Source organism: Schistocerca americana, chromosome 11, assembly GCF_021461395.2.
Source record: "Schistocerca americana isolate TAMUIC-IGC-003095 chromosome 11, iqSchAmer2.1, whole genome shotgun sequence".
Taxonomy (NCBI): Eukaryota; Metazoa; Arthropoda; class Insecta; order Orthoptera; family Acrididae; genus Schistocerca; species Schistocerca americana.
Window position 1 is genome coordinate 185,361,525 of NC_060129.1, and position 144,179 is coordinate 185,505,703.

The following is a 144,179-nucleotide window of genomic DNA, read 5'->3' on the forward strand; positions in this document are numbered from 1 at the left end:
CTGTGTGTGTCCGGTTACGAAGTCTCGAAACCGGTTAGCCCTGACTAGTATTAGTACGCAATCTGACTGCATAAAATAACAATAAAGAACGAAATTTCCGTTAACACAATTGATTAATTAAGTCCCCTGCAACTATAAAAACTACGAAACAACAAAGCACAAGTGTAACTGTTCTGTGTGTGGTAGTGTGACTCAACGTACATGTATCTGGCACGGTTCTTCCTCAATACGACAAGATATTTTAAACACCATTTCCAATGAACTAATTGAAAAACCAGAAATACTATAATTGCACATAGAAACCAGAATTACAAGTCTAATACATGAACACGAGCCAGATGCTTTATTGACTGAACCTGTGACCAAGAGGCATTGTCATTAAGGAAATGTGAAATAAAAATTTTTTTGTTACCTCCATGTATATTGACGAAAAATACACTGTGATCATTGCAACATCTTCCATCTATACATTACACCAACCGAACAGCATCTACTCTCTCGCCCAACAGAACAACAGCTGCACACCACATCCTCTGAACTAGTACTGCTCTCGACATCCTCTCAACAAGCACTGCCCACGGCAACCTCTGAACTACTACTGCCCCAGTGGAGGCGGCGGAATAATAATCTTTGGCGTAATCTCTGGTGCTGTGACTCAGTGTAGCCACCTTTCACACTATGGGACTTAACATCTGAGGTTATCAGTCCCCTAGACTTAGAACTACTTAAACCTAACTAACCTAAGGACATCACACACATCCATGCCCGAGGCAGGATTCCAACCTGCGACCACAGCAGCAGCGCGATTCCGGACTGAAGCGCCTAGAGCCGCTCGGTCACAGCGGCCGGCCATAGCTCTTTCTAACGGTATTAGCAAAGCTTTTACATATTTATCGACAGAACTGAACTAGGTTACATATTAACACTTTTCATCTGGGCGTACTCTCCAATATCGTATATTTCCGCGATAACTATACATTTCGGCAGACGCTAAGAATACGCCCCAATTGTAATATACTACAGTATCAGTATGACTTGACTGTACAGCGCAGAGTGGCCTGGGTCATTCGGCTATTGTTTGGTAGTGTTGGGCACCTTCGGCCACGTCTGCACGTAAACGAGGTTTAGTTCTGCGTTCTGACATCGGCAACTGTAAAATAAACAAATGATACGTAGTTTGGAAGTCCAATGAATGTGCTCTAAGTTATAATAAAAATCTCATTATAACCTTAAATTTTTAAAACTAATATGGATAAATAAACAAACTCACGTGTGAGCAAAGTTTGTGTCTGGCTTTGACGGTAGAAAACTCGTTGATCCCATCTCCATAGTTCAGACGGTTATCAGTTACGAGGTCGGCTTCTCCTCAGACAACGTAGATTGTAGGTACGATTTCAGTCTTTTAAGAGCCGAAAACGAACGTTCTGCTGAACAATTTGTAAGTGCGATTCATAGAAATAGTCTAAGATCAATGTCAACATTCGGAAACACAGACTGTAACCTCTCTTTTCGTAAAAATTTACTCATTTCGACTGGTACATCACTAAGCTCAGAAGATTTCAAAAGTTCCGCGAAATGTACACATTCACTAGGGAAGGAATCTCTAAATCTGTCATATGACACTTGGAGTTTTGCTGCGCGTTCAGCAATATCGTCAGGTGAACTTTTCTTAGGAATACTGAAAACTGTGAAGGAGTCCATCATTGTTCTATAGCTTTCCTTCCTCCTCACTAATTCTGCGTACATGTTGTCAAGTACTAGGAGAAATGTTTCGACTCTAAATTTTTCACTTCCAGTCAGAAAAACTTCAGAGTCCGCTTCTACGTCATCATGAAGTTTGCGTTTTCGTGATCTTTTATAGATGCATTCATAGTCTATATCAGTCACAATCTCCGTGGATTTATTTTCATAATAGTCAAACACGCCACGAATAGATGCAATAAATCCTACAAGTCATTCATACACTACTGGCCATTAAAATTGCTACACCACGAAGATGACGTGCCACAGACGCGAAATTTAACCGACAGGAAGAAGATGCTGTGATATGCAAATGATTAGCTTTTCAGAGCATTCACACAAGGTTGGCGCCGGTGGCGCCACCTACAACGTGCTGACATGAGGAAAGTTTCCAACCGATTTCTCATACACAAACAGCAGTTGACCTGCGTTGCCTGGTGAAACGTTGTTCTGATGCCTCGTGTAAGAAGGAGGAATCTGTACCATCACGTTTCCGACTTTGATAAAGGTCGGATTGTAGCCTATCGCGATTGCGGCTTATCGTATCGCGACATTGCTGCTCGCGTTGTTTGATATCCAATGACTGTTAGCAGAATATGGAATCGGTGGGTTCAGGAGGGTAATACGGAACGACGCGGTGGATCCAAACGGCCTCGTATCACTAGCAGTCGAGATGACAGGCATCTTATCCGCATGGCTGTAACGGATCGTGTAGCCACGTTTCGATCCCTGAGTCAACAAATGGGGACGTTTGCAAGACAACAACCATCTGCACGAACAGTTCGACGACGTTTGCAGCAGCATGGATTATCAGCTCGGAGACCGTGGCTGCGGTTACCCTTGACGCTGCATCACAGACAGGAGTGCCTGCGATGGTGCACTCGACGACGAACCTGGGTGCACGAATGGCAAAACGTCATTTTTTCGGATGAATCCAGGTTCTGTTTAGAGCATCATAATGGTCGCATCCGTGTTTGGCGACATCGCGGTGAACGCACATTGGAAGCATGTATTCGTCATCGCCATACTGGCGTATCACCTGGCGTGATGGTATGGGGTGCCATTGGTTACACGTGTCGGTCACCTCTTGTTCGCATTGACGGCAGTTTGAACAGTGGACGTTACATTGTTATGACCCGTGGCTCTACCCTTCATTCAATCCCTGCGAAACCCTACATTTCAGCAGGATAATACACGACCGCATGTTGCAGGTCATGTATCGGCCTTTCTGGATACAGAAAATGTTCGACTGCTGCCCTGGCCAGCACATTCTCCAGATCTCTCAGCAATTGAAAACGTCTGGTCAATGGTGGCCAAGCAACTGGCTCGTCAAAATACGCCAGTCACTACTCGTGATGAACTGTGGTATCGTGCTGAAGCTGCATGGGCAGCTGTACGTGTACACGCCATCCAAGCTCTGTTTGAATCAATGCCTAGGCGTATCAAGGCCGTTATTATGGCCAAAGAAGTTTGTTCTGGGTACTGATTTCTCAGGATCTATGCACCCAAATTGCGTGAAAATGTAATCACATGTCAGTTCTAGTATAATATATTTGTCCAATGAATACCCGTTTATCATCTGCATTTCTTCTTGGTGTAGTAATTTTAATGGCCAGTAGTGTATGATTCATGCACTATTTTAGTGTGAATATTTACACTTTGCAGTTTCAGATTTACACTAATAAATCTCTGGAGTATATCCTTCCAAACTGTCATCGTGAATACTGTTTCTGGTCTGCTGGTCTGCTGAAGCCTCATTTCGCAAAAGTGGTTTTTCTAAGGTATCATTGGCAATGTGTGTGAGGGCATTGATAACGCCCTCGCAGTTTTTTTCTTGCAGACCAACGTGTTTTTCATAAACTTTTTACCGTTTTGCTTCTTGGTTTCATGAAAGAAAGGAGTTTATTCCAACGCTGTGTAGAAGCAGAGAAAAAATTATACAGGTTTTGCACTACATTGAAAAATGAGTATGCTTCCTGACAACAGCTTGCAGCAGTAGTGCCGACTAAATTCAAAGAATGTGCTGCACAAGGCTCATAATGCACTTTTGAATTTTGTTCTTTTATGTGTGCCTGCAAACCAGTGTATGTTCCTGACATATTGTTTACGTTGTCATAGACTGGCCTTTACAGTCACAAATATCAATGGAATTTGTAGACAGGACTTTCAGTACAGCCTCAACTAAGTTTTCGGACTTGTGTCTCAGGTTTGATAAAAACAGTAGGACACTTTCAGCAGGTTCACCATTCTCGATCACATATCTTAATATGAAAGATAATTGATCAATATGTGAAATGTCCGCAGTAGAATCTACTATTACAGAGAAATATTTGGCCTGTTTTATTTCACTTATGGTAATTCTTTTTATTCCTTCAGAAAGAAGCTCTATTATTTCATCACAGATTGTTGAAGGAAGATAACTTGTATGTCCTTCCCTTGTATTCCCATATCGCCCAATGTGCTGAGCGAGAAAATGATCAAACTCGGCCATAAGTTCAGGAGACAACATAAATTGACCATTATGTAATGAATGGAATCTTTCAACGTGTCCACGCTGGGGAACTACACGACTTGTTAGCTTGTTCACTACTACAAACACCCTTTTCAGCACACTGCGCCAGTACATTTTTTCTGTCTCACTATATGATTCAGAATGCTTATCTATTGTTCCAAGAGAATTTTTTTCTTGTTAAGAGTGATAACTCAGAATTTTTATGTTCAAGTGAATTCTCATGATGAGATAAATTGTTAGAAATATTTTTCCAATCTGCAGTACGATTAGTAGCAATCGCGGCCTTACCTTCGATCAAATTAAATGGTGCACAAAAAAACAACACCAGGGCTACAGGAGTATACTAGAAAATCACGCGAAGTTGATTCACCAATTAATAGTTTATGGTAAAATACATTTTTGTTCAAAAATATGGTTTTATCGCCTTTTGATCTTATTGAATTCGAAAAATCACCATTATAATTTTTGTTAATGCCACATTGTAAGAGAATGTCGATTGGTGATTCATTGACACACCATTCTGCAGGATCATCACTAATGAGGTTATTTATTTTTGTAATGTCTGACTTGACACTTAGTTTTTCTTCAAAGTCGAAATCAGGAACAATTTGCTTTTCTTCATTTTAACTTTTGTTTCGTCTGTATTTACTTCTTTTACAACAGCTGCAGTGCCGGAAATATTATCTGTACTACTTGAACTCGAAGTCGAGCTAGCAACATTTTTTGTGAAAAATTTATCTACTCTGCCAAGCGTTTTTAGAACATTGGCTTCTCCTTCTCGCCTATCCTTCGATAATTTCCGAAATGCCGCTCCACTTAATTTTGCACATTTATTTTTTTCACTGTTATTCACGTTAAGGCATTACAAAATTGACAACCAACAGTCAAAACAAAAGAAAAAAATTGTAAAAGGAAAGAAAGAAAGAAAGAAAGACTGTATCCAGTTCCAATCGTTCTACACCGCACATGAGCACAAAGCTTTATACTTTAAACATGGCACATCCACTAGCTCAAATAATAAATCATTGTTTTGAGGAGGGCTTTTTCCCAGAGGTACTGAAATGTGCTGAAGTCAAAATACTCTTCAATAAGGGATCAAGAGAGATCATGGCATGTCTTATCTCAATTCTCCCAGTCCTATCTAAAATATCTGAAAAACTTGCTGTTGCAGAAATCCAAAACTTCATTGCAAAATATTCTGTTATTCTAAACAAGCAATTTGGTTTTCAGCAGGGAAAAACACCATAGATTCAGTAAACAGTTTCATTGAGAAAATAAGTACATCATTAGACAAAGAGAAATAAGATGGCAGGAATTTTCTGCGACCTCACAAAGGCGTTTGATTCTGTAAACATGCACTGCTTGTTTACAAACTTGAAAAGTATAGTATTAGCGGCAGTGCCCTACAATTGCTTAAATCCTACTTATCAAACACAAAGCAAAGCGTTAGCATCTCTTCAAATGGCACTTATTATTTTTCTGAATGGAAAAAATATATATATCAGAGTGTTCTACAAGGTTCCATATTAGACCCAGTCCTATTTTTCTTCTATGTTAATGACCTTCCAGTAAATATCAGCTCTCCATCAGTTTTGTTCTCAGATGATCCTTCTGTCATACTTGAAGATCAGGATTCAGAAAAAGTTCCCAAATCTGTGATCAGTACATTCTGTACCTTAGAAAATTGGTTTCAGTTAAATGAATTGAATCTAAACATATCTAAGATTCACATGATGCAGTTCAAAGCCAAACAGTCAAAACGTGAACAGATTAAGATTGTACACACAAACCAAGATATACACTATATGATCAAAAGTATCCGGACACATGGCTGAAAATGACTTACAAGTTCATGGCACCCGCCATCAGTAATGCTGGAATTCAATACTGTTCTGCCCCCCCCCCCCCCCCCCCTTAGCCTTGATGACAGTTTTCACTCTCGCAAGCATGCGTTCAATCAGGTGCTGGAGGGTTTCTTGGGGAATGGCAGCCCATTCTTCACGAAGTGCCGCACTGAAGACAGGTATTGATGTCAGTTGGTGAGGCCTGGCACGAAGTCGGCGCTTCAGGATTCAGGTCACGACTCTGTGCAGGCCAGTCTATCATAGGAATGTTGTTGTCATGTAACAACTCTGTCACAGGTGCTCAGTCACGTTGAAAGATGCAATCACCATCCCCGAATTGCTCTTCAACAGTGGGAAGCAAGAAGGTGCTTAAAACATCAATGTAGGCCTATGCCATGATAGTGCCATGCAAAACAACATGGGGTGCAAGTCCACTCCATGAAAAACACGACCACCTCCGAATTTTGCTGTTGGCACTACATGCGCTGGCGGGTGACGTTCACTAGGCATTCACCATACCCACACCCTGCCATCAGATCGCCACATTGTGTACCATCATTCTTCAGTGCACACAACGTTTTTCCGCTGTTCAATGGTGCAATGTTTAGGCTTCTTATGCTAAGTGAGGCATCGTTTGGCATTTACTGGTGTGATATGTGGCTTATTAGCAGCTGCTTGACCATCAAATCCAAGTTTTCTCACCTCCCACCTAACTATCATAGTACTTGCAGTGGATCCTGATGCAGTTTTGAATGACTGTGTGATGGTCTGGATAGATGTCAGCCTATTACACATTACGACCTTTGTCAACTGTCGGTGGTCTTTGTCGGTCAACAGATGAGGTTGGCCAGTACACTTTTGTGCTGCACACATCCCTTCAAGTTTCCAATTCACTATCACATCAGAAACAGTGAACCTAGGGATGTTTAGCAGTGTGGAAATTTCGTGTACAGACGTATGACACAAGTGATAACCAATCACCTGGCCACATTCGAAGTCCGTGAGTTTTGCGAAGCGCCCTATTCTGCTCTCTCACGATGTCTAATGACTGTTGAGGTCACTGATATGGAGTACCTAACAGTAGGTGGCAACACAATGCACCTAAAATTAAAAATGTATGTTCTGGAGGGCGTCCAGATACTTTTGATCATATAGTGTAGAAGAAGTTGACTCAGTCAAAGTCTTAGGTTTAAATGTAGATAAAAATTTGGGCTGGCAGGCACACCTTGAATACTTAGCAAACAATCTGAGCAGCATTGCATTTGCAATGTAAGTATAATCAACTGCAACTAATATGGACACACAAAACGTAGCATATATAAAGTTACTTTGAATCCATTATTAGGTATGGTATTGTTTTTTGGGGTAACTCGACAAATATTGTGCAGATACAAAAAATACAGAAAAAATAATTCAAAATATGTGTACTGCAAATCACAAAGAATTGTGTCGACCGTTATTCAGAAAACTTATAATATTAGCTCTGCCATCCTCATACATATATGAGATTATTATATTTTTGTACACCACACATGAATTATTTGAGGGAAACCAATTTGTCCATTCACATGATACTAGAAACAAAGAAAATTTTATGCTCCCCACCAACCACCTCAGGCTATATGTCCAGGGATCTCAATACATGGGAATGAAAATGTGTAATAAATTAAAAGAGAACAAGTTGGTGCAGATGAATTTAGGTTCACTTAAAAGAAAGCTATACGAGTTATTGACACTGAAGTGTTATTACTCAGTGAATGAAGGCATGCAGGACAAACTGGAAATTAGAGCTGGATACAATTTGTCACATATTCAAAGAAATATCCTTATAGTGTTATTATTTATTGTAGTACTATAATTTATTAATGAAAATAATCATTGTGACTGTATTATAAATTTTTGATGTGCCTCCTGTACACAAACCAAATGGACTGCAAATGTACATCATGAGGTGAATAAAACACAATTCAAAATTCACTTGACAGTCATTTGTCAAAACAATGAAATATGATGCAGTGAATTGGGTCAGTGGAATAAAAGAACCAAGTGAAAGTAAAGAGTAAGTATAATTGAAATAAAGAAGCACTTTAAAATCTAATACAGGAAATAAATTTTGTCTAATAATTGGAATATATTTCAAAATCTCATACATTCTAGAAACCACTCAACTTTCAGGTTAAGTCAATATTACATTTGTCTACATAAATGTTGTTGTTGTTGTGGTCTTCAGTCCTGAGACTGGTTTGATGCAGCTCTCCATGCTACTCTATCCTGTGCAAGCTTCTTCATCTCCCAGTACTTACTGCAACCTACATCCATCTGAATCTGCTAAGTGTATTCATCTCTTGGTCTCCCTCTACGATTTTTACCCTCCACACTGCCCTCCAATGCTGAATTGGTGATCCCTTGATGCCTCAGAACATGTCCTACCAACCGGTCCCTTTTTCTTGTCAAGTTGTGCCCCAAACTCCTCTTCTCCCCAATTCTATTCAATACCTCCTCATTAGTTATGTGATCTACTCATCTAATCTTCAGCATCCTTCTACATAAATACTGGAATAATATTGTGCATACATTTTCAATAAAAATGTTCTGGATGACAGAATCTTATAAAGGTCTTTGCATCTCATGAAATGCAGAGATAAATTGCAAAGTGAGAGTTTAAATGATTATTTTTAGAGTTCTCTGTAAAGTATTCACTCATTAGATAGAATTTCTGGGATTTCTGTGACTCTTCTTACTATTTCAATGGCTTATATGAATCATCTGCTATGTATTTTTAAATACACAGAAGATAGCAAATAAATTTTAAAATGTTTCAATTAAAAAGAAAGGTAAAAACTGAAACCACGGCAGGATCATGAAGCACAACAAATAAAGATGGTTTTCTGACAATGAAGTACCATTATTTCTGAGTTGGGAGTGTTTTTTTTAATAAATGCACAAGGAAATGGGGTGAAATGTAAAATTTTAATCACCAGCATTGGTGTAGATGCTTGATTAATGTTCAACAAGCAATAACAGACAAATGACAGCTAAATATTGTAAATGGAACACAGCAGCTCTTTTGAGATGCAAGATATTTGACTATACTGATAAGTTATTGCAGTTTCTAGGCCCTGTATGGTTCAATTTTCAAACTGAAGTCACACAAGAGGAACGCAATATGAGTAACTGAGCATGTTCCTATAACCATTTTGTTGCTAATAACAAGAAGTCCAGTTGTTATTGAAAAATTCTTATGAATGCACTTTAGGCAATACCCAACTTTGAAATACCTGCCAAAAAACATCACAGCTGCCATATAAGCACAAATTTTGTATGATACATTAAAAAGAAACATTTGGGTTCATCAACAAACAAGATTACATACCACAGAAAAACCTTATTTCAGAGTACCATGTGAATTATTATCTACTGTAACACTAGTGCTCAGTTGACAGTGCTATGCCATTACAAAATTAGCTATTGTAGCATACCTGTAGGAAGCATGATTGTAGGGGTATGGCATCTTGTATCAAATTTTGATGGACAGTTGTTAACAAAATCTACTATAACAACATAAAATAACTGTAATAGTAAAGGGTTTTTTCCCTTTATGAAAACTAAGAATCATAAAAGTGCAAAAGACCACATTCAAACAAAATACATGTAGTATGAGCAAGGGATGATGGTTTGGGAACAGAAGGGAAGGAGGACAAGAGGGACACAGTGGGAGGAATAGAATCTAGTCTCAGCTTATATAAATGATGGCCAGCAAACTCAAGCATTGGCAAACTTAAAATATGGAAGGGAGACCTGCTGTAAGTGTATCAGGTGGTCCAAAAACATACAATAAGGGTAAATTGAAATTTCTTCATAGTGCATAAACATGCTATTAAATTATCGTACATAAATATATATTCCACATAATATTACTTACAATTGATGAGTAATTCTGGATAGAAAGAAGCATGGATGAATATGCATCAGAATGGGTAGGAGGGCTGTGGAGGAGCATAGGGCCCTTGGAAAATTTATCTTTATTGAGTTATAAAGCCACAGCACTAACTAAGCCACAGCACAATAAAGTATCTTAAAATTTACAATCACCAAAAATGCAATGAAGAGCAGCAATGGTATTCACCAGACCTGAGGAGAGATCATGTACTCCAACATTAAATATAAGAAAATGACATGCATTTGAATACACCATGAGTAGCATTAAACTTACAGTAATGTTTTTCATATCTAATAAGAAATCATCTATTCTTTCAGTTAAACACAAATCACTCACTCTGGTTAAAAAAAACCACATCAGTTTATTTTTACTATGATTACTTGTGGGATGCAATAGTGAGGGGAGGGGAGCAAGGAAAAAAGGTGGAGTTGATCGTGCGTGCTTAAAGGGAAAGTGACCATGCATGATCAAAGCAAGATGTAAAGACGTAAACAGGAAAGAGACTAAAGCTGTGGGCGGAAAGCGGAGGGGGGGGGGGGGGGAGTAGTTGAGGCAGGGAGACATGTGAAACAAGGGTAGAAGTGAATGGTGTCTTCTTTGATTGTGGAACCCTAGGCAGACAGACACCATTTTACTGTTCTTGGTACTGGTCACTGATTGCCAACACTAACAGGTAAATGTAGAAGTCATCTTATAATGACTGTATGGGTTTTAATGATGTAGGAATGCCGAATCCAATGATGCACGCTATACCACATGTAATAAACACTTTTTTACTACTCGAAAGCACACATATACAGTTAGAAACATTCTTGATCTCTCTCCACGCGTGTAAACTTTCGCGCGTGGCAACAGACAGGTGCAAAGAGAGTGTCAAAACAAAGATATTAGACCTAACTTGGTCGATAGTGGCCGCTGGAACACAAAACATAAATATTGGGGCATACATGTAAAGGAAACACCCGGGGGGGGGGGGGGGGGGGGAGGGAGAGGGTGTTTAAACCGAAACCATACCTTACATTACTAGTAATTGATGTCTTCGAGCCAGCGAGAGGGGCGGATGGTTCTGCCTGACCAGGTGAATCCTCATACAGCAGTCGAGGGATCCGGGGAAGGGTCTGTGGGTTGTGAGGAGCCAGGGTAGCAGACCTGAATGCCTGTTGCAGTACGTAGTACTTTTAGCATTGATGGGTCACTACCAAGAGGCAAGGGGACAGATTGGAGAAGGTGAATATGGGTTAAGTTGTCATTGGGAGAGCCGGCTCGTTCGTAGAAGATACACACATTATCCGGCTGCATAACAAAAAACACTTTAGAGCCACAAATAAAATCTGTGTTGAAATTCAATACCCTACCATATACGGGTTGACAGAATCTCCACACGAGTCGTCGTTGGCAACATTAACCGTTCCGAGGCTGGCCCCTGATACGTCACTGAATCCTAACACGGGAGAGGCAAGGGGCTGGCTGTAGGAGGAGGAGTCATCATACACATCACTCTGTATAGGAATGTCACACGCACCTCTAGCAATGTCACACGACTGGGAGTGGGTAACATCACAAGTGTGGGAATGGGAGTCACTCATCTGCGGACTGTCGGTAGATGCCTCATGTGAGGTGGGTGTAGCAGGGGGTCGGGACTAACTGGGTGAGGAGTCGGGCAGTTCTCCCAGGGACCATGTCAGTTTGAGGCGGCCGACAGATACCGTATGAGGTGTGCCATTAATGAATACTTCGAACGTGTTGGTACAGTCTGAGTGCTGGTCGGACAGTGTCATCACACACTATCATGTGAGTGCACAACATCAAGTCCTTATGCAGAAATACAGGAGGGGGCAAAAGCGGTCGAGGTGGAGGCACGTGAATGTTAGCGATTAACTCCTTAACATGCCCGATGAATGTCGAGTCGCAGATTTGATCTGGAGGGAGTGAAGGCTCGACTAGCTCTGCTGGGAGTGTGAGCAGTTCTCCGTACAGTACTTCTGCCAGGGATGCACCAAGGTTCCCTTTGTATGCAGCCTGAACGCCTAACACTACCTGTGGTAAGGTGTCGGCCCACTCACCTCCGTGGCACATCAGGGAAGCTTTAAGCGTTTGGTGCCAGCATTCGACATGCCCATTGCTCTGGGGGTAGCATGCTGTAGTCCTAAATCGTTTCACACACACACACAGTTCACAAAGCTGTTGGAAGAGGGCAGACTTGAACTGGCGGCCCTGGTCAGTGGTGACAGAAACTAGGCAGCCGAAGCGCGACATTCACATTAATAAAAGGGCTTGGGCCACTGCATCGGCTGTGATAGTAGTGAGAGGAATTACCTCTACTCAGCGGGTAAAACTGTCAATGGCGGACAGTACGTAACAGAAGGGGCCCGAGGGGGGTAAGGGCTGGACAATATCGATGTGTATGTTCTGGAATCTTCTTTTTGCCACATCAAATGTACCGATGGGGGGCCGTGCATGGCGTCCTGCTTTTGTGCGCTGACAAGCCACACACGCTCGCGCCCAACTGTGACATTGTTTCATCACCCCAGGCCAAACGAAACGTTCACATACCAGACATGTGGTGGTGCGAATGCTGGGGTGTGCCAAGTCATGGATACTATTATAAATGTCCCAGCAGAGAGGTGCAGGAATGACTGGACGTATGCATCCTGTTGAAATGTCGCACCTTATGGGTGATGAAAACCCAGCCAGGAAGCGTCTGTAACTCTAGTTCGAGTCCTGTTTTAACATCAGAGCACAATGCGGCGAGTTCTGTATCCTCTGTCTGCAATTAACCGAGTTCACTGAGGTCCAGATGTGAAGATAAAACCGACATTGTCTGCCCCTCTGACGTAACATATGTCGTTCATAAACTGACATATGAGGTCTGTATGCCGAAAATGTCTCGGGGATGGGTCCTTGCATGGGTTACGGAAAGCGTATACTAATGGCTCATGGTCGGTAAATAGCACGAGATGGCGACCTTCGATACTGTCTTGGAAATATTTGATAGCGGCGTAAATAGCAAACAGTTCCCAGTCAAAGGTCAACCATTTACTCTGGGAAGCAGACAGTTTGTGCGAAAAAAATCTGAGTGGCTGTACAACGGAACCCACGGATTGCTGAAGTACTGCCCCTGCTGCTATATCACTCGGATCTGTAGTAAGCGAGATGGGGGCATCAGGAATGGGGTGAGCGAGGGTAACGGCTGTCTGTAAAGCTGACTTTAGGTTATCAAATGTGCAACGCATATAGGGAGTCCACGTGACCGCCCGAGACCCTGAAGTGTTTTTCCCTACGAGAGCATCTACCAGTGGGGCTTGTATGTCAGTGGCGTAGGGGATGTGTTTGCGGTAGTAATTTACCGTTCCAAGGAAGCAGCGGAGGCCCTGAAAATCTTTAGGCAAAGGCACCGTACTAATGGCCTCGACCTGTTCGGGTAGGGGGCGGATGCCGTCGGTAGAAACCCCCTGGCCCAGAAAAGTGACAGTAGTACTGCTGAGTTGTGATTTAGCATCGTTCACTGCAACACTGTTTGCTTTGAATTGTTGTAACACTGTATTTAAATGGAGTTCATGTTCCTCAAGGGAGGAAGAAAAAATTAACAAGTCGTCCAGGTAGGCATATGCGAAGTCCAGTTTCCTGACCAATGAGTTGATGAACTGTTGCCACGTCTGTGCAGCATTTTTAAGGCCGAACGGCATAAACAAATACTTGAACAATCCGAATGGGGTGATAATAGCGGTTTTTTCAACATCCTCCGTTGCCATTGGCAGTTGGTGATACGCCTTGTGACAGTCGATTACACTGAACATATAAGAGGCCACAAGTGACTGATATACCACCTGAGCCATACTTCACTTCAACAGAACTGGAAGCTGCTATCAGTTCCTTGAAACCCAGGAAGGCCGCGGGTCCCGACGACGTCATTAATGAATTTATACAGAACCTAGGGCCCATAGCTAAGGAATGGCTTTTAGAACTCTATAATCTCTGCTGGTCAAACAAGACGATACCTAAGCTATGGTTGAAGGCCAAGGTAGTAGCTATCCCAAAGCCAGGTAAACCAAGAGATGATGCTAAGAACCATCGTCCAATATCGCTGCTGTGCTGCCTTTTCAAGCTATATGAACGTCTTATCTTGAATAAAATAGCACCACAACTAGAAAGGCAAATCATTCCACAACAAGCAGGATTCACACCAGGCAAATCTTGCACTGCCCAGGTCCTCTGCCTAACACAATACATAGAGGACGGTTTTGTGAAGGGAGAAAAAACTGGCGTGGTGTTTGTCGACTTATCAGCAGCTTACGACACGATAAACCACAAAATCCTCCTGGGAAAAATTTTCAAAATGACGGGAAACTACCACCTTACTGAAGTTGTGAGATCACTGATCTCCAACAGAAGATACTATGTGGAATTTCAAGAACAAAGAAGTCGCTGGAGGAACCAGAAGAACGGGCTCCCACAAGGTAGTGTTTTGTCCCCCCTACTTTTTAATCTGTATACAAATGACCAACCAGTTGGACCGACGACAAGAAGCTTTATCTATGCTGATGATGTAGCCATTGCATGCCAATCTAGATTAATCAAACAGATTGAGAGAAACCTAACAGATGCCTTAGAAGAACTAACTGAATATTACAACGGGAACCAGCTTCGACCTAATCCAGCAAAGACGCAGACTTGTTTATTTCATCTAAACAACAAGGAAGCAAACAGGGAATTACAATTGGAATGGAACTCAGTTAAACTTCAACACTGCCCAAACCCAGTTTATCTTGGAGTCACGTTAGATCGAACATTGTCTTACAAGAAACACGTAGAGAAAACTAGAGCGAAAGTCAACACACGGAACGGCATAATCCGTAAACTTACCAACTCACACTGGGGAGCAAACCCTGAAATTCTACGTGCATCATCCCTGGCATTGTGCTTTGCTCCAGCTGAATATGCATGCCCCATCTGGAGAAGATCGACACATGCCCAGAAGCTAGACGCAGCACTGAATGCCTCATGTCGATTAACCACGGGATGCCTGAAGACTACAAACCGTGATCTCCTTTATATGTGTTCTGGAATAGCCCCCCCACAGATCAGACGGCAAACGCTGGCGATGGCCGAACGAAGCAGGCAGTGCGAAGATAGAAGACATCCCCTGTACGCACATCAGCCAGCGGAGGCAAGACTTAAATCTAGGAAATACTTCATAAAAGTTGAACGTCCACTAACCGAAAGTCAGCCTACAACTAGAGAATCAATGTGGAAACAGAAATTGGATAAAGGCAGTCTGAAAAGTTGGAACATTAAAGAAAAACTTCCTGCTGGATCACAACTGGAAAGGAGAGTCTGGAAGAGCCTAAATAGACTTAGATGTCAAATGGGAAGATCACAGGATAACCTGATCAAGTGGTGATACGCCGAAGAAGAGCCCTGCCAATGTGGAGGAAAACAAACCATGACACACCTGCTGACCTGTACATCTTTGCTGGCCCCATGCACTTTCCAAGACCTGTGGTTGGCCAACGACGCTGCAGTGAAGTGTGCTGAACACTGGAGAGAGATATGAGCCTTGCTTTAGACAATAATGACGACTTACAATATGTGAAGCTCATGAATGTATATATGAATGAATAACTATCATTTACTTGTATTTGTAATCCAGCATATATAGCGTATTAATTAATTAATTACAGATGTAGCTCAGACACGATTAAATAAATAAATAAATTGAACATTCATGCCCCGTGCAGTTGGGAAGCAAAGTCTCGAATATTTCGGATGGGATAATTATCTAGAATTGTTTTGGTGTTAAGTGCCTGATAATCACCGCAGAGGTGGAAAGAGTCATCTTTCTTGGGCACCAAATGAATGGGTGACGACCAACTACTAGAAGAAGGGCGAATAGTCTTATTATCTGAAAGTTCCTGAATAATAGCTTTGGCGTGTTTAAGTTTTTCCGGATTTAAACGCCTAGCCTTTGCACATACCGGTGGGCCTTCTGTGGTATTCATTCTGTGGACAGTACCTTAGTTGATTGCGAATACCGATGGGGATGATGGACCCACATCCGATCCACTACAACTAAGCTGTAATGCACACACTTGTGTGTCCCAGGCTGGCGGGTCAGCATGTGACGATGATCCACTGGTAGTCCTTGTCGTAGAGCTCAGTGGGGTACTTGGTAGAGTCTCGGGCACAGCTTCTGTCGGCAGTAGAAACGTCACGCATCGGCAGCGGCAGTTGCGAGGAAGCGGTGTGGGGGTTGGGTGCGTGGCTGTGTATGACAGCTGGGTGACCTGCTTACGAGCGTCCATGAGCTTGGCTTGCACAGTGGCAATGTGTAAGCAGAGGGCTTCATTGCTGTCCCGAAGTTGGTCATTGTGTGATCTAAGAGAGAGCACTGCAACAGCAGTTTCAGCTAGCTCACACAATAGAGTGGCGCTCTCAGATGAGAGGGAAGAGATACCTGAACTGGTGGTACAGTCTATTGAGCTAATAGTTAGTGTACGTCGTTGTAGATTTGGCGACAGTGCATGGGATAAGAGAAAATCTACCCCGAGCACGCGTTCATCCACCTCTGCGATAACGTAAGTCCACTGTAAGGGAGTGTTAATATCCTGCAGTTTAAGGCTTAAGTTAATTACTCCGTGAGATTGAATCAGGGACTTACTGACAGCTTAAAGCCCCTACCTGCGGACAAAGGTATCACACTAACCTTGGCCCCCGTGTCGACTAGAAATGAAAGGCAAGACACTGCATCTTTCACATACAAGCATCCTGGTGCGTGAGGTGAAGAAGTGTTAAGTGATAGGCGTCTGTGCGGCGCAGTGCGGCCTGTAGCGCCTGAATTGGGTCGTGTTATTAGTTTGGGAACGCACATGGAGAACAATACTTCTTAGCTGTGTCGCAAAAGCGGGAATGGAAATAACACCAACTGGGACGGCACACGGCATCATTCGTCGTGCTGGCTGAGGTCGAAGTGGCAGTGGAGGGGTCTTGTTTGCAGGTTCCTCCGGTGGTGGCATTGCAGTAGTGCTGGTGTGAGAGGAGTTATGGCGGCGGCTGTCAGGCAGCGTCGGGTCTGCGCGCATGTGCGGAGCGAGTTGTGCGCATTCTGTACCGCACGATGGATGCTGTCGCGCACGTGTGCCGACCTCTGACGCCTGAGGGCCGCCTGGGGGAGTATGCAGGGCGGGCAGAATGTTGTATACCTGGACTACGATCTTTAGTGTGGCGTCTGCTGGGGCTGAAGTCACATGGAGAAGTTGAATTTGAACTTCCGGAGGAAGTTTGAGCAACCAGATGGTCCAAAGTGTAACATCTGGCATGTGATGTGTGTCTATCATGGTGTGGAGATGACACCAGAGCTGCGACGAGGATCTGGAACCCAGAGACTCATGACTGATGGGGTGGATAGCTTCCTCTGTCAATGTAGATAGTCGCTCAAGGATGGTGCGTCGGGCGAATGCATATTTGTCTGTAGTGGGAGGTGAAGTCACAATATCGCAGATAACGTCCAGTTCATCACGGAGGTGACATAGTAGGCAAAGGAACTACGAATTGTCGTTGGTGACGCTGTGCAGCTGCAGGACGTGGTTGACCAAGGCAAACCATGTTTGTGGGTAGCCCTGGCAAAGGGGTGGTATCTTTGGCCAATGGATGGGGAAGTCTTGACATAACTGTTTATCAGAAACTGTCACTCCCTGTCCATAGTTCTGTAGCCTAACTGGCCCAGGTGTAGTAGCGGTGTACCAGCTTCCGACACTGACAGTGGCACGCGGCACGGTAGGTGCAGTTGGCTATCAGCGAATCGTGCACTCGATGGAGTAACGCCAACAGGCCTAGAATGGACCGGAAGAGTAGAGTCAATAGATGTGCGGAGAACGACGGAAACAGTTTACGGGCCCCTCCCCTACAGGTGCATTAAAATTGTTAAAATCGCCTAATATTTGTTGAACACACGCAGTAGACGTAGCAGGAACAGCGTGTTCGGAAACACTCATAAAGTAGGTGCAGGTAGTGTCTGGGGGGGGGGGGGGAGGGGTGTAAGGGGGCTGGTGTAAATTGTGGAGTTCCAGGATAAACATGAAATTTCCTGTCTTGGGTATTCAGCTCGATTTGTACCGCCACTGATTCAGGTGGGAAAGTTCACACTGGCACTTGGGAAACCCATAAACATAGTCACTGGGGTTTGAGCATATTGTGTCAGCCATTGTTGAGCAGTCGGAAAACTCGACGTAAAACGTTTGTATTCAAAGTTTTGTCTGCGAAAAACGTTCTGTTGGTACGTAACACTGCTACTCGATTGCTGACTCACGTACGATAATGGAAAGTTATTGTTCATACCTGATGCCAGCACACGTGGCTGTGGGAATGCAGAAGCACTGTCCTGTTGCGTACTGCTAGTAGGTGTGTTGAGGAACTGCGTCGAACTATTATGAACACAAGGTGCATAATTGGAAAATCATGCCAAAGTGCCCATTGGGAAACTTAGTTGGCACGTGTGTGGTGAAGCGGGCAGCAAGCGATCCATTGTGTATTGCTCAATGGTACGAAAGTTCGTTGTAGCACTCGCGAACAAAATTCGGGGTCACCAGTTTGCGTTTTAGTGTTATAGGACTGCTGAATCCATTGATGTACATTATACCACATGTAATAAACACTATTTTATTTCTCGGAAGCACACACATACAGTTAGATACATTCTTGATCTCTCTGCACATGTGTAAACTTCCGCGCGCGGCCACAAACTGGTGCAAAGAGCTTGGCAAAACAAAGATATTACACGTGACTTGGTCGATAGCCGCCACAACTGGTATTGACAGCTATTAGGTGCTGGGTGCAGTAATACGGTCTTTTTGAAAATGGTCTGGCCTGTGGTTTTTCAGTTAGGTGAAGGCTTTCTTTCTTCTCCTCATGTTTGGCTATTGTTTACTGTTTTGTTTAATTAATGAATTGTTTTTTATCTTCATGAAGTATTACTGAAATGTTGTGTGTGTTTGTGTATTCATCTAACCATGAGATTGTTTATAATTTTTGCATTTGTTGAGATATTATGTAATACAGGTACTGGCTATTTAACAAACTACCGGATGATAGTAGGTTGCTATTAATTCATATAGTACAGTGCTATAAAAATGCAGTTATTCGTTAGAACATATGGTCCACAGTCTTGTCATAATGTTATGATATAATCTTGCACAGCTTTGAATACCTCATCACCCCAAGCTCACATCCTCACCCCTTTATATCCAGTTTAGCTTGGTTCTTACCTTGCCTATGCCTGATCACCTTTCCATTAGCCATGCAAAATCTAACCCACGTCCACCCCCACCCCATTGCATATTATGCCTGTGTAAATAGATCAAATCTGTCAAGGAAACAAAGACATGATGCCATGCAACTGAGCCATGTGGTCCAACACGTAGAACACTTCCCATTCTGTGGTCCAGCAACGAGTAAGATAAGTAGCCTAAAGAAGCCACGGAATCAGACCAGTCTTCTGCCCAACCAGGAAAATTAAAGAAGCACGATCTGTCAAAAATACTCTCAGTCTCACAATACTGGGTTTTATGACATTCTGAAGGTGGCAGGGGTAAAATACAGGACGCAAAAGGATATTTACAATTTGTACAGAAAGCATATGGCAGTTATAAGAGTCGAGGGGTATGAAAGAGAAGCAGTGGTTGGGAAGGGAGTGAGACAGGGTTGTAGCCTGTCCCCGATGCTATTCAATCTGTATATTGAGCAAGCAATAAAGGAAACAAAAGAAAAGTTCGGAGTAGGTATTGAAATCCACGGAGAAGAAATAAAAACTTTGAGGTTCGCCGATGACATTGTAATTCTGTCAGAGACAGCAAAGGACTTGGAAGAGCAATTGAACGGAATGGACAGTGTATTGAAATGGGGGTATAAGATGAACATCAACAAAAGCAAAACGAGGATAATGGAATGTAGTCGAATTAAGATGGACGATAAATAGTTTAGACAAGAATAGAGAATAGAGGCGTTCGAAATGTGGTGCTACAGAAGAATGCTGAAGATTAGATGGGTAGATCACGTAACTAATGAGGAGGTACTGAATAGAATTGGGGAGAAGAGGAGCTTGTGGCACAACTTGGCTAGAAGAAGGGATCGGTTGGTAGGACATGTTCTGAGACATCGAGGGATCACCAATTTAGTATTGGAGGGCAGTGTGGAGGGTAAAAATCGTAGAGGGAGACTAAGAGAATACATTAAGCAGATTCAGAAGGATGTAGGCTGCAGTAGGTACTGGGAGATGAAGAAGCTTGCACAGGATAGCGTAGCATCGAGAGCTGCATCAGACCAGTCTCAGGACTGAAGACCACAACAACAACAAACATGATATTCCTTGTAAGTGTGGCATCTGTTATGTAGGGCGCTCTATAGAGACTGTTGCTGATTGCTGTGTTGAACATTGCCACCTTAAGTACAGAAACACTAAAAGCAGCAGTTTCTAAGAACAGTCTAATGAATAAATACAAGACAGTTTGTACAGATGAGGATTGAGGCTCACAATTCTAACTATTGGGTGTCTGTGATTATGGAGGCAGTATAAATTAGACTGTATGGCTGCAACTTAGAGAGACACTCATAATACACTTAGCAATTTATTTATTTATTTTCAATTTTTTTAAGTCTCAACTAGCTACAAGAACAATCAAATGTCACATGTAATTTAATATATATGAATATAAAATAAAATATTTTAACACATTTTCAAATGAGAAAGTATAACTAAAGCAATGCATGGAAACATGCACTTGAGAAAGAATAATTGCACCGAAAAACTTTACACAGTTTTACATCTACACACATATTCTGCAAGCCACCATATGGTGTGTGGCAGAGGGTATCTTGTACCACTACCAGCCAATTTCTTCCCATGGAGTTTTAAAACTGACGTGGTTTCAAAACTGATTTGATTTTATTCATTTCCTTTCCTGTTACACTCATGTATAGAGTGAAGGGAAAATAACTGTCTACTTGCCTCTATATGAGACATAGTTTCTCTCTTCTTATCTTTGTGGACCTTATGTGAAATGTACATTAGTGGCGGTAAAATCGTTCTGCAATCATTTTCAAATGCCAGTTCTCTAAATTTACTCAACAGTGTTTGTTGAAAAGAACGTTGCTTTCCATCCAGGTATTCGCATTTGAGTTCAAAGCATCTCCTGAATACTTGCACATTGTTCAAAACTACTAATAACAAATCTAGCAGCCCACCTCTGAATTGTTTCAAAGATTTCCTTTAATCCTGGTGGGGACCCCAAACACTCTAGCAGTACTCAAGTATGTGTTGCACTTGATCCCTGTGCGTAGAGTCCTTTACAGATGAACTACACTTTCCCAAAACTCTTACAATTATCCAAGGTCAACCATTAATATCTTATGTACTACTGCCCTTACATGTCTGATCCATTTCATATCACTTTGCTACATTATGCCAAGATAGTTAAACAACATAACTGTAATGCTGTATTTCAAACATCATGCAACTGTTTTTCCTACTCATCTGCATTACATACATTTTTCTACATTAGAGGTAGCTGCCATTCATCAACCCATCAAGAAATTTTATCACAGTCATCTTGCATCGTCCTAGGTTCACTCAACGAAGACACATTCCTATACAACATAATATTGTCAACAAACAGCTGGAGACTGCTGCTCACCCTGTCGGCCAGATCATTTACATATGTTGTTGTTGTTGTTGTGGTCTTCAGTCCTGAGACTGGCTTGATGCAGCTCTCCATGCTACTCTATCCTGTGCAAGTTTCTTCATCTCCCAGTACCTTCTGAATCTGCTTCGTGTATTCATCTCTTGGTCTCCATCTACGATTTTTACCCACCATGCTGCCCTCCAATACTAAATTGGTGATCCCTCGGTGTCTCAGAACATGTCCTACTATCCGATCCCTTCTTCTAGTCAAGTTGTGCCACAAGATCCTCTTCTCCCAAATTCTATTCAATACCTCCTCATTAGTTATGTGATATAACCATATAATCTTCAGCATTCTTCTGGAGCACCACATTTCGAAAGCTTCTATTCTCTTCTTGTCTAAAGTATTTATCATCCACGTTTCACTCCCATACATGGCTACACTCCATACAAATACTCTCAGAAACGACTTCCTCACATTTAAATCTATACCCGATGTTAACAAATTTCTCTTCTTCTTCAGAAACGCTTTCCTTACCATTGCCTTTCTACATTTTATATCCTCTCTACTTCGACTATCATCAGTTATTTTGCTCCCCAAGTAGCAAAACTCCTTCACTATTTCAAGTGTCTGATTTCCTAATCTAATTCCCTCAGCATCACCCAACTTAATTCGATTACATTCCATTATCCTCGTTTTGCTTTTGTTGATGTTCATCTTATATCCTCCTTTCAAGACACTGTCCATTCCGTTCAACTGCTCTTGCAGGTCCTTTTCAGTCTCTGACAGAATTACAATGTCATCGGCGGACCTCAAAGTTTTTATTTCTTCTCCATGGATTTTAATGCCTACTCCAAACTTTTCTTTTGTTTCCTTTATTGCTTGCTCAATATACAGATTGAATAGCATCGGGGATAGGCTATAACCCTGTCTCACTCCCTTCCCAACCACTGCTTCTCTTTCATACCCCTTGACTCTTATAGCTGCCATATGCTTTCTGTACAAATTGTAAATAGCCTTCCGCTCCCTGTATTTTACCCCTGCCACCTTCAGAATTTGAAAGAGAGTATTCCAATCAACATTGTCAAAAGCTTTCTCTAAGTCTACAAATGCTAGAAACGTAGGTTTGCCTTTCCTTAATCTGTCTTCTAAGATAAGTCGTAGAGTCAGTATTGCCTCACATGTTCCAACATTTCTATGGAATCCAAACAGATCTTCCCTCAGGTCGGCTTCTATCAGTTTTTCCATTCGTCTGTAAAGAATTCGCGTTAATATTTTGCAGCCGTGACTTATTAAACTGATAGTTCGGTAATTTTCACATCTGTCAACACCTGCTTTCTTTGGGATTGGAATTATTATACTCTTCTTGAAGTCTGAGGGTATTTCGCCTGTCTCATACATCTTGCTCACCAGACGATAGAGTTTTGTCAGGACTGGCTCTCCCAATGCTGTCAGTAGTTCTAATGGAATGTTGGCTACTTTGGGGGCCTTGTTTCGACTCAGGTCTTCCAGTGCTCTGTCAAACTCTTCACGCAGTATCATATCTCCCATTTCATCTTCATCTACATCCCCTTCCATTTCCATAATATTGTCCTCAAGTATGTCGCCCTTGTATAGAACCTCTATATACTCCTTCCACCTTTCTGCTTTCCCTTCTATGCTTAGAACTGGGTTTCCATCAAAGCTCTTGATATTTATGCAAGTGGTTCTCCTTTCTCCTAAGGTTTCTTTAATTTTCCTGTAGGCAGTACCTATCTTACCTCTCGTGAGATAAGCCTCTACATTCTTACATTTGTCCTCTAGCCATGCCTGCTTAGACATTTTGCACTTCCTGTCGATCTCATTTTTGAGACGTTTATATTCCTTTTTGCCTGCTTCATTTACTGCATTTTGATATTTTCTCCTTTCATCAATTAAATTCAATATCTCTTCTGTTACCCAAGGGTTTCTATTAGCCCTCGTCTTTTTACTATTTGATCATCTGCTGCCTTCACTATTTCATCCCTCAAAGCTACCCTTTCTTCTTCTACTGTATTTCTTTCCCCCATTCCTGTCAATTGTTCCCTTATGCTATCCCTGAAACTCTGTACAACCTCTGGTTCTTTCAGTTTAACCAGGTCCCATCTCCTTAAATTCCCACCTTTTTGCAGTTTCTTCAGTTTTAATCTACATTTCATAACCAATAGATTGTGGTCAGAGTCCACATCTGCCTCTGGGAATGTCTTATAATTTAAAACCTGGTTCCTAAATCTCTGTCTTACCATTATATAATCTATCTGATACCTTTTAGTATCTCCAGGGTTCTTCCATGTATACAACCTTCTTTAATGATTCTTGAACCAAGTGTTAGCTATGATTAAATTATGCTCTGCACAAAATTGTACCAGGTGGCTTCCTCTTTCATATACAGAGAATAATAGCAGTCCTATCACGCTTCCCTGGGGCACTCCTGTCTCTGATGAATATTCACCATCATTGACAATGTATTGGGTTCTATTACTTAAGGAGTCTTCGAACCACTCATATATCTGGGTACCTATTCTGTGTGATATTTATCATCCAATATGAAAGATGGTGCTGCAAGCTATGCTGGACAGCAACACAGATATAGCCTATGAATTCAGAGGACGTCACCTTAGCATATGCCATCTCCATGATATCATGATGTAATTGTGCCAGTCAGTTGCTGTTCACTGGGCATAAAAGCGAGAACCTCATCAGTTTTATGACAGTCAGACTTAGTCCCTGCTGATGGCTGTTATGAGAAGCTTGGGATTTCATACAAATTTGACGTGGCAAGTTAGCAGAACTGTTATCCATGTGAGTAACATTACTGTGTAAAACCAGTAGCTCAGCATCTTACAGAAATCTCTTCAGGGTCATTGGGGGCCTTACACTTACATGCCAATATATTTACTCCCTAATAGTATTTGTTGTTAACAACACGTATAATTTTGCTATGTTCAGTAAAATGAACTTGTAAAACACTGGAAGTAAAAATAATGTCCATGTGGACGACATATCCCTGCCTACGATTCAGAATGGAATTTTACATTCTGATACGAAAGGCTTTAACAGGTTGCTGCTAGACATCAGGCAGGAAACTGGAAATCCTAAGATATTAAAAGATACTAATAAAAATTATTTTTTAGCCTATCCTCCTATAATTAATTATAATGAATCATAGTGTTTCGACTCAAGGGTACATATGCTGGTTAACACTAAGGTTCATATTAAACAGAATTTTAATATTGCCATTATAAGTAAGGCTGACAATACTCTTTGTAAAATAATGAAATGCGTCATATGATGTATGAGGGAAAACAGCAGTTGAATAATAAACTATTTCTAGCTTTCACGACCATTAGTTCCTTCCTCTGGGAGGATGGATATGTTTTGCAAGATTGGGAATGAGGGGAAGACCACTTAGAACACCAGTGTAGAACACTCGTGTGACCAATTCATAAGTACTGCTCCAGTGCTTGAGATCCCCACCAGGTCAGATTAAACCAACACATTGAAGCGACTCAGAGGTGGGCTTCTAGAAAGGTTACTTGTAGGTTCAAACAATGTGTGAGTAATGTGAAGATGTTTGGCAAATTCATATGAGAATCCCTGGAGGTAAGACAATGTTCTTTTTATAGAACGCTACTTAGAAAATTTAGATGATATGAGAAATCAGGACTCATATGGAGTCATATAGAGAGCCTTTCTTCCGTCATTCCATTTGCTAGTGGAACAGGAAAGAAAATGATTTGTAGTGCTAGAAGGTAACCTCGACTATGGACCATGTGTTTACTGGTGTAGTATGAATGTATTTAAAATACAGAAGAAAACTGTGACCGCTTACTACATTAAAAAATATTGTATTGTCTTGTATTGTATGTGAACCAGAGACTGGTGTTTATTTAATTTTTTATACTTTGGTTGCTAGATTGCCTTTATTATTAGTATTATTTAGGGTTTATGATTTTTCTAATACTTTATATTTTCCTTTATTGCTTGATTTTATAATTCGACAGAGTTCCCCCCTCCCCCCCCCCCCCTTCCCAGGGAATGTCTCACACGAGATGAGTGTAACCCCTATGTTTACGTGATAGAGTAATGGTGGTGTACGCGTATGTGGAGAAGTTGTTTGCGCAGCAATCACCGACATATTGTAGCTGAGGCGGAATAAGAGGAACCAGCCCACATTCGCCGAGGCAGATAGAAAACCGCCTAAAAACCATCCACAGACTGGCTGGCTCACGATCACCAGACCTCAACACAAGTCTACCGGGCGGATTCGTGCCACTGCTGGTAAGGATGCAAAGACTAATTCTTACTGCAAACGTCTCAGTAGTACTTACATTAGTAAGCTGCACTTCATACGTTTAGAGACATTGTCCTGAATGCGTATAAAGTGTTATTCCATAAATCATTCTGTCATTCAACTAATAATTCGTAATCAGTTGGCTTGAATCAATCACGTAAGCCTTTAATCAACTCTGAACACTCTGCGGATTGGTATGTCACCATAGACGAGATTATTTGCATCTGAAACTTGTTTCTACATTTAATTCTCTTAACGGGAGCTTCACTCAAACAATCTGGACTGACTTGATGACTAACGTTCCTAAACGACAGCTGAAGGCAAGTCTGTACAAAGGCTGTGTCCAACAGGTGATGACACCAAATATGTCACACAGTAAAAAATATTAGTTGAAACTAACCTAAAGCTTTGTGATACATTTCAAATACTTTGTTAAACATTTATCTGTACCTGATACACTCTGACAATCAGTGACTTGCATCTATAACAATCTTACAATTTGGAGATCTCAGTATTGCTTAGATCTATTAATAACCCCACGTTCAGCTCTTTTTATCAAAAGATCACATAAAAATAAGTCGGATTTTGAGAAGCTACATACAGGAAGATGTGACTGGCATTTGCTTACAGAACAACAACAATCAAAATTTAAGAATATCGGTAAAACAGATTGGGCAAGAGCACGTATCGGATCTAGAGTACTGTATTGAATTTCACCCCCTCCCCACCCCACCCCCCTTCCTTAGAAACCTTGGCGGAAGTAACAAGTTTATTTGTAGTGTAGTCTGAGGTCTACATGAGGTTGAAAACTGATAATTTTTTTGACAGTTGTCGAGCTCAGCGAATGAGAAATAAAGGTTGTGGTAACAGACAGACGTGTTGTTTTCCTGTTTTGTTTGCGCCATATGTAAATGCGGGCAATGGCCTTGCCACAGTGGATACATCGGTTCCTGTGAGATCAGCAAAGTTAAGCGCGGTCGGGTTTGGTCAGCACTTGGATTGGGTTTGGGCAGCACTTGGATGGGTGACCATCCAGGTCGCCATACGCTGTTGCCATTTTTCGGGGTGCACTCAGCCTCACGACGCCAATTGAGGAGCTACTCGACCGAATAGTAGCGGCTTTGGTCAAGAATATCATCATAAAGACCGAGAGAGTGTTGTGCTGACCCTACGCCCCTCCTATCCAAATCCTCAGGTGAGGATGACACGGCGGTCGGATGGTCCTGAAGACGGAGTGAGTGTATATGTAAATGAACTTTCCCATTTTGACGCATATTTCGTAATAAAAAAATAAAGCTACCAAGTTGTGGGCCAAAACTTATGTTTGGAAAAGAACAAGCATCTGAGGTGTGGTTTGATGCACATTACATACAGATATCGTACACAAACTGGAAAAGTGTAAGAGGCGTTCCACTACGTATTCTTTACATATTGGATCAGTTTTTCCGCATTTGACACTGCTGGTAAGGATGCAAAGACAAATTCTTACTGCAAACGTCTCAGTAGTACTTACATTAGTAAGCTGCACTTCATTCGTTTAGAGACATTGTCCTGAAAGCGTAATAAGTGTTATTCCATAAATCATTCAACTAATAATTCGTAATCAGTTGGCTTGAATCAATCACGTAAGCCTTTAATCAACTCTGACTACTCTGCGGATTGGTATGTCACCATAGACGAGATTATTTGCATTAGAAACTTGTTTCTACATTTAATTCTCTTAACGGGAGCTTCACTCAAACAATCTGGACTGACTTGATGACTAACGTTCCAAAACGACAGCTGAAGGCAAGTCTGTATAAAGGCTGTGTCCAACAGGTGATGACACCAATTATGTAAACAGAGCTGCGTACAGGTCTAGTCACCAGGCAGCTCTGTCATACTTTCGGCCTTTCTGATGACGTCATGAAGCGATTCACTCGAGGCCCGCTTGACGCACGTGACCGCAATAGAGCAGAGACATTTGTACTCTGTGTTTTGTAACTGATTGTCTTAGCTAGAACGTAACGCTATGTCCGTATTGGGTGCTTCATATGACCCAAACAGTCGATCTTGTGTTTGGCTGTAATACGTGAATTGCGCCCTTTCGGTGAAAAACAAGTGACTAGAGCTGACGTGAGTGATGGAAACACTAGAATTTATTTTGGAACACGGATGGAACCATAGTTTCATTCTAATTACAGTTGGCTTGGTCTCGTAAATAGTTTGCGAGATCATAATATGGCAACTATATATGACACTGTTGTGTTAATGTAATCTTGTTTATCGGTCCTACGTGAAAGTGATTTTATTTGTTATCCAAAAATGTGTTTTGCATTAAAACTGACGTGTAGGATGAAAGTTTGGGACAGTGTATGAATTTCGTATTTAATCATTTAAGGAGTATTTGTCACAATAAACCCCTAATGTTGTTTTTGGTGAGCTTGTACGTTTTCTAATTGTTCAAAGAGGTAAATAATTGTTACAGAGTTTTGTGGTGTGGTATTTATTACATACATATGTTGTACATGAATTATGAAAAGTACCAGGTCGACTTGCATGTATAACGTCTTTTAGCTACCGGTAGCCATTTCGCTGGTCCGATAAAATCTTTACAGGTATCTCATGTAACTTAGTAAAGCAACTGTTTAAATGGCGGTTTATTTGAAGTTTCTGGTGAAGTTTGACTACCTCGTGATCTCTAGTGAAAGTGAATGTTAACACGGTATTAAATACTTTGTGACTGACGAGAAAAAACGTAACGGTACAGAGAAGTTAGCCCGTTCATAACATTTGTAAAGGGACGACCAGGAATAAGAACAGAGTTTACTGTGAACTGCTGTATTGCTCTTCTAGATTGTGGCGATTCTAGTGCCCACAATTATTATTTCCTGGCTGCCCATATTCGTTTAAGAGAAAATGACAGGTAGGTAATCATTCTATTGCGTTCGCTGTGGCTATTCAGAATATGACGATTCACGTAATTCGTTCTATCCTGTTGTAAATATTAAAATCTTATGTTAACAGCACTTTGTATTAACGTGCGTGTTTCAGTACAGTTTTGTATACTGATAGTGGAAGAGCTAAAAGAGTGTAATTGGTTTAGGAAGAACTACTAACTGTGTAATTTTCTCGACATCAGAACTCGATATAAAGAAAAAGATTTGTTTAAAAATTAATATTAAATTGTGCGATAAAGTGTGGCTCATAGATCACTGAATAGTCAGTGTGGATAGCTTTTCGTTATTTGCCTGTCAGCTACAAACTAAGTATTGCAATGAACAGTGCACAGAATTACGTGAGGGATTAGACACAAGATTTCAAATGCAACATGTGTGATTAAAAAGTACAAATTCAGTTCTGTTGTGCCTCTTTTTTTTAAGTAGAGATGTAATTACAATGCTCTTGGATTCACAGGTGTATCATAGGTAGAAGCAGATAGGTGGCATTGCAACTTTTGCTTGTCCTTTGGCCATTACCGAAAATTGCAATTCCATCTGTCTGCTTCGTCCAAAGATGTCATCAGGACAGCATACACCCTATTTTGAATGTACACAATATGACAAACGGACTCCAGTTGTTACACCTGTGAACAAATGTAAGTAGTGCATCAAATATTTAACACAAACAGCAGAATAGATGAAGTCATTCGCAAAATAAACCACAAGTACGACCAAACACAAGACTTTTTTCAATCAGTAAAATGCAGGTTGAGTACAGTAAATACCTTTATTTGGTAAACTCGCTTTAATATATTAGTTTCTTTGATCAGTATGCTGAAGCTAGAATTCGTGTGAAAAATGCAAGATTTGCCCTGTAAAGCTTACAGTATACCAGTATTGTATGAGCCAGTGATACAGAGAGACAACAGCAATTTGTTTTTATTGCATGTGACTTTGGTTTTGTGATGTTTTGAGATACTGCAATTTGTTCTGTCAGCTGCACAGTTTAGGGTGCCTTGCCACGGTTCACGCGGCTACCCTGTCGGAGGTTCAAGTCCTTCCTTTTGTGTGTGTGTGTGTGTGTGTGTGTGTGTGTGTGTGTGTGTGTGTGTGTGTAAGTTAGATTAGGTAGTGTATAAGCTTAGGGACTGATGACGTCATCAGTTTTTTCCCCCTTTAGCCGGTGTTAATTTCCTGTGTAGTGGTTCATTACTTGATGTCATCAGTGGTCCATGAATACTGCCTTTGAGCTGTATCTCATAGAAACAATGCAAATTGAATGTGACTGTACCTGTTTCCCTGCTTTTTTTCTTTCAGAAAGATACAAGTGCCATCATGGACAACAAGAAAAATGTTGAAATAAAAGAAGAGGAAACAAATGAGGCGCTCATTGAGCATATCTCTTTGGTAAGTGACTTTCATGTATTTCTTGCGACTGTTCCATTAATTTCTGTGTGCAGTTCTAAGCGCTACAGTTTGGAACCGAGCGACCGCTACGGTCGCAGGTTCGAATCCTGCCTCGGGCATGGATGTGTGTGATGTCCTTAGGTTAGTTAGGTTTAATTAGTTCTAAGTTCTAGGCGACTGATGACCTCAGAAGTTAAGTAGCATAGTGCTCAGAGCCATTTGAACCATTTTTGAATTTGTGTGTGCAGTAAGATGTACGGAAAACCTAATATGTGTAATGTTGTGGGAAGCATGAATAATTCAATCTAATGAAAAGGATGTCCCATAATCTGTCAGTGTTGAACATAACAGTGCAGAACACTTCATAAAGTACGTTGCCTGTTAAATCCCAGATAATGGAGAACAGCTTAATTTCTTGTTTGAGTGAATGTGAAGAATTTCTTAATGTATCACTCAGTGGCTTGAGTGGTATGTTTGCGTAAAAGTGGTTTCATTCTTATCAGGTATGCTTTTTTAAAAATTTAACATCTAATGTGCAACATTAAAATGAAGGTGACTTTATACTGAATATTAGCAGTAAAATTGAATCTGAAAGTAAAACACTGGTCAGGTAGGGCATTATTACAGTGTATACATAGCACAATAGGAGTTTCTTTAGCGTTATGTGTCTGCTAGTAATTTACAGTAATTATTTTGGAGAGAGATATGAAGAGGCATGCGCATTACTCTTCCTAATCACTTTCTGAGAAGTAAGTTTCATATTAATCTCTGTATTAGAATTTGTCTATGAATATGTCAACAATGCCTCAGTAGGATCAGCGTCAGAAAATTTTGATTTCAGATAAGTGCGATTAGCAAAAATTAATTGGTAGTACATCACATTGTGTGCAAGCAGTGTGATACTTCCAAAATCAATTTTTATGTTGTCAGCAAAGTTGTTATAAAGCGAAGCATTTACACATTAAAATTAAAATATTTCTTCTTAATTACCTCCTACTTTTGTGTGATATTCTAATCTTGAGGTCAATACACAACTATACTCTGAGTCCCCATGTTATTGGGCCACAAATTCATCTTTATGGGTTATATCAACAACCAATGCTGAATTACACCAACTGCAGTCCATTCCAGGAGTTTGATTGCAGGGTTCATTTGTGCTAAAGGTGCTGTTTAATGTACCAAATAATAAATCAAAAAATGTCTCCATAAAATATTATTTATTTTATGAACACAGTTTATGCAATAATTATTGACAGCTATTGGCTATGTTTCTCCAATATTGCCAACCTAGCTTTTTTTAGACAATCATTATTGGAGGTATAATGACCTGCCTCTACATCAAATCACACAGGTCTTCTTGTGACTCTTAAAATAAATGTATATAGATATGCCTCTCCTCATCAGGCATGTGAGGTCGTAAAAATTAATATATACTTTGCAGCAGAGTTATGCTGCCTGATGGGTGGCACTATTGTAATTTATACTGATTTTGTACATAAGAGTTTGCCCTTTGCTGTAATTTTCATTGTCTTATCAACGTCACATCAGTGATACATGTTTCACTTTGTGTGTATCTATTTTCTGTCGCTGAAGGTGCTGGTGATATTTCCCAGTTTTTCAGCAGTGTCACTGATATTTATGCCATTCAGTTGCATCAGGTTTTGGTAGAGGAGCACATTGAGAAGTTCTCTTCTCCTTTATTGAGAACAGCTTTGTCTAGGGAACAATTTACCTCTTACAACAAAGTCCTTCACTTGTGGGCACAAATACAGTATGGACATCATTATGGACTGCAGTTAATGTAGCTTAATGCAGTTATTTGCTTTTAAGGACTTAAAGTTCCCTGTTTGTTGAAATTCCCCCAATAAGTTTTAAGAGCTGGGATTTCAACATGTCTTTTTGATGCGATTTGGTTGCATGGTCATTAGATGTCGCCCATCTGTTGACCTGTGCCAGTATTTCCTGCCTTTCAGTTACTACACATGCATCCTCACTTGAAATCAATAGTATATTTTTGTCATTTGAACCACCTGCAGGCTGCTGCATAGCTGTATTCTTCTGTGGAAATATTGATGACAATTTTAGCAAAGCGGAGTCTCTCCATAAGATGTTGCTGGGTTCGCTGTTGATCAAGACTTCTTCTGCTGTCCTTTGTGATTGTTACCATATTAGTAACATCCTGTTGTCCATTACACCTCACCAGTCTTCGAATATGGTTAATGTAGTCATTATTCATAGGTACCTCACCCTTCAAAATGGTGAGAAACACCAGGCCAGTCTGGAGTGATTGGACGTCCATTTTGTTCAGTGTGTTCATAAAGATCGTACATTCATAAAGTTCGTAAGGACGATCACATGAATACTGATGCCTTTATTCTGGCATTTAAGGGGGATATCCTCCCAGAGAAGGTCAAGGTTATGTGTTACCAGTGAGATGTGAAGTTGAACGTCCTTGCATCCAAGGCGTGTTTGCCATGCTTGTGTTTTTGGGCACATGTCTTCCTGCTGTATGGTGGACCTGCTGAGCGGTGAATGTGGACACCAATTCCACAAGGGAAGCAGAGACCTTGTGTTCCACCATCTGTATGTGTTAAATGTCATGACTGTCCCTCTCCACACCCACAGATTGCCTGGTTTATAAGAAAGAAAAGGAGACACAGGAGTTTATCCTAAAGTGAGGCTCATCAGAAATATGATAGAGTTCACTCTGTGTGGATTGCATCTAACTTTGTTTCTGTTACATCCTTTCCCCTTCCTCTCTCTTCTGTATCCCAGTCCCATCTACCCCCTCTCTTCTCCCTCTCCCCTGCAATTCTCATGCCGCCCCCTCTTGGTGCCCCTCCCCCTCCCTCCCTGGAGAAGAGTCCCTCTTTTTCTGCACCCACCAGTGATGTGGCTCTCTCCCAGGGCTCCTGCTCCAGGGGTCTCCCAGGCCAGAGAGACAACTTGGTCATGGGACCCACAGTCTGTGCACCTCATGATCATCTGCTCTCTTTCAGTTCTGGATCTTGCAGAAGCTGGTTCTCTCTCTGGGCACTGTTCTCCTCTAGCTATGAAACAGGAGGAGGAGGAGGAGGAGGAGGAGAAAACATAAGTCCCAGGACAAATCCTCCCCCCTTGTTGCCCCCACAGGTGCCATCTCACCCCTCGTGACCCTGCCGTCAAGGGTGATGAACGGTGATCCGGCAGCATGATTGGCTCCAGCCCATTCATCTCCCATTTGGATTCCCATTCCTTGCTTATTCAATGGAATTGTAATGGATACTACTGTCGCCTCTTGCAGTTGCAATCCATTATTTTCTTTTACTCAGTAGCTTGTGTTATTCTCCAGGAGTCTCATTTTACTGATTCTCACTCACCAATCCTTCGTGGGTTCTGTGCTTTCTGTTGGAATTGAGTCGGTGCTTTTAGGCTTCCAATAGATTTTCACATTGGTCTGTACAGCCGTCATTAGTACATGGATAGCCCTTGGAAGCAGTTGTTGTCCAGGTCCACATTTGACTTTGCAGTAACAGTTTGTAATCTCTATCTCCCAACTGCTGTCCTCCAGCAACTCCCCTGTTCCATCCTCCTCCTTGGGATTTTTAATGTCCATCACCCTTTGTGGGGCAGTGCTAATTCATCTAGTCAGGAGCTCCTTGTTGATCAGTTTTTTGTGGCCCACCATCTGTGCCTTCTTAATGAGGGTTCCCCTACTCATTTTAGTGCACTTCCTCTGCCATTGGTCTTTCATTCGCTTCCCATCCCCTTCCTCTTTACACTGCTTGCCACACGGTGGCCTCTGCGATACATTGTGTCCCATTGATTCCTTTGTTCCCTTCCCACCTCTGAATGGCCAGGTTAGCCTGCCAGGCTCTCCATCATGCTGATTGGCCTCTATATACCTCCTAGCTGGTGTTTACACATTTGTTAGGTTGTACTGATGTTGTTCCATGTTCTGTTCAATGAGATAATTCACACTGCTGGCATTGTTGTTCCCTGCTTGCTGGGCCCCATTTGCTGTCAGTCAGTTCCATGGTGTAGTAGAACCATTTCCATCACCATATGTTCTTGTTGTTGTGCCTTGTAACATCTTGTGGCACCCAACTCCGCCAGTCTTATTACCTTTAAACATCTTCACACCAAGGCCCATTACTTAGTCAGCCAGAGCGACCGGGTACCCCCTGCGGGTCCGAGGTAAGAATAGGCCCGAGGTATTCCTGCCTGTCGTAAGAGGCGACTAAAAGGAGTTTCAACCGTTTCGGCCTTCCATGTGATGGTCCCCCTTGGGGTTTGACCTCAATTTATCAAAATTCTACAGAAGTACGAGCCTTTTGGGGAAGGACGCCTTACGTGGTGTACCACTGGTCCTCAGTGCACTAAGACCTTGGCACTCAGCATTGTACCGGCGTTGTAACCATACCCACTATTCCTCAAATTGGGCCTAAACGTCTGATGGGTTGTACAAGTTACGCCCATAGTGCGTCCCCATCTGCACCTACGATCATGATGGACTTTCCATGGCACCAGAAATCCAGCACGGTAGCCAGCCCGTTGTGGTGGGGTCGTCATGTACCCTCTAGGTTGTAGCCCCCTGACAACACAGGGATCGTACTGCCGATACCTGAGCTGCACCCTCCCCACGTCGGCCAAGGAGTAGATGCCCGTCTCCGTGGGGCATCAGGACTCCCGGCAATGGTCATCCTGCCAGGTGGCCCTTGCTGAGGCTGGGTGGCGCCTGTGGGGAGAACCTCTGGTCGGAGTGGGTGGTATCGGGGCGGACGTTTCGCAGATGAAACGTCAACACGTATCAGGTCGCTCTGCGGCCGAGTCTTTCAAAAGGAAAGGTACTGTCTCTAGTTCTGGTTCTCCTGCCCTTTCCCCCTTGGCCACTCCCTGGGAGGAGGGACAGGCCTGCCGGCTTGGGGCGAAGTACTTCCCCTGCTATTTGGTCTGTTCTCGAACCGATGGTGGGACGTTCGCCACCTCCAAGCCCCTGTTCTTTGTTCAGCACATTGAGGACATCTTCGGGGAAATCGAGGCTCTCAGTAAGATGTGTTCGGGGTCCGTCCTCATAAAGACCACCTCCGCCGGACAGTCGGCGGCGCTCGAGGTGTGCGACCGCCTAGGGGACATCCCAGTGTCCATTGTCCCGCATCTGGCACTAAATAGGACGCAGGGGGTTATTTTTCATTGGGACCTCCTGCTGCAATCTGATGAGGAGCTCAGGGCCAACCTGGAGCGCCGAGGCGTGAATTTCGTCCGGCGAGTCCAGCGCGGCCCCAAAGACCGTCACATCGACACTGGGGCCTTTATCCTCGCCTTCGAGGGGGACGTTCTCCCGGAGAAGGTAAAGGTGATGTGCTACCGGTGCGACGTGCGACCTTACGTCCCGCCTCCTATGCGCTGTTTTTGGTGTTTGCACTTTGGGCACATGTCCTCACGGTGTGAGGCTGAGCCCCTTTGTGGCGATTGTGGACGTCTTCTTCGTGAGGAACATACATGCACCCCACCACCTCGGTGCGTTAATTGTCCTGGCATCCACTTGCCTAGATCCTCAGACTGCCTTGCATATCAGGAGGAGGAGAAGATACAAGAACTCAAAACTTTGGATCGTCTCTCTTATTCTGAGGCCAGGAAGAAGTATGACCGCCTCCATCCCGTGCCGTTGGCCACTTCGTTTGCCTCAGTTGTGTCCACTCCTTCCGCGGTATCCTCACCCCTATCCTGTCCCCCCTCCGCCTCCTCCCCCCATCCGGGGTCTCTGCCTCCGCCTCCCAAATCCCTCCCTTCCAAATCCTCCTCCCCCGTGGCCCCCGCCCCCTCTGCCCCAGGGGCCACCCTTCCTCCTCCTCCCCCCCCCCCCCCCCCCGCCGCCTGAGAAGCGATCCTCTTCTCAGGCGTCCATCTTGAAAATGTTCTGGACCCCAGCTTCTGAGGTCCGGCGTTCCAAAACGGACCCCGCACGTGAGGACCTTCTTCGGGTCCAGCCCACCATCCCTGTGCCTCCTCGGACTGCCAAGAAGGCCTCCAAGAAGAAGTCTCTATCCCCCTCTCCACCCCGGCGCGTTTCGTCTGACGCTCCATCCGTGAGTCGCTGCTCCCGGCTGTCCTCAGTTTCGCCGGGACGCTCTGCTGCCAAGCGCTCAGCTGGCCTCTCGTCGGCAAATGATGCTGCCCCTCCTACACAACCAGGGACAGCGGCCGCAGCTGGTGACGACTCGATGGAACAGGATCCACCTCCCGCCGGTTGTAGTGTTGTTCCCTCGAAACCTGGCCCTCCGCGGCCGTCGAGGTGACCAGCTCTTTCCCCGTCTCGTTCCCCCTCTTTTATGACTAACGATGGCCTTGTTACATTGGAATGTAAGAGGTATTCGATCTAATCGGGAGGAATTACACCTGCTCCTCCGCCTGCACTGTCCGCTCGTCCTTGGTCTCCAGGAAACCAAGTTGCGCCCGACTGACTGTATTGCCTTTGCCCACTATACCTCGGAGCGGTATGACCTCACCCCTGTGGACGGTATCCCAGCTCATGGTGGGGTCATGTTGCTCGTTCGGGACGATGTCTATTACCATCCCATTGACCACCCCACTCCAAGCAATAGCTGTCCGTATTACTCTTTCTGCTTTTACTTTTTCAGTTTGTACCATTTACACTCCATCGTCATCCGCTGTTAGTTGGGCTGACATGATGCACCTGATTGTTCAGCTTCGCCCGCCGTTTTTATTGTTTGGCGACTTCAATGCCCATCATCCCCTTTGGGGCTCTCCTGCATCCTGTCAAAGAGGCTCACTCTTGGCGGATGTCTTCAACCATCTCAATCTTGTCTGCCTCAATACTGGCGCCCAGACTTTCCTCTCGGACTCTGCTCATACCTACTCCCACTTGGACCTCTCGATCTGTTCTACCACTCTTGCCCGTCGGTTCGAGTGGTATGTCCTTTCTGACACCTCTTCGAGCGACCACTTCCCCTGTGTCGTTCGTCTCCTGCACCACACCCCATCCCCACATCCTTCGAGCTGGAACATACCGAAAGCTGACTGGGGACTTTACTCCTCCCTGGCGACCTTTCCGGACCACGATTTTCTCAGTTGTGACAGTCAGGTCGAATACCTCACGGCTGTTACCATCAATGCTGCCGAACGTTCCATTCCTCGTACTACCTCTTCTTCACGTCGCATTTCCGTCCCCTGGTGGAACGAGGCTTCTAGAGACGCTATCCGTGCTCGACGACGTGCTTTACGCACCTTTCGCCGCCATCCTACGTTGGCGAATTGTATTGGATACAAACGACTCTGAGCGCAATGCCGTAGAGTCATCAAAGACAGCAAAAAAGCTTGTTGGGCCTCTTTCACCAGCTCCTTTAACTGTTTTACTCCCTCTTCTGTCGTATGGGGTGGCCTGCGCCGGCTGTCGGGCATTAAAGCCCACTCCTCGGTACCTGGCCTGACCTCAGGTAATGAGGTCCTTGTTGATCCTGTGGCTGTCTCCAACGCCTTTGGCCGGTTTTTCGCGGAGGTTTCAAGCTCCGCCCATTACCACCCTGCCTTCCTTCCCGGGAAAGAGGCAGAAGAGGCTCGGCGACCTTCCTTCCACTCGCTGAATCTGGAAACCTATAATGCCCCCTTTACTATGCGGGAACTCGAACGTGCGCTTGCACTGTCCCGGTCCTCTGCTCCGGGGCCAGATGCCATTCACGTTCAGATGCTGGCACACCTTTCTCCGGCGGGCAAAAGCTTCCTTCTTCGTACCTACAATCGCGTCTGGACCGAAGGTCAGGTCCCCATGCGTTGGCGTGACGCCGTCGTTGTTCCTATACCCAAACCCAGGAAGGATAGACACCTTCCTTCTAGTTACCGCCCCATTTCTCTTACAAGCTGTCTCTGTAAGGTGATGGAGCGCATGCCTCATGCTCGGTTAGTTTGGATTCTTGAATCTCGACGGCTGCTTACCAATGTCCAATGCGGCTTTCGTCGCCGCCGCTCCGCTGTTGACCACCTTGTGACCTTGTCGACATTCATCATGAACAACTTTTTGCGAAGGCGCCAAACGGTAGCCGTGTTCTTCGATTTGGAGAAGGCTTATGATACCTGTTGGAGAGGAGGTATCCTCCGCATTATGCACAGGTGGGGCCTATGCGGTCGCCTGCCCCTTTTTATTGATTCCTTTTTAACGGATCGAAAGTTTAGGGTACGTGTGGGTTCCGTATTGTCCGACATCTTCCTCCAGGAGAACGGAGTGCCTCAGGGCTCCATCTTGAGCGTAGCCCTTTTTGACATCGCGATCAATCCAATTATGGATTGCATTCCACCTAATGTCTCAGGCTCTCTCTTTGTCGATGACTTCGCGATCTACTGCAGTGCCCAGAGAACATGGCTCCTAGAGCGCTGCCTTCAGCGTTGTCTAGACAGCCTATACTCGTGGAGTGTGGCAAATGGCTTCCGGTTCTCTGAAGAGAAGACGGTTTGTATCAACTTTTGGCGATATAAAGCGTTCCTTCCGCCATCCTTACATCTCGGTCCCGTTGTTCTCCCATTCGTGGAATCAACTAAGTTTCTAGGGCTCACGTTGGACAGGAAACTGTGTTGGTCTCCACATGTCTCTTATTTGGTGGCCCGTTGTACACGTTCCCTTAATGTCCTCAGAGTTCTTAGTGGTTCATCTTGGGGAGTGGATCGCACTGTCCTGCTTCGCTTGTATCGGTCCATAGTCCGATCAAAGCTGGATTATGGGAGCTTCGTCTGCTCGGCCATCCCTCTTACGCCGTCTCAACTCCATCCACCATCGGGGGTTACGTCTTGTGACCGGAGCCTTCTACACTAGTCCTGTCGAGAGTCTTTATGCTGAAGCTGCTGAATTACCATTGACCTACCGGCGCGACGTACTGCTGTATCGGTATGCCTGCCGGCTGTTGTCTATGCCCGACCACCCCTCTTACCAGTCCTTCTTCGCCGATTCTCTCGACCGTCAGTACGGGTTGTATGTGTCTGCCCTGCTGCCCCCTGGAGTCCGCTTCCGTCGCCTGCTTCGACAATTGGATTTTGCCCTCCCTACCACCTTCAGAGAGGGTGAGAGCCCGACACCACCTTGGCTCCAGGCTCCGGTTCATATTTATCTCGACCTCAGCTCACTCCCAAAGGAGGGTACTCTGGCTGCACTGTATTGCTCACGGTTTGTCGAACTTTGTGCTCGACTTGCCGGTCACGCCTTTATTTACACCGATGGCTCCAAAACTGACGATGGTGTCGGCTGTGCCTTTGTCGTCGGGGCCGCCACCTTTAAATACCGGCTCCTCGACCAGTGTTCCAGCTTTACGGCTGAGCCATTTGCTCTCCATCAGGCCGTTCAGTATGCCTGCCGCCGCCGCCATTCATCGTATGTACTCTGCTCTGACTCACTCAGTGCTCTTCAGATCCTTGGAGCTCCATATCCGGTCCATCCCTTGATTCAACGGATACAGCAGTCCCTCCATTCTTTCGCTGATAATGGTTCTCCTGTCAGCTTTCTGTGGGTTCCCGGACATGTAGGAGTGCCTGGGAATGAGGCTGCGGATGCTGCAGCCAAGGCTGCAGTCCTCCTGCCTCGGCCAGCCTCCCATTGTGTCCCGTCATCTGACGTTCGTGGGGATGTTTGTAAGAGGCTTGTGTCGTTGTGGTGGGATGCTTGGTCATCCCTCCAAGGAAACAAGCTCCGGGCAGTAAAACCGCTCCCAACTGCTTGGACAACCTCCTCCCGACCATCTCGGCGAGAGGAGGTCCTTCTGACCAGGTTGTGGATTGGGCATTGCCGGTTTAGCCACCGCTACCTGCTCTCCCGTGACCCAGCCCCGCAGTGCCCTCGTGGTCAGGCATTAACAGTGCACCATGTTTTATTGTTGTGTCCCCGTTTTAGTCAATCTCGTGTTGTCCTGTCCCTGCCATCTACTTTACCGGATATTTTAGCTGATGACGCTCGAGCAGCTGCTCATATTCTGCGTTTTATAACTTTGACTGGCTTGTCCAGAGACATCTAACCTTTTTACTTATTTTATCTGCATCTTTGTCAGGTCTTCCTGGTGTCCCCCCTCCCCTTGAGTTTTACTAGATTCCATGTGCTCTAACAACAGTGACTGGGCGCTAATGACCTCAGTAGTTGAGCGCCCTTAAACCCCACAAAAAAAAAAGAGCAACCGGGTGTGCTGGGAATGCTTTGTATCCTCCCTAGGTTGTTCTGCCCTTTCATCATGGGTGTAGGCTACACTCCTCACTCTCCAAGGGTATCAGCAGCAGTGTTCTTTCCAGATATTGCCCTTCCAGGTGACCTTCATACAGATCCATCAGTTCTTGCAGAACAGCTTGCAACCCATTTTGTGATGGCATCATGTGAACCTCCTATCCAGTCATCTTCCTTGTCTGGAAGGAGCAGGCTGAAGCTTCCCACTTGCATTTCACGCCTTGTCAGGTAGAAACCTGCAACATACCTTTTACTGGATAGGAACTTCTTCTGGCCCTCTCCTCTTCTCACAATTCAGCCCCTGACCATGATTTCACCCATAACCAATTGCCTCAACACTTCGGTCCTCCAAAGTGACAATATCTCCTCTAGATGTTTAGCTGTATTTGGCTCCAAAGGCATTTTCCCCTTTCAATGGAAAGACAGTATTGTGGCTCTTGTCCTGAAGCCCAGCAAGGATCCGTCATCCCCCATCACCCATCAGTCTTAGTGTCCCATGCAAGTCATTTGAAGAGATGATGGCTGTTCATCTCAGTTGCACCCTCGAATCTCCTTATCAATGCAGCTTTCAGGAGGGCAGTCTCTGATTGGTCACCTGCTTCAATTGGAAACTGCAGTTTGGCAGGCCTTTTCTCAGTGCTCCATCTTGTCATAGTTTTCTTCAGTCTTCATAAGGCCTATGACACAGCTTGGCAACCTTGCATCCTACTGATTTTTATTTGCTAGCCCCACTGGTCATTCAGAATTTAATTTGGCACCACTCTGAGCTCCCTCATCTGGTTCAGATTCACTGATGATATCTTCATGATCTGGATTGATGGTGAGGACACCCTATCCACATTCCTCCAGAACCTCAACACCTTCTCCCTCATTCGCTTCACTTGGTCGTACTCAACCCAATGAGCCACTTTCCTCAATGTTGATCTCCATCTCAAAGGTGGCTACATCGGTACCTCTTCCATATCAAAACTACCACCATTAGCAATTCCTCCACTACAACAGTTGCCACCCATTCCATACCAAGAAGTCCCTTGCACACAGTCTAGCCACACATGGCCATCGCATCTGTTGTGATGAGTGGTCCCTCTCGAAATATACTGAGGGTCTCACTGAGGCCTTCACAGACCGTAATTACCCTCCAAACCTTGTACAAAAACAGATCTCCCATGCCTTATCTTTCCAGTCATCCACCACTTCCCAAAATCCCACCATCCAGTAAAAGGGGACCTTTCCCCTTGTGACTCAGTACCCGCCCGCATCTCGTGGTCGTGCGGTAGCGTTCTCGCTTCCCACGCCCGGGTTCCCGGGTTCGATTCCCGGCGGGGTCAGGGATTTTCTCTGCCTCGTGATGGCTGGGTGTTGTGTGCTGTCCTTAGGTTAGTTAGGTTTAAGTAGTTCTAAGTTCTAGGGGACTGATGACCATAGCTGTTAAGTCCCATAGTGCTCAGAGCCATTTGAACCATTTTTGACTCAGTACCACCCAGGACTGGAGCAACTGAATTACATTCTCCATCAGGATTTTTACTACCTCTCATTGTGCCCTCAAATGAGAGATATCCTACCCACTATCCTTCCCACTCATCCCACAGTGGCATTCTGCCACCCACCCCACCTACACAATATCCTTGTCCATCCCTACACAACTCCTGCTCCCAACCCCTTGCCTCATGGCTCATATTTCTGTAATAGATCGAGATGCAAGACTTGTCTTACATCCTCCCACCCCCACTTACACCAGTCTGGTCACAAATGTCACCTATCCAATCAAAGGCTGTGAAACCAGTCATGTGATTGACAAGATAAGCTGCAACCACTGTGCTGCATTCTGTGTGGGCATGAGAACCAAGAAGCTGTGTGTCTGCATGAATGGCCACTGACAAGCTGTGGCCAAGAAACAACTGGACACCCTGTTGCTGAGCATGCCACCCAACATAACATTCTTCATTTCTGTGACTGCTTCACAGCCTGTGCTATCTGGATCTGGATCAACACCAGCTTTTCTGAATTGCACAGATGGGACTCTGTCTGCAATGTATCTGATGTTCCCATAACCCTCCTGATCTCAACTTTTGTTAGTCATTGTCCTTACCCATCTAGCCCCTTCCCTGTTCCCATTCCAGCACTACACATCCCTCTGTTCATCATAGTCATTTCACTTCTCTGCTACCCCGTTCTCTCCCCTGCCCTCTGTCTAACCTCCTTACTGCACCTAGCCACTCTACTCTCTGTCCACCACATCTTTGTACATCCCTCTAGCAGCACTTCACCGTTTCCCACTCCTACCTGGTTATCCTTCCCTTCCCCACCCCAGCCTCCTCCTTACTGCCACCTGGTTGCCTCTCCCATCATGCACTGATGCTTGCTGTCTAGCTTCAGCTGCCAGAGACTGTGGTCATGTGTGTGTGAGTTGCATTTGCATGAGTGTGTGTTGTGTGCATGTTGTCCATTGAAGACATGCACGGAAAAATGGGCTAATCCTCAAACGTAAAAGCTCGGAAATGGGCGTTGCTGTCTGTTGCTGGGTATGCGTAATATCAAAATTGACAATGGTTTCATCCCTAAATATCACATTAGGAGATTTGGGGGTGAGACCAATGTCAATTTTGATAGTTCCCATACCCAGCAACAGATGGCAACACTTATTTCTGAGATTTTACTTTTGAGGGTTAGCCTGTTTTTCCGTGCATGTCTTCTATTTTTGACAAAGGCCATGTTGGCCGAAAGCTCTGTTTATAACAGTCTTTTTGTTGTGCCTATCTTCATCTCACCGTCTCTGCTATATGGTGAGTAGCAACTAGACTTTTCATAATACTGATTAAGCAAAAGTCCATATAAATATAATTGTTTTTAAGTTACATCTGCTTTTAATTAATATTCCTGTTTTTCCTAGTGAAATTACTGTAAGAAAAATGTTAGTGAAATACAATTTTAACAACCCCCATTAAGGAAAAAATTGTATGGGCAGTGGAGGGGCAGAAAATAATCCATAGTCATATGAATGTGGGATTGACCCTCATTAATGAACATTGTAGACGAAAGCCCATTTTGTGTGCAGTTTTACCTGTTAAGTTTCATCAAAACTTATCCAGTATTAAACTCTAGCACAAAATGTTCAAAGTATGTTTCCCCCAAGTTGTGTCTCACGTAACCGTTGACAATGTGACAGTGAACATGCTACATTTTATCATCAGTAGTGGCATGTTTCTGGTGTGTCCTGTAATGCTGCTAACCCACAGTTTAGCACCGCTATGTGGATCATCAGTCCAGCTTTGCAGGCACACCAGCTGATGGCGGCTTTGAGGCTACCACATCTATGGACCCTTTGGTCCCTCAGCTGTGCCATTTTCCTCAGCCAATCTGAGCCCTCATCGCTATACCAATAGCTATCTAGTAGTCATCTGCTGCATGAGCATAACTGCCCTTGCCCAGTGAGCAATGGGCAGTTTTGTCTCTGCTGGCATAGGCAAAAGACCACCAGGACCACCCCACCACTCAGACTTGATGTTATCCTTGCCACCCAAGACCACTCCCCATCATGACGTGTTACTCCAACTGTGGACTTTGCTGCTGGAATTCCTTGTACTGTTCATAGGATGGGATTTTAATTTTATGTCTACTGTTGATGTCTAAGAAGATAGTTGTTTTCATTTGCAAGAGAACTTTTCAGAAGATAGTCTCATGTAAATCTTTATGTATGTTGTTTTCCAAGAAGTTTGTTGTCATAGAAGTTATTCCTTTAGTTTCGAGAATGACTTTTCTTATTTGTTTTGAACTGCCAACAGTTCACAGAACTTTCATTTGTGAACATAAACTAATTGTGTTGATAAATTGATTTGTGAGTGTAATCACTGACTTACTGGGAAAGTACTGCAAGCTGGGACAGTTCAAGCACCATTTTGCATTGTGTTCAGTTGGTCACTAAACACATTTGCACCTCTCATTCACCCAAATGTAATGACAATGTACACTACTTGGGACAGTGTCTACGGAGATTTGCACGCACAGACATGGGACAGCAACTGATTGGTACATTGAAATTAGTTTCCAGAATTTGTAATGGGCAGTTCTCCTATTCATTAACAAGGCTCATTCCTCCCTCTCGCCCCACCCCCCTTGATCCGCCCTGGAGGGGGTTCACTGATCTTTGTCAGGTTCGTGCTTGGCAACTACTGTGCTCCAGCCTTTGCAGCATCTTTTCACTTCCATGCTGCATGTGTATCCTCTTGCTATTCTTTTTCCCTTCACTTGGTGAATATATGTGGGATGTTTCTGGGAATGTGTTCTACATTTTCAGTAGGCTGCGTCAGAACACTCTCTCCACTATGTTTCGTTCCTTTTTTTCTTTCTTCATTCCTCTTCTCCTATCTTTCCTCTGCTTTGGCATATGAGGTTCCTCATTTTCTTCTTCCTCCCTGTGCATGTCAGAAGACCAGCCCATGAATCTGACACATAACAGGTGACTGAATAATGCATAATCACCAACCCTGGGTCAACTGGTAGGGTTCGCACATATCCCTGGTACAGGCCGGACACAGGGAGGGGTGACTACCTGAGCTGCTACCTTCCCAACTTGCTGATTGGTCCCTCTGTCTGTCAGGTGTTTGGCAGATGTGAAAAGTCACGAAAGGTGGGTGCACACCCCCCCCCCCCCCCCCCCCCCCCAGCGCACCCACCCACCTCTGAGGGGGATCCCTCCAGTTGGAAGGAGTACGCCATCGGAGACACTTGACAGTCGTGGAAGATTTTCTCGCAATGAGCAAATCGTCATCTTCACAGTCTGGTCTACTAAATGTAAATGGAATAAGGCTCATGATTCAAAGACCCTCCCAGCTGCACCACAATTCCTCATTGTGTAATGACTCTTTGCTTTTGGAGACTACTTCTGATTCTCAAGCCCAACTGCTTGCAGCTTTGCTCCTCTATGGCTATCCTGTTCATGTCGATACCCATCGAATGCCGAGGTATTCCCATGGTGTTATTTAGACTAGGCTGTTCGATAGTCTGACCAAGGCAGAAATCCAAATGTACCGCCCTGATCAGGGTACCATTGCAGTCCTTCAGGTGATGAAAAAGGTAGATGCACCCTTAGTGCCCAGATGCACTGTTTTCCTCAATTTTGATAGAGTGGTGCTTCCAGCAAAGATCAAAGCAGGCAGTGAAGTTATCACAATCTGACTGTACATTCCAAACCCAATGCACTGCTACTGGTGTCATCATTACAACCACACTCGAATGTCCTGTCAACACCCAGCCAAATGTGTAACCTGTGATAGGGAGGCTCGTGAGGGTGATTGTCCACCTTTTTCTCCCTGCCGTATCAATTGTAATGGCGACCACGCAGCCTCCTCCCGAGATTGTCGGATGTATCTTGATGAGCAGGCCATCCAGGAGACCCAGGCGAAGAAAAAAGTGCCTTATCCGGTCACTTGCAAGTTGTTGGTTAGTCAGAAACCACATGTTCTACCATCTGGCACTTACAGTACTGTTTGTTACATCTTGGCCCATGAAGAACATGATCCGTAGACATGCGACCTCAAATTCAGCACTGCAGTTGTAAAGTCCCGCCGTGTCACAGTAGCATCCCAGTCTTCTCCTCCAGCTGTGCAACAAGCCACCAAACTTTTGCCTACTGGGGCGAAGTCACCTGCTACACAACTGGTAGGCCGGAAAGGACAGATGGAATCCTCCTGTGAAAATGTATTACGTCCCTCCAGCCAACAAACATCTGTGTCTTCCTCTGCCAATTGAAAAGGCTCCAAGAAATCAAAGGCAAATGATTTTCTCATTTATTGACTTTGAGATCCTCTTCAGCGAGATACCCTCACATGGACCGAGCGAGGTGATGCAGTGGTTAGCACGCTGGACTCACATTCGGGAGGATGATGGTTCAATCCCGCTTCCGGCCATCCTGAGTTAGGTTTTCCATGATTTCTCTGAATCGCTCTAGGCAAATGCCAGGATGGTTCCTTTGAAAGGGCACGCCCGACTTCCTTCCCCGTCCTTCCCTAATCCGATGAGACTGATGACCCTGCTGTCTGGTCTCCTCCCCCATAAACAACAACAACAACAACAACAACAACAACCCTCACCCGGGCAACCTCCATGTCACCAGAAACACACTCAGCATCTGCCTAGGTGACAGCCCTTCATTTTTTCCCTCCTCTATCATTGTCATGACACTCCTCCAATGGAAAGCTCACGGCCTTAGGTCCAACATAAAGGACTTACAGCTACTCTCAGAATGGCAGCGTATGCTTCTTCTGTGCCCCCCAGGAAACAAAATAGTGTTCTCGCAACCTGTTTGAGCTCTTGCATTCCTCTCCAGTCCAGTTTGACCTTCATCCCCCTTCCCCATCCCCTCCCCTCTGCCCTCCTCCCCGAGAGCAGCATTCCACCTCATGGCGGAGTTATGCTCATCCAGGATGACATTCATAATCAAACCATCTCATTGATTACCCAGCTTCAAGCTGTGGCAGTCCGCATTTCGCTTCTTCACTTCATCATTTCCCTTACCTATCTGCTGCCCACTGACTTTAATGTGCACAATCTCCTTTGGGGCTCTCCCAGAACCAGTCAGAGAGGTGCCCTCTTGGCTGACCTGCTCAATCAAATTAACCTCATCTGCCTTAACAGCAGAGCACCCATGTTCCTCTCAGACTCCACGTGTACCCATTCCCATTTGGACCTCTCATGCATTGCAGAGCTTGGCCATCATCTCAAGTGGTCCATTCTCTCTGACATTTATTTGAGCGATAATTTCCCGTGTGCTGTCTGTTTGCTGACTCCTACCCCACCCAAGTGCACACCAAATGGCAGTGTTTTAAGGCCAACTGGAGACCTTGCTTCTTCTTGATGACCTTCGATGAACTTTTACCCAGTTGCGTTGAGCAGATAGAAAAGCTTACAAATGTCAGCCTTACCACTGCAGAATGTTCCATTCCTCTCTCTACCTTTTTGCCATGCCCTGTCCCAATCTCTTGGTGGTCGGAGGCATGCCATGATGCAATTCATATGTGGAGACATGCTCTCTGTATTATTAACTGGTCATCCTACACTGGCATACTGCGTTCATTACAAACAGTTGGGTGCACAGTGTCGTTGCATTCTTTGGGATAGCAGCAAAGCTAGCTGACTTCATTTACTAGTTCTTTTAACAATTCCACTCCCTCTTTCATTGTGTGGGCCAACCTCAGATGACTCTGGGACCAAGGTCTATCACCCAGTTTCCGCCCTCACCATAGCAGACAATGTCATAGTGGACCCTACTGCTATCACCAACACCTTGGGCTGCTAGTTTGTGGAGATTTCTGGCCCAACACATTATCACCCTGCCTTCCTCCATTGGAAATGAATGGAGGAGGCTCGTGTAATACCCTTCTCTTCTCAGAATTGAGAGTGCTGCAATGCTGCCTTTACTATGAGGTAGATTATGCTCTCTCTTCATCCCAATCGTCTGCCCTAGGGCTGAACGATGTTCTCATTCAGATGCTGCAGAACCTTTCTCTTGTGAGCAAGCACTTTCTCCTTCCTATGTACAGTCACATCTGGGCAGGGGGCGTGTTTCCCAGATGCCTGCGTGAAGCCACTTTCGTACCCCTATCTAACCCTGGTAAGAACAAACACCTTCGTTCTAGTTATTACTCCATTTCTCTCACCAGCTGTGTTTGCAAGGTGATGGAACATATGATTCATGCGTGGCTGGTATGGTGGCTCGAGGCTTGCAATTTAGTAACCACTACATAGTGTAGATTTTGAGCACACCGTTTTTCAGTTGACCTTCTCGTCACTTTGTCAACCCATGTCATGAACGTTTTACTGCAGAAATACCAAACTGTGGCAGTGTCTTTTGATTTGGAGAAAGCCTACCACACCTGCTGGAGGACTGGTATCCTCTGTACTCTCTGCTAATGGGGCTTCTGTGGCCACATGCCTCGATTCCTTCAGGAATTTTTAAAAGACTGTTCTTTTTTTTCGAGGTATGTGTGGGTTCTGCCTTGTTGGACATCTTTATTCCGTCCTGAGCGTCATCCTCTTTGCTATCACCATTAACCCTATTATGGCCTGTACCCAGTGGGACATCTCTGACTCCCTTTTCATTGATGATTTTGCTATTTGTTGCAGTTCTTCATGGACTTGTCTTCTCAAGCGGCGTCTTCAACGTTGTCTCCATTGTCTCGACTCGTGGAGCTTCGACAATGGCTTCCGCTTTTCCACTGTCAGAACTGTTTGTATGAATTTCTGGTGGCACAGTTGGTTTCTACCCCTGTCTTTACATCTTGGCCCATTCCACTCATAGTAACTACAAAATTCCTGGGGCTAATGCTCGATAGGAAACTTTCTTGGTTCTCCCACATGTCTTACCTGGTCACTCGCTGTATGTGGTGGCTCAGTATCCTGTGTGTCCTCAGCAGTTCTTCCTGAGGAGCAGATCAGACCACCGTTCTTCATTTGTACCGGTCCCTTGTCTGTTCGAAACTGTAGGTGTTTTGTTTACGCATCTGCGCATCCATCCCCCTTATGCTGCCTCAGTACTATCCACTTTCATGGCATCGGTTTGGCCAGTGGGGCATTTTACGCTAGATCATTTGAGAATCAATATGCAGAAGCCACTGAACTACCGCTGTCATACCACTGTGATTTTCTCCTCAGCTGATATGCATGCCATTTGTCATGCCTGGCCACCCATCCTGTGCCTCATATTTTGATGGGTCACATCTTTTTTGTCTGTTACCTAATGGAGTTCACTTTCGGCTATTGCTCTAGTAGCTTAATTTCATGCTACTTGCCACTTTCCCAATGGGTGTGATCCCTTTACCACTTTGGCTTTCTGTGGCAGCCCATGTTCACCTTGGACATAATTTGCTTCCTAAGGACACTGCTCCAGCACCACTCTATCACTGTAAGTTTCTCGACCTTTGCACGGAACTTCACAGCAGCACCTTTGTGTACACTGGTGGGTCTCGGACTGACCATTGTGTCGGGTGTTCCTCTGTCATTGGCAGCACCTCTTTTTGGTAACTGTGTTCGGAACACTGCTCAGAATTTACAGTGGATCTCGTAGCCCTCTATCAGGCCACAAAGTACACTCTGTGACACATGCTTTTCAATTGAGTCATCTGCTCTGACTCCCTCAGTGCCCTTCAGAGCCTCTGTGTGCTATACACCATCCATTCCTTACTGCAGTGGGTCCAGGAAAGCTGTCACTTGCTCACTTTTGATGGAGCCACTGTGATGTTTGTGTGGGGCCCAGGTCATGTCAGTCTGATGGGAAACGAGGCTGCTGATGCTACTGCCAAGGCTGCAGTTGTATCTTGGCCTGTTAGTTAAATTCCCTCCAGTGATTTCTGTGTTGCTGTCTGTCAGCAGGTGGTGTCACTTTTGCATCACTACTCCCTCCCTCCATAGGAACAAGCTCTGGGGAACTAAACCTCTCCCAGTGGCTTGGACGACCTCCTCTTGGCCTTCTCACCACGAGGAGATCATTTAAGCTTGGTTGCGTTGTGGGCTCTGTCTTTTTTTAGCAACTGGCAATTGTTAAATTGTGCTCCCCCACCACTTTGTGCTCATTGCCCTCAACCTTTGATGGTTTGCCATTTCCTAATGGAATGCTCTTTCTTAACCACTTATGTTCTCACTTATGTTTGCCATCTGAGTTATCGGCTGTTTTAGCGAATGATGTGTGGGCTGTCGATTGAGTTTTACTTTTTATTCATCGTAGCAATATGGTGAAGGATATTTAATCTTTAATTCAGGACCTCCACTTCTCTATGGTGTATTTTAAGGACCTTTCTCAAAGTACCTGTTTTTAGCTGTCTTTTTATTCTGTCAATTGGCCTTAACATGTAGCCATTTTTAACTCCTTTTTTGTCTTTGTGTTCTATGGTTCTGACATGGGTGAGTATGACCCTTGTTGTTTTTGTGCTCAAAAACAAAACAAACAAAAGAAGGATCACTTCCACATAAATCTTATAACTTACAACTTGTAATGTGCCCATCCTGTATACGCCGATGAGATCAGAAGGTTTCATAATGATAAGAGATGGATTTAGAAACCAGATTTTAAGCTCAGAAAACTTTGCAGGAGAAGATGTAGACTCTTGTATGCATTTATTGGTTATGAACTGCAGATTAAAACAAAAGAAATGTCAGAAATGTAGAAAATGTGGCACATAGGGTCTGGATAAATTGAGGAAGAAAAAATACCATAGGTTGTTGAGAGTTTCAAAGAAAGCATGAGGTAACTATTAGTTTAAATAGGAGAGAGAAACAACAGAAGACAGGCGGGTAGCATTTTGAGGGATGAAATAGTGAGGGCAGCAGAGATTCAAATGAGCAAAGAAGCTAGAGCCAACGAAAGTCCTATAAAAATAGGACCTATGAAGTAAGCAAAAGGGGAAAAAAATGAGATGGACTGAAAATGCAAAATTTGAAGCAGGAGTGTCTAGAGGAGAAATTCAAAGCTGTAGAAGCATTCATGAGTATGGAAAAGATAGATTCTGCCTTTATTAAAATTAGATTTTGAGAAAAGAGAATCAGTTGCATGAATATTAAGAGCTAGGATGGCAGTTGCATACTGACTAACAGAAGACTGAGAGGTGAAAGGAATATATAAAGGATCTCTACAAAGGAATTGAGCAATTGAGCTTGAAGACGATATTATGGTGAAGATCGGGGGGGGGGGGGGGGGGGGGGGGGGGTAATACTTTGAGAAGAATTTCAGTAGCACTAAGAGAACCAAGTCAAAACAAGGCTCTAGGAGTAAACAAGGTCCCCTCAGTATCACTGAGGTGTTTGGGAGAACAACTATTACAAGAAACTATTGCAGCTAGTATTCAAGATTTGTGAGAAAGATGATACCTTCAACCTTCAGTACACATGTAATTAATCAAATTAGAAACGAGGTGCTGGCAAATGTGAATGGTAAAGATTTATACCTTTAATAAGTTATGTTTATAAAATACTAACTTTCATTCTTTGCAATAGATTACTAAACTTCTTGAAACTGGCCTCAGGGCAGATCTTTGGATTCTGGAGAAAAGTGGGGACATGAGAGGCAAAATTGATTGACTTATCTTGGAAGATAGTTGAAGAAATGCAAACCTATTTTTATAGGATTTGCAAATTTAGAGAAAACTTTTTACAATATTTACTGGAGTAAACTCTTTGAAACATTTAATATTGTGTTGGTAAATTACATGGAGCAGATATTATGTAAGACTTTAAAGAAGTTGTTAGTCAAAGAACATGGAAGGCATGCATACAGTAGTTAAGAAGGGGAGAGACTGGTTTATAGTCATATCCTCCATGTTGTTCAATCACTATACTGATTATCCATTAAAAAAAAAACAACCAAGGAGTGATGTAGAAACGGAATTAAAATTTCAGGGATGGAAACCTAAACTTCAGGATTGGCTGATGGTCTCTGTCAGATGTGGCAGTGAACTTGGAAGATTAATGGAATGGAATGGAATGGATAATGTGTTGAAAAAGCTTATGAGATAATCATTAATAAAAGTTAAACAATGTTAATGGCATGTGGTTGAATGAATCCTGGCATTGTTGAGCAAATCATAGTAGGAAATGGGACACTAAAGGTAGACGAGTGTCATTTTTTGTGCAACAAAATGACAGATAATGACAAAAGGAGAGAGAACTGAAAATGCAGGCTGGCATTAGCTTTCTGAAAAAGAGAAATATTGTAACATTTAAAACAATTTTAATGGATAGGAGGTATTTTCTGAAAGTATTTTTCTAGAATGTAGCTGTTTACAGAACTGGAATATGGATAATGAACAACATTGACAAGAAGAGAATACATGCTTTCAAAATGTGGTTCTATGGAAGTTCTTTGAAGAATGTGCTAATGGATCAGACAACTGATGAAAAGTGCAGAATTGCAATGAGGAGAAAATAAATATGTATCTGAATTTGACTGAAAGGAGTTATACATTGATAGGGCATATTCTGTGGCAAGTTATTAGAGACAGCTGCAGGAATGGTTGGAAAAGAGCATTACTGATTTCCTGTCCTATCATCCCACTACCTGATAATTTTTTTTGTCCAGCATGTTATGGAGCCTGTTGATGCAGGTTCCACAGCTGTCTACTGCGTCTAGTACTGGAATTTTATTCCAAATTTGAGAGTTTCCTAAGACACTTCAGACCTTGCTGTTGATGGGATGTTAAAACCAAATCTTCCTTTCTGTGAAAACTGCAGTGTATTGTACAGCTACAGGGCTTTACAATTCTTTAACACAGATAACAGCATAATTTGTGATAGTGGATTATAAAGTGATATTAACTGCAACACAAGATCCTTTATTCTCTTCAGACTTCTGAATTATATACAGGAATTGGTCATTTGAAAAGACCAAAATCAGCGAGTTCTATAAGAAATGTAGAATTGTTTCTGTTTTTCACAGCCAACAAAGAAACAATTACTTTACTTGAGAAGATCTGTACAGGATCTAAAATTATCTACCTTGCGCAGTATTCTTACCGCTTGCTTTCTTTTAAATAAATAAGGTCATTGTATTGGCTGCATTGACCGGAAGATAATCAAATAATCAAACAGGGAATGACTGTATGGAAAATAACAGAGCTAGCTGGGCTTGCAGATATGCTGCACTTGTGGCACTTGATGGTATAGTTGAGCTAATGGCAAATATTTCAATTATCAAATGGTCCCGTCACGCCATTTGTCTTGTCTTTCACGTAAGTTAGGAATAGCTGACCCAATACCAAACTTTGTGAGAGATTACACATTTTATTTCTCTTTATTCTGAGTTATTTTATCCCTGTGGTGCAGTCAGTAGACACAGTGTTATGCTCTCTGTTATAAAAATCCACCCACTCCAGAACTAGGCCATTATATTTTAGTTTTCATGTAGATTTTTAAGATAAGACTATCACCTTGAAAGTGTTTCTGTTATTTAACTCTTGTGAGAATTTCATTTGTAAGATTGTATGAAGCTTCCTCCACACTGAATCTTTTTACAAATGCCAAACAGAGTGCTGTTGGCACATTCTATTGTGCAAGTGATTCGGTACTGTAGGTTATTTCCTGAAAAGTTTTTGAAAAAAGATGCAAAGACTGAAAAGGTTCTGCTGGCAGAGGTAAAATATTGCTTGAGACATAGACTGATAACAACTGTGGCTTAAGGATGGTTATATATGAAATTTTTTAGAAACCAGTAGAAACATCCTCCTAGCCATAAGAATGATCATTTCTTAGAGATACAGTATTTTTTAACTAATGTTGGTTGATGATGTAAGCAGTGCCTGCTAAGTTAAATCTGATGAATATGACTTTTGTCGCTTGTGAACAAAACAATGTTTAGTGCCACTATGACCAAGTAATTATTGTATATGGTAGCAAGTAACTTTTAAAATGTCGCTATTTCTATTACAGATGCTATTTGAGAACTACACAACATTAATCATTTAAGGGAAACACAGATGACAACTTACCATAAAGATGACACAATAAGTTGCAGACAAGCACAACAAAAAGATACTTAAACAGCTTTCAGCCAAAGCCTTTGGCAGAAAAGGAAGCACACACGCATGCATGCGTGCGCGCGCGCACACACACACACACACACACACACACACACACACACACACACACATGCAAACAATCAACCAACCACACCCATCTCCAGCAGCTTGGACCAGAATGCAGTGGTCATGTAGAATGGAAGCAGCAGTCTGGAGAAGGTGGGAAAGGGGATAATCAAAACCCTGATAAACTGGGTTCATGCTTGGCTACCATGGGGTCCGAGCCTTTGCAGAATTTTTTCCTTTCCTTGCTGCATGTCTATCCTCTTGCTATTCTTTCTCCCCTCCGTTGGGGAACATGTCTGGGGTGTTTTGGGAATGTTCTGCATTGTGTGTTGCTGACTTGAGAACAGTCTCACCATTGTTTTTTGCTCCCTTCTCCTTTCTTTGTTTACCTTTTCCTCTTGTTCCTCCACTTTGGTGTTTGAGGTTCCTCTCTTTCTTCCTCCTCCCTGTGCACTACTGAAGGCAGGCCCATGCATCTGATGCATAAGTGACTGGGTAACACATTATTCCCAGTCCTGGGTCGACAGCTAGGGTTCACATGTACCCCCTGGTACAGGCCAGGTCCAGGGAGGGGTGACTGTCTGAGCTGCAACCTTCCCAAATTGTCGATTGGTCCCTCTGCCAGGTTTTGAGGAGGTGTAACCTGAGGTGTGAACAATCGCCTAAGCCAGGTGTGCCCCCTTGTGAAGTCGGCTCCCAGTTGCAACGAGCGTGCCATCAAGAGACGCTGGCAATCGTGGGGGATTTTTCCCGCAGTGAGTCAATCATCTTCACAATCAACATCTACGAAACATAAATGTAATGAAGCTAATGATTTAAAGACCCTTCCCACTGCACCACGGTTCCTCATGGTCTCATGTACTGAAGGCAGTCAGTCCTCTGCCATGGTAAATCCATTTATTATTCAGAAAGGTGTTGATGCAGTTGCTGGTCCTGTGAAATCCTACTCTCGTTTATGGAATGAAATTTGCTCTTGGAGACTACTTATGATTCTCAAGCACAACAATTGCTTGCTGCCTCACTTCTCTATGGCTACCCTGTTCATGTCGAGGCTCACAGAACTTTGAATTCTTCCCCTGGTGTTATTTACACTGGGCTGCTTGACGGTCTAACCGAGACTGAAATCCAGTCTTACCTATCTGATCAGGGTAACATTGCCGTCCATCGGGTAATGAAAAAGGTAGATTCCTCCTTAATACCCACCTGCACTCTGTTTCTCACCTTTGATTGAGTGGTGCTTTTGTCCGAGATCAAAGCAGACTATGAAATGATCACAGTCCGGCTGTACATTCCAAACCCAATGCACTGCTACCGGTGTCATAGTTTCAACCACACTAGAACGTCTTGTTGATATCCAGCCAAATGTGTAACCTGTGGTAGGGGTGCACATGAGGGCGATTGTCCGCCTCCTTCTTCCTGCTGTACCAGCTGCAATGGTGGCCATGCCGCCTCCTCTCGGGATTGTTCCATGTATCTTGATCAGCCAGCTGTCCAACAGATATGGGTAAAGGAAAAAGTGACTTACCCAGTCGCTTGCAAGTTATTACCTAGTCGCAAACCCTGCGTTCTCCTGTCTGGCACGCATATTTCTTTTGTTGTCACCCCTCACTCCATGAAACACATGACCATGCAGACATGTGACGTCCAGTTCAGCTCTGAGGTTGTGAAATCACCCAGTGTCAAGGACATCGCCATCCCTCCATCCAGCTGCGCAACAAGCCATCAAACTCTCGCCTCAAGGGGCAAAGCCCCCAGCTGCACAACTGGTAGGCTGGAAAGGACAGGAGTACTCCTGTGAAGATTTCCTACATCCCTCGAGCCAAGCAACACCAGAGTCTTTCCGTAACTGGAAAGGCTTGAAGATGTCCACCAAAGGAAAATGATCTTCTCCTTCACACCGACTCGAAGATCCTCTTTGACAGTGTCGCCAAGTTATACCTTAGCGTGGCTGGCCTCAGTGTTGCTGGCACACACCACCAACCGTTGCTCAGTGTTGGACTCAGACCGACTGCACAGGCAAGCCGATGCTTCTTCTGTGGACCCCATTGAGCTGGGTCGTCCTGCTTCTGTGCCTTGTAGTAGCAACTCTTCACAGGCTGTACTCAGCAGCTGCCTAGGTGACATCCCAACATTTCTTCCTCATCGTGACTCTCCTCCAATGGAATGTTCATGGCCTTCAGTCCCAGAAAGAGGATTTACGGCTGCTTTTAGCATTGCAGCATCCCCTTGTACTCTGTCTTCAGGAAACGAAATTGTGCATTCACAACCGCTTTGAGCTTTCACATTTCTTTTCGGTGTGTTTTGACCTTCAACCTGAGGTTGGCATCCCATCTCCCTGACTACACATCTTTAAGCTGTTGCAGTTCGCCTTTTCCTTCCCCACCTGACTTTTTCCCTCTGTACCATTTATGTCCCTCCATCATATGGTGTCACCAGGTCAGACTTCCTTCAGGTTATTGGGCAGCTACCTCCCCATTTCTGCTACTTGTTGGCTTCAATGTGCATCATCCACTTGGGGTCCTCCAAGAACCTGTCAAAGAGGTGCCCTCTTGGCTGATCTTAGCGCAACCTCTTCTGCCGTAACACTGGAGCACCCACTTTCCTTTCCGATTCCTTGCACAGCGATTCCCATTTAGATCTAACCTTCTGCACTGCCAAGATTGCCCATTGCCTTAAGTGGTCTGTTCTCTCTAACACCTACTTAAGTGACACTTTCCCATGTGCCATCCATTTTATGACTCCTCCCACAACTGCGTGCACACCCAAATGACAGCTTTCTAATGCTGACTGGCGGCTTTACTCCTCCCTGGCGACATTCGGAGAACAAGATTTCCCCAGTTGTGATGACCAGGTGGAATATCTCACAAAAGTTATTCTTACTGCTTCGGAATGCTTCATTCCTCCACACCATGTCCCAGTCCCTTGGTGGACTGAGGCATGCCGCGCTGCAATTTGCACACAGAGACGTGCTCTCTGCATTTTTAACTGTCATCCTATGATAGCAAACTGCGTTTGTTATAGACAAATGCGTGCAAAATATCGTTGTGTGCTTTGGGATAGCAAAAAAGCTAGCTGGATTTCATTCACTAGTTCTTTTAACAGTTCCATCCCTTCCTCTGTCGTGTGGGCCAACTTTCGATGGCTCTCTGGGACCAAGATTCATTTGCCAATTTCCAGCCTGACAGTAGCAGACAATGTTATCGTGGACCGTATTGCTATCTCCAACACCTTGGGCCGCCATTTTGCGGAATTTTCAAGCTCTTCTCACTATCACCCTGCCTTCCTCCATCAGAAATGAGTAGAGGAGGCATGGGCAGAATCGTGAGTGCTACAATGCTGCCTTTGCTATGAGGCAGCTAGATCATGCTCTCAGTTCATCCTGATCCTCTGCCCCAGGGCCAGATGCTATCCACATTCAGATGTTGCAGCATGTTTCTCTTGTGGGCAAGCACTTTCTGCTTAACACATACATCATCGTCTGGGCAAAGGCCACATTTCCCAGACTTTGGTGTGACCATCATACCCATACCTAAGCCTGGTAAGGACACAAGCCTTCCTTCTAGCTACAACCCCATCTCTCTCACAAACTGCATTTGTGAGGTGATGGAATGTATGATTCATGCCCAGCTGGTGTGGTGGCTCGAGTCACAATTTACTAACAAATGCACAGTGTGGATTTCGAGCACAACGTTCAGCAGTCGACCATCTCGTTGCTTTGTCCACCCATGTCATGAATGGTTTGCTGCGGAAATCCAACTGTGGCCATATTTTTCAATTTGGAGAAAGCCTAAGACACCTGCTGGAGAACTGGTATCCTCCATACTCTTTACATGTGGGGTTTCTGTTGCCGCCGTTCCTATTTTCTTCAGGAATTTTTAAAAGACCGAGTTTTGTAGATGTGTGTTTGTGAGTTCTGCCTTGTCGGACACCTTTATCCATGAAAATGGTGTGCCTGAGGGTTCCATCCTGAGCATTGTCCTCTTCGCTATTGCCATTAATTGTATAATGGCGTGTCTCCCACCGAGCATCTACAGATCCCTCCCCCCCCCCCCCCCCCTTCTTTTTTGTTTGATGATTTTGCCATCTATTGCAATTCTCCATGAACCTATCTCACTGAGCAGCATATTCAATGATCTCTTGATCGTCTTTACTCCTGAAGCATCAACAATGCCTTTCATTTTTCCACTGACAAAACCATCTTTATGAATTTCTGGTGGTGCAGATGGTTTCTTCCACCATCTTTACATCTTGGGCATGTTGCCCTTCCATTCATTAAAACTACAAAATTTCTCATGCTTGATAGGAAGCTTTCTTGGTCCTCCCATGTGTCTTACCTGGCAGCCTGCTGTATGTGCTTCCTCAATGTCCTAGGCGACCTCAATGGTACTTCCGGAGGTGCCGATCGAACCACCCTCCTCCGTTTGTACTGGTCCCTTGTCCGTTCGAAATTAGACTATGAGTGCTTTGTTTATGCATCTTTATGTCCATCCCTCTTACACCATGTCAACACAGTCCACCATCGTGGCATCCGTTTGGCCACTGGTACCTTTTACACTAGCTCGGTTGAGAGTCTGTATGCTTAAGCTGCTAAACTACCACTGTCCTACCACAGTTACTTTCTCCTCAGCAGGTATGCATGCTGTTTCTCTGGTGTGCGTGGCCACCCATCCTATGCCTTCTTCTTCGATGGTTCCTTTGATCGCCAGCATGGGGTGTGTCCCTCTTCTCTGTCATCTCCTGGAGTCCACTTTTGGCACTTGATACAGTGGCTTAACTTCACACTACCTCTTACTTTCCTGTTGGGTGTGAACCATTCACCACCTTGGCTTCGCGAAGCAACCCATCTTAACCTTGGCCTTCATTTGCTTCCTAAGGACATTACTCCAGCCTCGGTCTATCGCCTTCAGTTTCATGAGCTTTACATGGAACTTCGCGATAGTACTTTTGTATACACAGATTACTTTCGGACTGACTATGGGGTTGGGTGTGCCTTCATCGTTGGCACCCAAGTCTTTCATTATTGGCTTGTGGCACACTCCTCAGTATTTACAGTTGAGCCCTTCACCTTGTATCAGGCCACAGAGTTGATCAATCGACACAGCCTTTTCAATTGTGTCATCTGCTCTGACTCACTCAGTGCCCTTCAAATTCTATGTGCACTGTGCACCACCCATCCTTTAGTGCAACAGGTCCAGGAAAACTGTCACTTGCTCACTCTTGGTGGAGCCACTGTGATGTTTATGTGGGTTCCCGGTCCTGTCAGCCTGCCAGGAAACGAGGCTGCTGATGCTGCTACCGAGGCTGCAGTCCTTGTACTTCAGCCCATTAGTTCCTATATTCCCTCTGATGATCTTTATGTTGCTGTCTATCAGGAGGTGGTGCCCCTTTGGCATTGCCAGTGGCCCTCCTGCCGGGAGGAGGTCATTTTAACTAGGTTGCATATTGGGCACTGCCTTTTTTTGCTAAGTGGTGCTACCCCAACACTTTGTACACATTGCACGCAGGTTTTACCTATCCACCACTTCCTGATGGAATTCCCATTTTTTAACCGTTTATGTTCCCGCTTGGATTTTCCATCTGAGTTATTGGCGCATTTTAGCAAATGCGCGGGCAGTCGACTGGTTTTACTTTTTATCTGTGAAAGCAATATGACGAAGGCCACTTAATTCTTAGTTTTGGATCTCCATTTCTGTATGGTGTCTGTTCTACCCCTTTCTCCACATCCCTGTTTTTAGCTGCCTTCTTTGACATCACTTGGGACTGACATACAGTTGTGTTTTAACTCCTCTGTCTTTGTGTTCTATAATTTTGACTTGGGTGCATATGACCCTGGTTGTCTTTTTGCACCCTAAAGGAAAGCAAAAGAAAACCCTGATGAAGAATGCAGTTCTGTTACTCCACTCTGGAGGGATATTGGGGGATGAAAAGAACATTCCTTTGTAAGCTGGTTCTTGGAGCTGGTGGGGGTGTGAGGGGAAATGACACAGGAGATCTTTGTGGACTAGGTCTGGGAAATAGTGACTGCCTGAAAAGGCCTTGGTGACACCGTCAGCATACTGGGCAAGGGAGTTCTTGTTACTGCAGATATGTTGTCTGCGGATGACCGGGTTGTGCAAGAGAGATTTTTGGTGTGGAAGAGATGACAGCCATTGAAATGCTGTTAGCTACTGTAGCTGGTTGGTAGGTTTGATGTGGACACAGATGTGGATGAAGCCGTCTGAGAGGAGAAGGAGGAGGAGGAGGAGGAGATGGTCAAGATCCAGGAAGGTGGCACGCTGGATTGAGGAGGACCAGGTGAAGTGGATGGGAGATAAAATGTTGTGCTTGTGAAGGAATGAAGATTGGGTGTCTTGGTCTTGAGTCCAGATCATGGAGCTGTCATCAAGGAACCTGAATCAAACTAGGGTTTGGCGTTTTTGGAGGCTAGGACGGTTCCCTCTTGTTGGCCCATAAATAGGTTGGCATAGGAAGATGTCATGTGGGTATTACCTTCCACCAAGTAGTTACTGTGATTCATAACAGCAGTGGTGGAACCTTTGTCTCCATGCAGGATGATTAGGTCAGGATTTGTTTTGAGTTAGTGTATGGATGTCTTGTCTTGTAATGAAAGGTTGGTGTTCTTAGGAAGGGACCTAGGGAAGGATGGTGAGGCCAAGTTGCAGGTAAGTAATTTATGGAAGGTGACCAGGTGGTGGTTTGGTGGAAGGAGTGAGGATCATTGTTGGATGGTTGTGTGAACTGGAGAGGCAGTATTGTGTAGAGATTAGTTTGGCTTTAGTTGGAGGGATTGGTGGCAAAGAAGCGTTTCCATTGAGGGATTGGGAGGAGGATAGTAGGTCTTTGACATATCCTACGTGGTTAAATTTAGGTTTAGTGCTAATGGCAAGTCCTTTTGATAGGACTGAAATTTCTATGGGACTGAGAGTTTTGGTGGAAAGGTGAAGAACACTGTTATAGGAAAGTTTTCTCTCTGGATTTTGTGGAGTGTTGGTAAGAAGTTATGGGAATGTGGCAAGTGAAAAGGTTAACTAGGCAGGGTCTAGATGCTATGAGGGGTTGATGAATAGGAACACTGTGGCTAGGTTAGAGGTTGAATATTTTGACCCCAAGATGGCAGTGAGATGTTACCAGTCCTGCCCCACAGCGTCCTGACGCTGTGCACATTGGCAGTCTAGTCCCTGCACACTCTGCCACTCAGTGCTCTTCTCCCCTCTCCACCTCTACTGTGCTGTCACTTCCCCTTCGTCATCCCCTCTAGGTTAATGCTTCCGTCTCATGTGACAATTGTATTCCAGTCCAAGCTTCTGGAGTTGGTGGTCGTGTGTGTGTGTGTGTGTGTGTGTGTGTGTGTGTGTGTGTGTGTGTGTGTGTGTGTGTGTGGGGTTAATGCATGGTATTTGTTCATAAATTTCTTGGTCCTATTTGCTTTTATATGAGATGTGTTAAGTTTTCAAACATTTACCATCCATTCTTCCTTTCCATTCCCATTTGATACAAAGCCATGTAATAGAGACAGAACTGTACATACAAACTTTAAATGAACAATTGGTATCTGTTTGCAGTATCTTGACAGTCCACTGCGAATTGAAAAGACTAGTGTTCATGTAAAAGAAGAACCAGAACAGAAATGGGACAGGGATTCCTCTGAGCATAACGTAAGTTTGCAGATCAGTGCTTTGTTATACATGTAAGTGCAAGAGCAACATCATTACATGTAACTGATACATTATATTTAAATAATCAAAAATGGTCAACCACTGTAACCTATGGGAGCAGCAGTTTCATTAAAAAATTTTAGAATTTCATTTCAGTCTAATGACCTTGTTGTCTCACAAGTTAATTATAAATGATAGAATTAACCAGCCCTCTTAACAGTTATGTGTTTGTTAATTAATACTTTTCTTGAAGACTTTTTAGTTTACCATGTGTGGGTTGAATGCTTTAAATTCATACTGAGTACAGATGTGCGATCTGTGTGGTGATCTATTCAAGAGAGACTTCTCCTTGCACAAACTGACAATCTGTGTATGTGCCTCTGTCTCACAGTGCTATGACAGAAAAATTTCTCCTAAAAATATTTTTTCAAATTGCTTATTACTCTGTCATGTTGAAAGAGCTAGCACACCTGACAGGTAATGTCATCTGTGCACTTCTCAGCCTGCAGATCTCATTATTCCTTTCTATTGCTTCAGTTCTACCTCCCTCTTTCTCTAATATAGTCTTTGTATCCTGTAAGTGCAACTATAAAATGTAGCAAATTTTAGTGATACATTTTAGAATGCCATGCTTCTCTGATAAATTGCTAGAAGGTGCCCTCCCTTGCATATTTTGAGCTGACAGTGAAATTTTGTGTGTGTGTGTTATGAGGGGATACAGCAGATCTTTGTGCCACTGAAATGAAAGTTGATTTTATGAAAGGGGTAAAAAGCGAAAAGTGTCAAAGTTATGCATTCAAGAAAATTCAGATTTACTTTGTCAGAAGATAAGTACAGGGATGATAAACCAAATCCGCACAAATATCTAATAAAGACTTAAGTGTGATATTATATCAATATTATTACATAAATTTGGAGTCATCACATTTTACACGTCTTTTGAGTGAGGTAAATTCAAAAGTATTCTCAGATTCATTCAAATAATACCAGGTGGGATAAGAGGACAACAGAATTTTAATTGGAAAGTTGCAATGATTAAATTACAAAACATGCAAAGTAGGAACTGTTTATAGAGATTAGTTTGTTTAATGTATTATGCAATGCAAAACAATCTCAAGAGTAAGGTAATATCCAGCCTCAAAACTGTGCAGTCAGGCCCTGAGGGCCTTATAATGTCTATCAGCCTACAGTTTAATTGAATGTGATATGAAGAAACATAGTGTCAGCACACCTTTAGCGCTGGCTCCTTAGTTGTAACTAAAAACGTGGTTTGTATAGTATTGATGCGCATGTCAAAGTAATTGCAGATTTATGTGCAGGGAGATGAACTATAAATTGAATGCAGTAGAAATTCATACAAGCAAAACAGCTTTAAAGTTATACCTGTCTTTAATGAGTATTTCCATTGGTTCCAGTGAAATAGATGTAAAAACATTGTTAGTGAAATTCACTTTAAGACACAGCCCAGTTTTAGGGATCAAACATTAAACTCTTTGCAAACAGAAACCCAGTTATCACGAAATTCTGAACACTTTTGAATAAGTTGTGTTAAATTTCTGATCGAGACAATGCAAGTAACATGCAATTGATTCTTATTGCCGATAGCTGTCATAGTTTCTGGTTGATAATTTCAAAATAGTGGCTATTTCCACATGTAGGTTATGTGAAAGGATATCACAGAATTAAAAATATTACCATTGGATTCTAGCCTGCAAAATGATTGCATTGTCTTTATTGAAGTTCTGTATCCCACATTGTGAAAGCTTTGCATAGTTTTGGCCAGCAAAAGAAGGAAGCTTCAGATTTAGCTGAAGCTGACAATTATTCTTGATGTCCAAGAACATTGTATGTAATGTTATACACATTTTACATGCTGTCTTCTTTCTGTGGTATACACTGAACAATAAGCATGCTGAAACTCATGGTTCCTCAGCATTAGAAGGGGAAAATATTTGTGCTTCATCATTTGAAACAGCCTGCACACCTTCAGTTTAATTGTGCAGTTATCTGTTCTAGTCAGGATCTGTACAGTTTTGTGAACTAACGTAGGTAGGCTGCATTCAGTTTTCCACACATTGCTCTCATTTATTTTTTTCCATGCAGTGTTTCTTGCGACAAATTGATGATGGTGAACAAAGAAAGAAGCGCTGTAGTTCGTCATGTAGTTACAACTTTGATACTTCTTTAATTCTTACCAAGAAGCAAATTAAAAGTTGCTTGTTTTCTTTAAAGAATAATCATGAGTTATTGCAGGCTTCATAAAGATCCAGTTTTTACATTAAAACATCATACATGGCTGCTTTTTCCCTTATTTACACAGTTGGAATATGAAGGACATGTTTAGGATGATTTCAGAAACCTTCAGTAAATTCCAAAAAACGCAAATCTCATTCTTTGTGGAGGAAACAATATCAGCAGATTGAAGTTAAGGTGACAGGCAATGAGGAGACTGTGAAAACTGTTTAATTACTGGCTACATCTATAAAGTTTATCATTGCTAAATACTAGGATCTTGCATGGACTGATGGCGTGCTTGAAATATGAAGTTACATCAGGTAATAATATAGCTTATTGCTTGGAGGTATTGCATGTGATAGGGTGCATAGCTAAACTGAAGATATATAGGCCCTTTAAGAACTCAAAAGCCGTTGTTTAACTAATAAAATTGCTTCATGAAATGAGAAGTGGTACATTTCCCATTGGCAGTAATTTGTTACAGCAGTAGGTCCAGGAAATTGCCCTGGAGCTTGGCAGTGAAGGAAAATAAACTGCTATAACCTCTTTCCAAGATTAAAGTGGAGAAAGTGAGGCAGTAGTCTTGGGAAATTTGGAACATTGGAATATGTACTTTTTGACATGGCTTGCAACAGACAGAAATCCTAAAACATTCTCACTGTTGAAAGCACTGCTGCTGTGGCTTAGTGATAGCAGCGAAAACTTACCCCCAAAAATAACACAAAAATTGTAAAGTTCCAAGTAATCTATAATTGGTACTATGCACCTATAATTAGATTAGTAATGCCTGTACGATTTCTGAAATTTGTATGAAGTTTTTAAAGAATATAGATACCATGATAGGTACAGCAGGAAGAGAGAGCATTCTTATTATTTGACAGAAGCCCTGCACAATCAAAGAAAGGAACATTCCTCAGGAACATTGATGTGTTTGTGCTTGATGACTGTATGTCACCTACAGCCACTATATCTCAGCTTTATTTATCAACTGAAAGCTAAATACAGAATAAGACGTTAGTTTCATTTTTCAAAAGAAAGACTGTAATGAGAATGTATGTTTTACAACCTTTGCACATGGTAGTTGCTATCTCGAATGCTGTACCCCAGCAGACTGTGTTCAACCCTGCTGGCTGTGGGTAGTGTAAGTTTCTGTAGAAGAAGAAGAAGAAGAATTTTCTGAAACGCTGTTGCAGATATGTCAGCAACTGTGACATTTCAGGACTTTGTTGTTATGATGACATTCTGACTGTCATAGATCAGGTTAAGTGATTGTGTGATACTTTAATAAAGAATCAAGTATAGGTGATAGGTGGTAGGATGATGATGATGATGATGATGATGATGATGATGATTAGCAGGAGGAGGATTAAATTCCACTCAGTTATACTGCAGCAAAAAGGAACTATCCTTCCTCATTCACTGTACATGAGGTGGTTCTAGTCAGTATCAACCAGCTGGGGTGACAGCTATTCTCAGTATGTGATGTTGGCAACATAAAGTAAATTATGGATACACTTCCTTAAATTGAAGAAATAAATGTTCGTGAGGAATGTTGCTTTCTTTGTGTAGTCATAATTACCAGTGTCATGTGTTGAATGAAACAAGCTTTTGAGTATAAACACTGCATCTTCATTCTGATTATTGCTATTAAATTGAGATACCAATTGGTGGTTTTACAGCTGACTTTAAAATAAATGCCTATTGAGTTAAAAGAATGAGTGTGACATTAATATGTTATAGGATTTGCTTGGACCAAGTCATGTGCATTTATAATTTGTATGTCATACCTACATGGCCTAAAAATCTGCAAATTCTGATTTAGGGTCACTTTATTAGCATATTGGAGCTAAACCCTGTGTTTCAGGTAAAGCTCATTTAAGAAAAAAATTATTTCAGTCTCCAGAGATTCATTAAAAAGGGGTTTACTGTATTTACAGTCAGACATAGTTAAGAAAAGTTCTGATAGTTTAAGAAACCACATTTCAATATCTTTCATAAGTCACAGTTAGGAATTGTGCAACAGTCTGAGAGAGATTTGTAAACTAAGGATGTTAGGAAGCATGGTGAAAAGATGAACAGGGCAATGGTTGATTTAAGTACTGTTTTGGGACAAGGTGATGCTGTTTCTCCAAAAGCGTATATAGTAATATTGTCGCAGAAGAAGCTGAGTAGCACCATGGTGTAGTGGTTATGATGCTAAATTGTTGCATGGAGGGTCATGAGATCAAAACTCACCTGCACTGTACAATTTTAATTTCTATATTTGGGTCAAGTACATTCTAGAAGTATCCACAAATGTCAAGATTCATTGTACTGGAATGTTCTGTAGCTGTATATATACTGTATGTGTTTTGGCCGCAGGCAGTTCACTTCGCGCTCTTGTATGTACAAGTGCTGAATAAACCTTTGTTAAGTGAAGTTAGTGTTTGTCATTCATCAAATTACACCTTTTTCTATGTGACATTGTTAAAAAAACATGATTCATGAAATTAGTGGAAATGTTAAAGGTACTAGAATGAATGGGTGATCCAGTATGTGGGTCTGTGGCATAATCTGTCACAACCACAGCAAAGATTGAAATGGAGATGATGGAAATAGTCAAGTTAGTAGCCTGCAATTTGAATAATGTTGGCATGGAGAGCATTCCTGAGAAAACAGATGTGATGGTTCTTTATTGAAGAATGGTACAGACTGTTTCACTGAAAATGTGGAATATCAAATTTTCTGATACGAGTGCAACAACTTCTAACTTAGTACTGTATGAAGAGCATTGTGAAGTTACTGTCTCAAAAATATTAAGTCATGTCATATAATGCTATTGTGGTTTTGGTGTTGTTGTATGAAGCTGAAGGTGAGAGCTTGAGTACCTCAGAAGCAGAGAACAAGAACATTTTTTTTGCATAAAATCTTGATGAAGGTCTTTGGTCAGTTGGAAAATGATGGTGACTGGAAAATTGTCATAAATCGCTCAACATCATATTATTCTTTTGATATAAAGACAAGAAACTTCTGTGGGCAGAACAGAAGACATGGAACCCTGAATATATGTTGATCAAGGGTGTGAAGATGAGAAAGCCAAAGAAAATGCCTCTAGCTGATAGTCCCTGGAAGTAGTGGATGGATGAACTGTTTATTGGAAGATAAATAGGTAATAAATGCCATTAAATATGCTGCAAAGAAAAAAAGGACTATCTGATATAAAGAACCTCTTGCAGTTTAGCATAAAAGTGAAATCATATGGACGTATCTGAAAAGTATCTTTGCTAAAATTTCTTGTACAATAGACATAAGAAAAACAAACAATGTATGAAATAAAATGTGAGATTTTGTTTTCTTTTTATTCAGCTTCTTGAAGATCCATTGATGATCTCGTGGTCCACTGACTGTATCAAGGAGGATCCTGAACTAATTTTGGGCGTGGATGGAACTGAGGATATTGTAAGCATTCTTACCACTGATGTAGAATATTTGGAGTGAAAAAAAAAATTTGTGCTATTTTGAAGTGTAATGGATTCATTAGATTGAAATAGGGATAGATTGTGTTTTGTAGCACTAAGTACTACTAATAATTTTTCAGTATTTTTGTACTGTTCTGCTATACTTTGGTTATCTTCTATTATTTGCTGATTGTCATGAGTAGAATCTGTGCAGTGCTTCTAACAAAATGTGTAATCCTATTTACTCTGGCTTCTTGATACCAAGCACTTTTTATAATGCATGTGAGTGTGTGATGGATACCTTAAATTCACATTTAGTATAAGTATAGGCTTTCATACTGTGGAAGACACACCTCCTTCCAGTAACTCCTGATAAATCCGTTACAGAAGATATATTTGGCTTCTTTATCTTTTAATGAATGATATGCAAGTTCATGCAAAAAAATGTTCAGGACTGTGAATCTTAAATTTAGCTATTTGCATTTTTCATTGATCGTTATTGTGACATCGTGCTGTGGTATGCGACGAGTCTTTATCAGTGGACACACACACATCGTTTTTCATTGATCGTAATTGTGACGTCTTGCTATGGTAGGGGATGAGTCCTTTATCAGTGGAGACACACACACACACACACACACACACACACACACACACACACACACACACACACACACACACACACACACACACACACACACACACACACACACACAAAAATCATACTACTACATTCAGGAATTCACGTATAAAGTAGGAGTTGTTGAGCAGATGTGATTTCAGGTTATGTTTGAAGTTATTTTTATGATCCATGAAACGCTTTATATCAGTTGGTAGGTGATTAAATATTTTTGTGGTTGAACACCTTGCTCATTTCTGTGCCACACCAAGGCTAAATGTTGGATTGCATGAATTATTCTTCTATTATCATGTTCATCAGTGTTTCTGTTGTTTACAAACTATGATGGATTGTTGGCAGCAAACTTCTAGAGGGAGTAGATATACTGTGAGGCTGTTTTCAGTCTGTCAAATGTTTAAAAAGCTTTGTGGAAGAAGTCATAGAGTGACTAAACATTATCCAGAATACATACTTATGTGCAACAAACACTTTTTTCCCCAGTGACACGTAACCCTAGAATATGATGCCATAAAGCAACAATGAATGAAAACAGGAAAATAAGTGAACTTTTGTACATTTTCATCTCCAGAATTTGATATTACCTGTAACTCAAAAGTTGCAGTGCTAAGATGCTTAAAAATGATGTTTTCAATTTAAGTATGAAATTTCTGGAAACAGTCTTTGCTTTTTTGAGACACAATGGTACATTGGAAATAATGCACATCCAGTATGTCTGTGCTGGCTCTTTTTTTTTTAAATTTTTATATATCCTGCGCAATGCACGTATTCTTCATTTAGACCACTGGGGTTGGTGCTACAATGGTAGTTATTATACTTCTGTTGCTACCTTTGGCTTCCACCTTTTGACATTTGTTTTTGAGAATGGTGGTTGCTGCAATGAAGTTGTTACCTCAGTAGTCTTTCACTGATAAGAGTTTGTTTCCCAAAACACTCATTATTGCTCTAAATGTAAATGTTGATTTTCCATCATTATTTCAGATTGCTTTCCAAGAAAGGAATTGTGATGCAAAATTTGTATTCTTCTGAAAAGCTTGTGTATGGGACAATAATTTTACCAAATTCGGCATCTGATGTTTGAAACTAGCATAAAATAATGTCATAATATAGAACAATATTCCAGTAGTAAAGATTGCACTTACTGGAAATAAGGTTCAGTGAAACAGAGCAGATGTGAAATTCACACAATGCACTATTAGCAACATGTGGTTTGTAGGAAAAGGTGCATACAATCCAAATAACCACTTGAAAAAGCTGCTGACACACAGTAGAATTACAAGAAATTGTGTTTGATAAATTGTACTGCAGTGTGTACAAAATACGCACCGCCATTCAGCAACAGATGAGATTTTGCTGCTCAAAGAGTGCATCACTGTGCCACAAAGAGTTAAGAAGGTATACATGAGAGGTGTTCAGTAAGTAATGAGACACATTTTCTCTAAAAGCATATTGGTTTCACATAGGATTCCAATACACCGTATTGTTCCCCAGTTATTTGGCTGCAAAATCCTATTTTTCAACATAATCTGTGTTCAATGTGATGGCCTTATGGCACTTTACTGCGAGGACTAGTATGTACTTGGGGTACCTCTGTAATGGTTGACATTGGAAACGACATTTTGCTGCATCAGTAACGCTTCCATCATCTACGTACTGCTTCCCACAGAGTGCATCCTTCATTGGGCCACACACACGGAAATCAGACGGTGCGAGATCTGTGTCGTAGAGCGGATGAGGAAAAACAGTCCAATGAAGTTTTGTGAGCTGAGGGTGGAGCATCAAACTTTTTCTTTGGAGGAGAGATAGTGTGGTACCACTCCATGGATTGCCACTTTGTCTCCTGTTTCATTGCCTGTGGTGATGTTTGACAAAAATTTGTCACAGTCAGCCTTGTAATGTGCAAACAATTCCACAAAGTTGCTCCTTTGTTGCTTTTTATATTCTTGTTAGGCAGCAAAGAACTCAGTGGACACACATTATTAAATGTTAATACTGAACAGGATATAAAATCTGTTAAATCTGAGCTCAAGAGGGTAATCAGTAAGCCAAAAATTGATTATTTTAGGACACTCCTCAGAGACATTCACTGGACTGATGTTTACAGTGCTCATGGCATGAATGAAAAATATAACATTTTTGCTAATAAAGTGCTTACCTTATTTGAACACTGCTTTCCCCCAAAACTTACCAAGGTTAGAGCAAAGTCTACAAAGAAGCCATGGATTACTCGAGGAATAGGGGTATCTTGTAAAACAAAAAGAAAACTGTATCTGTCAATCCGAAACAGTTCCAATGTTGATGCTATAGCACATTATAAGAAATACTGCAAAATATTAAAGACTGTAATACGGATGTCAAAGCAAATATATTACAAGGAAAAGATAGTCATATCAGATAACAAAATAAAGACAATATGGGATATAGTGAAGGAGGAGACCGGTAGAACCAGACATGAAGAGGAACAAATAGCATTAAGAGTAAATGATGCATTGGTGACAGATGTGTATAGTGTTGCAGAACTTTTTAACAAACATTTTATAACTGTTACTGAAAAGATGGGGTTGTCAGGTTCGGTAGATGCTGCTATGGATTACCTTAGACCAGACATTTCAAGTAACTTCCATAATATGAATTTGACCCTCACTACCCCAACAGAAATAATGTCCATCATAAAATCTTTAAAATCAAAAACATCTAGTGGGTATGATGAAATATCAACAAAGTTAATTAAAGAATGTGATTCTGAGCTAAGTAACATATTAAGCTATCTGTGTAACCAGTCGTTTCTCAGTGGAATATTTCCCGAATGGCTGAAATATGCTGAAGTTAAGCCACTGTTTAAGAAGGGAGATAAAGAAATAGCATCAAATTTCCGTCCAATTTCACTGTTGCCAGCATTCTCAAAAATTTTCGAAAAAGTAATGTACAGTCGTCTTTATAACCATCTTATCTCAAATAACATACTGTCAAAGTCACAGTTTGGATTTCTAAAAGGTTCTGATATTGAGAAGGCTATCTACACTTACAGTGAAAATGTACTTAATTCATTAGACAAAAAATTGCAGGCAACTGGTATATTTTGTGATCTGTCAAAGGCATTTGACTGTGTAAATCACAATATCCTTTTAAGTAAACTAGAATATTATAGTGTAACAGGAAATGCTGCAAAATGGTTCAAATCTTATATCTCTGGCAGGAAACAAAGGGTGTTATTAGGAAAGAGACATGTATCAAGCTATCAGGCATCATCCAACTGGGAACTAATTACATGTGGGGTCCCACAAGGTTCCATTTTGGGGCCCTTACTTTTTCTTGTGTATATCAATGACCTTTCATCAGTAACATTACCAGATGCCAAGTTTGTTTTGTTTGCTGATGATACAAACATTGCAATAAATAGCAAATCAAGTGTAGTCTTAGAAAGATCAGCCAATAAAATATTTGTAGACATTAATCACTGGTTCCTAGCCAATTCTTTGTCACTAAACTTTGAAAAAACACACTACATGCAGTTCAGAACTTGTAAGGGGTGTCCCAAGAGTATATGTCTAACATATGATGACAAGAAGATAGAAGAAGTGGACGGTGTTAAATTCTTGGGATTACAGCTTGATAATAAATTCAACTGGGAGGAGCACACCACAGAACTGCTGAAGCGTCTTAACAAATCTCTGTTTGCAATGCGAATTTTGTCAGACATTCCATAATGTCATATGGGATTATTTTCTGGGGTAATTCATCAAGCCAAGCTAAAGTTTTCCGGGCACAAAAACGTGCAGTAAGAATTATATGTGGTGTGAACTCAAGAACATCCTGCAGAAGCCTGTTTAGGGAACTAGGGATACTAACTACAGCTTCCCAATATATTTATTCCTTAATGAAATTTGTCATTAAAAATATATCACTTTTTCAAACCAACAGCTCAATTCATGGAATCAATACTAGAAATAAGAATAATCTTCACAAGGATTTAAAGTCACTTAGTCTTGTACAAAAAGGTGTGCATTATTCAGGACCACACATTTTCAATAACTTGCCAGCAGCCATAAAAAGCTTAACAACCAATGAAATTCAGTTTAAGAGAAGCCTAAAGGATTTATTGGTGGCCAACTCCTTCTACTCCATTGATGAATTTCTGAGGAAAACCAACTGATTTGTATATAAGTACAACATAACTTCTGCACAATTTCAGTGCAGTAATGTGTTCACTGAAAATTTGTGTGTGTGTGTGTGTGTGTGTGTGTGTGTGTGTGTGTGTGTGTGTAAGTATAATCTAACTTCTGCACCATTTCAGTGCAGTTCATTGTAAATAAGTATTACAGTAGTTGTATTACATGTTTCTTACCTTATAAATAAATATAAAACTTTTTTATTTTAAATTCAGTGCAATAGTATTTGTAAAATGACTCTTAGTGTTCATTAAAAAATGACGATCATTCCACTTGGGACCTGTGGAATGGTACATTAGCTTATTTGTTTTAGTTTAAATATTTGTCATGTATTGTTGTTTTTCTGACATGTTCCACATCCTGGAGGACCTCCTCACTACGGATCAATTGGAATGAAAGTAAATCTAATCTAAAAATCTAATCACACTTGTGAGTATGCCAACTGATGGGCAAGTGTGTCAGCAGTACCAACAGAGATGTACAGTTTTGCAGCGAGATGTTTGTTCGTGATCTGTGGATCACCTTGAATGAGTGTGTCTGCATGTTCCAACCTTACAGGAGTCAGAACTGTGTGTGGCTGGCACATGGGAGATAGGACATATTTTGTGCAACTTTGCAATGATGATACACGTTGCCCAATGACTCACTGTGATTGTTCCCTGCCAGGTCGCCAAAGATATTCTGCAAGTGTGTGTAAATATCGGTGATTTTCTGGTTTTCTGCCAAAAGAAACCCAGTGACTGCTCTCAGATTGAAACACACCTCCTTTGCAGACACCATTTTGAAGGCTATGTAAAGTGCCACTACTCATCAGAATTTCACGAAACCATAGGGACTGAAGTTGAAATGCCTCACAGTGTCTCGCTACAACTTCTGTAGTTTTTCAACTGAAATTGGCTGAAAAAGAAAGTGTGTTCTATTACTTATTGAGTGCCCCTCATAACATTGGACTTCCAATCTTTACAAACACTTAAGAATTTAGAATATCCATTTATTGAATAAAACCCACAATTGCTTCTACTAAAAGGCAATCTCATCTTCAGAATATCCATTTATTGAATAAAACCTACATTTGTCTATGCTAAAAGGGAATCCTGTCTTAAAATGTGTCCTGTCCAGTTCAGCTTCCTAGTCTTCATTGTCAGCCACATCCTCCAATCTTCCCCATCTCTTGTCAGTACCTCTCCATTCCTGACTTTATCAGTCCAGCTGATCTTCTGCAGTCTGCACCATGTCCACATTTCACAAGCTTCAATTCACCTATTGCCCTGCTTTCTCAGTGTCCACATTTCTGTTCCATATATGGCCATACTGTCTATCAGGCATTTCACTAACTGCTTTCTTAATTCTCTTTTCAGACCACTAGCTAAGAGTCTTTTCTGCTTTTAAAATGTCTCTTTCACCAATGACATTTAGATTTTGATGTTCTGTTCACAATGCACATTGCACATTGTCCCTAATTCAGCTTCCCAAAAATTTGGATGCTCACATCTGTTTTATGGTTTCTGGCCTTACATTTTGTTTTTCTTTTCTTCAAGCTTATAACAGTGCTTTCCATTTTCCTTTTATGTATATTCATACTGTATGCTACACAGGCTTCATTCAGATCATTTGGCATTTAAAACTGTGTCCCTCCATTTTCTGAAAGGAACACCACGTGTTCTGTGTATTTGATGCATTGTAATTTCTGCCCACCTGTCCTGATGCCTTTTTTTTCCCACCCAAAGAAATTTCATCTACTTCTTACAAGTAAATGTTGAACAGGATTGGCAAGAGACAAAATCCCTGTGTGATCCGTCTTCCAATTTTGCTATCTTCTGAGGTCTCATTCAGATTCTCTTCATCCACTGCACTCCATTTCTCTTAGATATCCATCAGCTCGTGACACTGTACTCTATTAAATGCCTTTTCGAGGTGTGTGGGTCTGTGAAGTCAGCAGATACTTCTGTGTCCCTTTCTACTTATCTTTCAACAGTAGTCCTTAGAAGTCCAGTTGCATGTCATTGCCTATTTCCCTTCTGAAACCATATTGCATCTCTACAAATGCTGCATCCAGAATTCCATATGGCATTCTGTTTGAAACTGTAAGAATAGCTTTTGATGCCTGCCGTATTAGGCTGATTGTCCCGTGCTCGTCAAAAAAACAAAGAATGGCCATTGAATACTTTGCCTATCTGGCTGCTATCATTTATTAGTTGACTGTTTTCTTCAATAATAAGTTCCTTGAATTCCTTACCCAATTTTGTTTTTTCTCTTTTAACTATTGTCTGGCAGACTTACTTTTATTATCTGTGTTACTGATTTCAGACATAATGTGGATATGTACTGTATACAGTACGGTATTTTTTTGTAATATGAAATAAATGATACTATACTTGTCTTAACAATATCAAACAATTTCATTGTTCTTGTGCACAATATTTTGATTATTTTTATAGTGCAGGCCTTTATTTATGTATCATTATTATAATACTTTATTTTCTTGCAAAAGCAGTTGTTAAATATTGATAAACTGATCTATAGGTACATTAAATATGCAGTTGACTTAAGTCATATTGTGCAAATCGTGTGAGGCTGCTTTGAAAATTTCTGTTGGTTAGTTACTCACTTGTTTATGATATAATTTAATTGTAATAAGAGAAATTGTTCAGTATGATGTGTTGTACATCATGGTCAGAGGCCGTTCACTACTGGATAAACTTTTTAAATCACTAAATAAGTGTTCACATACAAAAAAGTATGATAATGTACTGCTATCCTGTGTAGTTCTGCTTGGAAAATTGAACAAAGAACACATGTTGTAAGTGTTAAATATTTCAGAATTGTTCCTTTCATCTGAGTCTTCCATACCATACAATAACATAACATTTTCCCCCAGAGGTTCAGGTTTCAGTGTCTTTCAGCTTCCTTTTCTTTATTGTACATTTCCTCACTAATCTTCAGAATAGCATTTTTGATTGTATTCAAAGCTGCAGCAGTTCTTTCAGTTACGTTGTTAATGGAAAGGAACAGGCCACCAGTAAGTTCTCAAGTCTCTCACTACGCCCGTAATATGCAAACCATTTCTCTCAACTGTGCTCATACTTCATACCCAGGCCAAAAGACTGATGCAAAATCTTACCACTCATAACTTCTGACAAACTTCCTTGTAACAGGACTTGAAATGTTGTGCAATGTGGTAGGTGTCTGCAACGGTACTTGTTACGGTACAACCGTGCTCCCTCTGACCATTTCCATCTGCTTGGCCATACACAAACCATCTTAGCTTGTTCCTGACATGAATACCGGACCATTATGCTGCTTACAGTATGCAGCTTCTATCACACAGCCTGCAACAACAAGGAACATACTGCATGTGGTCAGAGGAACTGTCATCTGTCAGCACCATATAGCATGGCAATGATTCATTTCCAGACACATTTTTGTAGGATCTTTCTTCCTCCATTTCCAGTCAGGAATCTGTCCCTGCATTTTGTAAGTTTTATTAAAGTTCATCCTGTATACCTACAAGTTGGATATGAAGCATCAGTAAGATGTACAGGTGGTTCAGGGTGAAAGTAAATGGAAGTGGTTCGTCCATAAAATATTTTCAATAAAATGAGCACTTGTTCCTTTGGTTACATTGGATGATCAAATAACCAATAATACTACAATCTACACAACAATTTGTTAGCCACTACTGTTCAGTTAAATCGGGAAACATTACTGAAAACTTTGGATTATTCTTCATCCTGACAATGTCAACTGTCACACATTCAGTGGAGAGACTTCTAATTAATGGATCACTTGTAATATTTATCCATTTTATTATGTAGTGTTCTCTTTTTGGTTCCTATGTTCAATAAACTCATGTACAGCATTTTTTATCACATAAAGATAATGTGGGTTTTTGAGGTAGCAGCATCACAGTAGAAAAATGTTCCCAAAACTGGAACACAAGTATATAAATTCCAAAGTCTAATATTTTTACAAACAATGAAACAATCTTCATTATTTTATAAATAATTAGCAGGCAGCCATCTTAGTTGTGCTGCAAGTGCTGAATCCATGGTACTTCACAGACCATCATTTCCAGAAATGTCATAATAATGAAATAATTTAAAAATCTATATGCCACATTCCAGGAGGGGGCAACTGCCTCTTCCTGTCTAACCCCTTCCCACTGCAGATGACCATCCTTTGGCATCAAAGTCCATAATTTTCTCTTGTTTCTGGTCAGAGCCACTGATATGACGTTTAAGATATCACCTCAACTTTAAAGCATAATTCACTCTGGATGTTATATCGCCTCTAACTCTTCTACAATGTATTTCACACCATCCATCAATGTAACAGAACTGCAAAGTAAAGGAGTTGAGGAGAATGACAATCTGCTAATACAATATGTTAACCTTTTCTTGTCATGGCAGCAGAGTTTATCCAACTGTCTCTATTAAATTTTGTTTTTTGAAAGCTTTTTGAGGCATTTTATGAAGTTTGCAAGTGAACTTGATAATTTTTTCACAAGTGATCTCTCAGGAGAGACCCAACATCTGAAAGGGAAATAATGTTAATATTTTAAAATATGTGGACAAATACACCTTACAGTGTGTATAAATAAAAGCAAACTGTACAAAACTGGATATTTGTACAGTTTGTATGACATTTTGCTTATTCCCTCAGTTCTCAGCACTGTGCAGAATTGTTCTTTTGGCCTTTGGTGAGAATACCTTTCAGGACTTTTGCTGCAGCAGTTAATAAATTTCACTACCACTCATTGTTCCTTAATGTTGGGACAATACTACAAGTTTTGGAAGGATTGTCAGTCCTTCATAACCTCACATTCATTCTTCAGTGTTCACTTTGTGATACATCATATCATGTTGATGTTGATCTAGCCACAGTATAACAGTACCATTGACTGTTTCATAATGACATTCTGTTACTACCAAGCGTGTATAGATCTTGATGTCAAAATGCACAGTTGCTTTCAAATTGTTTGTGACTATGAGCTTCAGTGGAAAACCCAAGATGCAATTTCACCATTTGATAAGTATTACTTGTCAAAATTCATCAAATACTATTGTCAAATCTATATTCCTTTGCCTGGGAATGAAGAAGATACCAAATTTTACAACATTTCTTTAAACACAATTGTTTTATTTTTATTATTTCTTGTGATACACCTCATCTGACACTATTTCTGGATCATCAATTCTTTTATTTGGAGACTTGTGTGTCTGATTGTCTCTTAAGTTACTCAAATTTTTAATGAAATCTTGGAATGTGTGTCAGATGGTTTTTGTTGCTCAGATCTTCTCTTCACCCAGACTTTATTTACCTTTGATTGAATAGCATTTTTACATAGTTACACCTTTGATGAGTCCACAAATTGCTTCCATAGTTAAATGGATAGTGTTATTGGCTACTGACACAAAGGTTCAGGTTTGATTTCCAGTGAAAATTTCCAATTTTTTGTGGTTCCAGTCCAGCACAAATTTTCATTGTTGTCATTCCATTCTACAGCTGATGGCAGCCATTATCTGCAATTGTAAATTCATTTGATGTGTTTTGTAACAGCTGTGGTCGCTGCAGTGCATCATCATCAGAATAACAGAGGCACTGCAATATCGTATTTGTCTGCTGATGCTGGTCGTGTGACTTTCAAGTACAACATCTGATCGGTACGGGAATACACATAATGGTTGTATGAGTGCAGATCGTAGACACATGGTTGACGACATATGGAAGTTTGGGTTTGGCCATGAGTTGTGTACTGATAGCTAAATGATAAGGTGACCACTCATGATATGTGGGAAACCAGAGTTCGAGTCCTTGCCCGGCACAAATTTTTATTGTGGTCATGCTAGTCTACAGCTGATGGTAGCCATTATTCACAATTGCGAATTCATGTAATCTGTTAAAATTTTTAAGTTTCTAGTAACATTGTCTGAGACTTCAGAATAGCCTTAACATCATTACATTTTGTGGGAAATAGTCAGAAAAAAATCCTGTGTTAATTTTTTTCAGGATGAAACCACAGACACTGGTATTATGCTTTTGTGATTGTGCTACACTTGTTAATGCAATATTTTCTCTGCTGAACAGCATACAAATGTGCTCATGAATCATGAAGTGTTTTTCTGCTTTGTGCTCTTTCACTGCATGAAATTCTCTGTGGTAGCCTAAGTAGGTATGTAAAAAATTAACCAAGTTCGGAGAATCTTTGATGATGGAGGATAACTTACCCTGATCATAGAATCTGGTGATATGGTTATCAAGCCAATCATATTTTTGAGGAATATTCCAATGATGGTACAAACTGACAAAGCAGGTGTGATGAAATTCTATGATGTCTTCAAAATCCCACATTGCTAATGGGTGTGCAGTATTAAAAAGCTGGATTTTTGACTGTTTTACAGTATCTACCATTTGATGTCACTGTTTAATAAATCAGGTCATAAATGTTCTTCACTGTATGATAGCATTTGGTGTGAGTATAGAGCTCAGTTTAGGTTCAGTGGGTACAGATGTGACTATTATCTGTCACATTTGCATATTTGTTGCAACTGTTTTTAAATAATGCCGATCACAGATCTGATTATCGCTTGGAGATGCATACAATTTCAGGTAGTGTGTATCCTCAACACACCACTAGAAGATCAAGGAAACCTAAATTTAAATACCTACACTGCATATTTCTTCACTGGTGTGTGTGTGTGTGTGTGTGTGTGTGTGTGTGTGTGTGTGTGATGGAGACCTGTAGCAATGCTAATATGATTATTCCTATACAACTGTCAATACATACAATCACTATAAGCACAGGTCTCCCTTATCTGTATAGAAGGATTATTGTTAATCTGGACCACGCAGGATTAGCCTAGCGGTCTAGGGCGCTGCAGTCGTGGACTGTGCAGCTGGTCCCGGCGGAGGTTCGAGTCCTCCTTCGAGCATGGGTGTGTGTGTGTGTTTGTCCTTAGGATAATTTAGGTTAAGTAGTGTGTAAACTTAGGGATTGATGACCTTAGCAGTTAAGTCCCATAAGATTTCACACCCATTTGAACATTTGTTAATCTGGGAACCCAGTACCTTGGTGGTTCCTGCAACCTGGCTGATAGCCTGAAAAGTTGAGGTATTCGTGTGATATAAGACAGTGTTATTAACTATTCTCCTCTTTGATATCAGGCTACTGGAGAGGAGACGACACACATTGATGAGGGAAGTGACTGGTTGAGTATGGGGGGTGCAAACAGTGATTGATGAAGCTGGCCACATGTCATTTAGTCCTTTTAGATAGATAAATTCTCTTAAGAAACACTTAATCTGCCCCCTAAAAATCCAGAAAATTCTTGGAATTAAACTCACTACTTCCGTAACATATTCAGTGAAACTGTCAAGCAAACATACATGTGAATTTCTTTAGTCAAAGTCTAAAATTATCGCAATTTTAACTGAATTAAGTACTTAAGTTACTTTGGATTTACATTAATTATTAATTTTTGTGTAGTAGTGTTTTAAATTTGATTGATGTTATAAATTGGTACATACTTTATTGTATTTCATTTCTTGTACAGTTTGGTCTGTTTCGCAAGGTGCTCACCAGTATTATTACATTTCTTCTTCAGCGTATCAGCTACGTATGTAACTTCTTCAGCTTATCAGCTACGTATGTGACTTCTTCAGCTTATCAGCTACGTATGTGACTTCTTCAGCTTATCAGCTACGTATGTGACTTCTTCAGCTTATCAGCTACGTATGTGACTTCTTCAGCTTATCAGCTACGTATGTGACTTCTTCTTCCAAAAATCAGCAATATCTTTGCCCAATGGCAAAGACCACAACCTTAGACAGATATGTACTCACTTGACCTATACAGCAGGACTGTTTACTGTATAAATAGTTTTACAATGCTGTGTTGTACTTTGTACTGAATTGTTCATTTAATAACATACTTCTTAGCCGTAGACATCATATGATATTTTGTTACATACTGTGACCAACATGTTTTACCCAACACAGACTTCTTGTACAAGAATCTCCTGCATCAGATACTCTCTGGTCTCCTGCTCAGCCAAGCTATTGTTAACATGAAATGAATAGAAGATAGAAATAAAATGCTAAGACTCCTTATAAAACAGTGCAGCCAAATGTAGCTGACTGTCATACAAATTTTGGCATATTATACAAAATCTCACAAAAACTGTGTACAAGGGAATTTTGTGTTGTGTAATGCTAACAAAGTCAGAAAGAAAGTGCGACCAGCTGTGAAGGTAAAAATGTAGATTATATATAAAAACAAAGATGAGGTGACTTACCGAACGAAAGTGCTGGCAGGTCGATAGACACACAAACAAACACAAACATACACACAAAATTCAAGCTTTCGCAACAAACTGTTGCCTCATCAGGAAAGAGGGAAGGAGAGGGGAAGACGAAAGGAAGTGGGTTTTAAGGGAGAGGGTAAGGAGTCATTCCAATCCCGGGAGCGGAAAGACTTACCCTAGGGGGAAAAAAGGACAGGTATACACTCGCACACATGCACATATCCATCCACACATACAGACACAAGCAGAAAGCTTGAATTTTGTGTGTATGTTTGTGTTTGTTTGTGTGTCTATCGACCTGCCAGCGCTTTCGTTCGGTAAGTCACCTCATCTTTGTTTTTATATATAATTTTTCCCACGTGGAATGTTTCCATCTATTATAGTAAAAATGTAGATTTTGAGAATTTATTTAAGAAGAGTGACGTATTTTTGCAAGGCCAATTGGACATTTTGCCACGCAAGTGACTTGTGTGATTTGTTGCTCCTTGCCCCACTTTAGCCTCAGACCCTTTAATCTCTGTGTTTTCAATACTAATAATTGTGATATGTCCTTATACAAATCTTGCACTTGGGTGCCCCTGGTGCAACTCTCAGCTTGCTGCCCTAAGTGCTGCAATTCATTGTGATATTTCCTGTAGAAAAATCTTACAGTTGTTGTTTGTCTGGCACCCCTCTCAACTCTGCACCCAAGCGGCGACTTTTGTTGTTCAGGCCTTAAACTGGTCCTGTATGCATGATTACATAAAGCAAAGAATTCACAGAATGGAAAATGACACTTATACAGAATAATGTCACATGGCTCCCATTCTGACAAAAGACACTTCAGCAACTGCCATGAAAATGTTGTTACCTTTGTCATTAAAATAGCTTTTCATTTTAATTCATGAGACTGATCAGACTTTTAAGTCACACAAATTGGAAATTATCATTGGAAATCGAACCTGATCTTTGCCTAGGTAACCAATAACCCTATGCATTAAACTATGGAAGCAATTTGTGGACTCATCAAAGGTTTGACTATGTAACAATATTACTCATTCGAAGGTTAATAAATAATGGGTGAAAAGATCAGAGCAACAAAGAAACCATTTGACACACATTCCAAGATTGCATTAAATATTTGAGCAATTTAAGAGACAGTCAGGCACACAGGTCTCCGAAGAAAAGAATTGATGATCCAGGAAAAGTGTCAGATGAGGTGTATCACAATAAATAATACAAGATCTTTAGTTTTTAACAAAATGTGAAAACAATTGTGTTTAAAGAAAAGTTGTAAAATTTGGCATCTTCCTCATTCCCAGGAAATGAATATAAATTTGACAATAGTATTTGATGAATTTTGATAAGTAATACTTAACAAATGGTGAAATTGCATCTTGGGTTTTCCACTAAAGCTCATAGTCTACATCTACATCTGCTATTCACAATAAAGTGCCTGGCAGAGGGTTAAATGAACCACCTTCATGTTGTCTCTCTACCGTTCCACTCTCGAACAGCACGCGGGAAAAACGAAAACTTAAATTTTTCTGTGTGAGCCCTGATTTCTCTTATTTTACCGTGATGATCATTTCTGCCTATGTAGGTGGGTGCCAACAGAATGCTTTTGCAATCGGAGGAGAAAACTGGTGATGGAAATTTCATGAGAAGATCCCGTCGCAGTGAAAAACGCCTTTGTTTTAATGATTGCCACTCCAATTCAAGCATCACATCTGTGACACTATCTCCCCTATTTCGCAATAATACAAAATGAGCTGCCCTTCTTTGTACTTTTTTGATGTTATCTGTCAGTCCCACCTGATGCGGATCCCACACCGCACAGCAATACTCCAGAATAGGGCGGACAAGCATAGTGTAAGCAGCCTCTTTAGTAGACCTGATGCACCTTCTAAGTGTTCTGCCAACGAATTGCATTCTTTGGTTTGCTCTACCCACAATATTGTCTATGTGATCATTCCAATTTAGGTTATTTGTAATTGTAATCCCTAAGTATTTAGTTGAATTTACAGCCCTCAGATTTGTGTGACTTATCGCATAATCGAAATTTAGCTGATTTCTCTTGCTACTTATGTGAATAACTCCACACTTTTCTTTATTCAGGGTCAGTTGCCACTTTTCACATCATACAGATATCTTACCTAAATCATTTTGCAAGTTGTTTTGATCATCTGATGACTTTACAAGTCGGTAAATGACAGTATCATCTGCAAACAATCTAAGATGGCTACTCAGATTGTCTCCTATGTCGTTAATATAGATCAGGAACAATAGAGGGCCTATAACACTTCCTTGGGGAACCCCGGACATTACTTCCGTTTTACTCGATGTCTTTCCGTCAATTACTAAGAACTGTGACCTTTCTGACAGGAAATCGCGAATCTAGTCGCACAACTGAGGTGATACTCCATAGGCACGCAGTTTGGTTATAAGATGGTTGTGAGGAATGGTGTCGAAAGCCTTCTGGAAATCTAAAAATATGGAATCAATTTGACATCCCCTGTTGATAGCACTTATTACTTCATGAGTATAAAGAGATAGTTGTGTTTCACAAGAACGATATTCTCTGAATCCGTGCTGACTATATGTCAATAAATCGTTTTCTTCGAGGTACTTGATTATGTTCAAATACAGTATATGTTCTAAAACCATATTGCAAATCGATGTTAGTGATATAGCCCTGTAATTCAGCAGATTACTCCTACTTCCCTTTTTCTGTATTGGTGTCACTTGAGCAATTTTCCAGTCTTTACGTACAGATCTTTCTGTGAGCGTGTGGCTGTATATAATTTCTAAATATGGAGCTATTTTATCAGCATACTCTGAGAGGAACCTGACTGGTGTACAATCTGGACCAGAGGCCTTGCCTTTATTAAGTGATTTAAGCTGCTTTGTTACACTGAGGATATCTACTTCTATGTTTCTCATTTTGGCAGTTGCTCTTGATTGGAATTCAGGAATATTTACTTCGTCTTCTTTGTTGAAGGAGTTTCAGAAAGCAATGTTCAATAACTGCTTTAGTGGCACTGTCATCAGTGACTTCACTGTTGTTATCGCGCAGTGAAGGTATTGATTGCATCTTGCCGCTGGTGTGCTTTATGTATGACCAGAATCTCTCTGGGTTTTCTGCCAGATTTCGAGACAATTTCATTGTGGAAATTATTAAAAGCGTCTCGCATTTGAAGTACGCGCTATATTTCGAACTTCTGTAAAACTTTGCGAGTCTTAGGGATTTTTCGTTCTCACCAACTGTATTTAATCTATCCTTTCTGAACACTGTTAGATCATGTGAAAAAATTTTGGCTCAACTTATTGCCGGCTGTACCTGCAACTATTTGAGCTTCAGTGCTTTCTGTTAGGTCTTGGAGCTCTGGTTCTTTCCCAACACAGCTATGATAATTTACAACTACAATACCAATCATTTCTGCAACTACTTTACTGCATTTTACCTGCCCACGGACACCCCTTCTATGGTTCCCTGAGACCCTCAACCTAAAAAAACCGTCCAGTCCCTTCCACACAGCCCCCACTACCCCTGTGACCGCCACCTGTGACCTGACCTATTAAGCGGAACCTGGAAACCCACCACTCGATGGCGCAAGTCAAGGAATCTGCAGCCTACACAGTCACAGGGCTGCCTGAGCCTCTGATTCAGGCCCTCCACTTGGCTCTGCACCAAAGGACCACAGTCTGTTCTATCGACGAAGATGCAGATGGTGAGCTCCGCCTCAATCTCGGATGCAAGACTGGCAGTCTTTACCATTTCCACTAACCGCCCGAAACCAGACAGTCTGCTCTGATCCAAAGCTACGCGTCATTGGTACCAACATGAGCCACCACCTGCAGTTGGCTGCACCCTGTACTCTTCATCGCATCTGGAAGCACCCTTTCCACGTCCGAAATGACTCCCCCTGGAATGCACACGGAGTGCACACTTGCTTCCTTCCCCTCCTTGGCAGCCATGTTCCTAAGGAGCCCCATTACGCGCCTAACGTTGGAGCTCCCAACTACTAGCATCGTCAGCCACTGATTACGCCTGAAACTTGTTCATCAAACGAACCAGGTAGGCCCTACAATCGGCCCCTAGGAAAGTTTTTCACTGCCTGCCAGACTTCGGAATGATCTTCCACTCGGCGACGGATGAGGGGTCAACCTCAGTGCAGGCAGTACCCGGGGAGGCCACAGCAGTGGACTGATCGGAGGACACATGGGACATGCTCGACGTCCCTCGCATCCCTGCGTTCTATCCCCGTTGGCAGCAGCCTCAAGCTGTGTGACGGAAGCCAACACAGCCTGAAGCTATGGGTGGAGGGTCACCAGCTCAGCTCACATCTGTACACAACAATCAGAGTTCCTATCCATTACTGTAGTCGCTTCTGTCTGAAGCTCGTAAAAAAATGTAACAAGCAAACGGTGTTCTCGCCTTATTAGTAGCAGGACCTAGCGGTGCACTCTCGCTGACAGTCTTATTGACACTTCCACAATTTCAGAGCGACTGTGCATTTTGACGTCAAGCTCTATACATGCTTCGTAGTAACAGAATGTCATTATGATACAGTGAATGGTACTGTTATACTGTGGCCAGATCACCATTAACATGTGATGTATCACAAAGTGAACACTGAAGAATGAATGTGATGTTATGAAGGACGGACAATCCTTCCAAAACTTTGAGTATTGTCTCAACATCAAGGGACAGTCACTGGTGGTGAAATTTATTAATTGCTGCAGTAAAATACCTGAAAGGTATTCTCACCAAAGGCCAAAAGAACAATTCTGCACAATGTGGGAACTGAGGGAATAGGCAAAATGTCATACAAACTGTACAAATATCCAGTTTTGTACAGTTTGCTTTTATTTATACACACTGTAAGGTGTATTTGTCCACATATTTTAAAATATTAACATTATTTCCCTTTCAGATGTTGGGTCTCTCCTGAGAGATCACTTGTGAAAAAATTATCAAGTTCCCTTGCAAACTTCATAAAATGCCTCAAAAAGCTTTCAAAAAACAAAATTTAATAGAGACAGTTGGATAAACTCTGCTGCCATGACAAGAAAAGGCTAACATACTGTATTAGCAGATTGTCATTCTCCTCAACTCCTTTACTTTGCAGTTCTGTTACACTGATGGATGGTGTGAAATACATTGTAGAAGAGTTAGAGGCGATATAACATCCAGAGTGAATTATGCTTTAAAGTTGAGGTGATATCTTAAACGTCATATCGGTGGCCCTGACCAGAAACAAGAGAATATTATGGGCTTTGATGCCAAAGGATGGTCATCTGCAGTGGGAAGGGGTTAGACAGGAAGAGGCAGTTGCCCCCTCCTGGAATGTGGCATATAGATTTTTAAATCATTTCATTATTATTACACATTTCTGGAAATGATGGTCTGTGAAGTACCATGGATTCAGCAGTTGCAGCACAACTAAGATGGCTGCCCGCTAATTATTTATAAAATAATGAAGAGTGTTTCATTGTTTGTAAAAATATTAGACTTTGGAATTTATATACTGGAAGTTGTCAATTCTTCACCCCCACCACAGCAACTCTTCCCGTTTACTATGCGTTTGTGTTTCAGAGAGCTTGCTGTCCTCTGTGTTTGTCCAGGGTACTGAAGTACGAACACAGTTGAGAGAAATGGTTTGCTAATTATGTGCATACAGTGAGACTTAATAACTTACTGGTGGCCTGTTGCTTTCGGTTAAAAATGTAATTGAAAGAACTGCTGCAGCTTTGAATGCAAACAAAAATACTATTATGCCGATTAGTGAGGTAATGTACAAAAAAGAAAAGGAAGCTGACAAACACTGAAATCTAAACCTCAGGGGTAAAACTTTGTTTGGATAAGTGAATTACCAATATTAATTGCTAAGGATGTGATTCCTCATCACATTTAATAAGATTGTTATTGCAGAAATGAACAGTCGACATGCCGCATGTTGTTGGTCACCCTTAAGGAATTGGGTCTTTTTAGACAGTCACACATTTTTATTCACAGTTTTTTGAGATCTAGGATTGTATATGGAGGTATCTCTGTTGATGGAAATGGAGGATATAGCTGCAATCTGATGCGGATTTTTAAGGCAATTCCATGGCATGAATATTGGTTAACTGTTGTGGCTTGATGAAACCTGGGCGAGTTCTGGTCATATTGTCAAGTAGAGCTGAATAGACGACACAACTAAAGCAACAGTCCCATTGTCTTAGGGCAAGGGGGACATATTTATAATTTATCATGCAGGTACTTCACTAGGTTCTGTCATAAATGGTCTCTTGCTGTGTAAATAAATTTATGCGGGAGTTGATCATCGAGAAATGAACAATCTTACATTTACCAAGAGGTTTGTAGAAACACTAATTCAAAATATGGGAAAACATCAACTGTTGTTCTAGATCATACTCCTTAGTATTCCGTTGTTGTTAACAAGATTCCCACCATGACAAAGCGAAAAGGAGGGAAGCAATAGTCAGCCACAATGTCATAACATCGATGTAAGTGATAACTTTAGAAAAGTGCAGCTCATGGAACAATATCTCTCCATAAACATTTCCAAGTACATGAAATCTGTGAGATGGCAAAAACCTATAGGCATACAATTACCAGCCTACCACATTACCACTGCCATTTAAATCCAGTTACAGTTAAAGTGGGTCAAAATTAAAGGTTACATTTTTAGAAATAGCAATAAATCCTTTTACTGAAGAGAGTGATGTCAATGGAGCTCTACTATCACCATTGAAATGAAGTGTAGGTGGATTCAGCTACATGCTTGTAGTGTGGAGTTCACAATGATATGTGAGTTTTCTCATTTTACTAAGAAGGTTGCACCTACAACTAACACCAAATGAAGTTCATCTCAGGAGATCAGTCTCTATCACACAATATCAATATTACTGCTTACAGTGTGATTGCTGCAATGATGAAGTAAAGTTTCTTGTATTGCTTTTTTTCTTTGTCCCAGTATGGGTTTTCCTATGTAAGATAAGTTTTCTTACTTGTTAAACACACACACAAATCCTATCTTTTGTAAATAACTGAATCAGGAAAGTTAATAACAGGTAATGTATAAACCTAGCAATCTGTCATTACATAACCATAAGGATGACCAGTTAGTATTTGATATGCTAGTGGATCCTTGTGCATCACATTTAACTGATATTGTCTCATGTTAGAAAACTATGCCAGTGTTCTGGTTTGAGAAGATGAAAATGTGATATAATCTTACATTTCATTGGATTAAAGCATTCACCTAACTTCAATGACAAAAAATTGCCATCATGTTGAAAATTTGCTAATATCGTCAGAAGATGCATTTCTTTTAAACTGTAGATACACTGTCTTAACACTGTGTTACTGCAAGTGAAACTAAAATGGAAACATAGTGCAGCTGTCCCAGAAGAAATTGATGCCAGTTCCATATTTATGCAGGGTATAGTTTGTGAGTTTATAGATGCTGAATGAAAAACTCACTCCCCTCAACCCATTGTACAGGGGTGGCTGGCCACCTTACACTGCAACTTCAGCTCCAAATGACCTCTAGTTAGCTGATATTGGTGAATTGGCCTGATTCCCATATTTTAATTCATTTATGCTTCTACATCTCATATAATTTTAACCCTAGGACTGCTGCTGATAACCTAACTCATCATGCTCTGCCACTCACCAGGTGCTGTGGATGTGTTTAAATGCAGCCTGTGGGTTTTCCTGAAGTGGTATTGATGTGTTTATGTGCACCCTTCCACTGGCTCTCTTCCACAATGCAGACGAGTTTAAGCGTGCTGAGCCGCAGATACATACAGGGTGTTACAAAAAGGTACAGCCAAACTTTCAGGATACATTCCTCACACACACAAATAAAGAAAAGATGTTATGTGGACATGTGTCAGGAAATGCTTGATTTCCATGTTAGAGCTCATTTTAGTTTCGTCAGTATGTACTGTACTTCCTCAATTCACCGCCAGTTAGCCCAATTGAAGGAAGGTAATGTTGACTTCGGTGCTTGTGTTGACATGTGACTCATTGCTCTACAGTACTAGCATCAAGCACATCAGTACGTAGCATCAACAGGTTAGTGTTCATCACGAACGTGGTTTTGCAGTCAGTGCAATGTTTACAAATGCGGAGTTGGCAGATGCCCATTTGATGTATGGATTAGCACGGGGCAATAGCCGTGGTGCGGTACGTTTGTACCGAGACAGATTTCCAGAACGAAGGTGTCCCGACAGGAAGACGTTCGAAGCAATTGATCGGCATCTTGGGGAACACGGAACATTCCAGCCTATGACTAGTGACTGGGGAAGACCTAGAATGACGAGGACACCTGCAATGGACGAAGCAATTCTTCATGCAGTTGACGATAACCCTAATGTCAGCGTCAGAGAAGTTGCTGCTGTACAAGGTAACGTTGACCACGTCACTGTATGGAGAGTGCTACGGGAGAACCAGTTGTTTCCGTACTGTGTACAGCATGTGCAGGCACTATCAGCAGCTGATTGGCCTCCACGGGTACACTTCTGCAAATGGTTCATCCAACAATGTGTCAATCCTCATTTCAGTGGAAATGTTCTCTTTATGGATGAGGCTTCATTCCAACGTGATCAAATTGTAAATTTTCGCAATCAACATGTGTGGGCTGAAAAGAATCTGCACAGAATTGTGCAATCATGTCATCGACACAGATTTTCTGTGAACATTTGGGCTGGCTTTGTTGGTGATGTCTTGATTGGGCCCCATGATCTTCCACCTACGCTCAATGGAGCACGTTATCATGATTTCATACAGGATACTCTACCTGTGCTGCTAGTACGTGTGCCTTTACAAGTACGACACAACATGTGGTTCATGCATGATGGAGCTCCTGCACGTTTCAGTCAAAGTGTTCGTACGCTTCTCAACAACAGATTCGGTGACCGATGGATTGGTAGAGGCGGACCAATTCGGTGGCCTTCACGCTCTACTGACCTCAACCCTCTTGACTTTCATTTATGGGGGCATTTGCAAGCTCTTGTCTACGCAACCCCGGTACCAAATGTAGAGACTCTTCGTGCTCGTATTGTGGATGGCTGTGATACAATACGCCATTCTCCAGGGCTGCATCAGTGCATCAGGGATTCCATGCGACGGTGGGTGGATGCATGTATCCTTGCTAACAGAGGACATTTTGAACATTTCCTGTAACAAAGTGTTTGAAGTCACGCTGGTATGTTCTGTTGCTGTGTGTTTCCATTCTATGATTAATGTGATTTGAAGAGAAGTAATAAAATGAGCTCTAACATGGAAAGTGTTTCCGGACACATGCCCATATAACATATTTTCTCTCTTTGTGTGTGAGGAATGTTTCCTGAAAGTTTGGCCATACCTTTTTGTAACACCCTGTATATGCAGTGAGACATGTTAACATGGAGAACTGAATTTCTGGACCATTCATCCAGAGATTTCCATAGTTGCCTCTGTGTAGATCGAGTATATGTGTACGTATCCTGTTGTGATCCCTAACTGCCGATTTCAACATCACTTTGTAAATTTTGTTAGTATTAACTTCACATTCTTGTGTTTTATCAGAGCAATGTCACATCACTGAGATTGCACAGACAAAGATTATGGACGTGCCCTCTAGAAGTGACAGTGAGTGTGGATTCTCTAACTTCTGTAGCAGTGATGGGTCTTCAGCAGTATCTCGAGGTAATAGTCCTCAGCCTTGTACATCAGCTGGAACAGGACACTAATTTGATGATGTTTCTACAGGAGGTAGAGCCAGCAGATATTTACAATCCCAGGAATCAGAAAACAATAGCAGAACATTTCAGAAAAGAGCATGCCGTAGCAAAAGTTTTGATTAGAAAAAAACCAATTTTCAGCCATTAAAGCACGCATTTGTGTATTCAGCTTCAGAGCACCAATGTAAACTGGTTAATGACTCAAGTGATCTATCTTTTGTTACGATGTCAGAAGACCTGTTTATTTTTATAACATATGAAACAAATGGATTTTATGTATACACCAAAGCAAATATATGTTGATCTCTACATTTTCAACTGTTAGGGCGAAATGGTATTGGATTTGAAGAATTTTGTGCTTTTTTTTTTTGCTACTTGGCTTCTAATTGCTCAAATTGAAAAGGTTTAAAGTAACTGGTTATTAGTCCATAGATATGCTTTTAACACTCTGGTTTTTAGCGAAATTATGCCCAGAGCCCATTTTATTTTACTTTTGAAAGTGCTGGAGTTTTCTTTGAAAATAAAACTGTATTAAAAAGGAACTATATGTATATTATTTAATTTATTCTGTATTAGAATAAATTTCATATTTTGTTCATTTGCCAAGAAACTGCATCTTCAATGCTAACAATCTAATCTGCTAATTTGTCTTGTACACTCATTGCATAATGGTTCCATATAGGAGTGGCACTCCATAGATGTTATTAGCCATTTATTCTGAAGTTTCATTCAGCTTGAATCTATGAGTTCAGCGAATAAAAGTTGTGCAGAACGCAGCATCCTTTAGCCAGCCAGTGTGGCTGAGTGGTTCTAGGCACTTCGGTCTGGAACCGCGCGACTGCTATGGTCACAAGTTCGAATCCTGCCTCAGGCATGGATGTGTGTCATTTCCTTAGGTTAGTTAGGTTTAAGTAGTTCTAAGTTCTAGGGGACTGATGACCTCAGATGTTAAGTCCCCTAATGCTCAGAGCAGCGTCCTTTAATTAATAGCTGTATAGGAGTTCTCTTTCATATTTTTGCTGTTAAATATTCGCCATTTTGCTGCTATCCTGTAACTCAGTGTTACCTACACATGCCTCTTGCCAGCTACTACAGTGGCTCAGCCTAGCAGGTCAGTCGCATGTCTTGCACTTTAGTTGTGTGAGTGATTGAACCACATGGCTGAACCACCATAACTAATTCACCAGTGAGAAAACATCCTATATATATCGAGCAATTTACTGCTGTATTTTATGAATTTCCCTTCATAACTCGATTTGTTACACTTTTAATTACACATAAACATTTATTGTTACTACAATATGGCAGTGCAGGTTCTGGTATTTACAAGATCATCTTCCCCAAGTACAACATATTGCATTTTATGTAAGACAGAGTGACAAATTTCGAGAATAAGTTCAAGGAGCCCATGGATTGCCACAGGTAGGAGAAATAGAATAAATCAGCAGTAACACCACATATTAAATATACATATAGTTCTTTGAATATTAAAGACAACAAAGTAATTCGGATTTAAAACAAGAAAAGTAAAAGAAGGGATTGATTGGAAATACACATCTATAATACAAAGAATGGAAATAGTATTGTTAATGAAATAACAAAATCTAAAAGCTTAAAATTCTTAAAGAGCAATGGTAAACAAAAGTTGATGTATTCATAATCAACAGTCGATATACTGTTGAAAAAATATAACCATCATGTTACTTTTATTGTTTTAATAATAATGGTACCTGCAAATTCTTATGTAAACTCTCAAACAGGTTCAGCATAGAAGTGCACATGTTGCACTATGTTTTAGATTATTTGGCAATACAATTTTACTGATTTGTCATATTGCAGTTAAAAAAATAGATCTGAAATTGTAGTTGGTTTAGTCAATGGAGTGAGACCATACGTATACATAACAGTGCAACAATTCTGTGAATTCTAGTTTTCGTTGTAGTATGTGGAGACTGCTTGGTTAAGTATTCATATATTTGGCAGTTGTATTTTTGGGTGGCAAATTGGCTACATTATTTGCAGATCTTAGTTTCTTTGTGTATATTGGCCTAGACTTTAATGTATTGCAGAGCAACAGTTTAACTTTTGTGGAAAAATGTTGAACTTAGCTGCAGTTGCAGTGAAGAATTACTCAGATCTCAATTCTTTATTAGAAGTTTAAGTGTAGGCAATACTGTTTTGTGTAGTTGATAGAATTTAATTAAGTAACTCACTACAGGATCTAAACTGTGAACATAGTTGATAGCTGTGTGTTTCCAAAATTTAGCTGTTATTATACTGCTGTACTGTTTGTATGTAGGAATCTTTGTGTATGTACTGACTCTGGCCTCAACAGTGATGACAAATCCAGTTAATAACCTGTTTTTATGAGAATAGTCATACCAAACAAATAGTTGATTTTTGGAATGAAAAATTTGATTCATTCAGTCTCCCAGGTGTGTGCTGAAATTTATTTAATGTACTCTCTCCTTCCATTTTATCAAAATTGTATTTATCAATATTCTATTATCAAGTACTGTATTTGTTAAGTGTCAGTAATTAGTAAGTACTTTGAGTATTTGTGTATTTCATAAATATATAGAATTTAATTGTAAGCATATGTGACTCTCCATATGATACACTATATCAGTTAAAACGTTACACAAAATTACACCTACACTTTATTCCAGTTTTGATTGTCAGCGATGCAAGGAATTTTAATGCAAAACCTGGAGGTTGTTCAAAGAGCAATGAAGAGATGAGTGTTAAGAATTACCAATGGAGAGATGAAAACAAAAAAATACATCTGGGAGTAGACTACAGTGAAGGACATAATTGTGACTGCAATGAAAATTACATGGGATGGGTGGGACCTGTAACCAAGTGACTAGAAAGCCAATGTATCCAGAAAAGTATTTGCTAGATTAGAAAAAATAAGAAAAGTCTGAGCTGATAACTGAAAGAAAGTGGATAGCTCGCCTCACATAATATGCAGGAGCAAAGTCTATTTGTATAGCTGACAACTGCAAGACACGGAAAATCGAGGAGAGACTTTTATTCAGCAGTGGATGTTGAATGGCTCCTGCTGCAGATGAGTGTTTACAACCTTCAAAATACCACATACCCACACCTCTTCATCAATTGTCTAATTATTACACCGCAGGTTGAGCTGAAGTCAGCTGCAAACCACAGAATTTCAGCTTTCATGAACTTCAAGGACTTCTCTTCATGTACATTTTTCCGCATCTGTTGAACTGTATATTTGGCTGACATTTTAAGATTTTGCTATCGTCACTCCATCTTTTAAAATTCCTCATTTGCGGATAATTGCTTGTTGTGTATAATGATTTCAACTTACTTGAGGTAAGTAAATACATTTTATGTGTTATACAAAAGCCCTGAGTGCCGTGATGTTGCAAGAAACAAAATAATATAAAAAAATTAACACTTCAAACTTTTTGCAATGTGGAGCAATATCAGCTTACCGATGTATCTGGGTCCTACTCAATTTGTTTCGCATTACTGCATGCTATTATTGAATAACTGTTTATAACATCTGATTTACAGAGAATGAGAGTATCTTTCAAAATGGGCTATGTATTAAACTGATTGTAGTTGCATTGAATAATGATGAACAATTGTAGTCCAAATTGGAAATTATTTAAACAGTTTGTTCATAGCAACATATTACTCGATCATGTGGGCTTTGTTTCTGTGGGAGGACCTTTCATTATGTAATGCTTGTAGCACAGTTGAAACTTCAAGACAGGTTAAATATTTCTGGATAGGGACTCAAGCAGGGAACCTTATATTTCATGGTCTTACAAATAGTTTTATTCTGGCAAGATATTTCAGGCTAGTACACTATCCATTGCAACTCAGTCTGGAAACTATAAGATTTTCTGATAGCCGTCCTGTATTGCTATGCATGATACAGATGTGATGGTTGTTCAGTGAGATAATCATATGGTTGCACACTCTCCTAATTGCTACATGTGAATGTATTGCTGACTCTAAATGAAATACATCTCCAGGCAAATCTCAGTGGTTATACGGGATGTTTCTGTAAGAGCATCAAAAAATGTAAGGGGACACTCCACTGAACAATTTGCGGTGGGAAACCTGGGATCAGAGAAGGCGGCTTAAGGAGATATGTAAGTAAACTTGTCTACTGCTTTGTTTACTGTTCCTATTTTCCAACTTATTTACAACTAACATGCATACTAGTTTATACATTGTGTGCTGTTTATTTACGAGTACATTATTTATTTCCTACAAGGAAACGAGGAGGATGAGCCTGATTACTAGGAAGTCGTGATGTGCGTTTTGTTTGATTTACTTGTCCATAAGGTGGCTCTGTTGTATTTGTATTGTCCTATGACAGAACATGCTATGAATCAACGACAGATCCCTTCATTACTCAGTGCTATTCAGAGATCTATAGTACAATACGATGGAGCAGTACTGGTATAGTTTCGCAGAACCCACTGATGTGCACCTTGTGTATGGGGAAGCACATTGCGATGCTGTTGCTGCTGAAAGGTCAAACAGGAAACAATTTCCTAACAGGCATTATCCGTCGTGACGAGTGCTTATTTCTCTTGATAGATGAATGTGGGATACTGGTTCATAGGTACGAAGAAACTAGTGACCTGGCTACATGAGGACTACTTACACACCTGAGATTGAGGAGGTGGTACTCAAATGTGTTGCAGTGAACCGCACTACAAATACTCGTCACACTGCATGTGAAATTAGCACTGCACATACTAGCCTGTGGCAAGTGTTCCACAAACAACAATTACACCCTTATCACCCACAATGAGTCAGTACATGCTTGTGACTGACTTTGCACTGAGTTTCACATTGTATCAGTGGTTGCTCCAACTGTGGGTTGGTTGACCATATTTCCTCCAAATCGTGCCATTTAGTGGTGATGCCTCATTTGATAATGATTATATGCCCTTCAGCAGTAACAGCCATGTGTGGGTCGAGGGAAACCGTCACACTGTAGTAGAGTCACACCGTTAAGTACATTTTGCTATGAAGATCTGGGTCAGCATTTTGGGTAACAATCTCATTGGGCCATATCTTCTACCTGTCAATCAGAATGGCCACGTGTACTCAAGGTTAATGCAGAGTGTTCTACCTGACTTGTTCGAGAATGTACCCTTGGCTGTTCATGAGAGGGTGTGGATACAATATGACAGTGCATGTCCCACTTCAGTGCAGATGTCCAGAACCATCTCAGTATTGTATTTCCTGGTTGCTGCATTGGAAGGGGAGATCTTTTTCCATGGCCTGCAAGTACACAGTAATATGATTTTATTCCTATTATCTACCTATGGTACTTTCTCCAACCACAGGTTTCTTACCTCTGATTGTTTGGTGGAGCATCCTCTATGTTCTGTTAAATTTTTACATGCTGTTACAGAAAAACACTGTATTTCCCATATACAATGACAAAAAGGTTTATGAATATGCTCTATGATATATATTATCTCTCACATAATAATTTTGCTTGCTGAGTATCTGTAATGTAAATTTTAGATTGCTCTCTGTGTCTGTTGCAGACTCTTCATTACAAATTGATATTTTTGTGAATTGCATCAACAGGAAATATTCCTAAATTATCATATGTCTCAGAATAGTAGTAGAATGTTGCTGATATTTCTTGTTTGTTGATTTATGTTCATTGTGTTATAGAATTATGAAATATTTCAGGAGGTGGCCCCCAAAAAACATGCACCAGACAGTACACGGTAAGGTTTCATTATTCATTGTGTGATTATTATTGCAACATACTGACTTTTATTATTTTGTGGGAAAGAATGTGCATTGTATTGAGAATTTAAGTTCTTTGTTGATATACCAGTAGAAAGTAAAGTTACTAGTCAATATGATCCATGTAACAGTTTTGTGGTCCTTCAGTCCTTCATATGCATCATGTGTGAAAGCTATAGTCTTACACCATTAAATTTTACTCCACGTCTGCAGTAAAGTAAAACTGAAGGAATAACATCATCTGAAGACAGCCGCCATAGATTCGTTTAAAATATGGAACCCGATATGAAATCAGCAATATGACGTTTTCATTTTCTCGTTCTGCATGTGATATTGAGTTTTGTGTTCTGGGGTAGTGCTTTAGTAAAAAAAAAAAAAAAGGGTTTCAGGAGACTAGAAACTTTTATCCCATGTTTTTCTGTTGCGTCAATAGAAGTTTCATATTGTGTACTAATTGCCTGTGTTCCTAAATGTGGTTAAAGTAGTTTTAGCTTAACAAATCCAGAAGTTAACAAAGAATAAGCAGACTTATTTTTAAGGTTATTTGTTAATTTTTCCATAAATAATTGCACCATCGACAGTGCAGGCTTACTTTGAATGCTGTTTTTGAACATAGGAAGAGTGAGCTAATGTTCATAAGCAGCTGGAAGTCGCCCTGATTACATTTGAAGATGTTGCAAATGGGTGTGGCGGGAGACCCCTTGAGAGTCATTCATCATAAGTACTGTTAGTACCTCAAGTACTATCCTCTCCTGTGGATCATGTCTCCTCTGCAGGAAGTACAGGATCTGTCACTACATGTCCACTTGACTTTGAATGGTGTGTCAGAGGTATTTGCCCTACTCATGGAGACTGCAACAAGGGACTAACTAACATGTTTAAAGCACTGTGTTCCACTAAAACTGAAGCTAAGCCAGTGAGACCCAGTTCGCCTTCTGTGACGTGTCTCAAGAAGATGATAGAGGGATGGGTAGATTTAAAATTATTGGTTGCTAAACAGCGTGGTGATCAGCACCTTTTCATAAGATCTGGATACTAAGAAATGAAGAGTACTTATGAGGCAAACACAAAAGGGTAGTGGTCTAATAATTGTTCAATCGTATGAATAATTGGACACCTTAGGGGACTGACAGCAAAGGATGGGAAGGAACATCAGATTTACCAGCATGTATCCATGGGGGTCTCATTCAAGATGTTGAAGAGCTTATTCCGGAAGCTAGTGAAGGGACAGGGGAAAACCAACTGTAGATTATGGCAGACATTGGAAAAAACAATGCCTGTTTCTGGGGCTTCCAGGTCATAGTTGAATCATTCCAACGACCAGTCATAGTTACAAAGACTGGCCTTGCTCATAGAGTTTTGATGAGGTTCACAAATTGCAGCATTGCCCCAAGAACTGATCATGGCTGCCTTGTTCTGAATTGAGTAGATGGATTGACCAGAGACTTCTGAAGGTTCTGTGACACACTAAGTTGTGACTTTCTGGACTTTTACACTGGGCTGAGAACTGGATCAGATGTCCACTACACATCAGAGGCTGCTACCTAGTTAGCTGGTGTGGGCAGGGTTCACAAAGAGGTTTTATTACATTGGGAGACTCTCAATTGATTCCAGGTAACAGTAGTTGTAAGGGATTTGAAACTGTCTGTATAAGATCCAAAGAAATTCACCCTACAGCCTAGAGTGCTAAAAACATAGTGATTAACTGCCAAAACATCTGGAACAAATTGCCAGAGATCGAGGCGCTCTTAAAAAGCGGTAATATTAAGTACAGAAAGTTGCTTAAAATCCAAAGTAGTTAGTGCTGGGCATGAAAAAAACTCCTATAAAACATTCTACATGCCTTCTGAAAACTGGTTAGACAGATAATTCTGAACCCCACTCCTGATAGAAATACATTCTAAGACAAAAAAAAAAGGACCTCCCCGGAGGAATTATCCAAATGGAACAGAAATTGGTAGATGTGATGTACATGCACAAACGAACAAATGATTACAGTTTCAGAAAAAAAAAGATTTATCCAAAAAGAGCTTCACATTTGAGTAAATTGATAACATGTTGATCCAACCACAGGCCTTATACAATCAGATATTCTGCTTGGTCTTGATTGATGCAGTTGTTGGATGTGCATCTGAAGGATATGATGTTAAATTCTGTCTAGTTGGTGCATTAGGTCCTCGAAATCTGGGGATGGTTGGAAGGCCCTGGCCATAATGTTCCAAAGATTCTCAATTGCAGAGGGGTCTGGTGCACTTGGTCAAACATCTCTGTCAATCAATGCCAAGCTGAATAAGTGATTGCATAAGGCCAGAGGTGGACCGCCGTGTTGTTGAACTACTCAATTTGTGAAGCTCTTGAATAATTCACCCAATTTTTCTGAAATTTTAATCATTTATTTGTCTGTACATTTACATCACGTCTACCAGTTTCCATCCTATTCGGATAACTTCATGGTTTTATCTTTTTTCTTCTTAAAGTTTATATTAGATCTAAGATCAGTAAACAAGTATGATTTTAAGCATGTCCACACTCAAACTGGTATCAGTGACTATGAGACTGCTGTGGCAAGTATGGACACCAAAATATAAAAGACAACTAAAACATGTAGAAAGATATATATGTTCAGTAAACTAGATAAAAAAATAGTAGTGTCATATATCAGTGAGGAACTTGAAACTTTTGAGAACAGGAAAGGAACATACAGAGGAGCTATGCTCAAGTTTAAAGAATAAATGACCATGCACTGGATAGGTATGTACCCAGTAGAACAGATCATGTTTTGGAGGACTGTACATGGCATACAGCCTATGTAAAGGAAGTTTTAAAGCAACACATACCTGTGTAATAGATATAAAACAAAGCATAGGGCTATAGATAGAGATATGCTGAATGAAACACATTTGGCTGTCAAGAGCAACATGTGGAGTCTTCAGTGACTACTGCAGTTGGATATTGTCAAATACAGAATCCAAAGAGACTCTGCTTATATGTGAAGGTTGTCAATGGGGCCAAAGTTAGCATACAGACACTCACAGATGAAACAAAGGGAAATTGGGGGCAGCAAAGCAAAAGCTGAAATGCTTAATTCGGTTTTCATTTGATCATTTCCAAAGAAAAAAACGGGGGAATTGCTCCAGTCTAATCCTCATACCACTGAAAAGATGAGTGAGATAAGTCTTAGTGTTACTGTAGTTGAGAAAGAGCTGAAATCGATAAAAATTGAACAAAAATCCATTGTCTGTCGGATCACCTGTCAGATTCTGTACTTAATTTGCGCCTGGGTTAGCCCCTCTTTTTAATCGTCATTTATCGTAGATGCCTATAACAAAAACAGGGCACACTGTGGAAGAAGGCACACATCACACCTGTTCAAAAAATGGGTATTAGAAGTGATTCACAAAACCACCATCCCATATCCTTTCATCAATTTGTTTTATTTTATGTATATTATGTTATATTCAGAGCTCGCACATCGTGAGGTACATTCTGAGCACTCACTTTTGTCACATGCCATACTGAAATCCAGTCCGTCAGATAGGAGTAGTGTCAATTTTCTTGGCTTCCAAAAAATCTTACGCAATAACCCATCTGCACTTATCAAATAAACACTAACAGAAAAAAATTGGAACATCAAAAAGGAGTTGTGCGACATAAACGACAGGTGGTAGGCATGTTTCTACATCTGAAAGAATGTCTCTATCGAAATTTTGCGCCATTATGAGGATGCCACTATGAGGATGCAAATCAGGTTTGCTTTAAATACATGCTTTAATGGTCATGAGCGTAAGTTACTTTTGAGACTGGGCGTGATGAGCTGATGTTAGTCAAGAATGCCTTTAATGCGACAAAGATGCCATTATCAGTGCCTAACTGAGTTTGAAGAAGGTGGTGTAATATGGATATGACAAGCTGAATGTTCCTTCTGTGATATTGCAGAACGAGTTGGCAGGAGTGTAGTCATTGTACATGGTTGCTGGCAGCAATGGTTCTATGAATGAATGTATGGTCAGAAGAAGACCGGGCTCCGGATGGTGATGTTGCACTAATGAGAGGGAAAACCATCCTGTTCGACTTCTGGCTTTGATACATTGTATTGCATGTGCAGCAGCAGTCTGAGTAGCAGTTGCCACCACAGTGACAGAAGAATTCTTACAAATGGCTTACTTCAAGGACAGCTCTGAGCGAGACGTCCTGTAGTGTGTATTCCACTAACCCCAAACCACCGCCATTTGTGACTTAAGTGGTGTCAAGTGGGAGCTCATTGGAGTGTGTTTTCTGATGAAAGCTGGTTGTGCCTTGTAAACCAGTGATGGCAGTGTGGTGGTTAGGAAGAGGCCAGTTGAGGGCCTGCAGCCAACCAGTCTGTGTGCTAGACAAACTAGACCTACACCTGGGGTTATGGTCTGGGGTGCGATTTTGTATGACAGCAGAAGCACTCTCGTGGTTATCCCACACACACAATGATCGCAAACATATACTTCAATCTTGTGATTCAAACTGCTGTGCTGCCATTCATGAACGGGTGGTGTTTTCCAGCAGCATTACACTTGCCACTGTTAGAACCCAACATGCTCTACAGAGATGACATGTTGCCTTGGCTTGCTCAGTCATAAGATCTGTCTCCAATTGAGCTCATATGTGAGAACCTCAGCATCATCAACAAACAGCATTAACTGTCCCTATACTTACTGACCAAGTGCAACGGGCGTGGTACTACATCCCACAAACTGACATGCATTCCCTGTACAACATAATGCATCCATGTTTGTGTGCTTGCATTCAACATTCTGGTGGTTACACCAGTTATTAATGTACCAGAATTATATGTTTGCAGTGGTTTATGTGACGCATAAATGTTAATGTTAATCACTTAAATAAGTTGCCTAGACAAATGTATTCCAAACTTTCATTACTATACATTAATCATTTTTTGGTGTTCCAAATTGTTTCTGTCATTGTATGGTCATATTGGGTATGAATCAAAATTTGTGACTCGATTAGGGATTTTTTTTTAGGGAGAATGCAGTAGATTATCTTGGTTGGAGAGCCATTGACAGATGTAGATGTAACTTTGGGTGTGCCTCAGGGAGTGTGTTTGGACCCATGCTGTTAAAGTTGTATATTAATGACCTTACAGAGAATATTAACACTAACCACAGAGTTTTTCAGATATAAGCAGTTCCCTGTAAAGCAGTGCTGTCTGAAAGAAGTTGTGTAAGTATTGAGTTAGATCTTGATAAGATTTCAAAGTGGTGTAAGTTTTAATAGAAATGTGAAACTGTGCGCTTCACAAAACAAAAAAATGTGGCTATTTACCAATTAGTCACAGTTGTAGAATACTGGTGAAATGCAATCATTCTACAAAGGAGATTGCTTACAAATGACTTGTGTCAACCATCCTAGAGATTGCTTACAAATCCCTTGCATAAACCATCCTAGAATATTGCTCAAATAGTGGAATTTGTACCAGGTAGGAATAATAGAAGATACTGAACATATACAGAGAAGGGCAGTACAAATGGTCACAGGTTTGTTTGATTTGTGGACGAGTGCCACAGAAATGCTGAAAAAAAAAACTGAACTGGAAGATTATTGAAGATAGAGATAAATTATTACTTACAAAGTTTCAAGAATTGTCTTTAAATGATGGATCTAGGAATATACTACAATCCCCCACATATTGATCCCACTGGGATTTTGATGACAAGAATAAATACAGGATGTATGGTGGCATTAAACAATCAGTGTTCCTGCATTCCATACATTAATGGAATGGGAGAAAAACCAAATAACTTGTACAGTGGAATGTGTATCCTCAGCCATACACTTAAGAGTGATTTGCAGAGTATAGATGTTGATATAAATGGCTGTGAACTACAGTAGTGGGATAAATCGTTTGATATTAAATTAATAATGTAAATAAATTAATTGATCAACTAATTACCCCAACCCCTGCTGATGTCAAGGATTCCTCACCATTACACTGCTCTCCACATCTCTCCTGTGGTGTAACCAAGATGGTGATCTGGGGAAAAATGGCAGTAAATTCAAATTTATTGGCGGGAATATCAAATTTTGTGTGTTTACCTTGAGATTCAGAGACCAACTGGCCTAGTACACAACACCGGCACCAGAGAGGGCTGTTGACCCTCCCCCAGTCCGCTCCTCCTCCTCCTCCCCCTCCTCCCCCTCATCATATGGAAATTGGCTGGAAAAGAACTATCTGTTCTGGACTGCTGGATAGGATGGACGTAAGTCTATTATTTTGTATGCAGTGCAGTACATTGTTTATTTAAACAATTTGAATTGCCTTTGATCGATCACTAGACAGTAGCTCCATCGAGTTTCGTCAGTAATCACTAGACATGAAGTGATATTTCTGCTGTTAGTATAGCACTGGAGAGTTGCTCCAGCCAGTCTAGCCAGTAATCCTATATTGGAAGGATGGGTAGTAATAATAGGACAGCAAGCTGTCACTGAAGTACAGGAGAGTAGCCTCCTGCAGATATAGAAGTGAATAGCTACTGCTGGGAGGAATTTAAGGATGGGTAATAATGATGATGATATTGATATTAAAACAATAATCTACTGTTCCACTGCACCTGTAACAGCCTGCCCTATATACAGGACTCCTGTAGCAACATCATTGAAGAACAAAACATACTTGTACCTATTTATGAGTCGCAAGTTCCATCCTAGCCAACAGAAACATGGGAAATATATTGTATGATATTTATTTTTTATTTTATTTTTTTACAAATGGACTGATCATTAGCTTACCTGAACACAGAAAAAGAAAACTAAACAGCCACCTGCAGTCTAGTCCAGCACCATCTATCAAGTGTATTGTGTATCTGAAGTGCTGACTAGGCAGGGAGCTACTGCTCACCAGAGGCCAAAGTAAACCGAAACTTCCAATAGACCGAACACTCCTGCCACCAGCTGTGGTACACTGCGACTCAAGCCCCAGCAGCTTGGATATATAAAGTAGGTCCATCCATGACATAGTCTCCTAAGTTTAAAAAAATCTTATCGGGTATGCTGTTTTGTCAATACACCTCAAATTTCTCATGCAAAATGTAGATGTCTCCCTTTTATATCAGTTATTTTCGAAGATAAAAGAAATCGGACCATACACACACTTTCATGTCCTAAAGTACTGTTACTTGTGCAAATCCTGTACATCACAATGGCATAGACTATATTTCCTCTAAGTATTCTCTCATCATGTAGAAAATTCTATCCTCTGGCCTGCATCACAGGACTAGAGTATTAAACACATTTTTGGAGTGCTATGAGCATGTCCTACTTCTGTCACACAATGCCTCCTCACGTAAAGTAAACAAAAATGTCTCATCACATACAAAGTCTCTCGAGGTAACATCACAGAGAAGTTGTAAATATTAGGCTTATACTATGTGTCAGTTTGTTAATTCAATAATATAGCTGATTTTAGTAAGATGATCATCTCACATGTGTAGGTTCTGTTACAAGATTTCACCACAATGAAAAAACACCTGATTAATGCTGCTTCAAGTCTCAAATAATATCAATGGTACTATCACTCTCAGATCCACCCACCCAGTGACACGTCATTAATATCAAATTGATAGACTAATTAAATAATTTTGTCATGGAGCCCCTTTGCATGATGTTTAATTTTTTTCGTGCAGTGGGATTACACTAGCCAACTAACAATTAGCGATGCTTCTCTGTTGCCTCTGGAGGCTTCTCACAGGCCAGGTAATCACCTCCTCTGATATCAAAATGGGTGGTAACTGTCATGAAATAGCTCAAGGCATCCAACGTTATTTGTGTTCTGTCTCTCGGTTGTCTTGTCATTGTGGTAGAAGTAAGTCACTTACACTTCTGGTACTGCTCCCAAACTAATCCTCTGAGACCTGTCGGTCTTTTGGGGCAGTATGATGTTCCACCCTCTTCTCCAACCCTGCACTGCTTGTGAAGAGCTGTCATGGGAGTGCCAACCTCTGCCCGCACATCAGGGATGTACATTTCCTGGCCAACAATCCACCACTTGCTGTGACAGACAGCTGTTTATGATTCCAGACTCGCGAAAGTTGTCTTATCCTTCTCAGAATGACTGAGCACTTAAATGTCACTGGTGTAAAGACCAGGGTGTTGAATAATGTGCTTCCTTTCATCCCTCCTGCAAACCAAAATGTTCTGAGATATGTTTTAGAAATATTCCGGAAAGGCTGATGCAGTGAGCAATAGCAAAATACCTGTCTACTGATCGCCACATCCCAAATGTGTATGAGACTGCAGACCTAGGTTTCCCTCAGAACACAGTCCGATTGAAGTGTTCCTATTGGCTTCTGCCAAATTAGTGGGTTCACGCTTCAGAACTCAAATGGGAATCCCTGGAGGGAAGAGAATGTTCTTTTTGAGGAACAGTATTGGGAACTGGCATTTGAAGCTGACGGTAGAAATATTCTACTGCTGCCAATGTACAATTTGCATAAGGGCTACAAAGATAAGATACAAGAAATTAGCTCTTGAAGGGTGGCATATAGGTAGGGGTTTTTCCCTTGCTGTTTTTGTCAGTGGAATAGGAAAGGGAATGACTAATGGGGCTACATGATACCCTCCACCATACACTGTACGATGTCTTGTGAAATAAGCATGTAAATGTAAATTTGGTGTACCTATTAAGATGTCAGTCCATCCATTTATAGGCACACACAACTCACAGAAGAATGTTGTCTCTTATTTACCAAGAAAACAAATGACGGAACTTCTGCTGCCGATTGTCTCTCTGTAGAAACCTTCGTATTAGCTCCTAATTTTCTCACTACAGTCACAGTTGTAATATGTTTACCCCCAATACTTAGAGGAAATGGTATACAGCTCACCTCTCAACTCCCTTTTCATCACAGTATCGTTTACCTGCTGTATTCTCATGAATCTTCCAGTCTTCAATATACAATATTTCAATCCACCTGATTTCAACGAGTGAAAGGTGCCACCCACCTAGTTACAGATCCCTGATACTTCTCTCGAATCCCATCATGTTCTGAAACACTATTCCATCAGTTAGAAGGCTGACTGGTAGAGAACTATCACCATGAGAAAAATAGCACACTAATTTACAGGGGGGAATTCATAAGCATGCAGAGTACATATGGACTACACAAAGAAATTCAGAAGTATAACACCTACAACTCATCTCTATTGAATGACTGACTATAAATATCCCTCCTGTGCATGACCTAATCTCCTTTATCATATTCTTGTGATTACCTCACTTGCATATGACAGTGTAACAGTGTCTGAGTCTTCACTGACAGCACAGTGTCTCTCTCTCTCTCTCTCTCTCTCTCTCTCTCTCTCTCTCTCTCTCTCTCTCTCTCTCTCTCTCTCTCTCTCTCCATGCTATTTTTGTAAAACACAACTCAACAAAACTAAACTTCGCTAATGTCACCCAGACAACTCAATAAGAGTTTACTGCTTCTCTCTACTGATATATCAGGAAATAAATACTAACTGCATGTTGACATGAATTGTATGTGGTGATCCCATTAAATATGTGTGTATTGGTCCACTGGAGCAGGCAACCAGTGATTGAAGTCACTTCCATGCGCCTGTGTAAAGTTTTGTTGCCTGTATTGGAGGAAGACCATATCGACTATTAAATATGGAAAGTCCTGTGACCAATACACTGGCTTTTCAGATCTATAGTGTTATGCTTTCTGGTAAAAATTCTGTCAGTGATTTGGAATCAAGCCTTTCCATCCAACTACATCCTTGCATTGGGTCCTATGGAGATGCCTTTTAATGATTACTGCCACTGGAAAACCATATTCGTGGCACTCTCATTTCTCGAAACTTCTCACCTTTTTCAAACCTACCTGTGAAGGACCCCATACTGCAAAACTACAGGCTGGTTTTTACAATGCGTCTGCATTTTATAACCATTCCTCAGTCTCTGCCCTGCCTTCCCTGCAGCTTTATCCATGTGGTCATCCCAGTTCAAGTCAGGACTGAACATAAGTCAAGAGCCATACATACCACCTTCTGCAACCTGTGGAGAAACAGGATAGCCGAGTTAATGCAACAGGACTACGTTTAGACCACTCAGTGGGGTTGGGAACATGTTGTTGTAGCTCCATCAGTTGTGTACAGTGTGTATGGTCAACATGAAATGAAGCTTTCTCATGCAACACGAGGTAGTGGGAAAGACAGTAAAAGCAGTTATGTTGGTGTTTCTTATCAGGAAAATCGGGGAGACTTCACATCATATGATATCTGGAGAAGGGACAAAGAATTTCTTGGAATGGAGGACGTAACATGTTTTCATTCATGGAGAGCCATCAAAAAATGTAGAAGTATCTTTTCAGTTTACCCCAGAAAAGTGTCTGTTGTGAAATGCTATCCAAAAAAGTTCCTCACATATTCAGTCCAGTCCTGATAAGCATTCAAAGTGGTGGAAATATTGGTAACTCACCTTAAATGTTCAGAAATGAAAAACTGTGCAGTTCACAAGAAGAAAAATACATAGTACCGGTGGGTACAGTATCAGCAACTCACAGTTGGAATTGGTCTATTCATAGAAATACCAAGGTGTAACATTATGTAGAAATGTGACCTGGAACGACCCCACATACACAGTCATTGGTGAAACAGGTGGCAGATTTCTTTTCATTGCTGTAATATCAGGGAGATACAAGTGGTGTACAAATTACTTGTGTGTGTCATCATAGAATATTGCTCAAAAGTATGGAGCTTGAACCAAATATGATTTACAGGACAATAGCGTTAGCTAGTTACTAAAATGTTCATATAAGTTAAGTCTCCTGTATTAATGCATTGAAGGTATTCCCCTGTTTATAATATCAACCTGTGAGCAAACAGTGTCATCCGACTACTGATAGCAAAATTTTTGGTAGTGGCAGAACTTTCATGGCTCAATGGTACATAAAGGGACTTTTAAAATGTGTTAAAGCATGACAAAATGTTATCAAATTTCTTCAACAGTTCTAATAAGTTTGAATATATCTTCTGTCATAGAAAAGATGCATACGCTGCACATGAACTGCCTACTGTAAGCCCCAAAACATACTGACAACTGAATGAATTTCTGAAATTTACTCCTTAAAAATCTTCTTGGCTGCAACACATCTCGAACTTACCTGCAACTTGTGATGTACCTTAATGTGGCTGAAAATTGTCTAGAAAACTAATATATGTTTTATGTGCTGAAGACACTTAATCATGGCATGAATTCTGTCGAATCTTGTTCATAATAAGTTGTGTTTGCATCCTACTACTCAGAATGAATTTCAGGGGCAAATACTGCATTAATGATGTTAAGACAGTTTTAATTATTATTCAAAATAAACTGGATAATTCCTGTGCCATAGGTACAAATCTCTAGTCATACCACATCGTACAAATGCAACTCATTTGCAGAAGTGGAAAAGAATTCAGAATACTTTCAGATCCCTGTAATACTATCAAATGAATGGGAAAGTAATGTGAAATTCGACCTATATTGACAGATGACTTAATGGAGGATTTATATTGATCCTTTCATGGTCAGTCACAGCTTAATCAGGACAAAGGAACCTAACTTTATATGGATGGATACACAGCTATTCCTGAAAAAACCATATAAAATATAATCATGCCAATGGAGCACAATTACGCAACATTTTCATCATTATTCCTAGAATCTACAGTTGAGTAGTCTGAAATCACTTGCAAGACTACATGTCTGAAGAAGGGAAAGCCCAAAGACTGACTGTTCATGGTCTATCAGAAATCAGTGCTAAACCACTTGACTGATAGGCAATGCTCTATGCATAAAATACTGCTTCCAAAATGCCGTGTAATCAAAGACGAGATTGTGCTGACAGATAAAAGTACATACAAGGTGCGACTTGATAGGTTTTCCCAGCTTATGTACGAGGTTGTATTGTATTGTATTGTATTGTTCAAGTGGCTTGTAACTGTTGGAATGATACATTGTACGAAAGATGTTTCTATCAGATGACTTCCATTACTCTTCCACTCAAATTATAGTGGTAGACATTCTACCTAGCATCTGAGGCAGATGTTAATGAAAGTATAATGTCTTATAATTCCCTGCGAAATACAGCGCACTAACTAATCATGAAATTTAAAATGCAAAACTTGAAAGGGGTTGGTGAACCATATTGAGTTCTCGTGGAATTTTTGTATTATTTGAAAACGAGCACCAAATTTGACATATGAATAGTCTATGTAAACATAAACATAAGTACAGAATTAAAATGGACCTCATTTGGGAAGCAGACATGTTATTTCTGTTACCACAATTCGTTTCTATGGCCAAATGTTCAATTAATGAGTTTCACTGAGACCGATTTGCAAAGTGGGAGAAGTTATAGATTCATTACATGGTGATTTGTTTTAGGAGATGAGTACTGACACACACACAGACATTAGGCTTATAAGGATATTTGCAGTAAGAGATGACTCCCACGCTGGTTCTGGAACTGCAAATGATATTTTGATTGCATGGAGGGACTCTTGATGTGGATTGTGATTAATTATTGATAGTGGTGACTAACAACAAAATACATGACTGTGGTTACTGGTGCCATCTCATACAGTTTCTCTTGATTTATTAATACCGTGTGTGTGTGTGTGTGTGTGTGTGTGTGTGTGTGTGTGTGTGTGTGTTGTCAACTTTTTATGTCAAACCATAGTGGCAATGTAGTTGACATTTGACCAGCTTGTAGCTCACCCTCTGTGGAATGGTATTCCAGTGTCAGTTCTGGGTGAGACCATCACTGCAGGACCACCATTATGTCATAACTGGTCTTGCTTGGCAACCTCTGTTTCATCCAAAAACTCTCCACCGATTAATTTCCTTGACATCTCCACCGTGCCAAGTAGAGCAGCTTCTTGTACAGTGCATATGTCTTATTCCTTCGAAACTAGCTGTTTTGGTCAAGTTTATGGCTCTTTCTTATGTGTGTGATCTTAGCTTTATTTAATGTCCATTCCTCTCGGCTCTGTAACACACATATACATCGGCAAGTATGTAAATGACCAGAGTTGCAATTCTCTGTGGCAAGCAGGGTGGCCAAGAAAGTGCATTAGCGTTTTTCGTATTTAGTGTTCTGACAAGGCTTTGTAGGATGTGTGTGAGCAGTGTGAGATGTATCATCAACACCTGGCAGTGTTTGGCTGGGGCCTCATTGTGGGTCTCCAGCTGATGGAATCATATGCTATCCAGATTTGTTGGAAATTTGGACATGACTGTGGTCTTACATCTGACTGCATGGAAGTTTGAGGGCAGGCACATTCAGCATCAAAGTTACGGTCAAACACATCTGACAACCAGAAGCAAAAATTGCCATATTGTGCATCAAGCACATTGTAACCCATTCACATCTTTGTCTGCCATCCAAGAATAAGTAATGGACTCCCTGGTACATTTTGTATCATTCCACACAATTGGTCAGAGTAGCAGCAACTGCACTAGAGATTACCATCCTATCCATAGGCTGCTGTTAACACTACAGCACAGACAGCTACAGTTGGATTTGTACCTTCATTAGGAAGTGTAGTAGGGAGCAAATTGGTATGACTGTAGGTCATGACGTTGGGCAGTGATTGGCATAAGTTTGACTGCACAAAAGTATGTCATCGATAACCTGCATTCTCCTGTGCAACCTCTCATTCAACTGTATTGTTTTTCAATAGCACATGCTTGTCTACACATGACACAACTCCATATGAACTGTCTGTACGATTTTGAGTTACTCATGTAACCAGCAACATCCCCAGATCTGTCCCCAATAGAATGTGTATAGGACCACATCAGACACCAACTCCATCACAGTGCCATATCCAGTATATCAAGGACCAGTTACAATAGTTGTGAGCCAGTTTGCCACAGAAGAAGACACAATGGCTTTGTGACACCTTTGCCAACTGACAGTGTATGCTTTGTGGTCAGAGGGGATGTAGAATAGTTCTCACAGCTGGGTTTATACTGCCAAGTTCTTTGTACATTTGTTATAACTGAATAACATCAAATGCCATTTCAACCCATGAAGTTTGTCTATGTTTTCTCTTCCCCTTCTGGTTGCTTCACTTTTTTCCTCAAGGACTGTGTTAAAATCATAATATGTGAAGTGCTAAGAAACATTCTGACACACACACACACACACACACACACACACACACACACACACACACTGTTTTTATCCATAATCATGTCAGTTTAGTATTATACATGCAACACATATTTACGCACATTATACACTCTATACAGAACCCGTAACTGATTGCCCCAAGGTGAAGGAGGGTACACCTTTTCATGCAATGCTTTTATGTTTGAAATCATGCAGATCTCATGATCTCTTAGTTCTAATTGTATCCATTTGCTTTAAATTTAGGCATGTTACCGTTTTCCTCTACATGGACTTAAATGGAGTGAAGGAGTGCTTATTACTCAACAGCTTGTGTGTCTCACCAGCTCCTTCAGTCTGAATGTGACACTTAACTGTGCTTGTGACCTTGTCAACTTTTTTCTTTTTGTCGTTGAAGTATATCATTAGCTCATTCAATCAATCACTAATTAGCAACAAGATAAGTCAGGTTAAACATCACATCAAGATAAGTCAGGTTAATCACAAGTGCTTGTGCATACTGCATAATCTCATTGAAATAACATGGCAACATGAAACCCAATGCTCTTAACGCCCCACTGAAACAGTGTGGCTAAATGAAGCACATTAATAAAAATGTCTATTAGCATTTAATGTTCATGTAATGTGTCATGATGAATTTAATACTAATCATTATATTGTCACTATATTGAATTAGTAGAAACATCATTATAACCGAGTAAATGTGATTCAAAAGCAAAGAAAATAATAAGCAGACAGCCCTAACTACTACGCAATGTCAACATGCAAATATTCTGTTACTACCCCACATAAATCTACACTCATAGTGGTAGCATATTTTGAAAATATGGTACTGTTAGATTTTGGCACACAATTTGCAGGGTTAAAAATACAAGAAATTTGACAAAGAGCACATACCTTGGGAAGTAATCCATAAACAAATCATCACATTGGAAAACATTTTTTTTTTTTTACATAGCACTTCATATTCTTGTTGTAAATCATTTCTTTAATTATCTACATTATGTCCCTGCCTATATGTTGAGTCATAAATCACACACAAACACACTGGTTCATGACGCACTAGGCTGTGCCATCAAAGCTGCCGGGGGTACACCACCACAATAATAACAACACTTTCACTGGTTACTCTGCTTTTTCACTGCCATATATGATGCAGTGAAAAACACATGTATCCATAGCTTTCGATGAATTATAAGGCCGTGGCACCGAAGCCGTTGGGACTGTAGACTCGTTGTCTCAGCAAATTGGTGGAATAGTCATAACAGCATCATAACAGTGACTCCCGTGCCGTGAAGTGTGTTGATCAGCTGGCCGCTGACGTCAGCATCCCATGGTTGTACACTCCACACAGCTCGTCAACCTGAGAAGCTAGCACAGTGCTGGAACAAGTGCGTCGCGCTGTGTGCTAGGTCCTCGGAGGTGTTGGCAACTCCTGTGCTGCAGTAGCAACGAGTGACAACCACACTGCATGCACATTGCTTCACGTCGGTGGCTCCATGTCACAAAAGGGAATTACAGCAGTGGGGAAACAAAACACACAATGCGCGCGCACACCAGTGAGTCTGTAGCAAACACAACACTTGCACCACGCATCCCTGTTATTGTTTATGTATGTGTCTCTGACTCAAGCACTTTACAATGTTTATTTGACGGCACAGAATATCTAAAACTGATTGCACCTGGCTCACAGTAGCTCCCTACTCATGTCCACTATAACTCACTATAGATACTGACTGTTGTCCAATTACTTTCAAACAGGCAAAATGATACGTTTACAAGTAAGACAATGTTCACTTTTTCACAGAGTATCTCTTGTCTTGCAACACTTCTTACAGGTGATACAGTTTATTGTTTTTTACATGTGGTAGGCTATGATACTTACCAGACTGTACCATTTCAATTTCAACCGATTTAGGGTGAACAAGTTTTCTAATTTTGAATGGTCCTTGGTAGCAGTGATGAAACTTTTTTTATCTCTTCATTTACACTTGATGATTTCGTGAGAGTTCGAATGAGTACTAAATCACCGACTTTGTACCTAATGGGCTTCACTATCTTTTCATATGCCAGCTTCGTTTCTTCTGCTTGTTTCTTCATCGTTTCCAGCACGATTTTAAAGCGCTTCTTTTGCGTAATGTCATCTTCTTGCGGAAAGGAAATGTATTCGTGAAAGCTACTGTCAGGTTTCTTTCCAAAGAACTGTACATGGTAGCAATCCGGTCAAATCATGCGACAAACTATTAATTACTGTTTCAAAATATGTCAATCGTTCTATCCATCTTTTATGTTTCTTCCCACAATGTGCAAGAAATAAACGTACGAGTTCACGCATCTGGCGTCCATTCGGATTGGACACGGACCTGAAATACGAAATTGCGATGTGTCGAATACCTTCCCATAGATGTGACCGAAATTGTGGACTATTGTCCGATAAACTGCGTTCTAGCTTGGCAGTATTTACGAAGTCTTCTTGATTGAATTTCTTTATTAGGATCTTACTGTGGCTTACCTGAGTGGGTAAAAGCGTACAAATTTCGAAAAGACATCCATCACAACCAAAATTTGAGTAAAATTTCCTTTTGATATGGGTAGCGGTCCATAGAGATCGAGGGCTGAAATTTCACCAGGGTTTTGAGGTATAATGCTATGCATGAAGCCTTTGTGACAAGTGGTAGACACTTTAGTTTTTTTGACAGAGATCGCAAGATTTTAGAACTGATTGTACTTTCCATACCAAGATTTCGAAGATGACGTTCTCTTGTAATTCTAATATACATGTATGTGGCCAGAAATGAGCATAGCTCACGTGCGTATATCTTATTAATTCGTCCACAACATATTTGGGTATACATAGTCTCCAATGCTCAGAATTCAAGTTGCTTCCCCCGTAAAGTATGTTATCTTGTTTTAAATAATACGGATGGTTCTTGTAACTACCCTCGGCAACCGGATCATCATATTTTTCTTTAACCGTCCTCAGTATTCCGTCTGTTTCCTGTTCCTGTTTGATGTTCTGCAGAATCTTGCGTATATGATGCTCCCCTTCGACACCTCGCACAAAATGAATCCCTATATCTTTCTGGCGTGGATGCGCAACATTAACTGAATCTTGTCCTTCTGATAACCTTGACAGAACGTCCGGCATGACGTTCTGCTTTCCTGGTATATAATGAATCTGAAAAGTGTATTACTGAAGCATTAATGACCACCAGGTTAGTCTGTCATTCATCAGTTTGCAACTCATCACGAATGATAATGCTTTGTGATCTGTCACTACAACCGTATGCCTTCCAAATAAATAAAAACGAAACTTTTTGAAACTCCAAACGATGGAAAGTGCTTCTCTTTCCGTGACAGTATTTTCACTCCCAGCTCGTAAGTGCGCGTCTCGCAAATGATGTTCAATAACTCAGTTAACTTCAATTAATTGATATAGTTCTGCGTCACGAGCATAATCACTTGAGTGGGTCCCAAGATAAAACTTTGTACTTAGATCAGAGTGATAGTTGCTTCACACAGCTGGTTTTTTTTATTAAATCAAGCACTTCTTGATGTTTCTGAGTATATTTCCATATATCATCCTTTTTCAGCAATTCCATTAAGGCAGGAGAAGAAAAGCAGTATCCAGAAAGAAAGTGACGATAAAAATTACACAAGCCAAAAAAGACTTAAGTTGCTTACGGAACTTATGTGATGGAAAGTTTCGTACTGTGTCCATTTTTGTTGGATCCGGTTCAGTCCCTCTTGATGAAATAATATGCCCAAGGAATTTAATTTGCAACTTTCAGGTTAACAGTCACTCCAGCTCTCCTAAATGCTGTAAGTACCCGATGAATAATTTCCAAATGTTCTTCCCATGAAACTGTGCTAATCAAAATATTGTCCACATAAAGCGTTACATGTTTCAACAAATCTTCGCGTAAAACATTATCCAGTGGTCTCATAAAAGCGACTGAAGAAATCGACAGACCAGAAGTCATTGTCTGAAATTGGTAACTTCTCCCATCATAAAGAAATGCTGTACTTTCTACTATTCTATTCTAGCAGTAATTGCCAGTAACTACTAGTCAAATCAAGGCTACTTAGATATTTGACTCCCTTGAATCTTTGTAACAAAAACTCTAGATTTTCTGGCTGATCACGCAGTGGTAAAATCATGCGATTCACTGCATGGGCGTCAATAACAATGCAAACTGTGTCATCCTTATTTGCTACAGCATGTATTGGGTCTGAATATTCGCTATCTGAGCGATCAATTATTTGATTATTCAACATCCTCTGTATTTCCTTGTTAACAGCTTTCCTTTTTGCCAATGGTATCGTATATGCCTTACTATAGAATGGTTCATGATCCTTTAATTTTACAAACGCATCTTTTAATTATTCCCAGTATATTTGAAAATATGTCGACGTAGCACATCAGTACTTCCCTTAATTCTCGTTCTGCTTCAGGCAAATCCACTAACGCTCGAATCCTGGTTTGAATACAGTTCGTTCCTTTCTCGCAACTTAGCGTAGTTCTCTGAATTGTTTAAATTTACAGTTTCATCTTCTCCTCTATAACTCATCGTCCTTATCTTCACCCTCGTAGTGCCCTTATAATCATCCACAATAAATCCCTAAAATGCAATTCGTCTTTCTTCATTATCTTTCCTGGTCCACAGATGATTCTCCGCAAAATTAATACTGCATCTCATCTCTGACAGCCAATCACCTCCGAGAACTAATCCAACATTGAGAGAACCAGCGATTAACACACTTTGCTCATATTCGTCCACTTGAATACGAAATCTTAGTAATGCTTGTCCTTTAATTTTTTTACTTCGGTTTCCAACTGTTAATAGGAAATGTGAGAATGGCTACAAGATTATTTAATTGCGCAAATAGATTTTCATAAATAGCACTTGCCTCGCTAGTTGAATCAATTAATTGAATCAATTAGTGCATCCATAACAATACCACATACTTCTACAAATGGCATCAGAATTTCTTTATTAATATACTTATATGGATATGGTGTCAGTTCTTTCGGATATGGTGTCTGTTCTTTCGGACATGTCCGAAAGAACAGACACCATTGATGACCTGCAGCCATCTAGAACAAAATTAGAATTATATTAATACAGTCAGCTGCACACGGGCGTTTATATAGATCAACAGGGACAGGTGAAAATGTGTGCCCCGACTGGATATGTATATGGAACAGACATCATATCCATATAAGTATATAGTTCTGGCGATACCGGCCATGACCTTCTTCTGTGCGGATGCACACATATTCCCCGAACTCTTATGGGACTTGGAAAATGTCTTCCACAAGTAATGAGTGTGTTGGGGTGGGACACTACGAATGTAGTGTGTGGACATAGAAGGTGAGAATGTGAGTCTTGCGGGAGGCGTGCGCGAGATAGACCCTGCAGTCGCACTATCATCTTTCCCCTCGGTGGACACCCGGCACGGTAGCTCAGCGTGTTCGGTCAGAGAGCCGGTTGACCTCTGTAATAAAAAATATCTGAGTGGAAGGATCAACCACTGAACTTGAACAGGATGTCTTGCGACGTCCGTAACGACCAAACACAACGATCAATAACGAAAAAAAACAAAAAAAAAAGTGGCTCAGATGGGTAGAGCGTCTACCATGTAAGCAGGAGATCCCAGGTTCGAGTCCCGGTCGGGGCACACATTTTCACCTGTTCCCGTTGATCTACACTCCTGGAAATGGAAAAAAGAACACATTGACACCGGTGTGTCAGACCCACCATACTTGCTCCGGACACTGCGAGAGGGCTGAACAAGCAATGATCACACGCACGGCACAGCGGACACACCAGGAACCGCGGTGTTGGCCGTCGAATGGCGCTAGCTGCGCAGCATTTGTGCACCGCCGCCGTCAGTGTCAGCCAGTTTGCCGTGGCATACGGAGCTCCATCGCAGTCTTTAACACTGGTAGCATGCCGCGACAGCGTGGACGTGAACCGCATGTGCAGTTGCCGGACTTTGAGCAAGGGCGTATAGTGGGCATGCGGGAGGCCGGGTGGACGTACCGCCGAATTGCTCAACACGTGGGGCGTGAGGTCTCCACAGTACATCGAGGTTGTCGCCAGTGGTCGGCGGAAGGTGCACGTGCCCGTCGACCTGGGACCGGACCGCAGCGACGCACGGATGCACGCCAAGACCGTAGGATCCTACGCAGTGCCGTAGGGGACCGCACCGCCACTTCCCAGCAAATTAGGGACACTGTTGCTCCTGGGGTATCGGCGAGGACCATTCGCAACAGTCTCCATGAAGCTGGGCTACGGTCCCGCACACCGTTAGGCCATCTTCCGCTCACGCCCCAACATCGTGCAGCCCGCCTCCAGTGGTGTCGCGACGGGCGTGAATGGAGGGACAAATGGAGACGTGTCGTCTTCAGCGATGAGAGTCGCTTCTGCCTTGGTGCCAATGATGGTCGTATGCGTGTTTGGCGCCGTGCAGGTGAGCGCCACAATCAGGACTGCATACGACCGAGGCACACAGGGCCAACACCCGGCATCATGGTGTGGGGAGCGATCTCCTACACTGGCCGTACACCACTGGTGATCGTCGAGGGGACACTGAATAGTGCACGGTACAGCCAAACTGTCATCGAACCCATCGTTCTACCATTCCTAGACCGGCAAGGGAACTTGCTGTTCCAACAGGACAATGCACGTCCGCATGTATCCCGTGCCACCCAACGTGCTCTAGAAGGTGTAAGTCAACTACCCTGGCCAGCAAGATCTCCGGATCTGTCCCCCATTGAGCATGTTTGGGACTGGATGAAGCGTCGTCTCACGCGGTCTGCACGTCCAGCACGAACGCTGGTCCAACTGAGGCGCCAGGTGGGAATGGCATGGCAAGCCGTTCCACAGGACTACATCCAGCATCTCTACGATCGTCTCCATGGGAGAATAGCAGCCTGCATTGCTGCGAAAGGTGGATATACACTGTACTAGTGCCGACATTGTGCATGCTCTGTTGCCTGTGTCTATGTGCCTGTGGTTCTGTCAGTGTGATCATGTGATGTATCTGACCCCAGGAATGTGTCAATAAAGTTTCCCCTTCCTGGGACAATGAATTCACGGTGTTCTTATTTCAATTTCCAGGAGTGTATATAAACGCCCGTGCGCAGCTGGTGGTATTAATATAATTCTAATTTCGTTCTTTATTAGTTTCTTCATCTTCTCGGTACAAATCCTTTTGGCGTCATTTACATGATCACACTTTATGGCATTTTTCATAATATCCGACCCTTGTCCTTCTGGTAGAGTACCGGAGAGGGTCGTCTGCGAAACTTTGCTTACTTTAACTGTTCAGAACCTTGCTGATTGCGATAGCGGCTTCTTGCACGTTCTGGTGATCGGTAATGTGCTCTATCTGTCATTGCCTGACCGGTTCGGCGGATAATTTGGTCTGAATCCGTCTTGTACATTGTATTCGTTTCTTCTGCATCTATCATTTTCTCGGCAATCAGATAGTTTCGGTCGTCCGTAATTTGGCATTTCTTCCCGCAATGGGCGGTAATTATTATTGCTGTTTCGCTCACGTTGTTCCCGTTCGGCATTGAGCACTTCCATTCGGCATTGAGCACTTCCATTCGGTCAATTAGCAAACACAGTTGCTCCATTGTTAACTGTGGTGTGAGTGCTAAATTTTCACGTACCAAAAATGGTAACTGCTGTATTAATATAAGATCAGCTCTTCTTCTTGAACCAGATCGTCCGACTACACATTGTCATTCCTGTACCTTTGCATAAATTCATGCATTGTACCGTGATGCCTTGCATAACTCGGCGGTGTGAGAATTTTTGATTTTACACCCCAATGTTTTTCTTTCTACCAAAATTTGTTCAAAAATGCTGTTTCAAATTCTTCATACTTGGTGTAATTGTTGAATATGTGTCTCACCATTCATGTGGCCGACGCAAGTATGTATTGTAGCATGTCCCGTATAATGCCTCGGAAACGCATCTTTGAATTGTTTAATGAACACAACTGCGTGGATGCCTTGTTTCAGTTCATGGTCATGAAATTTTCGACTGCAACAGTCCATTGTCAACAATTACTTGCGTCAAACCAACAATATTGCTACTAAATGATTCACGTAATACTGCATTAATTTCATCTCGCAAAATTTCGTTACTAATTCCTTTTGACAGTGTGTAATTGTTTCTTACCTTTTGTCGTATCTCATGTACTTCATCACTTAGTTCATGACTTCGCGTTTGTATGCCGTTAACTGTCTTAATTATCGTTCTTGGTTGGCTTTACAACAACTTTTAATTTCGACGATTTCGTCATTTTGAGTCTTAACTTTGTCAATAACTTTCCTAACAGAATCTTCCATTTGCCTACATCGTCCATTAACTTGTAGGCCTATTTTAAGATCTGTAATTTCGCTACCAATGGCCTCATGCTTTTCTTGACACTCTTTTCGATGTTTTTGTTCAAATGAACTGGTGAGTTCCGTTCACAAATTACTAATCGCAATCGCATTAGGTAGTGTCTGATAATCATTTTTGATTCCATGATGGAACTTTTTTGTTCTCTCATAAAATTTTGTTCTTTCCTCACATGCCTTTTTATTTTCCTCATGAAAAGCTCTTGTTTCTACATGTGCCTGTCTATTTTCCACATGGACATTTGTGATTGCTTCTAACAAGTGAGACATACATTCCTTACTGACAATAGCAGTTTCTGTTTGCTGGATAACCCTCAGTATTGAACTTGTTTTAGGTAAATCAGAACTAGCAATACCACTGTCCTCTGTCGAATCAACTGTAGTATTTTCCATCCCCTTAACTTGTTCTCCATCAACCATGTTATTAAATTACCCTCCTTCGTCTTTAGTAACACTTCCGTTTTGTTCTGAATTAGTCATATTAACGCTGTTCACAACAATCACTGTTAGTTAGAACTGATGTCTGCTCTTATTTAAAAAATTTCACTATCAACTTAAATGTCAGTAACACTAGTGATTATTCTTATTCCTATTCATTCCTACACAACGTTGAATTCCATTAATTTCGAAGAGCTGCTGTGCTGAAATGCTGCGGGCTTACCGTTTGCTGTGTTATCTTATTTATTTATTTATTTATTTATTTATTTATTTATTTATTCATTCATCCGTAGACAACTTGTGTTGTATGGATGTCGTCAACTGTATACATGGAATGAGTATATACATAATAGAACTTCTGGTAGTACATATTTCTATGGTACAACTTAATCGATATTACACAAAACAAATACACACCAATCTTAGTTACAAATAAATATAAATTTACAAATGTATTCTTGCATGGATTACACAAAACAAATACACACCAATCTTAATTACAGATAAATATAAATTTACAAAGGTACTCTTGCATGAATTGAGGTGAACACATGTTATTTACAGTATTCTTTGACAGTATAGTAACATTTATCTGCTAAATAACTTTTTGCAGCTTTCCTAAAGGCATGTATTCCAGTTTCAGCTTTGATCTCCTCTGGAAGTCTATTATACATTTTTATTCCATTAAATAATAAACTATCTTTGGTTTTTGTTTTGTTTCTTCATATGAGATGCAAATGGTGGCAGGATCTAGTCCAGTGTTGGTGTATAGATCTGTTTTGTGTGTACTGGTCAATGTGTTTCTTTATATATATCACAGTCTGAAAGATGTATTCACATGGTACTGTCAAGACTCCCATGGTTTTGAATAAATAAGCACAGTGAGCTCTCTTGCTGCTTTTTGTTGTTATTCGTACAGCCCTCTTTTGCAGCTTGAAAATTGCTTGTATGTTCTGCACATTTGTACCCCAGAAGGTTATGCCATAACTAATTATTGAATGCACATATGCAAAGTATGTAGTCTTAGCACATGAACTATTACATACTGACATAATTATCCGGAGTGCATAGCAAGCAGTAGCAATTTTCTTTTCTAGTGCTGCAATATGGTCAGTCCAGTTAAGCTGTGAGTCAACATGCATTCCTAGGAATTTTGTGTTTGTGACACAATCTATAAGTTCATCTTTAACTTTTAGGCCTATGCTATTATGTTTTTTATTTATGTGGAAATTAATACTGTTTGTTTTTTTAATATTGAGGGTTAATTTGTTGCTTACTACCCACTTGCATACATGATCGAGAGTTTCTTCAGCTTTGTCTCTCAATTTGTCTGGTGACTCATCACTGATAAGGATGCTGCTATCATCTGCAAATAGTATTGCTTCCCCGTATTTGACACTCTGGGGAAAATCATTGATATATATTAGAAACCATAACACACTTCCCTGAGGGACTCCTATGTTAATAAGTTCTGGTTTGGAAATGTGTTTTGTCAATCTGCTGAACTTCGTTTGTGAGATCTCTACACACTGTACCCTATTTTCCAAGTACGATTGAAACCAATTATTTACTGTTCCCCTTATTCCTAGTGCCTCCATTTTGTTTAGTAGTATTTTGTGGTCTACCGTGTAAAATGCTTTGCTAAGGTCAAGGAATATACCTGTTACATGTTCACCTTCGTCAAGTGCTTCTAAGACAAAATTTTTGAAGTGAGCTACTGCTGAACCTGTGCTTCTTCCTGGCCTGAAACCAAACTGTTCTTTACACAGTAGGTTGTACTTGTTTAGGAAATCCATTAGTCTCTTTTTCATTGTATTTCCTATTACCTTGGAAAAGGATGAGAGTAATGAGATGGGCCTATAGTTTTCTATATTTTCTGGATCGCCTTTCTTAAATAGAGGCAGGACTTTTGCACATTTTAAGTATTCTGGGAAGCAGCCTACAGTGAAAGATTCATTTATGACGTGTGCCAAAGGATGTTGTATGCTGCCAATGCAGTCCTTCAGTAAGCACACTGGCACTTCATCTAAACCTGCTGATGTTTTATGCTTTAGATTCTTCACAACTATCCTTACTTCTTCTGTAGAAGTCAGTAACAGTAACACTGAGTTAGCCATATAGTTCAATTTTTGTTCAGGCTGTTTTTTTGCCAAACTTTTGCTGTAGCTTGGTAGCAACACTGCTGAAGTACTCATTTACAGTATTTACTAGTGTATTTGGGTTATGTATAATAGCACCATTATGTTTAATTTGAATGTTTACTGTTTTTAATTTATTACTGTTTGTTTCCTGTTTGGTAACAGTCCAGGCCGCTTTAATTTTATTTTCTGCCTTTTCTATAATACTGTCATTGTGGGCTTTTTTTGCATCTCGTAATACTCTTCTGTATATTCTTTTGTATGTGTGGTAGTAGTTTAGGAAACCAGGATCACTATGGTAGTTTTTTAACCTGTTCAGTTGTTTGAGTGTTGCAGAGGATTTCCTTATTCCTTTGGTCACCCAGGTATTTCTTTTGTGTGAGTGTACTGCAGTTTGCACCTTTGGGAATGCTTCATCAAATCTGAGTTTAAATAGTGACATGAATTTAGAAAATTTCTTATTTACACTAGTTTCAGCATACACTTCTTCCCAAGTTATACTGTTTATTTGCTTGGCAAATTCTGATCTGTTTGGTTTGGAGAGAACCCTTCTGTATGTGTATGTTTTAGTTGTATTGTCTATATTTATGTTTAATTTTAGGATTTGACAGGAGTGATCAGAATGGCCAAGGTTATCTACAATAATTTCACAACTTTCTTTATCTATGTCTGTGATGATGTGATCAGTTGTTGATGATGAGTTTTTGGCTATCCTCGTGGCTCTGTTAACTAATGGTGATAACTTATAACAGCGCAATATATTCAAGAATGAGTTACAGAATCTATCTGGGTTTTGTGTGTTTATATTTAAGTCTCCACAAATGAGAACCTTCCCTTTAGGATTCGAAGCCATGTCTAGAATCTGGATTAGTTTTGCAGTGAAAGTATCTATATCACCACTGGGTGAGCGGTAAATACATATTATAGTTAACCTTTGTGCCTCATCTGTCTTGCTTATCTCTATGGCTGATATTTCTATGTGTTTTTCTTCACTTACAGAATTAATATCATTTCTAATTTTATAGGCAATTCCTTGCTTAACATATATACATGATCCACCACCTCTAATGGTGGTTCTACTATAATGACATGCTAGTATATATGAGTTTAAATTTATTAATGTTATTTCAGTTCCTCTACACCATTTTTCAGTAATGCATGTGACTGGACTGTTTAAAGTTTGTAGTTCCACTTCTAGTTGTTGCACTTTGTTTCTGGCAGATTGTATATTTTGATGAAAGACTGAGAAACGAGCACAGCTTACCTTGCCTGTATCTTTTGTTTGCATTTTGTTGACAGTGACTGATGCTTTGCGCCGGTATGTCCCAGTTTTTTCTCCTCTTGGTGCTGAACCATAAAAAATCCTCCTTTGGAGTGATGTACTTTCTTGTCCTCTGGCTCCTTCTGATGGGGTGTGGTTTAGCGGTGGCTTCTCCATTGGTACTGTCGTTTCTGGTGCTATTGCTGTTGTTGGCTTTGCTGTTGTCTGTCCCACTGTTGCTGTGTCCCCTGTTCTTATTGTTGGTGGTGGTGGTGGTGGCGGCGGCGGCGGCGGCGGTGGTGGTGGTGGTGAAGGTTCTGCTGATGTCAGTTCTGCTGCTGACGAAATGACTGCCTTTGTTGATTTTTCTTGTACTGTGGAATGTTCTATTACTGATAGTGGTATAACAGTTGTTTTTGTGTTGAAGGTGTTTTGAAGTAGTTGTAATTCCTTCATTATCATGTTCGCCAGATATTCTTTCCCAATACTGTTTAAGTGTAGTGCATGTTGTGTATGGAATCTACGACCTATATTATTTATTTTAACACATTTAACATTTTTAAAACGTCTACAGATTTTGGCAAACTGATAGTTGGCTTTTTGTATTTCTGTATTTACACATGAATGGTTATCCAGATCGTGCCGATGTGGTGTATTCACGATTATCACGTTTGTATGCGTGAGGTTCTTCAGACACTGTTTAAGATAACGTGTAGCATTTGCAGTTTAATTTTTATACACATCGTTTGAACCTCCGATGAGTATTACACAGTCTTTATCGTGTAGATTTTTAACCTCTCTAGATTCAGTCGTTTTTATTATTTCCGCTAGTGGGGCTCCCGGTTTTACTATGCTACACAAACTTCTGTTAGTTTTCTCTTTAATTTTCTTTGCGAGTCCACGGCCATGACTATCTGAAAGCATGAGTATTTTATTATGCGAGTTATCTGTTACAATGTTTTCGTTTGAGTGTCTGTTTGTATCGGTATTTTGTGACGTACTTCAAGGTCATTTTGTACCAGTCTTGTCTCATGAGGTTCATAGACACTTTATCGCTGTTTCAAGATTTTTTGATGTTTTTGGACTGTTCACTGGTGGTTTTAGGCCTACTATCTTGAATGTTTTTCTTCCCAAGCGACTCGTAACGGCTCGTTTTTCCCTCGCTGTCTACAATTGCGAGTACTTCAAACGAGTTTTCATGCACGAAATTAACGTTGCGGTCATTGTTCACACGATTTAACACTTCTTGTTTGTTGTTTTTAAACGTAGCTTGGTTGTTTTTAAATGTAGCTTTGTTCCAGTTTTTGGAAGCAGGCGAAATGTTTTGCACCGAGTCCCGCGTGTAGCACGTACCTTGTTTTGATCGGAGATCATAATTTTCTTTCTTGAGCCATAAAATTTCTTTACGAAGCACTTCGACAATTTTCTGTAGGCTAATAATACGTTCATTTAATTTTGTTGTAACACCATTATCATTCACATAATTACTGTTTTTCACTACGAAGCTGTAATTTTCGCGCACAGGAATATTACGAACACTTGAATCTGTCGCCATCTTAGTTTATCAGTTTATCATCTTCTCTGTCGTCTCTGAAGATTGCTGTGTAATTGAAGTCCAACATACGTGTCACCATATGTAACCTCCCCCCAGTTTCGCACTGAACTTTATTATTCGCATACTCTGGAGATGAAGTTATATTTAACTAATTTGGCATAATCAAGTAATAGCTCTTTTGCATCAGACTCATTGTCGTGCTCTTCTGTAACTGTGAAATATAAGGAAAACTACTAAATGATAACATGTCCTTTCTCAAATACTGGATTTTATTAATTAAAACTCCTTTTTGTAAACCAACATTTATAAACACTCAACAGATATCAAATACTTCGTGCTATTACTCCTATATCCTACACTAATGTCTGGCCTCGCTACTGGGAGGATGCTAAGTTCACCCAACCTGGATATGATGTGACGTCATTATGACGTAATACGCTTTAGTCGATTAACACACATATCGACGAACGTTCGAGATTCTAAACTGTCGTCAGCTAGTTGTTTGTTTTGACACGTGCGATTCTGAAAACAGCTCAGTGTGGCAGCGTATATGTATTTCGTATTTCTCCAAAATAAAAGTAAAAGAGCTGGATATTAATAGAAATATTCCCGACCGTGGCCTTGAAAACACCACGGACAACACCTTTCGTAAAAAAGTGAAGTCTTCTTATGTCCCGACCAGAATAGATTGTGAGATTGTTGTACTGAATGCTTACGCCGAAAATAATATTTATTTATCATCAACATTTTAGTATGGTTTCATACAATTGGTCTTGTCAGTACATATTAGATTGTAGCAGCATACTCTTGCTGACTTTTTTTTCTTAATTTATATAGCTGAAAGAGAACTTGTGCAAGTTCATTAGCTAAGTAATTTGTATGTCCATCCCAAGATAGTCTTTTATCAACCATAACTCCAAGTAATTTTACACTCGGACCGCAGAGACGGGTACCTTAGTGTCCAGTAATGACTGGTGTGTAGAATGATTGAATTTCGAACTTAAAAAGAAAAATATGAGGCATTGTTGAAGGAAAATCGTCGACCGGAGATGAAATAGGAGGGGAAGTGGATTTCTCATTGTAATCTTAACCAAAGGTCAGTGTCTAGTACTTATTGACGTATGAAATGATTTAATGCACTGTCAAAGCATTCCATGGTGGTATGATAAACCAAACGTACTGTATATTATGTCATGTATACAACCACAATAGTTTTAGCATGTACCTGGCCATGTCAATGTGGTTTATGTCAGCAGTATAATTTGCTAAGACAAGATTATGCAAAATACGAATTGCATCACAACATGAGTGGATACCTTAAACTATGCAAAAGTCTCGTTACTTTTGCTGGATGCAGCTTGCAGAAGATGACACCAGTAAAGGTCTCTTACTCGGAGAACCAATGTGTTTGGTCATCATATACTCAGTTCAGCTTTGGAGTCTACTGTTCACAAGCGAATGGCGCAGAGCACAGCGCTACCCTGTCACAACCTCTCGAAAGTTCACAAAAGTCGAATAGTCGATATACGGTTTCTATCGTTTTCGATGTAGCGTGTATACGTCATAATGACGTCACATCGTATCCCAGTCCGGTGAACTTAGCATCCTCCTCGCTACTGAGCAACTGTCTCTAGCCCCTCGCACATCCGACTTCCACTCACAGAATCTAACACTCGACACCCGCTCACCCACTCACACACTGTTGTCTGCACTGCAGTCTTTGCTTTAGTTTATGATCGCTGAATAGAGTGTATGATCGATACTATATAAGGGTACGCTATGTAAGGATACTGTACCATTAAAAGACCTCCTTTGAAAGTCACTGTGGTCGGCGATGCTGACTCTTAATGTGACTCACCCATATTGATAGTGCCTCACATCAATGGAGAAGACACTCAGTTTATCCTAGACTTTTGCGACTATGTCTGGCTCTTAGAGCTCTATGGCCACCCTGACCATGCCAACCAGGTCCTTCGAGGTTTCTCTCTCCAGTGTTCTTGACATATCGAGCAGCAGCCCCCTTAGGACAGCATGCAGCAACATGTATTGCTTCGTGCAGGATAATTCTGTTTGGTTCGTCATTTCCTGTCCGTTCATATGTGTTGGCATTAATCTTTCTTATTATATCCTTAAAATTTTATACTAACTCATTCCACCTGTTCAGGTCCCCATTTAACTGTCCACAAAAGAATCTAGAGCCATTCTGCTTCTTACAACGCTGTATGAGACCTCCTTAAAGATGCTCAGCTGGAATCGCCTTTCTTAAAACTGCGTTATGTATAATGTATATATTCCTCCATTAACTTCAGTTAGGTTACTTGTAACAACTACTCGTTAGTCTAGAGACCCAGCTTTTCATTTCACAATAAGTCATTTATAGATGCTAACACAGCCACTGTTGTTCAGCCAAAAAGAGCTTACCAAACCAGGGGTAATTGAATCTAATGAGGGAATGGTCTAACTGGACAGTGTCGTTTCCCCAGTTCTGTGTTATCTGCTTTTAACTGAGCTACCTGTTCTAATAACGATGACACTGCCTCTTGAATGGTAACATCTTGCGTCTTTGACTCAGACACAAGAATGCAAGAATGCAATAGAAAAACCAAATAGAAACAACAACAAGTAAGCTACTGAAACACTACTTCTAATACTTACTTCTGGTAATGAGCCATTTTGACTCTGTACACTGTTTATTATAGCAGTTGGTCCTACAGAATCTGTGATATTTTTAACTGTTGCTGACACTCTGTATGTGGGCTGAACCTGACTCTCCGTATGTGGGTTGAACTCACTGGATGCATGACGTTGTATTCCAGCCAAATATCTCCTCAAGTATTGTGGAAAATCTACCACTTCCTTCGGCCTAATAAACTTTACCCTTAAGTTTCTTTCCACTCTCATTGGCCAGTAATTACACTTGTACACAAAACATGAGAGAGAAAAGATTTAGTCCACTTTTTCCATCAAATGTAGACAGAAGTACATACAGTTTCTTCATTTGTGGACAACCGTTGTCGATGCCACAGCTTGTAGCCCACCAGTACTACTCCAATTTTCATGGTGGGAACACTTCTGACACCAAATTTTGAGGCCAGCGCGAGTGCCCTCTACACTAAGATGTGGAGTGGACTGATGTATGTTAGGAAGGCATTCAGCTTTCCACCATGGATATCTTTGCAGCTGTGTGGTGCGTAGGTACCAAATGGATGTTATATATCCAATCATAAACAAGAACACTTTCATATATTCTTTTATCCTGTGCCAAATTCCATCTGCTATGGTGGGAAGCTAGGTGGCTCTCAGAACACTCAAGGTGCAGCCAGGCTAGATTGGTAAAGTGTGCTTAAAGCAAAAAGTGGTCTCTTGTCATGGTCAGCGTGCAATATTGCTCCTGGCAGCAAGCAGGCTACATTACATGATCAGCACTCCAGTAATGTGGAGATGAGTCAAGCCCAGAAGCAGGGCGATATGTGCTGGAAGGAAAAGGCAGCTACATCGACTGGTACTGATTGACAGCTCTGTGTGGGACGCACTGTAGTGTACAAAATCAAACTTGCATTGGTGATATGTGCCCATACAGAGTAGTGAACAGCAGCAGAGTTTGCCAACTGCAGATGACGACAGCTTTTCAGCCAAGTGACTCAGACAAAAACTGAGGATCTCAAGTTAGGCAGCCTGAAGTGGATGGGAGTTGGCCAGCAGGTAACCCACTGGCTGAAGCAGCATTTGGACTTGGATCAGGGTAGCAGACCTGCAAGTAATGGAGAGAGAACCTTTTGGCAACAGCTTGAAGACCCATCTCCAGGTGATAGCTGGCAGTGGGTGGTGAGTAATTCTACCTGTGTAAACTTCGCTATAGTGTAGCAGTTAAGCCTTTCAGAAGCCTCAGCAGCAGCTATTGCATTGTCATCCTAATCTGTATATGCCATCGTACACAATAATACCTAACTGATCTCATTACTGAGGTTTCTTATGTCAGCCTGCCATGATGCCTCCTGCAGAATTGGTCATGGGACTCTTCCTCAAGGCCAATGAGAGCAGCTCTCGTAACACAATGATTTATTCTGACTGTCCACAGCTTCCTTTAATTTAACCTTTTTTTCCACTGTAGCAAGTTGGTTCTCTATGGTAGCGAGACTTCCAGTGCACTGAGACTTTAACTCTCTCTCACCTGATTAGTGAGTTTATTAACCCTTGTTGAAATATTCTCCCCAATAGATCAGAATTTGGTTTCAGATTTTGGATCTTTACTTTTGCTTCATCCACACTTTTGGATTTTTATTTTTAATACATCCACACTAGCAGCCTCTTGTTTTCGTGAGTGAACCTCCAGTCATTCAGTTAATCTCTCTGCTGAAATCCCTGTCTGTACACTTAATCAATCGTAGCACACAGCATGTGCAGTGTTGCCACCTATGTAATGAGCAGTATCGAGCATGGTAGCCTGGTTTTAACGAACACAGAAAGGGAGGTCATTATGTCTTGATAAAAATGTAGGAGACTATTGTAAATAATATTTACAAGCCACCTAGTGTGCCATGGCCTTTGGATGTTCTGCTGATTACTGCCCACCCATCGATTTATGCTGGAGATTGTAATAGTCACCATGGTCATTGGAACTATGTTGATGGCAATGAATGTGGTGTTGCACTCAACGTCTGGGATGAAAAAGAAAGTCTATACCTGGTTTATGATGCCAAGGAATTGGGAATTTCAGATTGGCCAGTTTGCGAAGAAAGTACAACCTAGGTCCCTGCTTTGTGTCTTGGGACAGCAGAAGGAAACCTGTGGCTACATCCAGAGAAGTCATACCTAGTTTCCCATACAACCAACAGAGGCCAGTAATCCTCAATATGGGGCTCTCTGTCCCAAAGGCGAGATCTGTACTATGACACAGATGGAATTTCTGCAGGGCTGACGGGCAGAGTTTTTCCAACCACCTAGATAAATATGTTTTATTCCCTCATAACTTAAAAACTACGCTCGATTTGTTGGGGCTGTTCTTACTGCTGTTAAGAGGTTTACCCCTCATGGGTGCAGAAAGGAAAATATATACCAAGGTGGAGTGAACATTGTGAACAACTTTGTGAAGAATATATAGAAACTGACGACAGCCATATCATGGTGTCAGACAGTCTAAAATCTAAAAAGTTCAAACATTCAAATAGAAAGGCATGGAGCCTTTTGTGTAGGCTTCGTGGAGCCTCCAGTAAATTTGATTAGAAGCCTGGTGTTTTTGGTAACTAGATTGCTAACCATATAAATGAAACTTTTAGATCACCTTGCGACAAACTGCGTACTTCCAAATAAAACGAGAACTCGCATCTCTAAAAGCTCAGTGCACAAACGAACCCAGTTTCTCTTCACCATTTGTACTGACTGAATTGGTTGAGTCCTTGAAAGAAACTAAACATGTTAAAGCAACTGGTCTGGATAATATACATCCAGAATTTCTGATGAACATGGGTAATGGTCGAGAAAATGGCTGGTCTGCTTTTTCTCGAACATCATATATAATGGATCACTGCCCAGCGAACTAATGAGGACAAAAACAGTGGCTCTTTTAAGCTGTACTTACAGACTCTTGGAGAGGCTCATTTATAATTAAATTAGTGCCTTTGTGCTGGTACACATCGCACCTGAGCAAGCAGGTTTCAGGCCACATACAAGTTGCTGCAACTGGGCACTGAGCCTAACAACCTTCATAGAGGCTGGTTTCCAAGTAAACATGAAATCACCTGTCACGTTCATAGACCTAACTGCAATATATGACATAGTCTTCAGAGAAGGGGTGATATACAAATTATTAAAAACAGTCTGATGCCAAAAAACTGGTCTCATCAACACCATGATAAACGATAGGTATTTATGCGTTTACTTGGAAGAAAATGTAAGGAGAGGAAATTAAGTAGTTGTCTCCCACAGGGCTCCATCTTAGTCCCCCTATTATTCAACCTATATATCTCCAATGTCTAAAATAACAGGTCAACAAAATTCTACTATGTGGATGATATTGCTCTTGCTTGTAGAGCCAAAGATCTTGGAAAAGCGAAGACTATTCTCACAGAAGATCTAGCCATTATGAAGTCCTATTTTAGAAAGTGGCTACTTAAATCCAGTACAAGTAAAACTGAAGTATGTCCATTCTGTATCAACAACAAACAGAAAAAGAGTTCAGAATGAAACTTAAACATTCTTTGCCGTAGCAAGTACCTTGGTGTCAACCTTGATCGCACTCTTTACAAAAAAAAAAAAAATCTGGAAAATACTGCTGCCAGGATGAAAGCTTACAACAGTATTATTCAAAAATTGTGTGGAATAACACAGGGAGCTTCAGCATATACCTTGTGCACATCATCCATCGTGCTGGTCTTCTTAGCTGCTGAGTATTGTGCCCCAGTATGGCTAAACAGTTGCCTCACCAGCTTGATTGATGTCCAGTTGAACGACACTATGCTGTTTATAACTGTGGCACTCTGAACAACACCCACTTATTGTCTTCCTCTGCTGAGCAATACCTATCCACCCACAATCTATAGAAGTGAGGCCTTGCTTAGGAAGTACCATAAGCTACAGAAGAACCTAGAATTCTCCAAAAAGGAAGACATACCAAGTCTACAACGAAACCTACTGTTATGGCAAGCCGAACAGCTAGATGCCACTAATATCGAAGTGAGGGTGCAGTGGGATCAGAACTGTCTACATATTCAAAATCCTGAAGAGCTTGAGTGGTTCCGAAAGTGTAACTGCTATAATGCTGGCACAGAACTCTACAGCAAACTGTAGGTCAAACTGAACAGAGCTCGCACTGGGCACAGTCGATATTCAGACTCACTTTAAAAATCGGGTGCTACAGACTCTGTGGTTTGTGACTGTCAGGCTCCAAACCAGACAATCTAGCTCACTAGAGATGAATGCCCATTGAATTCCTATCAAGGAATTTGGAGCAACCTCATGAAAGCTGATGATTCAGCTCTTATATTGATTAGGAACTTAGATATTGACAGTTTGTTTTATATGGAGGTTTGTCCTTCTGTATTCCTGTTATGTACATATACTAATGCTATATATATATATATAATAGAGGGAAACATTCCACGTGGGAAAAATATATCTAAAAAGAAAGATGATGAAACTTACCAAACAAAAGCGCTGGCAGGTCGATAGACACACAAACAAACACAAACATACACAAAAAATTCTAGCTTTCGCCTTTACAAATGTCTGCTTGTGTCTGTGTATGTGTGGATGGATATGTGTGTGTGTGCGAGTGTATACCTGTCCTTTTTTCCCCCTAAGGTAAGTCTTTCCGCTCCCGGGATTGGAATGACTCCTTACCCTCTCCCTTAAAACCCATATCCTTTTGTCTTTCCTTCTCCTTCCCTCTTTCCTGACGAGGCAACCATTGGTTGCGAAAGCTAGAATTTTTTGTGTATGTTTGTGTTTGTTTGTGTGTCTATCGACCTGCCAGCGCTTTTGTTTGGTAAGTTTCATCATCTTTCTTTTTAGATATATATATATATATATATATATATATATATATATATATATATATATATATATATATATATATATATATATATATATATATACAATGCATGTGAGCTAAACAATAAAATAAATATAAACGAAAATAATTTATTGCAATATATTTAGCACCCAAAAGATGTGTGAAAAAGAATATACACTTCACTGTAGAAGATTCTTACTCAAGACGAACTGAGGTGTAGTACATCACTTTTCATACTCAATCAAAACCAAGAATTTCCCCCACTGCTAATTATAACTGTGAATCTGACAGTCAAGATGATTTCCTCAACCATTCCAGTGTCACAGTACATCTAGATGCAGGAATCCGTGTGAACCACAAAAAAGATTACTTAACTAAAGTGACTCAAACTAACAGTTGGTAACAAATATACTACATAACCACATGGATAATCAATAACATACACACATTTGCAGTTAATTAACAATGAAATTCTCAAACATAAACCCCAGAAAATTATATGCCTTAAGTTCACAGCAATATCTGATGATATCAAGTGAAGAAAGGTTAAATTACAGGTAGACTTCAGTATCCAGTGTAGATGTCTATTCAATGAACTCACCAACAAATTCAATCAAAATATTCTGTTCAAAGAGAACAATGTAACAATCAAGTGAAAATGGAGTTAGTATCCACTCCACAAGGATATAAGGTATCACACATCATCAAATGAATCTTCAAAAGTAGTAAATTACTTCACAAAAAAATATAATTTTCAATTTGTATGTCCTTACAGCCTTAATAAATTCCTTAAATTACTTACTCTTTCTAGCAGTGCACCTGCACAGAAACCTCCACTTACACTTTGAACTCCATGCAAACTTTCGAAGTAACTTCAACATAAATGCACATAACTTTCAGTGTGAATTAAATCAACAGCACTCTAAATTACCACTACTGCAAACACACACGAAAATGGCTAAATCTGAATAATTCAATCAAGTAAAATGTAAAACGTCTATGCTTTTTCCACTGTAATCCCTCTAGTACAGGGCCAGGCGCAGAGAATTATGCTACCATCTGCTATTGACATACCCTAACATCAAGAAAATTAAAATTTCACTGCAATATATATTGTTTATGAAACAGTCAGTTTAATCAGTTCACAGTTTATATATTAACCCTGTCATCTATTATATCACTCACAAAATACATACGAAGAAAACAGTTTGTCAAAGGGTTTGACACAGACAACACACTGTCTTTTGTATGCATGACACTTTTTCTGATATCATTCCCTTAATTCCATAGTAAAGGAACAAATACATAAGTGCAAGAGCAGCAACACATGTGATTCACGTTTATTTAAAGCATTCAGACAATATGCTGAAGTATTAAAGCATACTACTTATAATTCAAGACACTATGTCACCAGAAAAATTTTTAATCTCTCAAACACTAGTTCATCAAAACAAGACTAAATACGAAAGAAAATGTATTTGTTTCAAATAATGCAGGATCCACATAAATTAAATTGAAAGCATACATTCAACGATTTATGAAATAACTTCAGTTTGTGCAAGTGCCATACTATAGACAGAAATATGTAAGTATACCCACAATTTTCCATGCTGGCAAAGTAATTATTCATCAATTTAAAAACAATAGTAATATTTGTTGAACAAGTTCATCAGGTAATTAGGAACACCAGATCACTACCAAGAATGAGTTAACTAAACCACAGTAATTGACATTCACTGTCCTTACAGATTCATTAAATAGATGAATCGTAGTTTTGACATAATTGTAAGTATATCAACACAATAATTCATCAGTTGACTCACCAAATAGTTACTATACTTAGCAAAAAGGAAAATTCTTCTGTGGAAAGAAACATGTAATTTAACACTTAATTGTACAATGTACAGACAATTTCCATTTATCACGCTGTTCTGTGTAATAGAATATTGCATTAAACATGATGTCTTCCTGAGTACTGGTCAAAATTTTCCCCTCAGTTACACATATATATTCCCATTTGTTAACTGAAATGCATATGAAGACAGAATGACCTAAATAAAACTTCAACAAGTAATCTCCCATCCCATTAAAGTTACCTGAAATATGTATTAGATTAGATTAATACTAATTCCATGGATCATGAATACGATATTTCGTAATGATGTGGAACGAGTCAAATTTTCCAATACATGACATAATTAAGTTAATTTAACAACATACTTAAGTTAATATAACAACTTCTTCATTTTTTGTGTTTTTTATTTTTATTTTTTTTATTTTTTTAAAAATTTATATCTAAAAATTCCTCTATGATTCCCACAGGCTCCCAGAAACTTATTTATAGAAATTTGAATCTCTCATATGAAATTTCCTTAATGTCATCAATATTTGTAGTGTGAATGATTGTAGTAGGAGCATGCTTGTTTAATATGTAACTGGCAAAGATATACACCCAGCAATGAAAGTTGATTCTCAATAGTTTGCAAAAAATGGATCTGAAATGTGTTTGCTGACAGAATCTACATGGAATAATTGATAATGTTCCTACACATGAATAACCAGAAGCAACAAAAATTAGTCATGGGTAAGAATTGACAGATAAAAATCTACACGTAAGAGGTTTCTGCATAAAATGATTAAAGATTCCAGAGAGGCTGGTTATGTGAAATAATGCTGCATATAACTCGAAAAATCGTAATCCTGGCAGGGTATGCTAGATGAAATCGCTGTCTGAGAGGATAAAACATAAAATAATTACAGAACATGAACTGAACTGAATAAAATGGCCTCAGAAGATTCACAAAATTCAAATACAGAAGAAATCCACAGATCAAAGCCCTCAGCACTACCAGCTTTTAATTACAAAAGAGTGGAAATAGTTTATTACTGTGGTAATCATATCCAAGTTCTTTAACCATTCTAATAGAGCCTATAAGTTTAAATGCTGATGGAACTGCTCTTTGTATGGCCGAAACCCTACGAACAACCAGATGAATTTCTGAAATTTAATCTCTTGAAAGCATGGCTGTAACACATGTCTCGAAGTTCTCTGCAAGCTGTGATTTACCTTAATTTGACTGTAAATCATTTAGAAAACTAGTAAACATTTCATCTGTTGAAGACACTTTACTATCACATGAATTCTGCTGAAAGGAGATCGTATACAGAAATTGGGCTTGCATCATACTACTCAGGGCGAATACTAACAGAGCACATGTGCCACTGACTGTAATACATATTCTTAAGAAATTATTACAGGAGAAGACAATGCATTAGGAGTTTCAGATCGATTTCAATTATTGTTCAAAATAAACATAGGAATTCCAGAACCACAGATACAATTGGATCATGCAATTGTGTGCTTTCAGATCCCAATATTACACGTGGCAAAGTGACATGACATTCGACTGATATTCACATATGACGTAACGAAAGACTGATATTGATCCTATCATGTTTGGATAAAGCTACGATCAGAACAGAGGAACCTAACTTTATGCACATAGTTACATGACCGCTCCTGAGAAACCATATGAAATACAATCACACCAACGCAATCCAGTTATGCAACATTCTCACCAAAATTCACGTGAAAGCTACAGCTGAGTACTGCTTATCTGAAATCACTCAAGACAACCTGCCTGAACTTTTACTATGTCCTTGGAATCATGTGTGACATAAACTGTGTCCCCAGCAATGAGTATAACAAGAAATGATAAAGAAATAATAGCCCATAAGACTGACTTCTCCACTATCGAAAATTGCCACGAAGTCACATGATTCATGGACAAGGTTTCGTACATAAAATATTGCTTGGAAATGTGCTGCGTAACCAAGATGAGAATGTGCTAGCAGACAAAAGTGCAGACAAGGTAGTTTTGGATCATACAAGCGGCTTCCAAATCATGGAGTGATATGTTGTATGGAAGATGTTCTAAGAAATTGATTTCCAGGGGATACTGAACATACACAGAGAAGGGCAGCACGAATGTTCACAGGTTTATTTGACCCATGTACAGTGTCAGAGGTGCTGTAGAAACGGAACTGGCTGACACTTGAAGATAGATGCAAGTGATTCCAAGGGCACCTACGCCGCAACTTTCAAATAGCAGTTATCGAGTTATAAATGACGAAAGTAGGAGTAGTTATCTAGACTTATTAGGTCATTCATTCATTTACTCATCATGTTCTGTATACCCCTTCGTAAAGTGGAGCCTTCAGGGATGTGAAATGAGTCAGCTTTTAGCTAAACAGGCAGAAGCAGCCGCTGTAGGCTGTTTTGTATCACTTATAATGGGCTACTTTTTGGTGTGTTGTAAATTATTCTGATCATTATGTTGCTTGTTGATCCAAAGATTTTTCTAATAGATATGGAGTAGCACTGTGGTTCATTACCATGTTACGTTGTTTGTTCCTTTATTACCTACGAAATCAGATCTGATGTCGGGGGAAAGCACAGAGAACGCCAGTAAAGCAACGCATTGTTATTTTTTTATTTTATTTTTGTTGAGAACTTTAGTTTTGTGCTACAGATGTCGTGTGTATATAATCTATGTAGGTTCTTTTCACACAGATTTGTGAGAACGATGAGGGGTAAGGGTGGGTGAACAACTCCTGCACAGGCCACCATCATCCTGGCCACAATGTACGAGCAACTCACACATTGGTAATAAACTCTTTGCACATAACGCCAGACAGTAAGTTAACATAGACTAAGCAATTTAAGACGACATTTTTCACAAAAAATTCAACCTAAACAAAAAATACTAATACTTTATTATATTAGTGGAACATTATGTGTCTCTCTATCCCCAAGCAATGAAATATTTGGTGTTGGACCTCGTGTTACCATGCTACACAGTAGGCTCTTCAGAGGTGGACCATTAAGTTGTGATCATATTTTGCAACAAGATGATGTTGACCCAGCATAAATGTGATATCAACCACACTTTTTGTGTATCTTCAGAAACCCTTCTACTTGCTCTCATACAGGGGGCACCACCTTACTGTTGGCACCTTCAGTGTCAGGCAGGAAGGTTTCTGTCCCTCAGTGGTGCTGAGGGCTATACTGGTTACTGGCAGTAGCATAGTTACTGCCTCTTTTCTCAGGGAACTTCACCAGCAGTGGTTGTGTTCCCAGGTTTCCTGAACTGAGGTCTGGCCAGTGTTGCCAGACCTCTTCTGCCATAGCCTCTTGGCATACTTCAAAGACCACAGTCAGGTGCAATGTTGTATGCTACGGGGAGCAATGGTCTTGAGCTCACCACCTGGACTACACACTTCTATAAAGAACGAGTTAACCTCAAAGTGTGGTGATTGCTTATGGCATGAGGTTAAACAGTCTTTACTGAACAAAGATTATAGCACCTGAAACCCCACCTCCTCCACCAGTTGTATAAGTCTTTCCCAGGTATACGTGGCTCTGTCTGAATCGACATTTGTTTCCCTGCCACTTGTCTCCCTGGTATCCCTATGAAGCGACCTCAGCTTTAATTAACTCTTGACGGGACATTTGTGCTGTCAGATAGTACACACACCTACAGACTAAGAGAACCTGGATGGTCAGTCCCTCAGAAAAATAGCAGAATTACAGTAATGGGGATGTAATCTGCTAAAGTCATTTCATTGTGTTGGGCAGTCAATGAAAGCTGAACATCCCCAACAACAGGACCAGGGGATGGTTCCATTCAAAAGTAATTACCACATACATTATGACATTTATTCGACCATCAGATGAGATGATCAATTCCTGTTTCATAGAATTCAGTTCGCTGCTGATGGATCCACTCCCACACACATTCTTGCACATCCTTCCCCAACTGAAACAGAGGTACACATATCTTTCTTTGAGTTACCAAAGATATGAAATCACATGGCGTAAGGTCCAGCCTAAACAGAGGATGTTGCAGTGTTTCCCAACCAAATCGCTGAGGTGTCCTATTGCCATTGTGGGGGTGGGCATTATCATGCAACAGGACGATGTCATCTGACAGCATTCCGAGGCTTTTTGACTATATGGTGCAGTTTCTGCGGAGTGTCTTCATACAGCTGCACATTGGTTGTCATTCCACACTCAAGGAGCTCGGCGAGAACAGGTCGAAGGAGGAGGTCATTGTGACGGTACCAATAATTGTGGGAATAGCTCTGGATTTCAGTGGCATGTCAATATGGGATGTTTCCACACTTGGCTTTGGTGTTTGCCCCCGGGCTCGAAATGTTGGTGATCTGAAGACAGACATGATGGATGTCAGTGTCAGTCAGATTAGGAAGTGCAGGAGTGGATGTGGTTGTGGAGCCATCAGTGTCCAATTGCGTTCTATGAAACAGAAATCTGTCATCTTGTCTCCCAGTTGGATAAATGTCTTAACACATATGATCATTACATTTGAATGGAAACTTTCCATGGTCCTGTTTTTGGGGTGTACGTTGTTCATTTGACTGCTCCTTATAATTAAGACAGCAGAGATATATTCTGAGAACATCTCAGTTTTCTATACTGTATTCGCAAGGGCTCCTGGGTATTTCTGATTCTTTGTAAAGTGTTAAACGACTATGTAATGGCACACTTCTAATTGAAACTGCCCTGTCACTCCAAGTACCTAAACTTCTGGGATGCAATACGTTAAGTTACTACCTTGTTGTGATTGAACTGAACCAAACCCTTAATTTCTGTAAAGGCATGGTTAAAAAAACTATTACAATGTAAACACAATGTGAGGAATTTCGTGAAGAATAGTAAAATGTTGGTGTCATGGAATTGCAGAACAGTGTGAGGAGAGTCAATGGAACATTGGAAAATCAGCAACATTTATTCACTCATTGAACATTCTGGAATTACCAGAACATATTCTTGCAGGCTATATTCGCCTTCAGGTTCAGCCATTTGTTCCCAGCCTGATGCGATGATTTAAATGCCAAAGATTTGATCATACCACTGTGGCATGTAATGGGAGGGCTACATGTGGAAATTATGGAAGCCCTGCTCATAAACTCTTATGCATTTCCTTCAAAATGTATACACTGTTCTGAAGGTCATCCCGTATGGAGCAGGAAGTTCAGAGTTCGTAATGAGGGAAGGAAAACTCAGGAGTTGAAAGATATGAAATGCGTACACTATACCCAAAAAAGCTTTCGAGATTAACAACCTTTTGTGTTTGCTACTTGTTTTCAGTCAACCATCAATAAACCAGACGCCAAGAGTGATGCATCCAAGCTAATCAAGAGTACAGGTTCAATTACAAGTACATGCATGTTTCAGTGCACTTGTGGGGGAATTGCTCCACTTCAGCCTTATATCAATCAAATGTTGTCAACAATGGACTTACAACATCAATCACAAATTAAGGTGTACCATCAGAGCTCCATTAAGATGTACCCTCTACATCTGCAACAAATTCCTGTTATAAATTTGGAAAAACGTCACATAGATAGTCTTTCTAAATGAAAGAAAGTGGAAGCTAAAAACTTGGATTGGTGAGTGCTTTCCCTTTCCAATGGTAATTTTATTTTTGAGGATGCAGATATCCACATGAGGAACCAGTGTTAGGTGCCTTTTAATGTTCCCCCTGATCTCTCTGGTAAGTCACCACCACCAAGAGAGAAGGACAAGGACAACCATCGCTAATCAATGGCTCCCATAGGGACTTCTATATTGCAGTGTAACTTAAGTGTATACTGATTGCACTTAAGAAGTGCAGCTCCTGGTCCAGGAGAGGCCATTCTGTATCTATTAGTAAAAAACTCGCTTTAAAGTCACCAATACACCCGCATTAAGGGGCTACCAGCCCTGCAGGATTGGCGATCATACTGGAGGATGAGTTAAGGATGATGTGATAATTTTCACTGACAATAGATGTCGCTCCTGTCCTGTCCTTTTTACCATAGCCGTACCAGTAGTTGCAGTAGAAGTTCTCAAACCAGCTAAGATCACATAGTGTTCTTGTATTTTCTATATCTACCACCACACAATCTGTTGGATTTAGATGCAATGACAGAGCTCTTCCTCCTCAATTGTGACTCCACTGCAAATAATGTGCCGTGGGGCTTGGCTACCACATGCTCCAGTATTTGAATTATCGAGCGTCTGGTCTATTTGGAGAGTAACTGTTTTTCAACACTACTCAAATGGCGGACTTTTCTAGAGCTACAGAGTAATTTTCACCCATTTACCTTTGTTTTTGCTCTTGAGTATTGAAACTCAGTACACTGGGAAATGGCCACATGTTTGCATTTCAGTGATCAATTTTGATATGGATCCACCTACTGACTCCCACAGTTGTCGAGAGCTCGCAAATTGATTGTAATACAGTCAGTGGGCCGTCTTTGGAAAACAGGAATGTGCACAGGAGATGGCGGACCATATCATCTGTGTGATCCACCAAGATTTCGTTCCCCAGTTTAGCCAATACCATAGATTACAGCCTGTTCCACGGTGCAGCGAAGTATGTTCCTTAGCAATCAGAGCCATGTGTGCAGCTTTGCCGAGATTCAAGCAGTGTACAACTACATAAAATCTTTGTGCATTCATGCCTGTAGCAGCATAAGCTAGGTGAGTGATAAAAGAATGGAAGATAAACTTTGGAAAGAATTTGTGACTTTCATTAACAGGTCAACTTCCACTGCACAAGTGTGAAAATCAGGCAGGCAGATATCAAGCATTACTTTGTTGAGAAATGGAGTCTTGGTGACTGGTGGGGACCTGGCTCACGTCTTTTCTGAACACTTTTTCATCATCACTGCGTCATCCAGACATATGCAAGATTTCCACATGTTCTGTAGTACTGTGGAAGTGAGAAACTCGGCTATTCGTGTAATGAGGAAGTCTGCAGTTATCCATTCTCCATGTGGGGATTGGAATCAGCTCTGTCTGCAGCAAGAGACGCTGCTGCAGCATACGGTCAGGTTCGTTATACTGTGTTCCATCATCTGTGGCCTGGAGTCAAAGACAAGCTCCTCTCTTTTATCAATCAGATCTCGTTTAGTGAATAGTGCCTCACCACCTACAAGGAGGAGTTGTTAATTCCTTTATGGGAACCAGGAAAGGATTGTACTGACCTGAACAGTTACTGGAGTGTAGTCCTTACCAGCTGTATGGGTAAGACTCTTGATTACATGGTCAGTTGTCACCTTGTGTGGATGCTAAAGTGCCATTATCACCTGTGCCACTCCCAGTGTTGTTTCAGGTGCTACTGTTTTACACTTGACAACTTAATTCTGCTGGACACAGGAATCTCAGGAGTCCTTTTGATGTCAAAACCATTTGGCCAGTGTGTGCTTTGACCTTGAGAAAGTGCATGACAGTACTTGGAGTTACAACATCCTTTGTCAACTTCATGTATTGAGACTATATAGACGCCTGCTATGCTGATCTTTGCTTTAGGACAAGTGCTTTCGTTATCATGATAGTCTTAAATTGTGTGACTTGTGTTCAGGAGAATGGTGGCCTCCAAGGCACTGTACTCAGAGACGTACTGTATACAGTTGCTGTCAATGGCCTCTCCTCTGCTGCCTAGAGCCCTTTTCTATGTTCTTTGTGTGTAGATGATTTTGCAATGCTCTGCTCACAGTTACAACGAGGCAATTACAGGTGACCACCAGGATGCTGGAAGCTTGAGTCATTAAAATTAGTTTTAGGTTCTCACCAGAGAAGGCTTTTCGTATAAATCTTAATTTGCTCATCGAAGTTTTAATCAACCAGAGCACATGTTGGAGCACAGTATTTTAAATGTTGAAGACAATGTTCGCTTTTTGGGCTTACTATTTAACAAGAAATTAAACTGGCACCCACACCTGAAACTCATCCAAACAAAGGGCATGATATTCTTCAGTATTTTGAAATGCATTATTGGAAGACTGAGGGAACTTACACATCCCTCCTCCTGCTGTTTTATAAAGTGTCTGTCAGATCATGATAAAATTATAACAGCATGGGTGATGGATCAGCATATACTTTCAAGATTTTAGTGTCCATCATGAGGTTGTTTCAGATAGCATCTAGAGCCTCTCAGACCGGTCCAGTTCAGAGTCTGTGTGCAGAGGCACCATCCTGTATTATACAGTTCCTCTTTCTGGCTCAACAGACCTTGAAAACCTAAGCATTGCCTTAGTCCTTAGCTTTTAGGGTGACACTCCATCCGCATGTTGAGTAAGTGTTTAGGAATTGGCCTCATACATCCAAACCATTCAGGATGCACTGCCATCTCATTTTCTGAGAGAAGGATCATGCTTCAGTGGGAAACTGAATGGCTGGCAATGGTAAATAACCGACTGTTGTCACTCAAATCGACCATGAAGGCATTGTGGACTTCATGTCAACCACATTGATGGAAGGCAGTGCTACTCGTGAGACTGTGCATAGGACACTGCCTACTTACACACAGTTTCCTCCTCTGGCAGGAAGATCCACCACTTTGTGATGTTTGTGGTCTTCCATTTTTGTTCAGCATGTTTTGACTAGTGTGTTTTATTTACTGACATAAGGACAGCCATCTGTCTCCCACCTTCTTTAATGATGTCAGCACAAGTGTAACATGAGTTGTAAAATTTTGTCAGTTGTCAGGCCTCATCCCTAAAGTGCCGAGGAGAGGACGACATCAAGTGCTGGACGATACCAAGTGCTGAAAGTATAAATAGCTTAGGGAGTTTGGTATTTTTATATATTGGTTTTCAGTGTACTAGTTTAGTACCTCATGATGGTGCTTTATAAAAACTTATTGCCACACTCTTATGCTTTATAAGCGACTGTACCTGTGGTGGCAGCCTAATCCCATGCTCAAGGCAAATGGCATGCTAACCCTTCATAACAGTGCTGACGACCAAGCTGCTGAGCGCTCTAATCCATCGTCGTCATCATTATCATCTGATTGTATGTCATGATAACACCATAAAATATTAGTGCTGCTGTAACACCTATCACTGAACAGAGTGCAATTTTGTATATCAGTCACCTCTAATCACATTTCGAAAACTGCAGTGTGTGGAGCAAGTAAATAATTTTAATTGAGTTTCTAGGTTGTGCAGGTCCTGAAATTTTGTCTCAGAACCCTGCAGTTGCAGAATTTTGTGCTGATACAGCACAAAACACGACTGTAAGCGACTGTAGAGATGAAAGACAGTTGAAAATTTAATTTTCCTGCAGCAAGTAGCCTATCAAATAGATGCAGTTTTTCCAAAGACACATTAATAAACCGTAGGTCATTGCCTTTAAATCATATTTAAGTACCTAGTAAGTCAGAAAAAATGTGTGCATGTGGTAGATAGTGTGGTAAAAAAAAAATAGGACCTCCTGGTGGATAGCATAGTATCTGCTCCTAACCGCTGAATGAGTTGTGGGCAGTCACAAATGGTTGTGATCCACGGAGCAAAGTTGGAACAGCCTGAACTGTATCATGGTTTACTTCCGTATGTTTTTGCAGAGTGAAATGCAAAATTATAACACATAGTGAGCTAGTTGTACTGACTGTCTGAAATGTTGATCTATCATGTCACCATTAATTGTGAACCATGTTAACAACTTTTTGGTGAATGAAATCCACTTCGTACTTTCACATATATGTTGCTCTCGCTGGACTGTTCAAACTGAGCATGTCCCTAAAATCAGCACACATTGATCTGCTGCAATACACAGGGGATAGACACAATAATGTGAATACCTGTACTTACTTGGGAATGGTTTATTAATAAGTGGTTCGACCCCAATTTGCGAATCTTCTTGGAATACTGGCATATCATGATTGTATAGTCTCCAGTGGAATGTTATGCCACTCTTCGATCAGAACCTCTTCTAACTCCTGTAGTGACGAAGAAGCCGGAAATCTCCTCTGGAGTCTGCACTCCAAACCCACCCAAAAGGAACTATGATGGCCAAGGAAGACGCTGCAGCTCAGTTGCATGCTCCTCATACAACGATTGTACTGTCCTGGCTGTGTGAATGGGTGAATGGGTGCATTATCGTCCTGGAATATGGCATCATTTTTGGGGCACAACATTTGAATGATGGGGTGCACCTGATTACCTAAAATGTTCACATCATTGTTGGCTGCAACACGGCCATTGAGAGTAATGATGGGACCAGCAGAATATCATAATATGACCACCCACACCATCACATTTCCACCTACATGTTTAACTGTTGGAATCAAGCAATCAGGCTTGTAGGCTTCTTTTGGCGTTCTCCAGACATAAACCTGGCACGATGTTAGAAATAACGAAAACATTGACTCGGCGAATATATAACGTGTTTCCACTGACCAGCCATCCAGGATTTATGCTCCGAAACATGTTTTACCCAGTTTTGCGTTGATTATCCTCACAAATTATTTCGATATAGAAGCTCGTCCTAGAATATTCGCTTTATGGAGGTTTTGGCAGACAGTGTCTATAGATATTGGCTTTTGAAGATGGCTTCTGAGCTCTGCAGTCACTTTAGCTGCCATAATTTTGTGTTAGGGGCGGCAAGTTCCTTCGCGTACTCTGTGTAAAATCGAACAGGTATCCCATCAGGTCCAGCGGCCTTTTGAGCAATCTTAATTGTTTCTCTACCCCTCTGTCGTGTATTTCGATATCTACCATTTTGTCATCTGTGCGACAATCTAGAGAAAGAACAACAGTGCAGTCTTCCTCCGTGAAACAGCTTTGGAAAAAGACATTTAGTATTTCGGCCTTCAGTCT

At 41.0% G+C, this 144,179-nt stretch overlaps 1 protein-coding gene across 1 annotated transcript; it reads left to right on the top strand.

Annotated features, from left to right (window-relative positions):
- The first annotated feature begins 17,150 nt into the window (after positions 1-17,150).
- Positions 17,151-67,472, top strand: LOC124553529. Its single transcript, XM_047127378.1, has 4 exons — positions 17,151-17,312; positions 30,259-30,348; positions 61,668-61,760; positions 67,341-67,472. Exons 1-4 carry the CDS (start codon positions 17,151-17,153, stop codon positions 67,470-67,472), a joined length of 477 nt encoding a protein of 158 aa, XP_046983334.1.
- Positions 67,473-144,179: the final 76,707 nt, after the last annotated feature.

Bases quoted from the DNA above. Each gene is read 5' to 3' on its own strand.
- LOC124553529 (XM_047127378.1), top strand. From the start codon at position 17,151: ATGGATGCTGTCGCGCACGTGTGCCGACCTCTGACGCCTGAGGGCCGC. The intron at 17,313-30,258 runs GTTTGAGCAACC...TTTTTCTTTCAG, and splicing joins AATTTGAACTTCCGGAGGAA to AAAGATACAAGTGCCATCAT. The intron at 61,761-67,340 runs GTAAGTTTGCAG...CTTTTTATTCAG, and splicing joins GGGATTCCTCTGAGCATAAC to CTTCTTGAAGATCCATTGAT.